This window comes from Peromyscus eremicus, chromosome 4 (assembly GCF_949786415.1).
Source record: "Peromyscus eremicus chromosome 4, PerEre_H2_v1, whole genome shotgun sequence".
In the NCBI taxonomy this organism is placed as follows: domain Eukaryota; kingdom Metazoa; phylum Chordata; class Mammalia; order Rodentia; family Cricetidae; genus Peromyscus; species Peromyscus eremicus.
In genome coordinates, this window is record NC_081419.1 from 43,027,417 (window position 1) to 43,171,595 (window position 144,179).

Here is a 144,179-nt window from a genome sequence, read left to right on the forward strand (position 1 = left end):
TACCTTTTCAAATATGCTTACTTAAACATTTAAAATTATATACCTATACATTTTAGTGTTTTAGATACTACTCAGACAATAAAAATATTACCTATAAAAGTAACTATAACAATGAAGAAAACATTTTAAATTTGTATTTTAAGGGATAATGTTATATAGTAACTAAGATCTTCTCAAAATTTAAGAAATGGTCACATATTTCTGAACAGCCCAGAAACCTAGGATAGAACCAAACACTGGGGGGGAAAAAGTAAAAAAGAAAAAAGTCAACATGGTGATGCCTAATGATATTCTGCTATACTTGTTGACTGGTGCATAGTCCAAGTGTAATCAGAGAGGCTTCATCCAACAACTCAGCAACTGATGGAAGCAGATGCAGAGACCCACAGCCAAGCATTAGGCAGACCTGGAGAATCCTGCAGAAGATGGGGAGGAAGGATTGGAGGAGCCAGAGTAGGCAAGGACACACCAAGAAAAACCACAGACTCAACTAACCTGCACTCATAAGGGCTCACAGAGACTGGACGAACAATCAGGGAGCCTGCAAGGAACTGACTTAGGCCCTCTGCACGTATGTTACAGTTGTATAGCTTGGTTTGCTTGTGTAACTCCTAACAGTGGGAGCAGGGTCTACACCTGATTCTTTTGCTGCCTTTTGGGACCCTATTACTCGTACTGGGTTGCCTTGTCCGGCCTTAATACTAGGGGAAGTGCTTAGTCTTACTGCAACTTGATATGTTATGTTGTGTTGATATCCATGGAGGAGGCCTGCCCTTTTCTGAATAGAAACCAAGGAAGAGTAGATGGGGGCGGGGAGGGGGGGCAAGAAATGGAGTTGGGAGGAAGGAGCCAGGAGGAGGGAAACTGCAATTGGTATGCAATAAATAAATAAATAAATAAATAAATAAATAAATAGGTCATATATTTGAGTAAAGAACCATATGGCTTACACAGCTTAAAAAACAAACATTTCTTTTTCTGTTCGGCCAATTTAATGTAGTAGAAATATGTCACACACAGAGTAGTTAAAACAGAAAGTCTCCAAAGCATACTGCTCTTATAAATTATATAAATTTACTTTCTAGGCTAAAGCAATTAGGAAGGACATGGTGCTGATGAGAAAGTTGCTTTTCTATAATTAATCAGTGAATCAACAAATCCTTCCCAAAGCTTCCATGGAATTCCTTGCATGTCCTGTAGCAAGAAGAAAAGTGACAGCTCCAACGGCCATCTCTCTGGTTTCCAGTCTACATTGGACCACGATGCCATCACTCAGTGAATGTATGGCAGAGGCACTAGAGTCATCTCTTTCTGCAGGACCAGGTAGACCAGATGGCTTCCGCAAGTGCCATCCCTGTCAATCACATTGAAACATTCTAATAATGAGCTGTTCACTGTCCAACCCTTCTTTCTTCAATCATTATTTTTAAAGGTGACAGAATTCCATGGACCTCTGAAGGTGCCCTTTATCTACTCCTTACTCTTCATCTGAATCCTTTGAAAATCCCCTGCCCCCATAAGTCTCTTTCATGTACAGTCCTATCTTGGTGACTACTTTTCAGAAGACAAGTGCTAACATATCTTTATTCTGTTTCTTTTCCAGCACCTAGTTACATTTGCCTGCCTGATCAAACCCAGATGATAAATATCCCATCCACAGTCCAGTCTGCAGGATGGGGGGTGGGAATAAAAATAATGCCCACACTCATTGTTTTAAACCTTGGTCCAGAAGTCCCAAAAATCTCTCCCATTCACTTCCCAGCTGAGTACACACTCTCCTGAATGCAAAGAAGCAATGGGGAGATGGATCTTCCTAAAAGTCAGGGGTAATGTATTCATTTTCTCTTACTAGTTACTAATTTTAATGTTAACCTCCACCCACACGGATACAGGGAATATATCGGAACATAATAAAGGCAATTTACAGCAAGCCAACAGCCAAAATCAAAGTAAATGGAGAGAAACTCAAAGCAATTCCACTAAAATCAGAAACAAGACAAGGCTGTCTGCTCTTCCCATACTTATACAATAGCTTTTCTAAGATTAGTTGAGAATATTGAATCTGTTAAAGAATGCATTTATGATATCCTTTCCTGCTCCTTCAGCCCGAAAGGAAGAAATAACTCCCTACACTTGTTAGTTCCTGAACAACTCTAAACACCATATTTTTTCTTGTTAATACACTATATCCACATTCCCATAAATTCTCCTCACATTAAAACACTATGATCACATGTTCTAGCTGATTCTACCACAAGACTCCTGCAGGAACTCTGACTGATAAAGCAACTAGAAACATAAATACTTAAAACTTTTAAATATAAGGTAAAGGAGTGATGTGGTTTGGATCTGAAATGTCCCCCAAAGGCTTTTATCTTGAAGTCTCAGTCCTTAGTGTAGCAGTATTCAGAGTGGGACTTCTGGCAGCTGACTGGGCAGTGAAGACTCTAACTTCATCAGTGCATTAATACACTAATGGATTCATAATTTGATCACATAGCAGGGTGATGAAGAGGAGGCTGTAGAAGGTAGGGCAGAGTTAGAGGGAGAAGGTCATTAATGTATATATTCTCTCTCTCTCTCTCTCTCTCTCTCTCTCTCTCTCTCTCTCTCTCTCTCTCACACACACACACACACACACACACACACACACACACACATACACACACATACACACACACACACACACACACACACACACACACACACACACCACACTCCTGGCTGCATGAGGCAAGCACCTTTGCTTCTCAAATGATGTTCTGACCCAACAGCCCACAAACAACCAAGCTTAACGACCATGGACTTAAACTATCAAAACTTTAAGCCAGGCATTTTGTCCCAGTGACAGAAATATGAAACACAGAAGGACATACTAAATGACATACATCCTGTGTGTGTGTGTGTGTGTGTGTGTGTGTGTGTGTGTGTGTGATTGTGTGTGGAAACCAGAGGATGACATTAAGTTTCTTTTTCAATGAATTTCCACCTTATTTTTTTTGAGACAGGGTCTCTCACTGAGTATGGAACTTACTTAATGGCTAGACTGGTTCATCAATAAGCTCCCAAGCAATTAGGTTGGGTGCTCCCAAACAATTAGGCTATACAGATGCACACTCTTGTGTCTGGCTTTTGCGTAGCTGCTGTCAATGCAAACTTAGGTTGTCTTGATCTCAAAGCAAGCATGCTTCTGACTGAGCCATCTTCCCTGTCCCACAGAGGTGTCTAAAGCTTATCTCGGTAGAAATGTTCCGGGTACTCCCTCATGGTTGTTTCATTTCTCTCTTGTCTGGTGGACAGCAGTGTCAAATGTTTATGGGCTGCCCCTCACTGGGTGTTTTGGTCTCTATGTTTAGCCAACTGTTAGCACTGACAGGCAAATGAAAAAGGTAGATGGTGAAAGACATTTTATGACTACTCCTTACCTCTATTCTTTCTGGCTTAGAGATAAAGACTGGTGGCAGCTGAATTCCTCAGTGAAGATCATGGCATCTGTCATATAGCTTTTTTCTGTCGGAGAGGCCGTTTCACAAAACTTGGTAACCATGTCCCTTTGTTATTTCTTTCAGACCCTGGTGATGGTTCCACACTGTTGCTATGACCCAGTCCTCCTATTGCTCTCCTTACAGAGAGTTTCTTCTTTGTGACCTCTACAGACACCTTGATTGACTGTCTCCTGCAAGGTTTCTAAGTGCCATCAATCCAAATACACAAGAAGATGACCACTTCTGAACAGGGAAATTGAACAGAACAAAATTCTGGTCACTCAAATAAATGTATACAGTTATTACTAACTGTATTATTAGGATGTACAGCTTTTAAACATTTTAACATTAAAGGATGAACTCATGATGTGCCTAAAATATATTTTAGAATATCTTAAATTTTCGAAAAATAATGTTGATAATAAAGGACTTACAAAGAAAAATAAAGCCAGAAAGCCATCAAAGAAACATGGTTCTACACCAAAAATTAACAGAAGAAAAGTGGAAGAGAAAAACGGCTATGCAATTAGATATTTCTGCAGAGAAAATTGTAAAATAAAATAATTGTGCCACTATACATTAGAAAATAAAAGGGATTAATCACCAAAAATAATTATCGAGCCATTTAAAAATGAAATTTAGGTTTTCCTCGGAGCACTTAAAGCTAAATAAATCTTACAAACCAAAATAGCTAAAGTGATTCAAAATGATGAAAGTGAGAGTAAACTCAAAGTGATGAAAGGTGTAACTTCTGACCTTGAAAAGTTCCCCAAGTGAGAAGAGAAGAAGCATTTCATTAACTGGAAAGTATTTGTAATGAGCACGTGCACACAGAGGGTTAGAAGACGTTGTATTGAAACCAGGAAGGAAACAGTGGGAGGGTCCCAAACAATAAGATACCAGCAAAACAATGCACTAAAAAGGAGTAATTTGTTAATTTCTTTTATGAATACATGAGACCTTTGACTGTTTGTATACATGTATGTTGTACAATGTGTATGCCAAAAAAATTCTTGGATACACACACACACACACACACACACACACACACACACACACAAGTCATTTTAAACATACTCAAAACAGTATCAAGTTTAGAAGAAGACAAAATATATTCTTATCAGCATGTGAGGCTCCAATCTTTAAGATTTCAAACACACACACACACACACACACACACACACACACACACACACACGGAGTCTTTTTATGCATCAACATACTATTCAGATGCCTAGTTGCCTCTCCCTCCTATTCACTTTCCTGCTGCTATGGTAAAACACTGACCAAAAGCAACTTTGGAGAGGAAAGGGGTTTTTTGGCTTATAGGTTACAGGCCACCATTGAAGGAAGCCAAGGCAGGAACTCAAGACAGGAACTGAAGTGAAGACCATGGCTGGCTCACTCCCTCTGGCTCACTCGGCTCTTTCTTACACAACCCAGGCCCACCTTCTTATTGCTGGCACTTCCCACAGAGGTCTGGACTCTCTTACACTGGTTAGAAATTAAGAAAATAATTTTTAACAACTTTCTGATTCTTCATTAATATCAAGTTATTTTAAAGCATTCCTATAGAGCACAGCATTTGAAACTTGCTTAATGCTTAAAGAACTAGTATCCCCCAGGGATGTGCTATGGGACATTCTGGCATAGACAATTCCTCAACTGAGACTTCTTGTTCTCAGGTAAGACTAGACTCTTCTCAAGTTGACAATACTCAAACTTAGTTCAAAAAGAGTTTATTTCTAACCAGTTTGGTTTTCATGATTACATAATTTCAACTTACTAAAAGCTTTCATGTCTGTGTTTAGCATCAAAACATAGTAACAAGAAAGGAAAGACCTGTTATTTTCTAATGAACATGTTCTGCAACAATGACTAAGAGGCAGAATCTGTTAATACCAAAGAAGGAAAAAAGTCATATTGACTAAAATATTAGTAGCCTTAAACATTTTACTCAAATTTAGATGCTCAATTTATATACCAATATGTTATTTCATTATTTTTTAAAAAAAGGAGAAAATACTAAAGGTGTTTAATTATCTGGTTGCTAGCTTAAAGCTTGTGAAGAATTGGTTTAGTTTTTCTGAATAGTAAAGAATAAATAAAAATCTATCACCTGGTGATACACACAAACCCCTTTATATGCAGTAATTTTATTATTACCTACTTCTTTAATATATTTAATGTGTTCCTAACTGAAGTAGATTTTAGTATAGTGACTGGTTTTGATTTAAAGCATTTGACTTTTCTCTTTTTGTTTCACCTATTTTACAAAACCTGAGTTTCAAAATACCTTTGAGGTGATTTCATACAGTAAAAGAAATAATAGTACTTAGTAACTGTAGTAATACTCCTCTAAAACTTGATTGACAACCATGTAATTACTGAAACCACTTACATTTACATTTACTGAAAACAAATGTATGCAAGTCTATATTACCTCTAATGTGAGTGGAAGCGAGTCTTATAAAACCTCCATAGTGCATAGATTTCTGCTATGCTAAGTGTGGTGTATTAGGAGTGCTGTTACACAAGAATTGATTGTATCATTTTTATATAATTCCATTTATGAGGTTTTCACTATTTGTCAACATAAAACTGAGTATCAGCTTCAACTCTCATTTTAATCTCTTATGGTTCAAAAATTTCTGTTCTTTGCAAGACTCTTGATTTTCCCACAGGTATTTTTAAAACAATGCATTTTTCACCCATTGAACTATATATCTTCACTTATGTTTAACTATAATATATTCCAATGCCATTTCATTCAGTGTAATGTAAACATGTTATTAGCATAAAAAGAAAAGTTAAATTTCTTTTATCAAGCTCACTCATGTTGAGGAGCGCAAGGAAATCCAATAAAAATCAAGCCCATTTTCCTGAACATATTCATTGTAGAAGTTTTAGTATTTTACACAATAAAATCCATAGAGTAATTTCTGCCTTCACTGGCAATCAGACTTCAGGTAACCACAATCAGCTTCAAAAAATCCCACAAACCTGAAATAAGGCTGTAAGAGGCTTCCAAGCATCAGAGAAAGCCATGTCACAAAGATCTGGTAGTATAGATTAGGTGTAGAATTATCCTCCAGACAGAACAAATTGATTTAGTGTGCGTGTTTGAGTAAAGTAAACAGGAAAGGGTAAATAGTACAATCCAAGAGGCTGCAGATAGATTAGGAAAAAAAAAAAAAAAACTTCTCTCAACAAGAAGCTAACAAAATGGAGGAATGCACAAAGGTCCTTATTTATCCATCCACTTACCCCTTACATATGTGTTGTGCTGTTAGGTGGTAAGCACTCTTCCTAGGTCTAGGGATGTAATAGTGACAAAGCAAAGAAGCTTGGACCCAAGGGTCAGACATTCCACTTGTAAGAAGCAGAAAGATGTGCAAACAATAAACAAAGCACTGTATTCAAAGGTTGATGTAATGCACAGAAAGCCCTGTCTGCCATTTTTAAGAGAATGGTGGGGTAAGGATACTCTTAACTTGGAATATTAGTCTCTCAATAGTGAAGAAAAGGTGCAGGCACATAAGAGAACAAGCTTCGGTAGAAGAGAATCAGCACAAAAGCTGAATGCAGCATATATGAAGAGGAGCAAGGAGACCTGGGCAGTTGAGTCGCAGTACAAATGGATAGCTAGTTGCCTGTTCAGTTGTAGACACACAGATTACACAGCTTGGCTGCCCATGCCAACTTTCTCAATTCAATATAAAAACACTAGAGAGGGCAAACAGGAGAACGAATACCATGATGTAGGGTTTCACTTTTAAAGGATCACTCTGTCTTCTGGAAGGGTGCATGAAGTGTTGAGAAGTAGACAAGAGCATGTGGCTGAGCTGAGGAGGCTGCAGCTGGGTTTAAAATAACAGGTACAGAAGTCTGAGCCAGAAGAAAAAAGAATGGGCACAAAGGAGATTTGGTTAGACTTTTAGTCTATGTTTCTATGATGGTGCTTATTCGAGTTAAAAGGTTTGTGGAATGTTGCGGCGCGCCCCGACCAGCGGGGAAGCAAGACACGACTCCAAGATTCTTCCTCTATCACGGTTTTATTGAACGCTGCTCGGTTATGGCTTCTCGGGAGAGCTGGTACGGGAGGAGGGCCCCGGGCGCCGGGGCAAGCTGGCTTATATGCAGGTTCTGGGGGCGGAGCTTGGGCGGTAAGCTGATTGGTCAGTACTATCGGGCGGGAGAGCGACACGTTAGCATTCGGGATAAACAGGAAACCAGCGCCATCTTGTAATGGCGTTTGAGCCAGCGGACTGCTGCAGTTCCCCCTTTTTGTTTTTGGCAACCCAGAGCTAGGAGTCTCCTCATGATGAGCTTCCTGCTCGATGGGCGAGTGCTGAGTAGGAGGAACAATGATACTCTCAAAACGGGTGCAATGAGCATAGCTCTCCGTGTGCAGGAGCAGTATCATAGGCTTCCTAATCGGGTGCAATGGGCAGAGCCCTCCGAGTGCAAGGACAGCCTACAGTTCCCTCAGCTGGGCCAACCAGATACTTGGGGAACCGCCAGCATCCAGGGCGGCCATAGCATAAGTGTACACTCTGTACGATTGCGCTTTATCAACCTACAGAGGATCCAACCCAGTATGACTAGACCAATCAAGCCCACTGTTCCCATCGCCCACACCCCAGCCCATTCCTTCACATAAGATGCAGCTGTGACCAAAAAATCAGTAAATTCTCCCAAGGTGGTCAAATGAGCACGCGTCTGATTTAGGGCAGCAATAGAGGCGGTGAAATTCAATTGTAACATTTCAAATTCTCTCTCATATCCCAGGGGTACCCTGCCAGACTTTTGTTGTTATATGCCTGAAACAGGGATCCTAACTTATTCTTGGCTGGTTTAAAAGGTTTACTGTTTAAGCACTGTTTTTGAACTGGAAAATAAAATCAGTGCTATTATAGCTTGAAGTTTGATAGGTGGTAGGATAACAAACTTCATCCTCCAGCCTGCAGATGGTGGAATGAAATTGTGGAAAGAGAGTATCCGTTAAAAACACAGGAGCGGGCACAGGCCAGGCTCGAAGGAAAGCCCAGAATATGTCATCCTGAGTCCAGGCCAGATTCAGGGAGAGGCTGATCGTCAGGAAGGTCAGCATCATCTTCTCCATCTTCCTCATGTTGTTGTACCCCTCGTGTTAGTCTTGTCGGCACCCAAATCGGGTCTCTTGCATTCTGTGGGAAAACACAAAGAGATCCCCTTGACCTACGTAATACGGGGTCAGGGCCCATCCATTTATTTGTTAGCACATCCTTCCATAACACCATCTCCCGAAGGACTGGTGTTGCGCCCACATGGCGATCAGCAGAGGTCTTAGATGCTTCATCCAAAGTTAAAAAATTAAGAGTGAAAAGAGCCAAGGAGAGGCGCTCGCCAGGGGTGCGCCCTATTCCCCCCTTTTGTTTTTGAAGCAGTTCTTTAATAGTACGATTTGCACGTTCCACTATGCCTTGTCCCTGTGGATTATAAGGGAGGCCAGTGGAGTGTTGAACATCCATTGTTGCACAAAAGGAATGGAATGAGGAAGAAGTGTAAGCCGGACCATTATCCGTTCTCAAGAACAAAGGCTTACCCCAGCTGGCCCATGCAGCTAGACAATGGGCAATGACATGGCGTGTCGTTTCACCAGTCATGGCAGTGGCAAAAATAATGCCAGAAAAGGTATCCACTGAAACGTGAACATATTTTTGTTTCCCAAACTCTGAGATGTGGGTAACATCCATTTGCCACGAGGCTAGGGGTTTCAGCCCTTTGGGGAGAACTCCTATATGCGGTGGATGGTGAAAGGCAACACATTGTTGGCATTTTTTGACAATATTACGAGCTTGTTCCCTGGAGATATTGAACTTCAGGCGCAAGGTGTTAGCAGATACATGAAAATTATCATGGAACTTTTGTGCCTGTTCACAAGGTGTACTCATAATCCAAGCAGCTATGGCTATGCGGGTGGCCTCATCTGCCAACGTATTCCCGGCTGACATTGGCCCTGGAAGCCCGCTATGTGCTCGAATATGAGTCACATAAAAAGGTTGAGAGCGAAGTAACATCAAGGCTTGAATCTGTCTTAATAGCGGCGCCACCATACTAGAAGGTTGTATATAGGCAGCAATTTCCAAATTTTTAAGTAAATTGACAACATATAGGGAATCAGAGACCAAATTAAAAGAAATATTAGGATATTTCTCAAAAACCTTTTGTATAATAAGACATTCTGCTACCTGAGGGGAGGTGGTAGGAAACTGGAAACTGTAGGTCTGACCATCGATGGACATGGCACCCTTGCCGGTCTTTGAGCCATCAGTATAAATTACAGGGGCATTCATGATGGGATTTTGAGATGTGATTCGAGGAAAATAAACAGTATCCTCCGAGACAAATGTTAACAGAGGATGTTTAGGGTAATGGTTATCAATATATCCTGCAAAACTAACCACAAGAATAGCCCACCATGAGGTCGCACCTGTTAAAATCTCAATTTGTTCTTTGGTGTAGGGCACTATCAATGTTGCTGGTGGCTCGCCGAAAAACTCAAGGCACCACTTTAGACCATTTAATGCCTGCCTTGCCACTAAATCAGGATAATAGTGGACATTTTTAGATCCCAATCCTTGTCCATGCAGCCACCAAAGAGGTCCATTCTGCCAAACCACTCCTAGAGGGACAACCTTTGTAGGGAGGATTACTAATTGGAATGACTGAGTATAGTCTAATCTTTTTAATTGAGCTATTTTTAACGCTTCTTGTATCTTTTGGATAGAATTTTGAGCTTCCAATGTCAATTGTCGGGGAGAGGTCAAATCAGGATTACCTTCCAATATCTTATATAGGGGCATAAGATCTCCTTTTGGTATTTTCAAATATCCCATTAGCCAATTAACATTTCCTAAAAATTTTTGAAAATCATTCAATGTATGAAGGCATGAAGTTTGTAAGGTAATATTCTGGGGCATAATCTCATCTGGGGAAATACGGGTACCAAGAAAATCAACAAGTATGCCCTTTTGTAACTTCTCAGGGCTAATATAAAGCTCTGCATTTGCTAAAGCTTTCAAAAGGCTTTGCAAGCATTCTTCGACTTGCTTAACCTTTTCTCCAGTTATAAGAAGATCATCCATATAGTGTATAATTTTCAAATTGGGAAACTGACTTCGAATAGGGTCAATGGCGCGGCCAACATAAAGTTGGCACATAGTCGGGCTATTAGCCATGCCTTGTGGTAAAACTCGCCATTGAAAGCGTTCATCAGGAGCTTCATGATTAACGGCTGGAACTGTAAAAGCAAATCTAGGTCTATCCTCTTCATGAATGGGAATAGAAAAAAAGCAATCCTTTATGTCTATTGTTATCACAGGCCATCCTTTTGGTAATGCTGTAAGCATAGGGAGACCTCGTTGTACGGGTCCCATAATAACCATCTGTGCATTTATGGAGCGTAGATCATGTAACAATCTCCATTTTCCTGATTTCTTTTTAATAATAAAGATGGGAGAATTCCACGGTGACGTGGAAGGCTCAATATGATGTAACTGAAGCTGCTCTGCAACTAATTGTTTTGCCGCTTGGAGCTTCTCTTTTGACAAGGGCCACTGAGGTGTCCAAACGGGTGTATCAACTTGCCAGGGTATCTTTAATGGTTGCTTATCCTCAGAGGCCCCTATGAAAAACCCAACCCTTCTCTATACCTATGGGATGACGGCTGAACTGGACTACTTCTTCCCTGAAGGTTCCTTCCCAACCCCTTTCCTGGAAAATATCCCTGTTTCCTCATGATAGCTTGTGATGCAGGGGAATACTCATTGGTAAGCTGCAAATGCATCTGTTGCTGCACATCCCTCCCCCATAGATTAATGGGGAGGGATACGACAAAAGGTTGAAATTTTCCGTCTTGTTCTTCTGAGCGCCAAGTAAGTTCTTTAGCACTCATGCTAGGTGTTTCTTGGTATCCTAAGCCTTGAAGGGATTGGGAGGCGATAGTAAGTGGCCACTTTGAGGGCCACTCTTCCTGTCTTATGACACTCCGGTCAGCTCCTGTATCCAATAATCCAAGGAATCGCCTTCCCTCTATTATCAATTCTAACATAGGTCTCTGATCCAAACCCATGGCAAGCATGAAGGCATTTTTCCCTGTAGATCCAAACCCATTAAGGCCTCGTTCCCTATCAGAAGCTGGAAATCTAGAATGATGAGAGGGGAGAACTAACATCTGAGCTATGCGGTCTCCTGGAGCAATTGAAAACAATCCCTTGGGAGACCAGCACATAATCTTGATTTTCCCCTGGTAATCAGGGTCAATAACACCTGGCAAAACCATCAATCCTCTAATGGAACTACCTGATCTCCCAATTATAAGGCCCACCTCATTTTTATTTAATGGATTCATAAGATCAGTATCAATGGCCTGCACCCCCATAGAAGGAGTCAGTACCATTGAGGAGGCGGCACACAAGTCCAACCCTGCGGCTGCTGACGTGGCTCTTTGCCCTGATTGGAGGGAGGCGGGGGGAATTCCCCCGATGCCTCATTCTGAATAGCCCCGAACACTTTCGGGCCCCGGGGTCGCGGGCCCCGTGATCCGTTTTTTGAGACCGCAGGGAACATCGGCTGGAGGGGCTGCCCATTAACATCTTTCACTGATCTACATTCATTTGCCCAATGTTTTCCCTTTTTGCATCGGGGACAGGTGCCTGGCATCCTCTGTTGGTCTCCTCCTGAAGGAGACCGACACTCTTTCTTTAGATGTCCTGGCTTTCCGCAATTATAACATTTTCCTTTAGAGCCACTTCCTCGGTTGACAGCTGTCATAACTGCTGCAGCGAGGCCAGCATTGGTGAGAGGGCCCCCTATCTCCCTACATGCTTTCAACCAAGCCTCAAGCCCCTTCTGTTTCCAGGGCGTGATAGCCCGTCTGCACTCCTTTGTACATTGTTCATAAATAAGTTGCTGCGTTAAGGGGAGAGCTGTTTCCATATCCCCAAAAATTTTTCCCGCAGCATCAAGCATCCGGGCTACGAAATCAGCAAAAGGCTCATTTGGTCCTTGAATGATCTTAGTAAGGTTTCCACTCACTTCTCCTTTTCTGACCAGTTTTTTCCAGGCGGATACGTGTATCTCTTTCACTTGATTGTAAATTTCAATGGGGAAGTTTATCTGGTTATTTACCCATTGTCCTTGACCCAACAACATATCCGCCGTCCAGGCTGGCTGGCCATTTTGTGCATTACGCCGGGCCTGAATTTGGGCATGGTCTGTGACCAGAGACCTCCATTCTAGATAAGTACCAGGGGGTAAAGCTGCCCTTCCAACTTCCTGATAGTCTGCCGGAGTCAAAACATCCTTAGCTATTCTGTCTAAAATAGACAGAGGATAATGGGCAGTTGGGCCATAGGTCTGAACTGCTTGTACTAGATCTTTTAACATCTTGTAAGATACAGGCTCATGAGACCTGACCTGTGTGTTTGGGTCCTCGAACACCGGGAAAGCATTTGCTAGTTTAGTCCAGGTTTTGGGAGGAATGCGATGACTTCCTGCGCAGCTTCCTGTACTCACTTGTGAGTTAGGAGCGAAGGGCGGTGGTCGTGATAGCTCGGCTCCGGGCCCTGGGCCATAGCTTTCACGCTCATACCCCGCAGCCTCCCTTTCTAGGTCTATCTCATCCTCAGTATCTAACTCTGAGTCAGAATCAGACAAATTAATAGCGGCCAGCTCCGACCATAGGTACGCTGGTGCTGAAGGTTCCCTTTCTGTATGTTGTAATTTTTGTTTTTTCTTTTCTCTTTTATTTTCTTTATGTTTAGAATTTTCTTTGCTAGCTTCTGTTTCCTTACCGGTTTCGGACTGACTATCCTGCCATTCTGCCATAGCCTTTCTCCCCTTTGCTACTGCTTCCTGTGCCTTTTCCTCATCCAGACAAGATTTCACCAATCTCCAAAAAGGCAAGGTGGCTTTTCCTAGATCTTGTTTGTGTTTTTCTAAATCTTTTCCTAGCTTTTCCCAGGAACTCATCGTGAGATCACCGGATACCGCGAACCATGGCGCATGTTGATCTATCTCTTTAAGCGCCCTTTTTATAGAACCGGAGGAAACATTAATATCCCTTGCACCCAGTAATTCCTTCACAGGTTTGACAAAAAACTCAATATGTGAGTCAAAGTTCCCCATCTTTGAAACTGATTTCTCTACACCAGGTTTACTCAAAGAAAACAACGAGCTAACGAAAGACTGTCCCCACTAAGGAGCTTTACTTTCGTTTCGCTCGCAGCAACACAAACAAGTTTCCTCCGCGCGGTGGCAGCGCAGCCAAAAGCAGCACCCAATCACCAAGATAACCCACACAAAAAATATCAACGGGAAAAAGTCCAGCAAAAAGGCAAGATTGGTGTCATAGGCGTCAGTCATACCTTATGAGTACTCACCGTTCCCGTGTGAGGTTCTGAATCTTCGGCCCTCCTCCGAGTCGTTCGCAAGGTCCGAAGTTTCCCGGGTTTCGGCACCAGTTGCGGCGCGCCCCGACCAGCGGGGAAGCAAGACACGACTCCAAGATTCTTCCTCTATCACGGTTTTATTGAACGCTGCTCGGTTATGGCTTCTCGGGAGAGCTGGTACGGGAGGAGGGCCCCGGGCGCCGGGGCAAGCTGGCTTATATGCAGGTTCTGGGGGCGGAGCTTGGGCGGTAAGCTGATTGGTCAGTACTATCGGGCGGGAGAGCGACACGTTAGCATTCGGGATAAACAGGAAACCAGCGCCATCTTGTAATGGCGTTTGAGCCAGCGGACTGCTGCAGAATGTACAAAAGAATAAACATTTTCTTGAACAGTTTAGGGTAGAGAATCTAGAACAATAGATGGTTGTTTTCTGAAATGAGAGAAATGAAGGCCACTGCATAAAGGAAAATAATAAATTTGTGTTAAAACCTATTCAATTTTAAAGGTGCCTTTAAGGCATCCAAACAGGAACAACAAATACTCAGTTGATGTTCAGAACTGGAAACAGTTTTTAAGATAAGGATTAAGTAATTCTTAACATAAAAATAAGATTTCAATATACAATGCACATAAGAACACTTGCACCCAGGAAGTCAATATCAACAGACGCCAATCAACATAGGGATGCTGAGAACTGGATGCAAAAGTGGAACCAGCAACTGAGACTTAATGAGAATAGTCCACTGGACAGAAAAAGTATAATAACACCATAAGAACTTAGAAGCCAGAATAAGCATCTTGTTTAAAAGAAGAAGGTTTCATCAACTCTGCCACATGCTGTCATCAGGACAAGTAAGATGAAGACTGAGACTGGACGTTTGGATTTAATTGTCTTCCTCAAAATCAGCAAAGGTTTCATGGAGACTACACTATATATGTCAGGTGGCTTGTGGGTTTCTGTTGACAAAAGGAACCACTAATGTAGCAAGGAAATGGTAGTTTAGTTGAACAGAACAGTGTCGGCTTCCTGTCACTATGACCAAGTGTCTAAGACAATAAACTTTACAAGAGGAAAAGGTTAATTTGGCTCAATTACAGAGGTTTCATTTCATGGTCACTTGGCCCCGTTGCTTTGGGGGTTGCGATGGCTCAGTATATTATAGTAGGAGCACATGGTAGAGGGGGCTATGCACCTGGGGTGGCTTGGATACAAGAAAGACAGAAGAAACCAAGATGCTGAAATGTCCCCAGTATTCCCTCAAAAAGTACACTCTCAAGCCGGGCGGTAGTGGAGCACACCTTTAATCCCAGCACTCAGGAGGCAGAGGCAGGTGGATCTCTGTGAGTTTGAGGCCAGCCTGGGGTACAGAGTGAGTTCCAGGAAAGGCTCCAAAGTTACACAGAGAAACTCTGTCTCAAAAAACAAAAAAAAAACAAACAAACAAAAAAAAAAAAAAAAACCCAACCAAACAAAAGCAGTACACTCTCAATGGCTTAATGTTCTTTCACTAGCACCAACATTCAAGGTTCTACTGTCTCCAAAATGGTGCCATAGGCTCGTGATCAAACCATTAATACAAGGCCTATTTGGAGATATTTAAAATCCAAAGCATAGCAGAAATTTAAATATTATTATGACTATAGTATATGATATATGTACAATCTCAGGAAAAATTTGAACTATTTCAAATAAAATACTCAATATGTAAATTAGAGGGGTCAAAAAGTGGTGTAGAGTCACACACAACAGCATTTGTACAAGAAGAGAGAAAGAAAGCAAGCTGTCCATAGCCCTTAGGAAACTAAAGTGTTGTTAATATTTATGAGGGGTCAGAGAATGCTATAGATCTTCTCTGCGTGTATTGATAACTACACCAATATTTTCCATGTCACTTAAGTCCTATTTCCTATTAATTAAACATGTGAGTGTAACTTTAAAAACAGAAATTTTTAAAATATAATTCCTAGAGTGCTTGGGAAGGGAATTATGACAACTGTGAGGATTTAACTACCTGGGAGAATCTACATAACAAATGCATTTATTCGGGTGTTACACATGTAAAATTAAGATTATTGTTTCAGTAAATGTGGTTGTCTATGATCGTAGCTGCTAAGAACAGGTGACAGAAGACAAGGAATAGAGAACACAGAAGATCAAGCCGGGAAGCACTGAGACTTGAGTCAATTTGCTCTCAGGGACAGCCTGTTCTGTCTAATTTAACAGTCCCAGAGGCCTGTATTGTCTTGCTGTAAGCGCTATGATTAATGTGCATTATAATGGGCCTGACTCATCAGGAAATAGTTAAATTAGTTCAAGCATATTCGCTTATCTGCACTACATAATATAATTCCGTAAAGATGTTTATCAAAACTAGGTAAAATAAAGTGTTTTGAGAGATTGCTTCAGGTATTTGAGACATTCGTTTAACTAAAAAGACTCATTTGAAATCAGATATAGAAGACCTTATCCAAAGTTGTCCAGGAACTATCAATGATTACAAAATGCTTTAGTAAATAACTATATTATGGGAAAACGTTATTTTGTAAATTAGTAAAATTGTTATAAAAAAACAGTTATTAACTGCAAATTTGGTTTTCTGGCCCTTGTAAAGGGAGGATAAGTGAGACTCATTCATCTTTTGGAGCTTATCATCTAGAAATAAGCAAAGGCCTGTGCTCTCCATAAGAAAGGAGTCTATTAGAATTGCTCAATAAGTTTTCAAGACAAATTGAAAGCTCTTGCTCACAGTCAAGATATTAATGGAAGATGCAAAGTCAATGTGTTCTTCCCAATAATATAAAGCTAGGAGTTACTAGCTAAGAAGTAAACACAAAGCTTGCATTGAAATCATAGATGCCTCATTTCTATCACTATTTTCTAAATCAAGTTTATTGAGCAAACCACATGGAGCTGAACATATTGAATCCAGCTGCCACATTGAACATAGAACTCTATACTCCATCTGAAGGAGAGCACACCACCAACAGATTGTTTATCTGGGCTCCATCAAAGTGCATGTAATTTCTATAGATTTGAACAAAGATCTCTGACCACCATACAAGCTTCCAAGATGCTTAACTCTAGCTGCCTAGGGTTATCCTATTACTTTTAACTTGCGTTCATTTTCTATATCTGATCAATTTTTTTTTACATACAAAGAAAATAGTGGTGAAGACACAATACATTCATAATTACCTTACATTCATCATATCAAATAAAATTAAAATTTCTTATCATCCTCCCCTCAAAGATAGAGTTGATTCATTTTCCTAGCCTATTATGGGTGCCATAAATCTCTCATGTAAGCATTCATAGCATACATAACCATACTGAATCCATAAGTCTTAACACTACCAATACATACAACTCCTCCAATTTTCCCCATTTACCAGTATCATAGCTTCCAGAACTTTTCATGTGCCTGCAGACCTTCTTCCTGTACATAATTGCTCCACTCTATAGTGAGGATGGTCTCATTTGTTGCACCCAGACTCTCCTTACTGTCTTCAAGCCTCCTTAATGTGGTATGAATTATCTCATTGAAGGCTTTGTCTAGAACCTTCAGCAAATGGTGCTGGTCAAACTGGATTGCACAATGTAGAAGAATGCAGATAGATCCATATTTATGACACTGTACAAAACTCAACTTCAAATGAATAAAGGACCTTGACATGAAGCAATATAAGCCACCTCTCCTGCCCCTCTTTTTGGCTTATAAAAACATCCAATGAGGCCTTTCCAATATCTTCACATCCCACATACAGTAACAGTTAACATATGTCCATGCAGTTAAGAGAATCAAACAAAGTTGCTTTATCACAAATGATAAGTAGAAGAAATGAACAGTATAGAAATAGGAGCAAATGAGAAAACAACAATTGATATAAAAATTCCTTAATATGTGATAACAGCTCATATTGGTCATATCAAGATCAACTTTGATTTAAGGCAAGAACAGCAAGGAGAGGAGACTAGCTATCCACTGAATATCTCTTGTGCTTGGGTCAAGTTTTCATTTGTTTCAAGTTACCTTAAATTGTGGCCAGAGTGTAATCCTTTGTGCCTTCATACTATTTGTGAAATAGTACCCACTAAATTGTCATTGCTGTGTTTCTCCAAGCATGTTGAAAATTATTTATCAAAAATCCAAACATTGTAAAATGCATATTCTTTATCACAAATTCAGGAGACTTGTGGCTGTAACAATAAAGCCCTGGTGTCTAAATTACCTGAACCTGTGATTGGCAAATTCCGTCTTTATTTGCAGTTACTCATGATTGTTTAACATGAGATATCTTTTCTTTTCCCAAAAGAAATGTTATTACTCTACACTGTGAGGGCCCAACACTGTGATACTCTCCCAAATGACTACTGATTTCAAGGGAACTGATATCTTTTATATGAATGTCCATCAAATTCCTAGCTCTAGGAATCCATAAGAAAGGAGTCCTTTGTGCTCTTGAGTAACTGGGAATTCTTCACACTAAGTTATTGTCTCAGTGTTCAAGTGAGGACTTTTATCCTTTGTCTGTTCCATATTTCTCAAAGGACAGAAATAAAACTGCCAAAATGGCACAAGGGAGACCTCTCTCACTGTCAGGTCAAACAGGAATCCTGTTAATAATGCTGGAGAAAGTAAGATACACCATACAATCATATGTAACTCTTCGTGTCTGCTTTCTTTATGCCAAATGACCATTTTCTCTTATTTCATATGAGTTTAATCTACAGTTGCTTTGCTGCTTAAATTTTCTTTCTTCCTGTCTAGCAATATCCTTAGGTAACTGATCTCAATTATGAGTAAATATGTTCTCTAATAATGTATGTTTCTTCAGCAATTTACAGCCTCAGTCTAATGTCTAGTTCATATTATACTATCTATTTTTTTCTTCAAGTTCTAACTTAATACAATCCCCGTGTTCTTCTGTTATGGGGAACATAAGAGAAGTATAATTTTTATCTCATCCCTCTTGTATCCCAGACAAAGAAAAATATTTTTATTTAAAGATGCAGGCACTAAATATTTTAGGCTTTGTGGATTACACAGTCTGTTTTGCAACTACACAACTTTCCTGTTGTATGAAATCAGATTCAGGCTGTACTCTTGTCCTAGAAGAATCACCTTGTTAATTGATCAGAGAACACAATCAAAAACTGGAAAACCTAGTAGTAATTATTTGCATGGGCAGTCAAGATTGCACATGGGCTCTGTTACCTGCATCTAAATTAGAATTCTCCCCAGTTTCTCGTTCCAAAGTGTATTTGCTTGAGTATGGTCTAAGTTTGCAAAATAAAGGCCTCAAAATAGACTGACTTAAATTACAGGGAAGTATGTGTCTTTTCAAAGTTACAATCTAAATTATGTCTTCCAATAATATATATTGAAAGTATGACTCTCTGCAATAGTATGATTTCATTTGAAAACAGAAATCATTACAAATATAAAGAATTAAGAGGAAGGCAACTATTTGAGGTGAGGCAAGTCCTTACTCCATTATGAGTTTATGAAGAAAGGAACGACAATGAGACAGAGAGAAAAGGCCACCAGACGAGGTGAGACTGGGAATAATATTTCAGGCAGCAGAAACATCTGGGATTTAGTGGGAGTGGATGGGTTTAAAAACCTCCCACACCCCTGCTCTCAAGATGTGTGGGTGGACAATCACTGTGACACCCTTGAGAACCTAAGACCCAAGAGCCAGGAAAGCCAAATTCCTGGTGTTTCACTTTGTGCTGCTTTCTTATCACGACACCAAGAACACACACACTCAGTAACAACTTGGTGAGAACAGTCAGAAAACCAATCAGGACTTCAGGCTCTTGCCTCTTAATCATTTCCAGTCACAGGATCCTTTGGTTATAATCAAAGGTCTATGAATTCCTTACTTGGTAATGTTTTTCTTGCATAAAATAAAAAATAAGGCTACAGAGGAAACTAATTTATACTAAAATGATGGTTTGAATCTGAGCTGCCCATCACAAGGTCCATGTTCTGAACTCTCACATCCAAGCTGCTGTTACTGTTTTGACGATTGTAAAACTTTAAGCTATGGGGCTTGATTGGGAGGTAGAGATCTCCTGCTTGAAATGGTTTTTCTGCTTCCTGGTCTATCTTCAGTGAGAAGCACCTACCACATGCTCCTACCATGGTGGACTCTCCCGTGCTTCTTCAGCCTGATGAACTGAAATCCCTCTGAGTTCCTAAGCCAAAACAATTTTTTTTCTATCTTAGGTTGTTTGTCTGACTTGTCTGTCAAGAATTTGGTCACAGCAATGCAAAATAAATAAATAAATAAATAAATAAATAAATAAATAAATAAATAGCTAATATAAGCTAGAAAATATTTTTTTAAAATTAATGATGTGGTGTGGTGATATATTGTGTCTCCCAATATATTGTGCACCCTAATAAAGCTTATCTGAGGATCAGAGGAAAAAGCAGCCACTGTATTAAACATAGATGTCAGGCAATGGTAGCACACAGTTTTAATCCTATCAGGAGGCAGGGAACTATCTGGATCTCTATGAGTTCAAGGCCACACTGGTAACAGAGTCTAGTGTGGTGGCACACACCTTTAATCCCAACACTAGTTAACCATAAAGGTCTGGAGGTCTGTTCAGACAGACAGGAAGTGATAGAGCTGAGCAGAAGGAGAAAGTGATGCAGCTAGGCAGAGAAAAGAAGTGAGCTGGCAGAACAGAAAAGCATATAGATGTGGGTATACAGGAAGTATGTCTTTTTGGAAGCTGAGGAGTTGGTGAGGTAAGGTTGGCTGTGGCTTGTCCTATTCCTCTGATCTCTGTTTTTCACCCCAATATCTGGCGCCGGGTTTTTTGTTAATAAGACCATTTAGCAATTTGTCTTACAATGTGGTAATATATTTCCTTATCAGTGCACTAAGTAAAAAGTAATTGGTAACTACTACAATGTCTCCATAAAAATTAGGAGAAAAATATTTTTTGAATTCTCAAGTATATCTAAGCTTGTGACCCTCTACGATTCTATCCATAGATGGCTTGGTTCTTGGATTTCAAGTTAAGAATTGTTGCAAGGTATTTGATTACACTGTGTAATGATATGTCACTGTGGTTTAATAAAAAGCTGAATGGCCCACAGCTAGGCAGGATTTGGGGGGCAGAGAGAATGCTAGGAAGAAGAGCAGAGTTGCTGGAAGATGCCAGGTGTCCAGAACAAGCAGCATGGGCTTTACAAAGTAAAGGTAACTGAGCCACATAAAGGAATGTAAATTAATAGAAATGGGTTAATTTAAGTTGTAAGTGCTGGTTAGAAACAAGCCTAAGCTATCAGCTGAGCTTTCATAATTAATATGAAGTCTCCATGTAGATATTTGGGAGCTGGCTGGCAGGACAGAAAAATCTGCCTACAAAGAATTCCTCTTAAGGTGTTCTTATATGTATAGTCAAAGAACACTCTGTATATATCCTTTATTGTATCCTGAGAGGAGGCAAACTAATGGATGTTCCAGGTGAAAATCTTTGTGTTTAATTTGTTATTCTAGAAGTTACACTTATCACTGCTACACCCTGATAGAATCAGATCCTCACAGACTACAACTTGCTGGAAGAGAGGCTGGAAATCTAGTGTGCTGTACTACCATGTGTTCACCTTAAAAACCAGCAAAGAAAAATATAGAGAGGACATTTGGGAACATCCAGTAGTCTTTGATCTAGGAATTGATTTTTCCTGTAGATAGGCTTATTTAAAGAACCCTGGAAAGGAAAATTGTGAAAATGAACTTTAAGCAAAATTTAAGATACTGGTTGAGAAAAATGTTGATGCTAAGCAGACAGTTGAGTTAGAGTGGCTTCCATAGGCAGAAGGAGGAATCAAATGAGGCTGTTTTACACCAAGAAGTTTAAAGGCATAAGCAAGAAGTTCACAGCTGTTATTTTTGTTTCCCCACAGACCACTCATCAGTCTAAGCATCTCATCTTATACCTGTTTCACAAGTGGATGGTAATAATCTCTACTACCTGGGTTACAGAGATGAACAATTAGAATTCAGGTTGATCTAGCTCTGTTAACTGGCTTATTAAGGGACTGCCACAGGACTTCAGTCTGTGACAAAACACTCTTGATGATCACTAAATGTAATGGGGTCCTTTCGTGTGAACTTGGTGATCCAGACATGCCTAAGACATGCCTATTACCTATTTGCATAAACCAATTAATTCTGCTTTAGGTTAGTACCATGTAAGTAGTGTCTGAATTCTATGTATAACTTTTGAAAATGGCTTCTAATACATTTAAAACTTGGAGACTGTGCAAATGTTTGGAAGTCATCACCCACACGAGCCTCCTACAACACTAATGTACTCATTCTCTGTGCTTTTCTTTATTTTGTGCCACTCTTTTGACTTGACTTTGAGATATAATAAAATACAAGAGTATTGAATGCTTATCAATGGCAGAATTACAAAGCAACTATTTTTACAATGTGAATTTGATATGATGCCATTAACCTATATTTGGAAACATAAGAAACACTCATAGCATACTGGTTACTCTTTTCCATATAAGATGCACTTACAGACTAAATACACTTTAAATTAGACAGTGCCTACTTAAGCAAGCATCACAAGCATTTGTTTACTATCAGTAACACTGTGTTGTCAAAGCAAAAAGATTATTTTTATACTGTGGATATTATTATATATGTAACTCATAATTATTTGTTTTCTGGATTACTTGAAAAATTAAAGCCAATGTAAAACTAACTCTATTGCTATACTTTGTGTGCTAGCCTTATCTAAATATTCATTTTTTCCATATTATTTTTTCTTACTACCAATATATTTGACTTTAAGCTATTTTTATACCATGTCATATAAATTTTTAATATAACTTTAAATTATTAATTTTAAACTGAGTTCAAGGTAAATAATTTTATTTTAATAATGCAGCAATAAATTATTACAATAAATAATATAATTGGGAATTATACATGACCAGATATCATATATGTCTCTATAACTATGCATGGTTTCTTATTAATTTATAAGTATGTATTTTGGGTTTATTGTTTCAAACAAAGCTAATATACCTTATTATTTATTAAATATATATTTAAAAAGAAGCAGTAATTGATATCAATAAAATTTTGAATATCAAACCTTTGTCATGGACTTGGTATTGGTTGAAGTTGCAGTTGTTCTCAGTGGGCAGTGTTTAAAACTGTGGAGCCTCCATGAGACTGGACTGGACCCTCTTCATAGGCAAGGCAGTTGTTTAGCTTGACCTGCTTAAGAGACCTCCTGGCAGTGGGATCAGGATCTGTCCCTGGTGCATGAGTGGGTATTTTGGAGCCCAGTGCCTATGGTGGGACTCCCTACACAGCCTTGGTGCAGGGGGAGGGGCTTGGGCCTGCCTCATCTGAATGAACCAGGCTCTGCTGACTCCCAATGGGAGGCCTTGCCTTGAAGGAGGTGAGAATGGGGGGGGTGGGTTGGGAGGAAAGACTGGGGGGTGGGAGGAGGGAGGAGAGGGAGAACTGTGGTTGGTATGTAAAATGAATAGAAAATTTCTTAATAATAAAAAAAGAAAAAATACCAGTATATGTATAAAAAATGTAAAGAGTTTCTACTTACTACAGAATGCAAAACTTGAAGAGGATCTTAAGCATATTATCCTGAAGTAGTATAGAAAAGTACAGGTCACTGCCAAATAGTTAGTTGTTATATTATATTAATGTCTTCTGAGAAATCAGAATCCAAATTATTTAACTTTCAAATGTTTCTCTAATATCTTTGTTTAATTGTTTTCTTCCTTCTCTAATTGAGACATATCTTGTGTAGTTGGGGAAAAAGACTTTTCATATAGAATTTATATATTTCATACTACATATTAAATAGTTCTTCACTAGATTTCTATAATTTCATCTTCTCAAAATTGTTCAGTTCAAGGCATTATAAAATCTACATTGGCAGCAATACTATGAAAATTCATATATATATATATATATATATATATATATATATATATATATATAACATTCAAGCTAGCCCCTAACTAGAGCTCTAATTAATAATTATTTGGATATCTTCACAGCCAATTTGTATTATTCTGTATATGTAACATTACAACCAACACCAGGTCACAACTATTTGAAATATAATGTACATATGAATTTAATATAATACTATTTATTAAATTTCTTACTTTTAATACAAAATGGGTATCTTCAAGCAATGGTTTCATGAGAAATATATAATAAACTTACTCCCAGACAGAGAACAATATATGAGACAAACATGCAAATTTTTGAAATATGTTCTACTTCAGTTCTTTTTAAAATTTTTTTTCTGTTTCTTTGTTTTCTCTAGTGTTGGGATAAACTGGGACCTTCTGCATGCTAAGTGAGTGCTGGATCAGGCAGCTACCACCTCATTCCCACAGTTAATAAATAGGGGAGTGGGGGCTCAATGACCAATTTTTGGTCAACTACTTCTAAACAGTTTACCATTTTGCTTGCACATACTACAGAATGGGCTTTATACATGTCTAGTATTAGAATACATAAGACCTTGTAGCCTTTTGAGACAAGAGAAACCAGAAGATGCTCCCCATATTTCTTTGGGGCTCTGAAGCTCCAGCCTACTCTAGGGACTCATGAGTACTGCATCATCACAGTGCTCAGTGCTCAGTCACTGCCCTGTACCATCAGCCCTCATTGTACTATTTTTTTTCCCTTGAGACAGAATTTCACTAAGTTGTGTAGACTGATCTTAAACTTATTTTGTCACTCTGTACTTCCTAGAGTGCGTGGTACTTCTGCCTTGTCCCCCTGAGTGGATGACATCACATGCGTGAGCAGCCATCCGACCCATCTTCCAATTCTTCTCAAATCACAATTATTATTTATTTAGTTTTTGTGTGTCAGATACAAGAGAAGTCATGGTGACTGGACAAGTGGGGATTTGGACCACCATGGCTTTGTGACAAAGCGACATTAAATATATTTCAAGGTATGGGTAATGAGAAAAAAAGGATTCTGCCTTGTTTTCTCAGGTCATTGTAGATACTGTGTGTGGCTGGGGGAATAAGACTAAAAAAAGGATTGAACTCACATGTGAAAATATAATTTACAAAGAAGCAGAAGTAGCATCACAGAGAAATTGAGAATACAGAACTCATGAGTCAATTTTGTCTTATCTCATTTGGATCTTTGATTAACATTGAAACATTTGTGCTATCCAAAAATATTAATTACAAAGTGTCCAGGGACAGATTATACACTATATACCTTATGAGCAATCAATAATGAGTGGTGGTCATAAATACACATGATAACCACAGAAAAAAGAGCTGAAGGCTATTGTAGTTCATACTTTCCCATTTAAGAGATAATTCCTTATATAATTTATAGTGAGGTAAGTTCCACAGATTTTTGAACCCTTCAGCAGATGGGTTTTTTTTTTTTCTACTTCTTACAAGACCATTTCCTAAAAGTCCATATGCATTTCCAAATATATTCAAATATCTTCAAAAGCATAATACCAACACATGAAAATACCAGTAACAAGTGAATTAACAAATATCAGGATAAAAATACAACCTTGTCACAGTTTAATTATGGATGGGGCTGTTTCAGGGTGACTGATGAGGGGTAGGACACCGTTCTGTGTCTTCATGAGGTAGTGATGCAATGCAGGGAAGGGGAAGTTACAAGGGACTCCACACATTTAAATATTCATTTGTTTGTTTGTTTTTAAATAAATGTAATGCATGACCAGGAGAAACTAAATAGCTTGATAGTATTATAAAAACTAAGAGCCTAAACTAATAAAAAAAAATTTTAAGTTCCTGTTGAATTTGTTCTTTCCCGTCATAAACAAGATCTAAAATCATAAAATAGAAAGAGGAGGAAAATGATTTTCAAATTCCCTGATGATGGAAAAAAAATACAATGAGTTGTATGAAGAAATGACCTTTATGGGACAAGGTAATCTGAATGTATGCCCTACACATTTGTGAGTATTCTACAAAAAGCAAATTCTGTGAGATAAAATTGTTCAGGATAAAAAGTTAAATGAGACAAAATGTCACTTGATTTAAAATGTAATGTTACAGCAATAAATTAATGCAGTGTAGCCCGCTATAAAAATGCGGAAAGGGTCTTTCTGTGTGTCTCTTTTCCTATGGCTATTAAGAAGCAGGTAGAACTGCTTGCTGTAGCACAAGATCCCCCAGCATCCTCATATCTAAGACCTTCAGATTTAACCTGACCTCCTCAGAATGGAGAGCCACACTCCAGTGTGTTAGGAGACCTTTGTGATTCCACTTTGATAATTCTTTGCACACCTCCATTAGAGACAGAGAAAAGCCACTTCAAGACAGTGCACTTACAGCTTGCTGTTTACCTATACACTTCTAAGATCAAAACCCCTGCTCTTACTGTTTTTGTTAACAAGGAGCAAAAAAAGTCTTCCCACATACTGAGTTTGGGTTTCCATTTTACAACCGGAGATGACAGACGGCACGAAAATGATGAGAAAACTGTGGGGAGGCTTCCAGAAGATTGATTCTCTCATCAGCTGATTCCTTTCGAGTTAGTCTTTTATTGACTACAAAGGTATAGCCAATGCAGAAAAGGGAAAACCAGCCTGCCCTGTTTAATCCTGAGGGCATTGGCAAAAGGTGATCACTTTTTGAGAAAACAGAGGCCTACAAGGAAATCAGCTCACTGTATGAGCCGTTAAGCTGATTTAAACACACAAGGGATGCCTGGGGTTGAGCACAAGATCTCTGAGGTGTGAGATGAGAATGAAACCATTCCACAGACTAATATTACTGGGCTTTAGTAGCAGGCGGTACAGTTGATCAGTCAGGAACCTGTCATTTGGAGAATAGACCAATATATCTGAAAGACATGAAAAATCCTTCATTTTTTCCCTCTTCTCACAGAGAGCAAAAATAATTGCAATTTCAAACTCTTTGACAATTATCAGTTCCAAGTTATTACAATGCAGGTGCCAATTAGAAGTGAGTGAAACCGAAGCCTAGATACATTTTCCGATGCTTGTCTGTGATTGCAAACTGTAACTCACTGTGGCCGAACCACACATTTATTTCTAATCTGAGTCCATCCGGGATAAAACCTTTGCACACTGTCAGCACAACCTGCAATCCCCACAACCCCAAAAAGATCCAGGTGGAATTCTCACAGCCAGAGAGACAAACAAAGATGCACACTTTCCATTTTGTTTTGCTGGTGGTGTGGCCTGCATATTATTGCTAAAACAACTATGAAGGACAGCTTTCAATTTGACAAGCCCGGCACGCTGTTTGGAGTCTTAAAAGGAGGGTGAATGAGAGTGATTTATTTACTACATTATGTTAGTAACAAATATAATAATATCATCTCTGTTTGCTAATTTCTAAAGGAAACCTAGCAGTATTTAATAGAGAAGTAACAAACGTAAGATGTTTTAAAAGTAAAAAACATATGCAACATCACACACATGACAAATTATTTTCACCACAGTCAGTTTGGCACCATGAAAACTGAAAAGCAAAATGCATGTTAATGTGGGTGTTAGTAAAATATTTTATTAAAACAAAGATAGAAAATATTTGCAAAATGCACTTAATATCAAGCAAAATATCCTAAACTTGGAAAATTCTTAGTTTGATTTGACATTTGTTTCCAATGGGCTAACCAGGGAAATCAGAAACATAACATCATTCCCTTGAACTATTTAATATACTGACATTCTCAAATGATCATCACTGACTATTGTGCTGGCATAGGCCACCAATAGTTTTCTTCTTCACCCTGTCAACCACATCAACATTTAAGGCTTCTTTAGAAGTGAATTATTTCAAAGACTTGTGAAATTATTTAATTTGCCTCAAGTTTATTGCCCAAATTAGAACCAATGCTACTCGTGAACTTATGAACCTTGGATAGCTCTCTACCAGCTGTTAGATTACACCTAGTGTTTATGCTCCTGCCTCAAGTTAGAGAACTTTGTTTGTTTGTTTGTTTGTTTGGTTTGGTTTTTCGAGACAGAGTTTCTCTGTGTAGTTTTGAGCCTTTCCTGGAACTCACTTTGTAGACCAGGCTGGCCTCGAACTCACAGAGATCCACCTGCCTCTGCCTCCCAAGTGCTGGGATTAAAGGCATGTGCCACCACCTCCCGGCTAAGTTAAAGAGCTTTAATGAACTTCTTTGAGTATGTTTTTCTAGATAGTTTGAAACATACACTCAACATTATAAGAACAATTCTATTTAAGAAGAAATCTGGAAGAAACTATGTGGTAGTCTGTATTATTGTTATTTTCTTGTTCTACTTTTAGGTTTTTGGAGGGGTATTTTGAGTAGTAAAAATTGAAAAGCAAAAGGAAATTTGTTTGCACAACTGTTCTAGCCTCCTGTTTACTAGAATATTATCAAGAGAGGATCTTAGACATGACACAGTAAAAATTATAGGAGGGAAATATATACCAGAAGTAACTTTTCAGAGGGGAAATGCCAAATGGGACTTCAACCTATTTGTTGTACAGATTTCTTAAAAGTTTACAATATTACAACACAATAAAAGTAGCTTATTATAACTTTGTCATATTGCACTGATACTTCCATGATATTATCTTTACAAATGCCACAAAACCCATAAAAATTATCTCCTCAAAAACTAAATTCATTTTATGTCTACTGAGTTTTCTAATTTTCTTCGTCCATTGATATCCCCATGATCAATAACCTATCTTCTTAGCTCTTGTTAGCCATCAACAAGGTCTGTTCAATGATGATGTCAACAGGCCTTTTGGACTGTCTAAATATGCCCAATATTTACACACACACATACCCCTTAGGGATAAAGTGACACTCACAAAGGCAAACTCAACGAGGTGAAACCAATGTAGGTTGTTAAGTCCAAATGCCCCATCACACACCTTGAGACAACACCAAGTCTGTGAGGACCACGTCTAGACTGGTGGTGAAATTATTAAACTTTCAGCTGTGGAAATCTGAAACCACCAAAGCAAGGAATCACTTCACACACTGGCATGGTAATGACCCTAGTCATGATCATTATACTTTGTTTTAGATATTGACTAATTTTTTCCTGACAGTTCTAATTGCTCTGACATGATCATGGGGCCAGAAAACAGCCATGCAGGTGACATGTTCATGGCAACTGTAATGTAACAAACTTAACAGGAGAGGAAGCACACATACCTCCATGGAAACTTCACCCACAGAGAGTATACTTTATCTGCTTTCATGACTTATTAAGCACCATCCGTTTCCTTGGCACGATACGTGCTAGGATCCCAGTCATCTTATTGTTCAGGTTAGTTTCCTGAAATACTCCATCATAGCTGGATTCCACAGACCACTGGCTTTTCTAGGTGGCTGAGCTGCAGGCATTAAACACTTAAATTCTTGGAGCTAAAGGCACAGCTCAGTGGTAAAGAGCTCTAGCAGCTCTTCCAGAGGACCTGGATTCAATTCACAATACCCATATGGTGGCTAACAGCTACCTGTAAGACCAGTTCCAAGAGCGGATGTTCACTTCTGGCCTCCATGGGCAGCATGCACACAGGTGGTGCATATGTGTATGTATACATATACACACACATATATACATATAAACCCTCATATACACAAGATAAAAATTTAATTTTTTAAATTTTTTGCATTGTTAAATTTATATAAGCTTGGCCTATGGCTGCTTCAAAGCACATGGGTGATGAACTTTGACCCAGAAGGACCACTGTACATAAAGAACTGTACCAGAGCTTGCTATGCAAACAAATTGTATACTAGCTTAGTAACCAACCATGGAGTCTAAATTGGACGTCACATTTTTATCTTCAGGCAATGACAAGTTGTCAACTGTTCCAACCACGTACATAAGATAAATTACTCCTTATAATATGTCCATGTAAGGCAAATCCTAACTACAGTTACTCAAGTTTTTCAGAATGTCATTTCCTTTTTCTCTGGCTGTGTATATAACATACATGTGTAATCAAGGCACTCTAAACCAACGTAAAAGCAAGAAATTGGTCCAGTTCTAGAAACTCTTTCTTGATTACATAAACTTTGATAGTATAATTCATCACAGAAATTATAACACATCTTAGGAATGAAATCAAAATATGGAAATTCTACTAATATATTTTTATAAACAAATGTTTATTTTCTTCGTGATTCACATATTTTTTTTAACCCTGGCTTAGTTGTACCACATAATAACTAAAAGCCTGTTCTCTCTCTGTCACACATAGCTAGAAAATTTGCTAAACTATGTTCAGGTACTATACTGTCAGGTGGGTATTTATCTAATTGTTGTTTTTATCTACCCTTCTTCATTTAATTTTTATGCTATTTCTTATATCAATCACAAATGCATCTTATCTTGGAAAGTTCTAAATTCTTTCAATATTCTCACAGAAGTCACTGTGCCATGATGATTACAGAATCCTACAAGATTTCCATCCTACATATTCCTATCACCACCTGAATATGGTTTCTATATTCATTTGTTATTCTTGTTTTATTCCTTCTCTGTTATAAGACACATTTTTTTTTAATTTTAGCTGTTTATTCTACTAGCCATTTCTGATAGATCTCATGCCTCTAATTTCTCATTCATGGATTTCTCCTTCATTCATGTTTTAATGAGTTCAAACAAAGGAGTAAACACCACTCCTCTCCTACTCTTCATTGACCCTTCCTTTATTGCAAACATTTCCAAAGAAAATACTCATTGCATTTTTAAACTATTTATCTTCTACTTCCTGTTAACCAAGTCCCCTCCCTTGAAACAGCTGTCTCTGAACTTTACATCAGTGAAACTCTTTCTGGAGAGATGTGACCACATGTCTATGCACTCCAGAGAAGGAACTGATGATAGATACCACCAAAATCCAAGCTTGAGGCCCATTGATTTATTTTGCTTACTTACAGAAATATGGATGACTCAGACACCAATAGTCCACTCCAGTATGGATGATAACCAGTGAAAAATAAAGTTCTGAAACTCTCTGCACAGCCTTAGGGCAGGAGGGGCTTCATGAATCTAGTAAGTTTCAAGGATTTCCCAGCACCTGTAAATTGTTAATTTCCTGGGTCTTAAGGAGCCTCCTTTTAGAAATCCCTGGGTTGTCCTTTTTCTCAAGCACTAAGTGATTTCTGTGAGATACATAGATACTCCAAAAGATAGTTTCATCCATATCTATATCCATACCTATTCACCTGTCTTCCTGTATAAAACTAAATACTTAATGCATAAACTCTACCAAGGACAGATTTGCATTGCTTTGCATTATGATTAAGTCTTTGTAATGTTTTGGTTGTTTTTCCAAATCATTTCTATACATTATTCCTCTGACACTGGAGCATCTTATGCCTCCAGCTGTGCACATATTCTATAGGACATAATGTAAAACCCTCACACACAGAGTAAAAAGCCTTTTACAATTTACCACTTACTTTCAGGGTTGGAGGATGAACATTTTATTTCTTAAAAAGCTGACACAGATTAAAGACAAATGTATCTCTTAAACTGAATACAATAACAAAGGAGAAAAATATTAGCAAAAGGTTACAAAGAAATTGATGGATAAAATTATAAATTGGTTTCTATGCTTATAGTATCAAAAGATAGATTTCAATATTTCCTTGGACAAACAGGGAAAAAAATGTAAGGAGCAGGAGAATATTTTTATTTATTTGTTTCTAAAGATAAAAGAGGAAAAATCTGTGTAAGACTACATAAATTGTAAATGACACTTAACAGACATCACACATGAAAGTGCCTTCAACACGCTGTTTCCAATTTGCTTAGACAACCTCAAAGTAAAGCATCAAGATAAGTGCTTGGAACTTGCCCCAGAATGGCCAAGCTTTAAAGAGAAACAGCGTTTTCTGATTTAACTTGTTACCATTGATTCGCAAGGGAGAAGTTGCATTCAAATACATATTTTCAACATCATACATCATAGTATGAAAAATATCAAAATACATCTAAACAGAGTTTAAACAAAGAAAGAAAACTGCGAGGAAGGATATCATAATTCACATGTAAATGCATCTATTTCAGTTCATTTTGACAGCCTAAAATAGTAATAATTTGCTCTTTTAATATATACTTGTTTAAATTCCAATTAAGTCAATCCTGAGAAGAAAAAGTCCTATCAAATACTGTTTTCATACTCATTTGAAGGATATCACACAAGCATAATTGCTGGTTTATCACATTCAATCTTTCTTTTCATGTCCTGCCTCAGTGCGGCTGGCACTGAACCATAGTGATATGCCAAGAAAACTACCAGCTGGTGGGACTCTGTGCACAGCCCACAGGGGAGTTTTTAACAGAGCCCTTATTTTCAATAGTTACAGTAGCATTGCCAAGCAGGTGCTTCGAGAATCTCCAAGATATTATTCACATTTACACATCTTATGTCTGCAGACGTATTATTGCTGTAAGAGGCATATACACTTTAAAATACTAGGAATAAAAGCTCTGGATAAAGTAAAAAAACAATAACAACAAAGATGTGCTATAAATCCAAACATAAGCAAGAAATTTAAATAAAAGAATGGCAAGGGAAGAGTACCAGGGACATTTGAATAAAACCTGTATAGCTACCTGAATACCTGATTCACTCACATGTAAGACAAAACACTATAAGAAAAGGGAAAAATATTCTGTGCACAGTAAAAGGAACAACAGTAACAATATACAGCATTATGTACACAGTACCAGGTTTAACTGTATAAATTTATAATATATCAAGCACTTAAAACTAACTACATTAAAAGCACACTAGTTGGATATTTTAGAAATTATAAAGCATGATCATGCAACCATGTAAAACTATGAAGAGACATAAAGATCTTGAAGAAACAATAAGCTTAAGATGAGAGGCTGTACATGGAAGTATGCATTCATAGACTAAAAATGGATATTATTTTGGATACTTGTATAACATTAATAAAAAGAGAACAGACTTGTCACTATCCAAGTAGCAACTATAAATTACAGGAAACAATGTAAGACTTTCTCTGCTCACAAGGCACTTTCACGAACAGAAATATAATTTTGATATCTTACATATCTATAATTTAAATTACAGAATGTCTTTTGTATCTAAAATAAAATGGTAGGAATAATCAGGAACTACATTATGACTTATGATGAAGAGAACTGCACATATTAAAATATGCGAGACAGTGAAAGCAACAGAGGAAAATATGTATTTTAAATGGTTATGTCAAGAAATAAGGACAAATTCTGGGGGATGTGGCTAAGTCAGTTAAGTGCCAGCTACACAGTTGGGAGGACCTGAGTTCCCATCCCCCATCCCCAAGAACAAAGGCCAGGCATGATCACACACATCTCAAATGTCCCAGTAACTGTATGTGTGTAGAGGAATAGATTGCCTCAAATGTGTGTAGATCTGCAGAGACTAGTCAATAAATCAGTTAGTTTTAGACCCAGTGAGAGCCCTAGTCTCAAAAGATAAGGTAGAGAGCAAAGGGCGCATTCTGCCACCAGCCTCTGGTCTCCACATGCTCACACATATGCTGCACACATACCGACATGAAAAAAACACAGCTGACAAGGGAAATGCCTTAGTAAAAGAAATAAGGTCAATTAAACAGAAGGACATTTTGGTTGAGGACAGCTAAATATAAAGTCAGTTTGAGGGACCAGCCAAACGGATCAACAGGTAAAGGTGCCTTGCTTCCAAGCCTGATGACTAATCTGATCCCCAGATTCACATAAGGAAAGGAGAGAGCATATTTCTACAAAAAGTCCTCTAAATTCCATACACATACACACACACACACACAGAGAGAGAGAGAGAGAGAGAGAGAGAGAGAGAGAGAGAGAGAGAGAGAAACAAACGCACACATACACACTATATATATATATATATATAATTCATAAATTTTAAAGAACAAACACAGTTTTATTGATGAGATTATAAAGTAGTAATGTCAAAACAACAACAGAAAGAAATAAAGACAAAGAAAAAATAACTGAAGCCGGGCGGTGGTGGCGCACGCCTTTAATCCCAGCACTCGGGAGGCAGAGCCAGGTGGATCTCTGTGAGTTCGAGGCCAGCCTGGGCTAACAAGTGAGTTCCAGGAAAGGCGCAAAGCTACACAGAGAAACCCTGTCTCCTGTCTCGAAAAACCAAAAAAAAAAGAAAAAAGAAAAAATAACTGAAACAACAAAACGCAGCTATTCTTAGAAAATATTAGAAAGGGAATTAGAAAGGATTGTTCAAGAAAAAGATGAAATATGTAAAGAGATCCATTGTAGAGCAGAATTGGCCAACCAGTTGTAAAAGAAGTTTCAAAACCTAAAGTGTTAAAACAATTAAATGAATGAATAGCTAATTTTCAATGAATAGATATTATTTCATGATTTTGTTTTCTAGAAAGTAAAAAGATAGAAAAGAAGTCAAAAGCTCATTTGTAGGAGTTATGTAATGTTAAGATAATAAAAATAAATAAAACCATGAAGAAAATGCACTTGTAAAATGATAAAATAGAAGCAAACTAATAAAATATTCCTTTAAAAAATCCAAGAAAACATGCTGTGATCAAGCATATTAGATTCTAAAAATACAAGAATGTTTTAGTATTTGTAGTATATGAGTTTAACATATGTCACTATTATTAAGAAAAGAAAACATGATTTTTTTCAAGGAATGAATTTAGAAAAGTTTATCAAAAACAGGGTGGACATACTGCTCATCACGTGAGTGTGTGTTAGTTACATGTTAGGTACGTTAAGGTGAGCTTAGCCATTAACCGGGGCAGCTTGAAACAACTAACATGTAGTTATTTCTGTGACTCAAAAACATGAATGTTCTGGTTGGCTCTGCTTCAGTGTCTCCTGGGCTGCCATAAAATGCCTCCTGGCTAGGACTGGGAATGTAGATCAGCAGTAGCATGCTCTGCTAAAGTTTTTGCTCTTTAGCTCTTTACTCTTTGGGGGGTCCACCACCCAGCTCCCAAGTAAACCACACACTGAGGTTTATTCCTAATTATAAATGCCCGACCTTAGCTTGGCTTATTTCTAGTCAGTTTTCCTTAACTTTTAAATTATCCCTTCTACCTTCTGCCTCTGGGCTTTTTCCTTTTCTTACTTCTGTATATCTTAACTTTCACTCTCACTCCATGGTTGGCTATGTGGTTGGGTGGCTGACCTCTAGCTTCTCTTGCTCTTACTTTTTCCCCTTCTGTTTATTCTCTCTGCCTGCCAGTCCCACTTACCCTTTCTCCTGCCTCATTGTTGGCCAGCTGTTCAGCTCTATATTAGACCATCAGGTGTCTCAGATAGGCAAAGAATCACAGCTTCACAGAGTTAAACAAATGCAACGTAAAAGAATGTATTGGTGAAATTATTAAGGCCACTCCATGTAGTTAAAAGGGAGTTTTTTGTTTTGTTTTGTTTTGTTTTGTTTTGTTTTGTTTTGTTTTGTTTTGTTGTGGGGTAACTTACAAGTAAAAGGGATAGGTTGCAGGGTCTGGGAAAGGTGTAGCACAGTCCGGCAGTGTTCTCTGGAGAACTCTGCTCGGTCTACCTTCAGCGTCCTGGGTCCAGGAACCAAGAGAGCCAGCCCATCCAGATCTCGGGTCTTCAGGGTCCTCTCTTGGCCCGCCTTGTAGGCGTGACAGTTACAGAAGCCTCAATGTGGGTTGGAACTTCCAGATCAAAGCTGGAATGACTACCCACTACAGGAATGCAACACATATTTGCATCATTAAAAAAATGTTCCAGAGCATAAACAAATGTAACACATCTTAAAATAATATTCTACATCAAACTAACAAAAACACAGAAACCTTCTTAAGCCAGGAATCATCAGTGGGTAGGTGCCTAGCACTGGGAAGCCAGGATGCTGAAATAGGAGGATCAGGGTCAGCCAGTGCCATACGGGAAGATCCTAAGTCAATAACAACAAAGAGGATAAAAACTAGAGCATCAGCCATCTCAAAGATCCACTAAGAGAAATTCAGCTTCCAGGTTACACTCCTAGATTTTGATGATACTGACAAGCCTCAGAGCCTGCTTCTAAGGATATTCTTTCCTGGAAGGCTGTCTTCCCTTGCTCAAATGAAGACTTTGAACCCAACACAAAATCAAGAGTTTTAACTTTTAAAGGAAAGGATCACTCCATTACTTCTGCTGTGTTGCCTTTATCAGAGCTAAGTAAACAGATAACACTCCCCACTGAAAAGAAAAAGCAAACCAGAGCATAATACTCAAAGACACTCATCATTGATGGCAATCTTAGAGACTATCTACTAAAATAGGATATACAAAAGCAACACTAATAAAGAAATTCAACAGAGAAGGTAGCAAATGAGTGGATTCAATGGACTAAAAATGATACAAAGATGTCCAATGTCTACAGCACATTTTTTAAAAAAAAAAACTAATAAATATGCTCTGAAAATATGAAAATGAAACAAAAAAATTAATGGTATATACAATTGAGAGAAAAGATATAAATAATGAAGGCATGAACATTTACCATTTGAAATAAGGGAAATATAAAAAGTTTATCAAATTTGCCAAGGGGAGAAACTATAAACATACAAAATTAAAACTGTTTCTTTAAATTAAGCAATCTCACAACTGGAGAGAAGACTTGGCACTTAAGAGTGCTTGCTGCTCTTTCAGAGGACCTGGGTTTGATTCCTGGCACTTATATATGGTGACTAACAACCATTTGTAACTCCAGTCCCAGGGAATTTGGCACCTTGTTCTGGCCTCTGAGGGCACCAGGCACACATATGGTACACAGACCTACATGTAGGCAAAACACCCACATATATAAAAGTTAATTAATTAACTTAAAATAGAAATAAATTAATCACTAATCCAAAAATATGGTTTAAAGTAAGATACTATTCTTTAGTTTTTAATAACATTTTTTCATACATTATACTTGTATCATACTCTTTGCCCTTCCCAAATTCTTTCTTAAAAAAAAGTGTACAAAAACAAAAAAAATGAAAATCAAAATGAGTAAAAGAAAAAAACTAAGATAAAAAAATCAAAATAAAACAGCAACAAAATAAAAACACACAAAAAACATGGAGTACTTTTTTATTTTGCTAACTACTTCTGAGCATGGGCCCAGTGACACTCCACTTCCCTTTCCCAGAGGTTATCAATTGCAAATAGATTCCCAGTAAGGATGGATGGGCCTTTGGATCTACGCCTTGGTGCTGAGGTTTTGGTTCAAACCTATGCAGGTCTTGTGCATGCTGTCAGTCTCTGTGAGTTCATATAGATAGATAGATAGATAGATAGATAGATAGATAGATAGATAGATAGATAGATAGATAGATGGATGATAGATAGATAGATAGATAGACAGATAGATCAGTTCTGTTGTGTCTAGAAGCTATTTCCTTGGAATCATTCATCACCTCCACTCTTAGATCTTTCTGCCTTGTCTTCTGCAGGTATCCATGAGTCTTGAAGGAAGGAGAATGTTCCAAAGTCTATCACTCTCAATACTATTTAAAGAGCAATGCAGCTATAACTTACCAACAGGACAATGAATAACTCTTAGTTATTGTGGGATGCTGAAACAAAATATTGTGAAGTTCCTTAAATAGAATTCATCTATTTCTCAAACACTGCAGTCTGGGAAGTCCAAGTTCGATCTTCCAGCGTAGCCTTTTGCTGAAGAGGGAAAAATATTTGTTCTTGTCATTTTATCTATGAGAGTATATTTAACTAAAACGTACATCATCTTTGGTAAACTTTAATAGTATAGAACTTTTTTTTAATTCATCTAATTTACTCTAAAATTTATTAACAGAAATTTCTTCATGAATCTCTTTACTACCAATAATAATTGCACTGATGTGGTCTCTCATTATTAATGCTGGTAACTTGTGTTTTATTTTACATTTCTCATTCAATCTGTTCACTCAGGGGTTTTAAATTTTATAGGCCCTCTATTAACTAGAGTGAGCTTTTTATTGCTTTTTACCTTTCTTATAATTATTGAGCTTCTCTGACTCTATGTAGTTATTTTAAGCTGAATCTGCTGCAATTAATTTGAGGATTTAGCTGTTTTCTGTTACCGGAATTGTGATAGTTGGTTTTAATTGTCAACGACAAAATGTAGAACCACCTGGAAAGAGCTTCAATGAAAGATGATCTAGATTAGTGTGGCTAGTGAACATGTCTGTAGGGGTTATTTCAATTGCCTTAATTGGTGTGGAAAGACTCAGCCCACTGTGAGTGACACCATTTCTTGAGACTGAGCCCTTCCTTAATTGTGTAAGAGAAGAGAACGTGATGAGCAGTATGTACACCTGTGTGCATTTTCCTCTGTTCTTCATGAATGTAGATGACCAAGTTCCTTGACTTTCATGCAATTATAACCTGTAATTGTCACTCAAACCCATTTCTCCTTAAAATTGTCTGTGTTGGGTATTTTAGCACAGTAACAGAAATGAAACTAAGTTAACAGTTTATTAATATAAATTTTCTCATTACTACTTTAATATCATTCCAATGTCTTTGAAGTTTTAATTTCATGCAACTCAAAAATCTCTCTAATTCTACTTTGAATTTACTTTTAAACCCATTGCTTTCAGTTTCCAAATATTTTCCAGGTAACTTTCTGTTATTAATTTCCAAATCAATGCCACTGTAGGCAGAAAATATGTAATATAATTTAAATTCCTATAAACTAAATGAAACTACTTTATGGCCCTAAATTTTGTCTATCTTTATAAATGTTACAAGTATTATTGAAATGATGATGGGCTTTCTTATTCTTGGGTTTACGGTTTATAATTATGGATTAATTCAAGTTAGTTGGTAATGGGGAAAGCATTTACTAATTTCATTCTACCTCTATCATTAGTTATGGCCAGAGAAATTAAAATCTCTAACCCTAACTAAATAATAAAAACATTGCTCTTAATTTGGTTTCATATATTTCTGGGTGTTGCTATTTGGTGGAAATGCATTTAGCCTTCTGGTGTCCTCTCAATAACTAGATGTCTTAAAGAGTGATCTTTGTTGTTCCTCTTAATATTTGGGGCTCCAAAATAGAGTTGTTTACTCAGCAGTAAAGTCCTTCTCATTTACTTTGAAAAAATGTGGGTTACATATATTATGTGCTACCTTTGTTTTGTCCCTATATTTATACTTTAAGGCCATTTCTTGGAGGCAACATAGAGTTCTTGCAAGTTGGCCTTATCCATCTCAAGATTTAATTGTTTAGGGGACAAAGTCTTGCTTATTGGCCAAGCAGTCTTAGAACTTTTTCTCCTACTACCTTACACTACAAATGAGTGTGATGACAAGTATGTGTCAATGCCTGGTGTAAGCATCATTTTAGATGATGAAATTATTATGTATTTTTTCATTTACAACATATTGTTTTAAATATGTATGTGATGACTTTATTTTGAGGAATGACTAAGGAAAAATAATACATTCAATACTTTACATATTCACCATTTTTATGGTGACAGGGCTTAAAATATACTCTTGGAAAGAATAAAATACATTGTTATCAACTCTATTTAGATACACAGCTATTTGAAAGTGGAGTATATTGAAAATGCGGTCTTATAAAGTGAAACTTATCTATTGAATGTCTAAGTGGGTAAGGACATTTAATATGAGTATGAAGTTTAATTAAGTGGTCTAGAACAGGTTAACTCATGAGAAGTAATCTGTACAGTTACTATGTTTACAGCACTGAGGTTGGGTGCAATCACCTGGAGAGAACAAGGATAAAGTCAACACAAGAGGCCCAGGGGGATCAGTTGAAATGAATCCTGCAGATGGTTAGAGGAGAGAGAAAGATGGGTACGACAAACAACCCGACAAACAAACACCGTATAATTATGTTTTCTTGACTTATGCTTCAGAGATGTGTGTTTCTATTAGAATATCCACAGAGTTTAGGTAACTAGTAAGGAACTAGTTAGAAGGAAGGGATCTTCCAAGATAGAGGAGCTAGAGTATAGTGTTAGGAATAGTAGAGAAAAGTTCTTTTGTGAAGTGTTGCTGGCAATGTTTCTCTTCTTGGTGCAATGATTGATCTCCGTTGTCAACTACTGCACTGACCATGCCCAAGGTATTGGTAAAAACCCTTGTGATCATGCCTGTGATGGTATTTCCATACATGACAGGATCATAAGTTCTGACCTAATGAAAGTCTTAATTTCTTGTTACTCCATGTTGCTGTGAATTCTTTCTACATTGCCTTCTTTGCTGCTTCCTGGTTCTCATGGAAGGGCTTTGTTCTTTCTCCCACCTCTTTACTATCATGGCCTGACGCTTTGGAGAAACTCCCCTTATTCAAGTTATTTCTGGGAGGATTTTGGTCACATCTACACAAAAGTGACTGATATGCTTGAGAATAGTAATGAATCTCATGGTTGCGTATAAATATCAAAACTGAACAAATTAAGCACTGAATATATTTTTACTTACTTTGCTAATTTAATGAAAAATATACATGCTGGTTCTAACTTCTATCAAATTGCCAAATACAATTAAAAATTTTTTATTTAAAAAATTGTTTTCATTTTGCATATCAACTACAGATCCCCTCCCTCCCCTTCTCCTATTCCTCCCACCTCCTCCCCAACCCCCACCCACTCCTCAGATGGGGTAAGGTCTTCCTTGGGGAATAACAAAGACTGGCATACTAATTTGAGGCAGGACCAAGTCATTTCGCCCTACATCAAGGCTGAGCAATGTATCCCACTGTAGAGAATGGGCTACAAAAAGCCATTTCATGCACCAGGATAGGTCCTGGTCCCACTTCCAGGAGTCCCACAAACATATCAAGCCACACAACTGTCACTCACATTCAGAGGGCACAGTTTGGTCCCATGCAGGTTCCCTGGCTGTCAGTCTAGTGTCTGTGAGCTCCCACTAGCTAGGGTCAGTTGTCTCTGTGGTTTTCCCCATCATGATCTTGACCCTCCTTGCTCATATAATCCCTCCTCCCTCTCTTCAGCTGAACTCCAGGAGCTCAGCCCAGTGCTTGGCTTTGGATCTCTACATCTGCTTCCATTAGTCACTAAATGTAGGTTCTACTATGACAATTTAGGTAGTCACTAATCTGGTTACTGGGAAGGCCTGTTCAGGCATCCTCCCCACGATTCCTGGGGGTCTTAGCTGGGGCCATCCTTGTGGATTCCTGGGAACTCCCCTAGCACCAGGTTTCTCCCTAACCCCATAAAGGTCCCTTCTATCAAGATATCTCCTTCCTTGCTCTCCCTCTCTGTCCCTTCCCCAACATGGCAATCTAGACCCCTCACATTCCTATCCCCCATCCCCTCCTTTCTACCCCCTCCCAGTTTACTCAGAAGATCTTAGCTATTTCCCCTATCCTGGGGTACTCAATGTATGTCCCTCTTAGGGTCCTCTTTTTTACCTAGCTTCTCTGGATTTGTGGATTGTAGCCTGGTTATCCCTTGCTTTTCATCTAATATCCGCTTATGAGTGAGTACATATCATGTTTGTCTTTCTGGGTCTGGGTTATCTCACTCAGGATGATTTTTTTTTAGTTCCATCCATTTGTCTACAAATTTCATGATATCATTGTTTTTTACTGCTGAGTAATACTCTACTGCATAAATGTACCACATTTTTTTTATCCATTATTTGGTTGAGGGGCATCTAGGTTGTTTCCAGTTTCTAGCTATTAAGAATAATGTTGCTATGAACATAGTTGAGCAAGTGTCCTTATAGAATAATTGAGCATCTTTTGGATATATGCCTAAGAGTAGTATCATTGGTTCTTGAGGTAGATTGATTCCCAATTTTCTGAAAAACCTCCATACTGATTTCCAGAGTGGCTGTACAAGTTTGCCCTCTCACCAGCAGTAGAGGAGTGTTCCCCTTACTCCACATCCTCCTCTCCAACATAAACTGTCGATGATGTTTTTTGTTTTGAGCCATTCCAACAGGTGTAAGATGGTATCTCAGAGTTATTTTGATTTGCATTTCCCTCATGACTAAGGATGTTGAGCAATTCCTTACATGTCTTTTGGCCATTTGAGATTCTTATATTGAGAATTCTCTGTTTAGATCTGTACCCCATTTTTAAATTGGATTATTTGATATTTTGATGTCTAGTTACTTGAGTTCTTTATATATTTTGGAGATCAGCCTTCTGTCAGATGTGGGACTGGTGAAGACATTTTCCCATTCTGTAGGCTGCCGTTTTGTCTTATTGACAGTGTCCTTTACCTTACAGAAGCTTTTCAGTTTCAGAAGGTCCCATTTATTAATTATTGCTCTCAGTGTCTGTGCTACTGGTGTTATATTTAGAAAGTAGACTCCTGTGCCAATGCATTCAAGACTACTTCCAACTCTTTCTTCTATCAGACTCAGTGTAACCGAATTTTTGTTGAGGTCTTTGAATCATTTGGACTTGAGTTTTGTTCATGGCAACAGATATGAATCTATTTGTAATCTTCTACATGTTGACATTTAGTTGTGCCAGCACCATTAGTTAGTTGCCTTTTTTTTTTTTTTGGATTGTACAATTTTGGATTCTTTGTCAAAATCAGGTGCTCATATGTGTAACGGATTTATGTCAGAGTCTTTGATTCAATCCCACTGACCCACATGCCTGTTTTTATGCCAATAACAAGCTGTTTTTATTACTATAGCTCTATAGTAGAGCTTGAAGTCAGGGATGATGATGCCTCCAGAAGTTCCTTTATTGTACAAGACTGATTAATGATTTTTTTTAAAACTCCAACAAAAATTCCGTAATTCCACATAGTAAAGTATTTGTAATTAAATGGCAAATGTCTTTTGTAAAATGTGTCAGCCCAGAACATCTTAGAATTTTACTAAGCAAGACAGAATATCAGACATCCTTAAAACAACAGGATTTTTAATACTAGAAACTACAATGGCCAGAAAGAAGAAACAGCCAGGGTTATGAGGGTTGGGAACAAAGGAAAAATCTTTCATCTTTAAATAAATGTTTATAATATGTTCTCTTATGTGATTGTCATTGTCCCACTATACTTAACACCTTTGAAACATGTATAATATCTATCAACATTCTCTTCCTCCCTCTGGCTAGTCTCCACCCCAAGATTTGACATGTCTCATTCAGGCACAACAGAATTCGTGTTCTTATGAGTAAAAAGAACTTGGTTGCTTTTTACTCTTTGGTTCTTTGGGGGGCCCGCCACCCAGCTCCCAAATAAATTCACATGGAGGCTTATTCTTTCTTATAAATGCCCAACTTTATGTTGGTTTATTTCTAGCCAGCTTTTCTTAAGTTATCCCATCTATCATTTGCCTCTGAGCTTTTATCTTTCTCTGTTCTGTATACCTTTCTTTACTTCTTACCCTGTGGCTTGCTGTGTAGCCAGAGGCTGGCCCCTGATGTCCTCCTTTTTTTCTCCTTGATAGATTTCTCCTCCATTTTATTTTCTCTGCCTGCCAGCCCTGTCTATCCTTTCTCCTGCCTAGCTACTCGCCATTTAGCTCTTTGTTAGACCAATCAGGTGTTTTAAACAGGTAAAGTAACACAGCTTCACAGAGTTAAAGAAATGCAACATAAAAGAATGCAACACATCTTTGCATCATTAAACAAATGTTCCACAGCATAAACAAATAAAACACATCTTAAAATAACATTCTACAACAGAAACCCTCTTTCTGGTCCTCACTCTTATTTTCTTTTTTCAGTTTTGAGTCCTGGCCAAGATCATTGCTCATTATCCCATATTCAATATTGACCTAGTGCAATAATGTATTGTTTGTGAGGACTGAATTGATAACAATATCAGTTATTCAATGGGTAGGTAGACACAGACATTCAAAACAACAATTATTCAGCTAAGAATTAGAATGTGTTTTCTTTATAAAGAATTTTTTTACTTATATTGTGTGGTTGGGATAGGGTAGGGTATGTGGGGGACTGTGTGCATGCACACACAGAAGTCAAAGGAAAATTTTCTGGAATCATTATCTCCTTCCACTATGGGTCAAAATGTTTGAATTCAGGTTATTAAGCTTGCAGGGCTAGCATTTTTACCCACTGAGCCCTCTTCAGAGTTTCAAACACTGTTTTCATGCAGATCATTGACATCTTCATACGCATAACATTAACCTGATTAATTCCAACGGAAATTGTTTTCTCTAATTGACAGTTCAAATTCTCTTCCCACTGTGATTCTGCTTTGAACTATTTCACCAAACTTGGACTAAATACTAGAAAACATATATATATATATATATATATATATATATATATATATATATATATGTAAAGAGAAAACTGCACAGAATCCATTCTCCCAAGTAAAAGCTAGCATCTCTAGTTAGCATCCTCCCTTAGGTCATTTTTGTAAGAATGTACGTGCTAGAAATCTGCAATAGAAGAGACTTCAGGCAATTAATATGGACAACAAAAAGGAATAAAGATTGCTTCAGGAGGAAAATTATTTCTGGCAAAACGTGGTTGATGTTAGTTGTGATCACTCATGTAGGGTTAATATTGTGCAGATAATAACCTCTGTTTAAATTTTAGTTCTGTTTCTCAAGTGCTTCATGGCTGGATACTCCTTGTTCTATGGTAAACTTCTATTTAAAGGCACATTAATACTTGTCCTCTTCAATCTCCTTCAATTTAGTTGTGAAGAATCTCTGATTTTTCCCAGCAGTCACTAACACACACATGCCATAACATCCACATGCCCTTTCTACTGTGTCTCACAGGTGATTTCCTGTTGGCATTTTATTAGATGTATGTACAAAAAATTATCTTTGTTGTCATGCATACAGATGAGCACATATTTTTAAAGCCCTATAAACAGAAAGTGCAAACTGAACTTATCAAACACAGCCTGAGCTTGTAGTTCATTTAAGAAGGAAAAAATTTAACAAGGAACTTAAAAAAATTTTCTAGGAAATTCATTACTGTTTCCTTAAATACGATCTTACCCACTGACCACAGTTATTACTAATTGCTGTGATTCCTCTTTATCTCATGGCTGGAATACTGTTGTAATCAGCTCTGTTTGTTTCATGATAGATCTGATGCTTCCAATTGTCACTTTTTGGGAACCATCTGTGCTCAGGGTTGGCAGGCTTACTTATTATAGGTTAATATGTTTGTCACGTTAATAACCATTTCAGCCAATAGATCGATGGAGAGAAACATCTGATTATGTGATGTGCCATTAACACAATGTCATTTCAAATAGTAACAAAAGCACCTGCTGTCCAATTCTTGGGATCTGTTCATTTCCAAGCACATTTCTGGACTCTTGTTTTGTGCTCGAGTTGATATTCTCACACTATCAGTTTGCCAAAGACCTTGTCTGCCTAAGAATACTTTGGCTATCTGGAAATGCCAATGTATGCTAATGAGATATCACCACAGCAAGTAATAATTAATTATTCAAAAACATATGCCTGCTTGGTAAGACACCCAGTATAATGGGGTCAATAAAATTAGCAGCTAGTGTAAGCACAGGAACTTGGTTGACCAAGCTGTTAATTTCAAAATAAATTTCACTGAGAAGTTTTTCTTATTATCTTCCTTTATTATTATTTTTCTGTATGTACTATGTGATCTTTGTGGAGAAAAATATTTTGCCACAATTTTGTCCTATATAAAACTTAGAAATTCAGTGACAAAATATATCTTCAAGTTCATCTATTTCATAAAATTATTTATTTTGGAGAAGAGGCTCTTTCACACAGATTAAAGATCATTGTAAAAGACATCACAAAATAATGGTTCTTCTAACATTTTCTCATCTTCTATTCCCCAAAGGATAATTTTTAGCCCATTCACCTTATTAGTCTCATTTTGCCTAATTCTTAATTTTGGAGAAAAATGTGTAGAATCATTCATTGTATTTTCCAGGCATAAGATTATAATTCAGTTCTGTAATTATTATGGTCAGGTAACTTCTTCTCTAAATAAGTCATGGACATTAGGATTACTTTTTGGAGGACACACAAATTTTGATATACAGTAATAGTTTTGGTATTCTCTTTCCTCTAATTAAGTCCCAAGTTCATCCAGAGGTGTCTACAACTTTCTCCATATGCTATCTCGACTTGATGGGTGAAGTCATTCTATATGCTGTGAATATGTGTTGCTCTGATTAGTTGATAAATAAAGCTGTTTGGCCAAGGGTGAGGCAGAATAGGGTTAGGCAGGACATTCTAACTAGAGAGAGAGGAAGGAGAAAGGCAGAACAGAGGAGATGCTGCTAGCTGCTGCCAGGAGAGAAAGATGTAAAGGTGTCAGTAAGCCACAAGCCACGTGAATAGGTTAATTTAAGATGTAAGAGCTAGCTAGCGAGAAGCCTGAGCCATTAGGTCATTCAGTTCATAATTGATATAAGGTGCTATGTGTTTACTTGGGTCCAAGTGGTTACAGGACCAAGTGGAACACAGGAATTTCATAAGTGGCTGTGGGAGTTTGGTGCTGGGTGAGACCAGGAAAAACTTCTAGCTACAATTGGCATACCAAATGCAGGGCTCTCAAATTTCCATAAGGCCTAAAAGAGTTTAAAAATGGTTTCTAAACACATAATAATGGAGCCAAAACCAGCTGTCTACTTCATATCTCATGTGGGCCGAGATATAGAGACACCAAGGTACAGAGACGCCATAGCATGCAGACTTGAGCATAGTTTGGCAGGTTTACGGGGTATAGGCTTGAGGGCAGCAAGGTGGATTCCTGTTGCAGTATACAGAGGTTTCTTCAAGCCATGCAGTGCAGTGAGTGGTGGATTTAACTTTTGCTGGTACAGACAAAAGAAAAGAAAAAGAAAGAAAAAAAGGAAAGAAAGAAAAGATTTTGGGCTAAATGCTGCTGGAGGGAAGTATAGACCTACTACCTCCCAGAGTCAGCCGAGAGCTGACTGTAAACATACCACCGCCATATTGGAAAGCTGAGGTGGGTGGAGTCAACAGCCAAGGCTGCTGCTTTTTGTACTAGCCACGCAGTTTAACAATTTAAAATCTCTCCTGGACAGAGAAAGATAATAGATTCACAATAAGATAGATTCAGATGAAATAAAACTCTAAACTGTTTATAATGTGTCTAAAAATGTACATAGGCTTGGAAGAGAAAAGACAACAAATATAGATAGTTATATAAAGAAATAGTTTTAAAAAGTAAAGTCTTTAAAGAGACAGTAAAGGTAATATAAAAAATAAGCCACATAAAGATGGAAATCACACAGAATCTGGATTATATTTTCGTTGGGGTTTTTAACTGCAGAAAGACATTTGTTTGTAAAAGCTGTTGAGTTGACCCAGCACATATATTTTAAAGTTATCTGGACTTCAAAGTTTATGTCTAAGGATATGTTACTTTGGAAAAGATGTTCTGCTTTTGTTTCCACAGAAGATAAGAACCTGTGAATTGCTTCCAGGCTAATATGGTTTGATCAAGGAAGACCCCCTGAGAGGCCCAGATGAACCAACATCCAAAAACAGCTTCAAGGCAACTGGCTCAGAAAATACACCGTCACAGACTGCTCCAGTCAGGACTTGTCCATAATTCTTAATTTTCTCAGGATCCCCATTAAATTGCCAGTGCCCTCATCCAGCAGAAAGTAGTATAAGAATCTATGTCCAAATTCCCAAAATATTGTTTATGAATGTCTATTTTTATGTAAAGTAGGTTGATTATAAATGTAATCTTTTTTCTAAGCAAATTGGGGGGATAGTATTGATATGATAGTATGAAAGGGCAGATTACTTTTAAAGAGCAACAACTTGTTTAACAATGTTTTACATTGCTATGGATTTTACTTTATTGATACAAATTTAGAGTTGATTTTGTTATAGTATAAACATACATATATATATATATTTATATATAATCTCGTTTAAGGTATTATGTTTATGTAACTCATTTAAATTGTAATGGATAATTGAGAAATACAGCTTAATAATTAGTCTTCTATGATAGTCAAACTTACAGTCATGTTAAGTTTTCTAAGTATACATAGATATAATTCAATTAGGTAGATGATCTTCAAACACTTCAAAGACCTACAGAATATGGCATTTAAAATGTTTTAAAAACTTAAACTTTCTGGACAATGAGACACATCTGCTCCTGGCAGCACCAATTACTTCAAAGAGGAAGATGAGCATCAAAGACACTCCATATGGAGTTTATCTTCTTCTTGGCAAAAATAGCCATTTGGGCAAGAAACTGTTCTTGCCTGCACTGCTTGACAAAATGTTGTACTGACTGGACATGCAGGACCCATAGGAAGGTGACCACTGAACTTTGCAAGACAAGATGGTCCTTTAGGTTCCTGCTTCACAGAGGAGACTGCCAGATATTCTACAGGACACTCAGAGAAGTGATTAAAAACTTGAGGCCTATAAGCTGAAGATGGATGCCCCAACACTGCAGATGAACTTTGGATGACTGTCCAGGCAGTCTGTCATTTCCAGAATTTTGGAAGTTGCTTACAATGCATTTCCTGTTTACTTAGGTAATATTATATCCTTCTGAGGTCTTTGATGTAGCTGAAAATTAGATAGTTATAATTTTCCTTGGTTATGATGATAAAAGATAAATTAGATATGTAACTTTAGACTCACAAATATAGGATAGATAGAATATTTCCTTTAATTTTGCCAAATACAAATAGACTAGATATTGTAACTGTAATTCTTGATTGATAATTTTTCTATTATATGTAATTTTACTATGTTAAAGTTAAAACCTTCCTTTTGAATAGAAAGAAAAGGGAAAATAATGGGTGATATCATTCTCTATCCTGTGAATATGTGTTGCTCTGATTGGTTGATAAATAAAGGTGTTTGTCCAATGGTGAGGCAGAATAAAGTTAGGCAGGACATTTGTAGCTAGAGTTATCTCCAGTCCCACCTGAACCCACAGCCGTGGACATTCCAACTAAAGAGAGAGGAAGAATAAAGGCAGAACAGAGGAGATGCTGATAACCGCCACCAGGAGAAGCAAGATGTAATGGTATCAGTAAGCCACAAGCCACGTGACAAAGTATAGATTTATAGAAATGGATTAATTTAAGATATAAGAGCTAGCTAGTGAGAAACCTGAGCCATTAGGCCATCCGGTTCATAACTGATATAAGCCTCTGTGTGTTTACTTGGGTCTGAGCAGTTACAGGACCAGGTGGGACACAGGAATTTTATAAGCAGCTGTGGGACCTTGGTTCTGGGCAAGACCAGAAAACACTTCCAGCTACATTGGCTCAGATCTTCTGGGGTTCTGACCTGGGACAGAGCTCCTTCACACTCTGACTGACCTTCTTTGTGTCTTCCTTGAGCTTGAACTACTGTTTCCTAGATTCCATTGTGGTTTTTTTTTCACTTGCTTGCTTATTGTTGGTTTTTATCCCCTTTTATGATGTACCTATTCTAATGGTTCCTCAGAAACTATGCATGAGTCATAAATTTTGTGAATATATATACCTGAAAACATTTTAACAGTTTTATTCATAATTAAGTATAAATACATGAAGTTCAAAACTTAGAAAACTTAAAGAAACAGTGTCATTCTATTTAATTATAGGGTACACTCCACTTTTCTTTAGCTTTCAGAACCACAAAAGAAAATCCTGTGAAATCTAGATGACTTACTATGTGTGTGTGATATTTTTATTGTTTACTGGGATTTGTCCAGGAAGATTTTGGGATTGCCCCCAATTTGCCCATGTTTTGATATTTCATATGTTATTCTTCATTGTGTGCCAACTTTTCTCCACGAACACAGAAACTTTTACCTATAAATTATCTGAAATATGCAATCATTTCTTAGATTTTATTCCTTCCAATTTCTCTGATCTCTTTTGTGTCTCTATCTTTTGGTTTGGAGGATATCTAGTCACATACCAGAACTACTTTCTTCTATTGGTGTGTTTTGGTTCCCATCTTTCATATCAGTGATCTCTAACTATTCCCATTTAAGGACAGAAAGATGATGAGAAAGGTCTACAGTCCTAAATGATCATTTCAACCAGCAACCTAAGAACATATCTTCTGAAGAGGCTATTTCCTTAGGAAACTTGCAAGGGACTGACTTTAGGTTTGTCTCTTTGGATACTCACATTACCCAGATTGATATTAGCCTATTTCTTACCTAGAAGATATAATCTTTGCTCTCATCATTATGGGATTAAATGAAGGGGAGAAAAAGGAGATTTCAACATTTTGAAAATAAATTGCTTCAATAATCAATACTGTATAAAAGGAAGCTTCAAAGTAATTGTCATAAATTGATAGATATATATGTGACAACAAACAATCTTTACTACTAGAAATCTGTACTTTTATATTATTTAGCCTACCTTTAAAAACTCAGCTGAGGGCTAGAGAAGGTGATTTACTCCTTAGAACCTGGCAGTCAAGAATTAGAGGCTAGTTTGGTTTATGTACAGAACACCAGGCCAGCCAAGGATACATACATAGTGAGATCCTGTCTCAAACCATAAAAAAATTGAAAAAATAAAAAGATGAAAATTTAAATGATAGGAAAGCCTGTAAAAAACTGTAAACTATTAAAAAGGAAAAGGAAAGAAGACAGAAAAAAAGAAAGAGGGATAGAAAGAGAAGGTGTGGAAGAGAGGAAGAGAAGGAATCAATTACCATGTCTAGTTCTCCTTAGAATCTTGGCCAGTAAAACAAAATGCCCAAACTTCAACTCTATCTCTCATTGATTCTCAAAGCATCAGCATTTTTATAGGCTTAGTGTCATTGTAAGTGTCTAACAATGGAAAAGACATCCAGGAACAGCCAATCAATTCATACAGGATCAAAAATAATCTAACGGTTATTCTTCCCATAGCTAATGCTATCCTTCATAGGAAATACTGAAAAAGGTATAGTTTTGAAATCTAGATGCTCAAAGCCATAAGAATAATGTAAATTTAGCTCCAGGGCCATCCCCCAGCCCTTTTAAAGGCCCTGGTCTTTGAATAAGCTGTCAGAGTGCGGGCTGGTCTGCTCCATAAAAAGACAGGAGTCACCTGGCACAAAACCCCAAACCTGAGCTGTGCAGTCAGAAAGCTTGAGAAGGTTCTTTTGTTACAGAGAAGAAAGAAATGAGCTGCACAGTTTAAAACCACCAGGGTTTCTGAAATAAGTGAAACTATTTTTGTTGCAGAACATTTTTTTTAAAAAAGAAATTCTAACATATCAAAGATATTTACAATCAAAATAGGCTATGCACATACTATCTCAAGCAAAAGTTACTTATATTGACAAAAACTACTTTAAAAAATTCAGAATTGACCTATTGTCCTTACTAAGTCAATACAGCAAAGCAAATATGTTCTACATGCAATTGTGATGAAGGTGTGCATACTGAGTCTTTATAACATTAAAGGGCAATATCCATGTATAGTCACATGGCACAAGGAAATAACCGTTTAACATTATGTGCAGCCTTCTCCAACACCACTAAGCAACTCCAGTGAGAGGGAGGAGCAAGGACAAGAAGTGCTGCCTGCCTTCCTACAGCATTTCGGTGATAATGATCATTTTAAACTATTGCTAGCTGTGAGTTTCATTCTCCATAGTTTAATTTTCATGAACAGCTTTTTATGAGTGATAAGGACTGAGAAACCTTGATTTTTACTCTTTATCACAATCACCATTAACTAGCCGTAAGCATCACCTTGAAAAAGTTTTATCATCTATTTATGCTTGCACCTGTTCTTTCATGTTAAATATGATTCCAGGCTTGTGAGAACTTAAACTAGCTTCTTGTGAGAATTAGTTGTCATGAAAGTCAATTGTTCTGGAAATGGTATAAAATTAGTTACAAAAATGTCCTTTAATTATTTAAAAAAAAAAAAAAAGCTGAGGTCTCAGTTGGAAAGCTCTACCTGGGGATTTTTGGGTGGTCCTGATGATGATTATTTTTTAGCCTGGGGGAGTAGAAACAGCCTACAAAGCTAGACTCCCTTACACTCTTCCTCCTTTTGTTGTGCCTAAAAGCATGTGTGCCAGATCTCTAGTCCACTGCTGACACAAATAACTTAGAGCCGTCATGTCTCTTCTCCTGAAGTGGGCTTAAAATAATGACTCAAGTGTGGGAGAGTCCTGCTACAAGAGATCTTGTGACTCTAAAAGCAGTTAACACAAAGGATACATAATTGTGCCAACAAAGTTACACAACTGAATGTAAAGTCGAAGATTGTGTAATAGGAATTAAAATTTCAAAATAAATGTTTCCATCTGAATATTTTTTCTACAATACATCTATAGTAACAAATATAGAATAGTGTGAATGGCAGAGTAACAAATAAATTGAATAACTTAAATGACATAAATACATATAAATTTTTTTGAAAGCTTAAATGTAAAAGTACCTTTGTGTTCCCAATTCCTTTACAAGTATTATTATTCCTCTCAGTCTCAAAAATAAAAAATAATATAAAATATATAATACAATAATGTAAAAATCATCATGAATACAAATTAGACAAAATTAATTTCTGAAAATTATGATAAACACACCTGTGGCTAGGGAGAGGGCTCAAAGGGTAAACGCACTTGCTGCCAAAGCTGATGTTGAATCTGATCCCTGGGACTTATGTGGTAGAATGAGAGAGTTCACATTGTCCTCTGAACTCCACACACACATATATACACACATTTAATATAATAAAAAAATAATTATTTATATTTATTATATTAAATAAATGTAACAACAATATTAATGATCAAAAATAAACACACACATATTCATAACTGAAGACACATCCTGTGAATAAGAAGTGAATTTTGAAAAAAGAAGCAGGAAAATTCTAAAACGAAAAGATAGAAAATAATCTAAAAGGAACTAGAGGAAGGAAGAGAAGGAGACAGGAATGACAAATAGCCAGGAGAAGATTTAAGTGGAAAAGAGAGAAACTAAAGGCAGAATGGAAGAAAAATGTAAACTATTAACAGCAAAAAATTGACTCAGAAATGCGAATTCAATTGGAATGAGAATTTTGTGAATGAAAACTTATTTCCAACATGAATATGAGGTTGATGCAAAAAATGAGATGTTGAAATGAGTAATGGGAAAATTCAAAATTGAAATGAGTGATGGGAAAATTTCTAGAAATATAGCTAGTATTAGTCTGATACAAATTATGAAATATTCAACAAAGGCTTTCCTATCTATGCATCAAATAGGGAAAAATGTATAAGATGTTTTAAAGTATCTCTATGTGTTTAATTTTTTTAATTTTTGCATATATTGAATTTATTAAATTTTCATATAATGTATTTTGATCATATTTTCCCCTACCCAAACTCCTCCCAGATCCTCCCCATCTCCTTATGCACCCAACTTCATGTTCTTTCTTTTTCTCTCTCTAAAATGAAAAAAAAAAATCAAAACAAGCAAAAAACTAAAAAGACAGAGACATAAAGGGAGAGAGACAGAGAGGGAGAGAGAGAGAGAGAAAGAGAGAGAGAGAGAGAGAGAGAGAGAGAGAGAGAGAGAGAGAGAGAACAAAAACACAAAAGACATGGAGTCTATTTTGTGTTGGCCAACTACTCCTAGAGCATAGCTGATATACTCAATGTCACTCTGTTGTAGAAAACTGATTTCCCTCTCCTAGTTTGTATGAATAGCTACGTAAACTCCGTGGTTATTCAAATTGAAACACAAATATCTAAAGCTTAAAAGCTAATATTCACATATAAAACAAAACATGCCACTACATGTTTGTCTTTCCATGTTTGTCTTTCCTCATTCAGGATGATTATTTCTAGTTCCATCCAATTACCTAAAATTTTATTATTTCATTTTTCTTAATAGCTGAATAATACTCCATTGTGTAAATGTACAATGTTTTCAATTATCCATTCATCAATTGATGGACATCTAGGCTGTATCCAATTTTTGTCTATTATGAATAGAGTAGCAGTTAACATGGGTAAACAAAGGTCTCTGTGGTAATCTACAGAGTTCTTTGCATAGATGGCCAAGAGTGGTACACAAGCTGTATCCTGTAGTAGATCTATTTTCAGCATTTGAGAAACTTCCACACTGATTTGCAAGTTTTTGTTCCAGTTTGTACTCCCCTAGCAATGAATAAGTCTTTGCCTTTTCCAGCATCCTCACCAGAATCTGATGTCAAATGTTGTCCTTATCTTAGGAAAATCTAACTTGGGTAAGATGAAAACTCAGAGGATTTAATTTGAATATTCCTGGTGGCTAAGGATGTTGAACATTTTTAAGTGTTTCTCAGCCATTGGATTTTCATCTTATGAGAATTATCTATTTAGTTCTATGTTGGGGAATATTAGTTGAAGATGAGTTACATTTGTTTATGCTGTGGAACATTTGTTTAATGATGCAAAGACGTGTTGCATTCCTTCATGTTGCATTTGTTTGGCTCTGTGAAGCTGTATTTGCCTGTCTAAAATCTAATAAAATCTAATAAAGAACTGATCAGCCAATAGCTAATCAGAAGAGGGAAAGGTGGGGCTGCCAGGCAGAGAGAATAAATAGAAAGAGAAAAAGTGAAGAGATTGAGGAGTGAGAAAAGGAAAAGGAGGGGGGACATTAGGGCCAGCCACCCTGCTACACAGCCAAACACAGAATAAAAAGGCAAGAAAAGATATACAGAAATAGAAAAAGGTAAAATCCCAAAGACAAAAGGTAGATGGGATAATTTAAATTAAGAAAAGTTGACTTGAAATAAGCCAAGATAAGACCGGGAATTTATAAGTAATAATAAGTCTCCATGTGATTATTTGGGAGCTAGATTGGGGACCCCCAAAGAGCAAAGAACAAAGGATAAAAAAACTACAATTCTGTACATTTTTTTTAAATTTGTTGATTTGTTTTCTCGGTGTTCAGTTTTTTTAGTCTTTTGTACAGGCTGTATATAACCCTCTGTCAGATGTATGATTGGAAAGAATCCTATTCTGTAAGCTGCTAATTTGAATGAATGATGGTGTCCTTTTCTCTACAGTGCTTTTCAACTTCATTAATTAATATTTATTAAATAATTTATTAATTAATCCATGAAGTCAAATTTATTAATTTATTAAATGCCTGTGCTATCAGTGACCTGTTCAGAAAGCCCTGTGCAAATGAGTTCAAGTGAATTCCTATTTTCCCTTCTTTCAGATTGAGGATATTTGGTCTTATGTTTAAGATCATTGATGCATCTGGGGTTTAATTTTGTGTAGGCTAATAATTATGAATCTGTTTTAATTCTTTTGTTTATAAGTCTTTCACTCCTTGGCTAAAATTATTCCAAAACATTTTTTGAGACTATTGTAAAAGAGAGTTTCCTTGTTTTCATTCCTAATCTGTTTATTAGTTGTATATAGAAAAGCTACTGGTTTTGTGTGTTAATTTTGTATTCAACTACTTTGCTAAAATTGTTTAGCAGCTGTATAAGTTTCTAGTTGAGTCTTTAAGGTCATTTGCATATAAAATAATGTCATCTTCAAATAAGGATATTTCAACTTCTTCCTTTCCTATTTGTACCTTTGATCTCCATCAGCTATCTTATTGCTCTAGCTAAGACTTTAAGTTATGAATAGGTATGGAAGAGAGAGAGTGTACAAACTTATCTTGTTCCCATTAAGTGAAATTGCTTTGAGTTTCTCTCCTTTTAATTTGGTCTTGGCTATAGACTTGCAGTACATTGCCTTTATTATGTTGAGGTATGTCCCTTGTATCCTTAGTCTCTCTGGGATGAACTCAACTTGATCATGGTGATAAAATCATTTGATGTGTTTTTGGACTCTGTTTACAAGTATTTTATTGACATTTTTTTAATCTTCACAAGGGATATTAATCTATGATTTCTTTTTTGTCAAGTAATTGTATGGTTTGTATCAGGGTAATAAGGCTTTATAAAAAGAAATTTAAATATTCATTCAGTCTATTTTGCAGAATAATTTGAGGAGTATTGGCATAAAGTTATTCTTTGCAAGTCTGTTAGAATTCTGAACTGAAACGATCTGTCCCTGGGCTTTTTATAATTTTTGGTTTGGGAGATTTTTAATTACTGCTTTTATTTCACTAAGAATTCTGGGTCTGTTTATGCTGTTTATTTCATTTTGATTTAACTTTGATATACCAAATACATCAAGAAGATCATTCATTTCTTTTAGATTTTCCTGTTTAGTGGATTACAGATTTTTAAAGTATGTTCTTAATGAGTCTCAGGGCTTCCTTAGTATCTGCTATAATGTGTCCCTTTTCATCTCTAATTCTATTCATTTGGAGGCTCCTTCTCCATCTTGTGGTTAATATCATTAAAAGGTTTGTCAATTTTGTTTATTTTCTCAACAACAACAACAAAAGAACACTTCATTTTATCAACTTTGTATTTTTTTCTATTTCATTAATTTCAGCCGTGAGTTCAATTAGTTCTTCTTGTCTACTCTTTGTGGATATTACTTCTTATTTTCATACAGCTTTAAAGTCTTTTATAAAATGTTAAGTTAATAAAACGATATTTCTCTGTTTCTTCTTCTTTGTTCACTTAGTGCTGTGAACTTGCCTCTTAGGACTGCTTCTTTGGTCCCCTGTAGATTTGGACATTTTGTGTTTTCATTTTTATTCAATTCTAAAAAGCCTTTTGTTTCCTTCTTGATTTCTTTACTGACCCAATTTTCATTCAGTAGTGGGCTTCCATTGGTTTGTATGCTTTCTGTTGTTTCCATTGTTGTTGATATCCAGCTTTAACCTGCCACAGTCACATAGAATGAGAAGTGTTATTTCGGTTTTCCTATATCTGTTAAGAATTGCTTTGTTGGATATATTTTCTGTGCTTTTGAGTTGGTATTCTTCTCCTTCCTATATCCCTATTATTCTTAGGTTTGGTCTTTTCATGGTGTCCCAGATTTCTTGGACATTTTGTGTTAAGACGTTTTTTGGCTTTGGTATTTTCTTTGACTGACGAATCTATTTCCTCTATTGTATCCTCTACACCAGAGATTCTCTCTTCCATCTCTTGTATTCTGTTGGTTTTGCTTGCATCTGTGTTTCTTGTTCATTTACTCAGATTTTCTATTTCCAGCATTCCCTCTGTTTGTGTCTTCTTCAATCACAGGGACAAATAGTCAAACTATCGGAAACACATGAACTGTGAACCAATAGCTGAGGAGCCCCCATGGAACTAGACCAGGCCCTCTGGTTAAGTGAGACAGTTGATGAGCTTGAACTGTTTAGGAGGCCCCCAGGCAGTAGGACTGGGATCTGTCCTTGGTGCATGAGCTGGCTTTTTGGAACCTAGGGCTCATGCTGAGACACTTTGCTCAGCCTTGATGCAGGGAGGAGGGGACTGGACCTGCCTCAACTGAATCTACCAGGCTGGGCTGAATCCCCAGGGGAGACCTTGTCTTGGAGGAGGTGGGAATGGGGGGGTGGTTTGGGTGGGGGGAGGCTGGGGGTGGGAGGAGGGAGGACAGGGGAATCCATGGCTGATATATAAAATTAAATTAATTATAAAATACAAACATTTTTTTAAAACAATAATTGCTTTGTACTCTAATACATTATAAATCTTGGAGAAGGTTCTGTGAATTGCTGAGAAGAAAGTGTATTTTTTAGTGTTTGGTTGGAATGTTTTATAGAATTCTATTTGGTCCATTTGATTTATGATGATATTTAATTCAGCATTTATCTGTTTACTTTTTGTCTGGATGATCTGTCTATTGGTGAAAGCCAGGTATTGAAATTACCCACTATCACTAGGATAGTATCAATATGTGATTTTAGCTGTAGTACTGTTTCTTTGATGAAATGGGTGCCTTTATGTTGGTTGCATAAATGTTTAGAATTATAATATCCTCTTGGTGGATTTTTCTTTCCCTATCTCTTATGATTAGTTTTGGTTTGAAGTCTATTTTGTTAGGTATTAAAATAGTTATGCCTGCTTGCTTCTTTATTCTGTTTGCTTAGAATATATTTTTCTATCATTTTACCCTAATATGATGTCTATCCTTGATGGTAAGCTGTGTTTCTTGGATATAGCAGAAAGATGAATCCTGTTTCCTATTCTAATCTGTCTATCTGAATGTATGTATGTGTCTTTTTATTATAGAATTGAGACACTAATATTGAGAGTTATTATTGAACAGTATTTATTAATTCCTGTTATTTTGTTGTACTGGTGTAATTGCCCTTTTAATTTTAAGTATTCAGGAATTATTTACTCCTTGTGTCCTTTGGATGTAGTTAACTTCTTTATATTCAAATTTTCTTCCTAGTATCTTCTATAGAGATAAACTTGGAGACAGAAATTATTTAATTTTTTTGTCTTGAAATTTTCTTCTTTCTGTATCAGTTGTGACTTAGAGTTGTGGTGGGTTTAGAAGCCTGGCTGTCATCTCTGGTCTTTCAAAGCTTGTGGAAAATCCATCTAGGCCCTTCTGGCTTTCAGAGTCCTCATTGAAAAGTCAGGGGGTGTTATTGTATAGGCCTCTCTTTATGTGACTTAGACTTTTTCTCTTGTAGATTTTATCCTTTCTTTGTTCTATACATTTAATGTTTGGGGTAGTATGTTTTATGAGGAGTTCCTGCATTTCAATACTGCTTATTTGTGTTCAATATGTCTCTTCTACCTTGATAAACAACACTTTCTGTGTGTTGGTGTGGAGACATGAAGGAATGGAGGTGGGCTAGGTGGAGGGGATCAGTAGTGTATGGATTGACATGTCCAACACAGCAGTACTCTGGACAGTCCAGAAGAGGAGGGCAAGGAGGCACAGGTGGCCTATCTGGGTCCCAGGCAGATGTATACATCTATGCATTTTTAATGAAGAGACAAAATTCAGGTCCAGATTAGTTCACAACAACCAATGTTTCTCAAACTACTTCCAAAAATAGAAATAAAAGAAATATTCCCAAACTCCATTTACAAAGACAGCAATAATCTAAATACTAAAACCAGCTAAAGATACAAAATAAGAGAGAGAGAGATGATGGTAGACCGATATCCCTGATGTACATAGATGCAAATTTCCTCAACAAAACCTTTCAAATTGAATGCAGACATACATCAGAAAAGTCATACACTATTATCATGTTGGCTTTATAATCAGAGGAGCAGGGATAGTTCACCATGCACAAGTCAATAAATGTAATGAATCATGTAAATGAACTTCAAGACAAAAATGACTTGATCATCTCAATGGATTCAGAAAAGACACTTGACAAAACCTAACATCCTTTTATGATAAAAGTTCTGCAGAGAATAGAGTTGGAAGGAACATTCCTCAACACAGAAAAGGCTGTACAAGGTAAACACTCAGTTAACATCATGCTAAATGGAGAACAACTTGAAGTAAGCCCATGAAAATCAGGGCTGCTGACTATCTCCTCTGCTATTTGACAGAGTGCTCAAAGACTGGGCTAAAGCAGTAAGTAGAGAAGCAAATAAAAGTAATTCAAATGGGAAAAGAAGCAAATCAAAAGACCCATGTTTTTAGATAATATGTTGCTCTATATGAGATCCTAAATATCCCACCAGAAAACAAGAACTGAGCAATGCAGCAACATGGCAGCATACAAAATTAACATATTAAAACCAGTAGCATTCCCCTATATTGATGATAAACACATTGAGAAAGAAATCAGGAAGCAATTCAATTTTAAAATACCACAGGGTAAACCAAACCAAAGAGATAAAGGACCTCTGCAATGAAAACTCTAAAGCTCTGAAGAGAGATATAGAGCCTAGCTCAGTGGGTAAAGTTACTTGTTGCCAAGGCTGAAAACCTGGCACTCACATGGTGAAGGGAGGAAACTGATTCTTGCAAATTGTCGATGCATGGGCCCTAGGACATACATGTATGTGCATGCAAGCACAAACACACACACACACACACACACACACACACACACACACACACACACACTTTCTCTCTCTCTCTCTCTCTCTCTCTCTGTATACATATATGTGTGTGTATACATATATGTATGTATATGTGTACATATATATGTATATACACACATATATATGCCAAACAAAATAATGTTTTAAAATATTGAAGACTACACTAGAAGAGTCTTTCTCAAGAATTGTAAGAAATAATACTGTAAAATGGTCATCCTATCAAAAGCAAGCTATAGATTAAACACAATCTCAAACAAAATCTCCATCCCATTCTTTACAGAAACAGAAAATCAATATTACAATTTATACAAAAACTTAAGATACCCTGAATAGTCAAAGCAATCATGACCAAAACCAGCTGTGTTGGAAGCATTACCATACCTAATCTCAAGTTATATGGTAGATCCATAGACATAAAAATGAAATGGTACTGGAACAAAACAGATACAAACATTAATGGACTAGAGTAGAAAACCCAAATATAAATATATGTAATCACAATCATGTGACTTTTGACAAAGATGCCAAGAATTTACACTAGAGGAAAAAAGCATCTGGTTTTGGAATGACTGGGTAGCTGTTTGCATAAGAATGAAACTTGATCCTTGCCTCTCTCCCTATGCATTAGCTTCAAATGGATCAAAGTTCATAATGGGAAATTAGTGGGTGTGCTACAACAAACAGATGTAGGTAAAAACTTTTTAACAAGACTCAAACAATAAGACCAACAATTGATGAATGAGACCACATGAAGCTAAGAATCTTCTGTACAGTGAAGGACACTCCATTTAGGGAAGATATATTTTACAGAATGGGAGAAAAGCTATATCTGACACAGGTTTAATAAATAGAATACACAAAAAGCTCAAAAAACAAATACCAAGAAAACAAATAACTCAATAAAAAATATGGACTACACATTTGAACAGAAAATTCTCAAAAGAAGAAATATAAAAGTGTGATAAATAATTTTTAAAAGTATGTTTGGCATCATTAGCCATCAGAGAAAAGCACAAGTATTTATTATTGTTAAGACATGGTAGAGTTGTTTTGCCCAGGCTGACTAGAAGCTTGATTTTTTTTTGACACAGCCTCTCAAGTAAGTGAACTTGAGTGTGCCATCACACATTGTTGAAATAAAGTATATTTTATATTTTCTCATATGCTCGTATAATTTTAATAATCTCTATATGGATAATTTTATATTTTCTATGTATAAAGCTCACATAATCTTAAATAATGATAACTTTTATTTCTATATTTATAATTTTAATAATCATAATTTGTTGTGGAATAAACTTTTTGTGTACTTTGAAGATGTGTTGCTCTCATTAGTTTAATAAAGAGCTAAATGGCTAAATAGCTAGGCAGGAAGAGATTAGGCAGGACTTGCAGACAAGGAGAGAGCTCTGGGATGAAGGGTGGAGTCACCAGAAATGCAGGGAGAAGTAAGATGAACATGCAGTACTGAGAAAAGGTACCAAGTCATGTAGTAGAACATAGATTAAAAATATGGGTTAACTTAAGATATAAGAGCTAGTTAGTAAAAAGCCTAAGCTACTGGCCAAATATTTATAATTAATAAGGAGTCTCTATGTGGTTATTTGGGAGCTGGCTGGTGGGACAGAAAATTCCACCTATAATAATTTCTCTCTCCTTAGTGTACTTTTTATTTCATTATACAGATGTATGGTTAATGAAAGTATTTTTTATGTTTTCTTTTATTTACTTTATATTTTAATTACCTTTATTTTTAAATTAAATTTTAATTACATCATTTTCTTTCTTCTTTTTCCTCCCTCCAACCCCTCCCATATACCCCTTCCCTTTCTCACTGTTAAATCCTTGATTCTCTTTTTTTAGTTACTGTTATTATATGTATATATATATATATATGTGTGTGTGTGTGTGTGTATATGTATATATATATTGAAATGCTAAATATAATAAATGGTTATCTATATGTATAAGAATGAAACTTGAACTTTGACCCTTGTCTCTAACCTTACACTTCAGTTCAAACAGATCAAAGACCACAAGAGAAAGTATTGGGTATGCTACACCATAAAGACATAGGTAAAAGCTTTTTTTTTTTTTTCTGAGACAGGGTTTTTCTGTGTAACAGCTCTGGCTGTCTTGGAACTCACTTTGTAGACCAGGCTGGCCTCAAACTCACAGAGATCCCCCTGTCTCTGCCTCTCGAGTGCCAGGATTAAAGGTGTGTGTCATCACTGCTCAGAAGTTAAAACTTTTGAACAAGACTCTAGTTGCTCAAACATTAAGAATAACAGTTGATGAATAGGACCACATGAAGCTAAGAAACTTCTATACAATGAAGGAAACACTCCATGTAGGGAAGAAACAGTTTACAGAATGGAAGAAAAATTTTGGAAGTCACATGTCTGTTATATGCTAAATATACAAATGCAACCTGCTCAACCTGTCTGATGTTACCTGTATGTATGTAAGTTTAGGTATGGCTACTTGGTTTTGATAACTAATAAGAGACTCGTCCCTTGTAAGGACTATTTCACGTCATATTTAGGATGGTAACTGAAAGTATTCCTCTTTGGGAAAAGTAAATATTTGTCTTTCTCATCTATGATTTTTTCATGAACAGTCTGAATTTCAATTTTGAGGTAGAAAAATGTGAATGGTCAGGTAAACCCTGTAAATATCTAAAAGCAGCTTTTGCAGCTAATGAAACAAATTATTTATCTGAGGTAGTTCCAAGGCTATTCCAAAATCATATTTATCTAGCCAGTTTTAAATAAATATAGACATGTGTGCATCACATAATGCCATTTAAAAGTTCATATACCTCATTTAACTAAATACATGTGTTTATTTTTTGAAGACCCAAAAACTTCACAAGACATTTTGCTTTCCATAAACATTTCTATTCCTTCTTAAGTAAGCTAATAATCTTTGATATAAAGCTCCTAAACACTTAAAAGAAAGCTATTAAAAAGTCAAATATTCTAGCGAGAAAGAGGAGAATTGTTGAGACCAAGGTTGGATAAAGCACAGGGACAAATAGCCAAACGAATGGAAACACATGAACTATGAACCAATGGCTGAGGGGCCCCCAACTGGATCAGGTCCTCTGAATGGGACATGGAACAAAGTCAGGCTGTAAAACCCAGGATTTCCAGGACTTTCTCATGTGTCCTTTGTTTCATGCTTTCTCAGAAGCTCAAGCACAGGCTGGATCAAGTATGACTTTTATAACTGAGGTATGTGTGTAGTGTCCTGCAGTTCTTGATCATACTGTTGCATGATAAAACAACAGGTACCACTGTTTGACAGCAATGGTAACTTTCTTCTCTGATAACTTTGTACATTTGACTACATGTCTCAACTGACATACTGTATGGACTACGTTTCTTTACTATTGTGTGATTTCAAGCCCCATTGTTTAGAAAGTTGGAGAAATCCTAATTTTGTTATTGTTTTTCCTCAATAAATATGTCATTAATATTTAAAAAAAGATTTTTCATATATGGTACTGGGTTTGTTTTTTTTAGAAAAGTCAAATATTCAGTGTGTTTTATTAAAGTCAGATATAAAGGAAAACTATTATAGGAACTTATGGTGCATCTCAGTTAACTGAACTGTAGGCATTCCTAGATGAAATGTATAAATATAATTTCTCATATGCCACCCAACATGGAGCTGCACCCTCATATCAGCAGGAACCAGGTGACAGAGTGTGACTGGCAACCTCATGTGTAAAGAATAGCTTTTCCAGCTAACTCAAGCATTCCATTAAGAATTATCAAGGCAGAGTGGAAGCAAGGCCAATAGCGAGGCAATAATGAAAGAAGGAAGAAAGGGAGGAAGTGAAACAGGGAGGCAAGGAAGTGGAAGAAAGGGAGGAAGGAAGGAAGGGAGAAACGGAGGGAGGGACGGAGGGAGGGATGGAGGGAGGGATGGAGGGAGGGACGGAGGGAGGGAAATGGAAACATGCTAAAGCAGATGTGGATCCATGTCCTCCGTCACCTGATTAGTGGCATGCTACCATATGTTAGACACTCTACTCAAGATGTCTGGGGCAAAGAATTCATTTGAGAGAATGTTGACAGGGTAATTGTGGGAAATGGAAGCCAACTGAATACTGAGTTTTCATTCCCATTAGTCCTTTAAAATGTCGAGCTGTTAAGAGGGTAAACTCAACAAGGTTATGGAAGAAATAGATTTGTATCTTTTTTCTTATGGGATATAGCTTAAGAAGGGAAAAACCTATTCATATAAATGATTTAATATAAAAATGTATTAGCTCTGAATAGACTAAATTTTAATAGATGGTGGCTGAAATTAAAATTAGAGATTATATACATGAGTATGTATACATTTATATATGCCAATTTCTCTTTATGCCATGGTGGCTTAGCTCCCTTTTAGCTTACCTATACCATAGTAAATATAATCTGGGAACGGAAGTTGAACTTTTCCCAACGCTTATATTTCTAGCTGCTGCAGGTGGAGTTACCATTGGGACCATTTCCATCTTTCTGTAAGAATGGGGCGACAATACTTATTTTCCACACAGCAACACTAAATCCTAATGCTGATGGTTTCTACAGGCTGAGTTTTAGTAGGTTTGTAGCCTAACGATCTGATATATGAAGAAAACTAAATTCTCTGTCTTGCAAATCTGGAAACTAAATGCTTTTGCATATTTGTGATTGTCAGTCTCCTCTCACAATAGTGTAGTTTTTAATCAAGCCTTAAAAAAAATCAATATACATCAAAAGGCAATAACACTTCTTACAATAAAAAGGGGGGGTTAACAGAGTGTTCTTTGGTAGAGCTAACCCTTCTGCAAACTTGTGCTGTGTTCTTCAATCTCCAAAGGAGGTCATTCATATAAATTCAGTAAAGACAGTAATGTGTGAATCTGATAGTACCCTGACCCTATCCACCTTAGAAAGCAACTCTAACATCTCAAATAGTAAAACCTAGACCAAAAGTAACCTCTCCTGCTGCCAAACAGATAGATAGCCTATATCTGAACTCAATTTACAAAACAGGGACATCACTGTATGTTAGCCACTTTAATAGATTCAAGTTTATTTTCAGCATAGACATCCACCTGCAGCAGAGACTAAAGCAATTCAAGACTAAGGGGGAAAAGTGCTGACAGGCCAATAAGACAAAAAGAAGGTGTCAATTAACCTACAGTGACAGACTCTTGAGGGGAAAAAAAAGAGAAGTATAGTGAATCTATTTATTCATCTTCAAATATCGTTTCTCTTCCTTCAAAAATTTCTAGATGTGGTAGACATATTCACACTGGATGTTGCAGAAAGCTGTCAGTAGCTCTGATATCATCACCCCAAGGTCTAATCCTATTATACTAGATAAAAAAAAATACAAGGATGCACACGAGACCAGACCTTCTTAAGAAACACATAAAGTATTTTAGGTGCTTGCCCCCTAAGTGTTGCTGGAACACTAACAGGCAGCAATCTATGAATCCAGAGATGGCAGTAAACAGGATTGCTTCCCGTTTATGAGCTGTTAAGCCTGTTTCGTAAAGCAGTTCATGGTGACTGACAGTTAAAACATTGGGTCACTCACTAGTTCCTGTGTTATGTGCAGAGTGGCACAAGGCTATGAAAAATGATGGTACAAGGAGGAAAATCTTACAACAAATGGTCTTCCTGTGCAGCCACCTACAGGAGGGATGCACAAAAGGAGGAGAAATAGTTCAAAGCTATAAACATCTCCAAAACGGAAGTCTAAGACTATAGCAGACGAAGGAAATAGCCATATATAAAGCAATTTCCAGTGACAACCCAATATTGTCAATATTATAGTGCTACCTAGGGCAGTGCAGGTAGAGGGAAGATTAAAGACATCTTTATTCTAAAGAGTTCACACTCAGAATTGTGACAATCTACACCAATCAACTGAATAGTTGTGACAATCCATTCCAAATGTTGATAGGTTTGCACAAAGTACATACTTTTTACGACCATAAATACCTACCTATAATGCACTTCACCATGTATTCAGAACTTCTCCATCCAAATTGTTGACTGATCATAGAACATAACCTCTGTTTTCTCACACTCAAGATTACTAAAAATATTTGACAAAATGAAAGTGGGTTAATATAAAGGAAATACATTTCCAGATGCCAGAATCGGAGAAGTAATTCACAGGAATAAGAGCTCAATTTGAATAGCTGTGAACATCAGCTCTAGGCAGAGGCATAGAGGCATAGAGTGTATATTTCTAAGAAAAATGTGGAAGCCACAACTCTGACAGGTAATGAAACAGGTGTGGGAGTACATCTGTCTACAAAGGAGAGCAAGCAGCATCATACTTGAGCATAGGGAGAAAAATCCCTCCTGCAAAAACCAATGTATGCATTTAGAAAGCACTGAGCCTGCACTCATGGCCTGCACACAACTCAAATCTACTTAAAAGAAAAAACCAACCTTAAGGTGGCAAAAGGCAGTAATGAGCAAGCCATAACCAAAGGGGCCTTCATGTCTTAAGATAATAACTCTTCATTTGTAATGAGTCTCCAGAATTTATGGACTCGAGGTCTTCTTAAAATCTGAGAATTAAAAATAATATAATATTGAAATGATAGAAACATCTGTGGTGGTTTGAAAGAAAATGGCCCCCCAAAAGAGTGGTACTATTAGGAGGTGTGGCCTTGTTCGAGAAAATGTGTCACAGTGGGAGGAGGCTTTGAGGTCTCTTTTTCTCAAGCTTCACTCAGTGTGACACTCAGACCACTTCCTGTTTCCTGCAAGGTGTAAGACTCTCAGCTCTTTCTCTAGCACCATGTGTGCCTGCATGCTGTTGTGTCTCATGATGATAACAGGCTAAAGCTCTGAATTATAAGCAAGCCACCGTAATTAAATGTTTATAAGAGTTGCCATGGTCGTGGTGTCTCTTCACAGCAACAGAAAACCTAAGACAACATCCATCCATGGAATTTAATAGAAAGAAGACATAGACTCACATACAGTGCTAATTGATATATACAGATCAAAAGCAATACAAATTTTTAACATCTCCAAATGGCACTGGAATAAGCAGAAGTTTCTAAATCTCAACTCAAATCTTGCCTCATTCAGACTTTAACCCAGTACAAAAGTACATTTTTTTTTTAAGAAAACACAAGAGTGCATAATCTTTGGTTGAGTAGTGAATTTTCTGATACAAAACAATGATCTGTGAAAATAATAAGAAAATTAAACAAAATGAAAATTAAACTTATGTAGACTTAGGAATTCAGCTCAATGACATAGCACTCAACTACCTTGTATGAGACTTCAGTTTTAAGGCACAGTGCTACACAAAGGAAAAAAAAATGAAATTAAAATCTGTTAGAAGAAAAACAAAGGTACAGACTTTCCCCAGACACATCTTATAGACTAATAGAAATGACTATAGCCAAGAAGCCAGGAGGTTCCCTTACCACCCAGCCTACACTGTTTCTCACATGAAGATTTGGAGTACTCGGGGCCGATGAGCACTTCCCCAGCTTACTCAGAGGGAGAAAAATTTCACAGAGGGAGCAGCGAGCCAAGACCACTAATTGCCTTAGATGCAGAATACTGATTATAAAGCTCTGGTTTATAAAACTGATGGAAGCATGTTACTACCTCTCCAAATATTCTTTTGCTTTATGTGACAAAGCACTAACCAAAAGCAGGTTGGGGGAGGAAAGGATTTACTTGACTTATAGTTCCACATCGACCATCCGTAATTATGAGGGAGGCATGGTAGCAGGGCTACTAGAGCAGGAAGCTGAAAGATCACATCTTTAATCACAATCACAAAGAGTGAACTAGAAATGGAGAAGGGCTACAACCTTTCAAAGCCTGTCCTCAGTGATGTACTTCCTTCAGTAAGACTGTACCATCACCCCAAATTCTGCTAACCAACTGAGGCCCGAGTATTCAAATAGTTGAGACCACAGGGACATTTCTCACTCAAACCACCGAACAACCCATGCTCCTGACTCAAGGCAGTGCCTCAGATATGTTTCCCCGAAAGAAAGGCAAACAGCGCAAACAGACAGCAACAAAAGAACAAACCATATGTATAATGCAGTGTGGAATAGTTCAAGCCTCTGAAAAGGAATAATTGCTTTATTAAAGCTCTTATGATAGCAGCAAGCTCAACCACAGTTCGGGTGAACTAAGGAGAGAAACTGTTAGGAAGCTCTTTCCTGCAGACAGAAGAAATATAAAAATTGACCTCATGAAGTAACCATGAAAAATAACCTAAACATATCCCAAAGAGTTCATTCTCAAAGTCGCTAAAAGTCAGTAGCAAAATCAGTTGGTGATTATTGGAGAGCAGCATATACTATCAGAAAGGCAACGTCTAACTTGGTGATTAAATATTCTCTAAGAGCAAATTGTGCGTATGGAATGACACCAATATTTCACAATGTAGAGGTATATACTGGTCAGGATTCTAAACACTCAACAACATTGGCTCAATGGCTGGTTCATAAGTAGTGTCAATATCAGCGACTGTATATGACTTTAAAACGCCCTGTTATCAGGGGAAAAAAGACAAACACCTGCTGTGGAATAATCCTCTTATACACTGTAAAAATTTGTCACTCAAATTTGTTTAATAAAACACTGATTGGCCAGTAGCCAGGCAGGAAGTGTAGGTGGGGTAACCAAACTAAGGATGATGGGAAAGAGAAGGGTGAAGTCGGGAGTTGCTAGCCATGTGCAGAGGGAGCAGGAGATGAATGTGCCATACTAAAGGTGGCAAAGCATAAATAGAAATATAGGTTAACTTAAAGTGTAAGAATTGGTTAGTAATGAGCCTGAGCTATTGGTCGATCATTTATAATTTATATTAAACCTCTGTGTGATAATTTAGGAAGCAGCTGCCAGGTATTTGGGAACAGGCAGTCGGGATAGGAAACGTGCGATTACATACACCCAAAACATGTGGGAAATGTAGTACATAATGAACAACAGATTAGGCAAAAGAAACTGCAAATAGCCTTGAAGTTCTGTTTATCAAATGGAGACCTGATTATTAAAAAACATGTTAAAATAACTAAGGGACATAATTCTGGGTAAGTAATTTAAGTATGAGGATATCTCAGCCAATAAAGAACACCTGTGAAGAACAGAAATTCTTTTGAGAAGGGAAAGAAGTGGAAATTTTAGATTTGAAAGCAGTCTTACTGAAATGGAAAATTACATAGGGATACAAAAAAGATAAATTAGCTTAATAATATATCAATAAATATTATGGGATCTGAAGAAAAGGGAGAAAGACCTAGAATTCAAGGCTGGGGAGAACTGGCTGAGTCGTTGGCACAAGCTGATAAATCATTTGCCCTGCTAGCCCAAGGAAATGTGGTGTGACTCACAAGGGAAGTTCAGCTGGAAACAAAATTCTACCCTAAAATTAGAAATTAAATGGATGGAACTAGGAAATACTTTACTGAATGAGATAACTCAGGATCATAAAGACAAATGTTTTTTCCCCAAGAGGTTTTTTTGTCTTCTCTCTTACTTTACATCCTGACCACAGTGTCCCCTCCTTCCAGTCCTTCCAACCTCCTACCTCCCCCAGATCCACTCCTCCTCAGTTTCCCTTAAAAAAAGAACAGGCCTCCCAGGGCTACTTTATTCTCACATAATATATCCTAATTAGTTTCTCCTCTCTCCATTCCTCCCAGTTCCTCCCTCCCCATGTGGACCCACCTCCTTTCTGTCTCTCATTAAAAAAAAAACAGGATTCTAAGGGATAATAATAAAATATAACAAAATAAAATACAGTAAGATAAATTTGCACAAGGCAAACAAACAAACGGAAAAGAGACAAACATTACATTTTCTCTCTTATTTGTGGGTTCTAGCTCCAAATATTTAGACATCAATATATAAAATGTGGACTACCTGAAGATACCAGGGAAGAAAAAAGTGACCATGGGTAGAAGCTCTGAAGAAAGGAATGGTAGGACACTGGTTCCAGGATGGGGAAAATTGAAACAAAGGGGCAGGAAGGGAAGATTTAATGGGGAAGGGAATAGAAGGCAATACAGAGGGAGAGGGAAGGAGGAAAATAAATAATAGTAGAATGTTTGAATATATATTGAATATGAATGAATATATATTCAACATATATATTCAAACATCCATATATATTCAACATATATATTCAAACGTTCATATATATATATATATATATATATATATATATAGAGAGAGAGAGAGAGAGAGAGAGAATATTAGCCCTTAGTTAGAATGAAGCTACACTACTTGGGGAAATAACACTTTCCCCCAAGAACCATAGACTATCTAACAAAAGTCCCAGTGCCAGACATAAAAACCTTCTCTAGAACTGTTGGTTAGGGGAGTCCGAGAGACTCCTAAACCAATACAGGGTATTGTCGTTGCCCTGAGCTGACTGCCAGAATATGAAGGTGTGTCCCTGGGTTTGTAGACACCACCCACTTCAGACACAGTCCTTCGAGGAATCAAGCTGGAAATTACCTGGAAGCCTTCTCCCTGAGGATTACCTTCATAGGTATCATGCAATTTGCCAGGGGAAAAAAAGCAATTAATACATGGTTATAAACCTTATGAACCACAACAATGACCAGCATGGCAATATACCCCAAAGGGTACTATAGTGGCTGTTTTATTTCTGGAGTAACTAACACCTGCCTAATTATATATAAGTCCTGCTCGATAGGAGGGAATTCATGTCTGGAACTGCAAATCTAGCCAACTACTGTGCTTGGTGAGGTCATGGACCCTAGTGGGGAACTTACTACTGTTATTTTCCTAAGCTAGTATAATCTCAAACAGTTTTCTACATACTTTTACCCACAGATCAGTGTAGCCCTCATTCTTCATCAAAGATTCTATTTGCAGCAGATGAAAATCATTACAGAAAGCCACAACTGGTCAAAACACAGAGATCAACTGTCCTTGTGGTGCCTATCCCCAAATAATAAGTCTACAGATGACTTCTATACCTAAAGCAAACTGCAGAATATGGAACCAGAAAGAGCCAGATGACCAGGATGTTAGCTGTGAAATAGTGTCTACTATCTATGACAGGTAAATTCAACTTATGAAATCTCAAAATTTTGGTCACCCAAACAAGACCTTCACAATGACAATCCAGTCAATATGCAATTGTAGAAGGGGGAATTCTAACAAGCCCCATGCTAGATAAAGAGCCACAGATAATTAATGGCCCCTGACAGCGGGAGAATTGTTCTTCTCCAGGGATAAGTCCCCTGATACATTGTCTAATCCCAAGCTGTCATCCTTTCACATATACACACAAAAGCAAAATGAATAGACTCAGCAGCTATGTTTATATACGTGTGTGTATGTGTGTGTGTGTGTGTGTGTGTGTGTGTGTGTGTGTGTATAAAACAATAACTAAAGAGCTAATGAATCTGAATTTGAGTGAGAGGAATTGGAGGGTAAGGAAGAGGTGGAAATTATCATGTGAAGACAGTATTCGTTTGTGAAATTCTCAAAAAAAATAAATTAAAAATAAAAAAGCTAGGTGCCAAATGGAATGCTTGTAGTAGCAGCTCCAGGGAGGTAGAGACAGGAGGGTCCCTGAAGCTTGTTACTCATCCAGTCTACACAAATCCATGAGATCTCAGTCCAGAGAGACACTGAGGAGCAGAGCAGCTGAGGAAGATACTGACCTGGACCTCTTGTTTCCATGCATGTGCACACACATGTGCCCACCACACACATAAAAAATAAATGAATAAGAAAAAGTAAATGAGTAAGTCTAGAGATAATCATATATCACAAATTCTACAAGTACATGGTGAGACAGGAAACTATATGTCAACATTTGTTATAAAGAAAAATATAAAATTCTAATATATACCATGATCATGTAAGAATAATTCCAGCAACAAGGTTAGTTTAATTTTGAAAATGAACTAATATAGTATACCATATCAATAAAAGACAAAGCATTGTGATTATTTTAATAGATATGAGAGAAACACTATAAAATCCATTCTTCCAAAATGAAGGCTGCTGTGGGATGGTCTGTATGTCAAATGTGTTGCTCTGATTGGTCAATAAATAAAACACTGATTGGCCAGTAGCCAGGCAGGAAGTATAGGTGGGACTAACAGAGAGAACAGGAAGGCGGGGGGGAGGGGAGGGGGGGGCGACGACTACACGGACTGAGGACACTGCCAGCTGCCGCCATGACAAGCATCATGTGTGAAGATGCCGGTAAGCCACGAGCCATGTGGCAAGGTATAGATTTATAGAAATGGATTAATTTAAGATATAAGAACAGTTAGCAAGAAGCCTGCCATGGCCATACAGTTTGTAAGCAATATAAGTCTCTGTGTTTACTTGGTTGGGTCTGAGCGGCAGTGGGACTGGCGGGTGACAGATATTTGTCCTGACTGTGGGCCAGGCAGGAAAACTCTAGATATAGAAGGCACTGAGAAAATTAGCCTTGGAATATAGGTCAGAGTTGGACAGTTGTATAGCAAGGGAAGGACTCTGAGTTCAATTCTGAGATAGAGGAGAGAGAGAGAGAGAGAGAGAGAGAGAGAGAGAGAGAGAGAGAGAGAGAGAGAGAGAGAGAGAGAGAGAGAGAGAGAGAAAGAGAGAGACTTTTGCTTATTACATGATAGAAATCAGAACAATAGCATGAGTAAGAATAAAATATATAGGAATAAATTTATTACAATAATTACAAAGCTTCTATACTGTGGCCTATAAAATAGTGCTTCAATTAATTAAAGATTTAAAAAAATGAAGAGACATAGTATGTTCTTCTCAAAAAATCCTTAGTATCGATATGGAAATATTACCCAAATTTATCTACAGTTGCAAGGTGACAGGCCAATTGCTGTGCTTGCCACAGAATTCATAAATATATTAAATGCTCAGAATAACTGAAATTACTTCCAGAAAGGTATCAAAATTGAATGAAATACATTTCTTGATTTTTAAACTCAGCACAAATATCCAGTTATGAAGACAGAATAATAAACAGTTATGAAAACGAAGTAAAAGAGTGTAGTGCAGTGTACAGGGAGAATAAGGGTACAGAATACAGAGGGTAAAAATCAACCCTAACATTTACAATGTATTGAATTCAAAAATAATGCCAAGATATGCCTCAGTGGGATGAGAACATAGGGAAAAGGGAGGGTCAACCTGGAACAAGGACAGAGTGGGAGGGCAGGGAGGAAGATACCATGAAAGATGAGGACATCATGGGAATAGGAAGAGGCAGGGTGCTGGGGAGGCTCTCAGGAATTCACAAGGTTGGCCCCTCCTTGGTCTGCTGGCAGTGGTCCAGAGGGTGCCCGGACTGGTCTACTCTGGTGACCAGCCTAGCAAATAACCTAGCTGTCATCATAGAGCCTTTGTCCAGTGACAGATGGAGGCAGATACAGAGTACCTCGGCCAGGCACCAGGCTGAGCTCAGGGAACCCAATTGATGAGAGAGAGGAGGGATTCTGCAGGCGAAGGACGTCGAGATCATGATGGGAGGATGTGCAGAGATGACGGACCACACTAGTAGAAACCCATGAACTGTGGACTGGTGCCTGTGGAGCCCCCAAGGGACTGGACTAGGCCCTCTGAACATGGAAGACGGTTGTTTGGCTCGAACTGTTTGGGGGGCACCCAGGCAGGGGAATCAGGATCTGTCCTTGGTGCATGGGCGGCTTCTGGGAATCTGGTGCCTGTGGTGTGACACCTTGCACAGCCTTGGTGCAGTGGGAAGGGGCTTGGACCTGCCTAGGCTCAGTGACCTGGGCTCTGCTGACTCCCCATGGGAGACCTCGATTTGGGGGATGTGGGGATGAGGGGTGGCTTGTGAAAGAGGGCTGGGGGGTGGGAGGAGGGAGGAGGGGGGTCTGTGGATAGCATGAGGAGTGAGCAGAAAATTTCTTAATAAAGAAAATTAAAATAAAAAAAAGATATACCCTAGTATCTCTCCACAACATGATAGTACAATAGGATATATAATGTAATCTGACCCTTGTCCCACATATTAATCAAAAGCAAAATATATCATATGTGTGGAAAGAATACTAAAACTATAATATAATGAATAAGAAATACAGGTCTAAAAATTTTTATGGCTGTGAAGTTTGTAATGTTTTCATGTTTCTTTTTCTGTTTGTGATGGCAACTTCATGAATTGAACAGAACAGTTTCAAACACCTGGGTTCAAGCCACTTTCCAGCCATACACTCTGCCTTGGAGGAAATGCATTCATGGGCCTCCAGGCCTGCTCTTTCAATATTTGTTCTAAATAACGCTAAAAATTACAAACAACCTCGGTATTAAATAATAACTTTGAATTGATCAAATATAAGTTTCGTTTGTTGTTTTCATAGACACTGTTAATAGAGTGAAAAGAGGGGCTACAGAGATGGCTCAGTGGGTAAAGGATTGTGCCAACAAGCCTGATGACATGAGTTCAAATCCCATAACCCACAGAGTAGAAGGAGAGAAGCGACTCTACAAAAGTTATCCCCTGACTGCTGTATGAATGACATGGAATGTGCACAGGCCATTCATCCAAGTGCATGCACATACACACACACACACACACACACACACACACACACACACCATGTATCTGACATAAAACTTGTGCATAAACTAAGTAAATAACTCCAAGAATTCAAAAGTAAAAATGCAAATAATTTCATCTCAAAACAGACAATGGTCTACATTTATCCAAGGAAGATTTACATAGAGCCGAGAAATGCCTGTCATAGTGTTTAAGATCCTTAGCCGTCTAGGAAATGCAAATCAATATGATAATGCTATTTGACAGTGAGAAGAATTAATTATTGATGTATGTTCCAGAATGGAGGAGCCTAGAAAACATCGTGTTAAGTAAAAGAAGTCATTCGCAGAAGATCACAGATTACGTATTATATGATCTGTTCTATAATGTTCAGGACAGATAACTCTAAAGAGAAAAAAGGGCGAGTCATTGTTGCCACAGGGCTAGGCAGTTAAAAAGAAGCACTGGGTGACTTCCAAAGTGTATGGAGTGTGTTTCTGGCATGATAATAAAGTTTTGAAATGGATGACACAGGCAGTCTCAAAGGTGTCATTGTATCCAAATCCACAAAATTATGTTTTCAATGGGTACAGTTTACAGCACAGGAATTTTGTCCCAATAAAATTTTATAACATCAAAATTATTTGAATGGAATCTCTCACTCTTGCCGTGACACATGTGCCTTTAAAATGACTAGTACTTTTAAAAATGTATAAGCAATGTTTTCTCTTACTGCTGAAGAAAACATGGAAGATGATCAAATGAACATAGTGATGTCCTTTCATGAGCTCTCTGATGGACCTCCAACCTGTGTGCCCTGTAAATAGACCCACAGGAGAACACACATAACTTGTAAATATTTGTATATATTTTTTAACAGTCTATGTTTTCTTATCTTCATGCTTTGTTTTCCTTTAACCTTAGATTTTAATTTTGTCTCTTTTAAGCAGTGTAGAATTGATTGTAGTTTTAATGTGTTTTTCCAATTGGAACGTTATAAATGTTTCTAAGACAAGTACAAACATTCGTGTCATGCTAAAAACCAAACCAAGGTTAAGAAAATATCATTTCAATACTTACATATCAGGTAACAGATTGGAGTCCTACACTTCCAAAGAAACAAATGTATTAGTGAGAAAATGAACAACGTACTTAAATAGTTATTGACCCTACTCAAATGGCCTTACACACAACTGATATGGCTTCAGCAATCAGTAAAATTCAAATTAAATTCACAATAAAATAGTATTACTCAGCCATGAAAGCAGAGATTCTCATTTCTGTCTTAATAATTTTTAGTCAGTGTGCTGTCCTAGAGATGCCGTGTAGAAGCAATAGCCACTGAGATCTGATGGTATGTCATCTGGCAGAGCTTCTTTGGAAACACCACGAAAATCCAAATGAAAGTGTGGTTATGCATACCCCAGGAAAATAGTTACAGCTCTCGTTACACAGCAGAGAGAAACTTGTAGGCATTCCTGAGGGACAGTAGCATTGCATTTTCACTGTTTCATTGATAATAGTAAGAAATCCGAGACAATTCAGCTGTCCACCATATGAATGGTGACTAAGGAGACAGAGTTCGAAATTTTTGAAAAAGCATCAAAGTGAATCAACGCATAAACACACACAAAGGTCATTCACAATAAAAAAAATAAATTGCAGAAGCATCACTAACATATTATGTAATACACATTTTAAAAATACCCTTAACATGATCATGTGTATTGTTTGAGGATGTACTTGTTACACAGCGTGGAATGATGTGCACACCAGCTTGAGAAGCCTCAAGCCAGGAATTAATAAGAGTGAGAATTAAGTTGGGCAGTAGTCACAGTCGCAGGGTTTTACAGATTTTTGAAGGAAAAGGCATCTAGAAAGAAATAACAAATCAAAAGCAGTTTAGATCTGAATTATTCAAAAGTATTTATTTTATTTCTTTGTGAACATTTGAAATATAGATTCAAAATAATGTTTAGTGTTAAAAATAAAGTGCACATATAACATATACCAAATCTCCACCTAAGGTAGGAGACATATTGCAAAGAAAAACATAAATGTCATGTGAGTACTGAATTTTATACAGTAAAAATGAATTGAACCATTTCTCAATTTTCTATTCAACATCACTGCCATGCCAGAGACAGATGGCAAATTTCATTAATATCTAAATATGCCATGTAAAATTAGGTAGCTAAACAAATGAAATGGAACCAAAGGGCTTAATTTAAAAGGAAAAGTGCATTTGGGCACTAAAAGTAAAGAATTATTTTGACTAGAAAGCACATTTTCAAAGAGTGGCTACTGATAAATTTTTAGATACAGCATACAAGGGATCTTTTAGGAAGGCAGGAAGTCTAAAATTTTGGAGGAATGAAATTCTCCCTATTGTTAAGTTCAGTCCTACTTTATATTGTGTTCCTGATAAGAATTATGGTATAATCTAATAACGTTTTAAGTAATTTTTTGAAAGTTACAGATCTTTCTACATACATTTGTTGTATAGATTTTTCTACCTCATTACTCAGGTCAATACAATTACAAACTGTTTTACCTTTCCCTTGTGATATTTCTCTCCTTTTTGTCTACAAGTCAGGTAAATAAATACTTATTTTTTTTTTAATTTTTAAGAGAGAGCCTAGCATTTCCCTTCAAGTACCCACAGTACGCTCTAGGTTCCTAACCTCTACATTCACCCCACTGTAGTTCCTGGTTTACTTGTGGGTGTTTGCAATGATCTTGGATCTTACTCAGATCTGTCAGTTCCCTTTCCCAGCCACCAGCACTCTGCCGTCCATGTAGCTAGTGTGCAAACTCCACTGGTGTGACTGTTACCTGTTCATCTATTCATCCATTGCCTTTACTCTGTATGCTTTAGGACCCTTTCCTTAGTTCTTTCTGCCACAGGAAAGGGTTGTATGGGTGAGTAAAGAGTACAGAGACACCTTTTTAAATATATCATAAAAAGTTAAATTCATGCATCAAGTTGGCTCCTTTTTTTTTTAAGTTTTCCCTTTTGGCAACTTTGTGTACATTCACATGGTGCAGAATAACGAAGGAAGCTTGGGTCCCAAACCCAAGCAGTATTAATGGAGTACACATCTGCAGGCTCCCCCCAAACACCTACTTCATTACATAATTAGACTTATATCAAAAGGCAAAGATGGTTATTTCTATACCCAGAAACCACACCAAACCATTTGTGCTTGGAATTTTCAGGCTGTTAATGGAGTAAGGTTTTTATTTGATTGAGTTACCTGGAATTAAGCCATGGCCATTTGGCATTTGAAATGCATGGCAGAGATTGTTCCTTAACTATCTTCGCACATTTCTGGAAGGGTACATCCAGGTCCCTGTGACGGAAGTTGCTGAGGTGGCAGAAACCACGGGAGTTTCTGCAAAGTCATCAGGCACAAGCCTGAGGAGTGTGCTCTCCACAAGACATCAGGAGACACGGCTTGAGCAGTCAGTGCACACTTTCATATAGGCAGGAGCATGAACTGTTGCAAAACTTTGTCAGGCAAGTACTCTTGGGTCTCACAGCATTGTGCCGATCACAGCAAGATTCTGAATCAGCAACAATGTGGAAAAAAAAGAGAACTTTCCTCCCCTTATTTGGGCTCTGGTGTCAAAACCTGAATGGTCCTTTAGGATTAGGACAGCAATTTCAGTGGCATATGTCTAAGCTAATTCTGATCTTTCAAATCCCACTTAAAGTTATGGGGCAATATCTGTAGAATTCTAACCTCTCAAGGACGCATGCATAGAAAAGCAGATGGCTGGCAACAGACTGTTTAATCCCAAATCAAATATCAGAATCAGCACTTCAGGATGACTGCTTATATAGACACTTTTGTCAAATAGTGTGGCCAAGAGCTGTACTTCCAACACAGTAAGCTCCATAAAGGGTTTACAGGGTGTGGATTGATCAATGGCAAATTCTTTAAGCTGACACAGCAAATAATTACTGCTGAGAGCATAATAGCATCCATCCCTGACTAGCGTGCGTCTATACTATGAGATCACAGGGCTTTAAGCTTTTGGAATCTACAGTCTTACTGTTTATTTCTGTCCCTTCATATAGATTGCAGCAAGTTTGATGGTGAAGCTTGAAGATGGGAAACATTTTAGTTTAGCATAATTAAGGGAGACTTCAACAGAGATAGCAGGGAAGATGTCTATATTTATTGCTATTCAAAGGATCATGTGATTTAGTTGTTCTATGTGTGAAAAATGAACCACCCATCCATGGCTTTTGTCATGCTGCTTGGGATTTGCAGGGAACTTTATCCTTTTTTTTTTTTTTTTTTTTTTTTTTTTTTTTTTTTTTTTACTTTAAGGCCACCTAAGCCTGCTTTCCTTTGCAAGGGAAATCTCTGAAATGGAAAAAAAAGAGCTATGAAAGCATAGAATAATTTTCTTCAAAAAAATGTTCTTCACCATATACAGAAAAAAAATAATATTGGATTTCATGGTCAAAGAAGTTTCAGAAACATTGTCTACAGAGTGCTAAAGAAGGTTTGTGTTCCCAAGGGGCTGCTGGAACTTGAAGAAACTGGTGTGTCTGACTCTCTAGGAGGGTGGTACATGCACTGGATGCTACATTATCCAAAGATTGAGCACAGACTTGTCTGCACATGCATAAAATACGTTATGAGACTAAAGTTGCATGAGTGTACTTTTTTGAAACCTTACAGAGGATCTGTACTCGTAACACAGTGGTTTCTGTTTTTCTGTATGTTCATTTTTAAGTTAAACCATTTCTCACCCCCCTCTCAGGCTGAGACATGCTCCAAGACTCTTGGGCTTTATGGAAGCTTAGTAGTTGAGAAGGAAGAAGAAAGATATAGAGGCAAGAATGTGGAAGATTGCAATAGCTGAAGCAGAAATAAAAGAAAGTAGATTGGGGTCTTGGTGGTGGGAACCAAAAAAGAAGAAACTAGCTTTTCAAACATTATAAAAGAAAGAAATGGCAGGACACAGAAAGGTCCTAGACACAAGGTAGAAAGAGAGATAATCAAAGATGGACTCAAGGTTGTAACCCAGGGTGATAGGAGTCTTGTCGTGCTGCTAGCAATAATGGAGACTAGAAGGAGAAAAATGAGAAGCCTGGCCTATTACTATGGTATTTTTAACTGTAGAGACATAGTGGAGTAGACTTTTATATGTGAAGCAAAAATTCAAAATCAAGTAGGACTCTATACAACATAAAATTATTAAGTGTTCTTCACTCAAGTGTCCACAAACTCTCTCAAAGACATTTTTATTTTTAGTGGATGCTTGAATAGCTAATTGTTTTGGTAAAGCTGAAAAATAATGTGTTGTTTTTTGTTTTTGTTTTTTCTCCTTCAATGTCATCCATTGAGACTTAATTTTCACATTAACATAAAAATAGATACACATATAATACTTACTAAATGCATAGATGCTTATAATTGTATATATGCAAACACAATATAAAAATGTATATGTGACCCACAAATGCCACTCATCCTAACCTGAAAAGCAAAAATAATCTTGGGGGAAAATCTGAAATTTTAACACTGTTGAGCAGTTCTGATTCAATTTTCCAGGAGAATACAGATGAGAACCACAAATAAAAAGTCTTTATTTGCTTGAAGAGCCTCTGAGGTTTATCAGTGCCATTGAAATGCTGTCCTCAACTCAAGTACTTCTTATGTGTCAGAGAAGTGGCAGCTTTAACAAAGCCTGCATTAGCGTTTTGTATTTCTATTCTCGGTAAAATTCTTCAGTGAGTAAACATGAGTATTCAATAACACAGCAACGGGAGACAATGGAAACTGTTCCCATCTCACAATGTAACGATAAATAAATCAATTTTAAAGAAACAAATTGTATTGTTGAACACTGAAAGGCTAGCCCAGACATCATAAAGAGACGGTTTAAGTACCTTTGTTTATTTTCTATGACAATTCAGAAAAAAAATGTTGGCACACATACATTTTGTAAGCTGTGGGTATTTTGTGTAAATAATGTAATATTCAAACATATGAATATCAAATTCAAACTGTTGCTACTGAAGCAATTTTTAACAGTGTCTAGAGCAATGAACCCTAAATAACAAAAGCAAATTAAAGTGGAATTATAGACTTAAAAAATAATTTTCAAGAATTTAGACAACTCCAATAAGGACATGCTGAAAATGGTACCTTTTTTTGAAAATGCATCAAAATTGGAGTCTGTGGGTTATTAAATTAAAATAAAGAAGTACATGAAGTTGAGGTGGGAGGGAGATGAGGAGCATACGAGAAGACTTCAGGGGAGGAGCTGGAGTGAATACGATCAAACACATTGTATAAGATTCTCAAAGAATTAATAAAATACATTATATGAATAAAAATAAAATATGTAAATAGAAACTGTGTCTCTGTCACAATTTTATAGCCAAATTTGCATGAGTGATTGGTAATTTAGCAAGATGCTGCAAAAGTTCCACTTTGCTTTAGAACAGTGATTCTCAAACCAGGGTCATGACCCCTCTGAGGGTTTAAATGACACTTTCACAGGGATCAAATATCAGACATCCTGAATGTCAGATATTTCCATTATAATTCATAACAAAACTACAGTTATGAAGTAGCAGCAAAATAATTTTATGGGTGGGGTCACCACAGCATGAGGAACTGTCTTAAAGGGTCACAGCATCAGGGAGGTTGAGAACCTCTGGTCTAGAACAATGACTAGAAACGTGATTTCACAAGCAGACAAGGTTCTCCATTCTCATTCTTGATGTGTGATGTTAGGAGATTGGATATGAGTACAATCTTCAGCTACTTTTATTTCTCTCTTAGTCCCCCACACCTGCAGAAAGCAGATTTTTTTTACAGGAGAGAGAAAATGAGGCTATCTTAAAAAATGCAAAAGTTGATTCCAGTGTATGTTACAGAAAATTATTTTTAAAAATGTGTTACTTTTGTTTATGCTGTGGAATATGTGTTTAATGATGCAAAGTTGTGTTGCATTCTTTTATGTTACATTTGTTTAACTCTGTGAAGCTGTGTTGCTATGTTGCTGTTCCTGTCTAAAACACCTAATTGGTCTAATAAGGAGCTGACCGGCCAATAGGGAGGCAAAAGAAAGGATAGGTGGAGCTGGCAGGCAGAAAGAAAATAAATAGGAGAAGAAATCTGAGAGGGAAAGGAATAGGAGCAAAAGAACAAGAAGAGGGAGGTGTTAGGGGCCAGCCACACCGCCACACAGCCACAAAGCCACAAAGCCACAAAGCCACACAGCCAGCAATGGAGTAAGAGTGAAAGTAAGATACACAGAAGTAAGAGAAAGATAAAAGCCCAGAGGCAAAGAGTAGATGGGATAATTTAAAATTAAGAAAAGCTGGCTAGCAACAAGCCAAGCTAAGGCTGGGCATTTATAAGTAATAATAAGCCTCCGCATGTTGTTTATTGGGAGCTGGGTGGTGGGCTACCTCAAAGAGCAAAAACAACCAACAAGTGCATGTCTTGTGGTCACACATAAAAATTAAATATTTTGTCATAATTATTACTATAATATTTTCAGAAATATCTTCCTATAGTCAGCACTGTGTCCTCTGCCCTTGTACCAAAACAGTTAGTTCATCACATCTGGTTCAATGACCCACATCCTGGAAATATGCTGTAACCACATATGTCTGGAACCTTCAATAAATCTTGATAAGTTTAGTGCATGAGATTTAATGAAGTATTGAGCTAGTTGGTGTTAGAGAATTTTTGTGTGTATTTACAAGGTGATTTCAGGAACTGCAAACATATGACTGTTGGTTCTAGTTCCAATGCATGCTCCTAATAGGTTAACAGGCAAGGGTATCACCTTTGACCTATCAGCTGGGGAGTGGTTAAAAAAATGCTGCTGTGTCTCTGTTCAGGAAGAGAGTAAGGCAAGAGTAGTATTTACTATCATCTTACCAAATACTTCATATTAATCAACTTATTTCATGCTCTCTAAAACTCTCAGCATTATATTGCATACATGCCCCCCATAAAATACTCATTTATAGCTAAAGACTATCAAAATAAGAAGATAAAATGCCGATCCCTACCACAAAAAAAAGAGCTCTTCCAGGTTTGATGATACTATGGAGAATGATAGGACCACAAGGCTTACATTGTGTTATTGAAAGATTATTTGCTGCTCGTGATGTTGCTAAGCTCTTCAATGACTGAGTCCATTAATGAATTCATAGCTGAGTAGGCTATCAATAGATGGGGCCTATTGGAGAAAGCAGGTTAGAAGGATGGTACCCTTGAAGGAACTATGTTGGCCAGGACCCTTTGTCTCCAGAAGACAAGCCACTTTGCTCTGCCCAGCTACTTCACCATTACACATCCATCCTGCCACAGGCTTAGTAATGGAGCCAGCTAGCTCAGGGCTCAAAGGGAAATCCACAATGTCAGTATGTACTAGGATTTTTCCATCTGAGGGGATTAGGGAAAAAGACACACACTCTCTTGGTAGTTTCCTTCAGATCTTTTCTTTATTCTTATTTTGCATTCTCTATTCTTTATTTTCCTGGTGATTCCCTTCTCTCATTCCTGATGTTTTCCTTCTAACTCATTTTAACTCTCTCATCTTTTGTTGTTTTCCTTCTCTCATTCTTGATGTTTTCCTTTTATCCTATTTTAACTCTCTCTAATTCTATCTCTATTCTGTCCCTTACAACTTATATACCCCAGCAAAATATTTCAGGCAATATAAAAATTACAATGTGATTACATTCTGTTTTTCAAATGAATGATTACAATGAATGCAAACAAAAAACAGCATGTTTTCCATATCCCTTACATGATTAAACAGTTTATGTATTATAAGTGGAAAAAAATCCCAAGAAGCCACATACATTCATACCTAAGCAACTTGTTATAAATTAACTATGAAGGCAAGCAAGCTATTCTTCTCAGTCAGGTCTTTTACTGGCAGACTGCTATTGCAGTTACAAAGAAAAGGCCAATTACTCTATTACTTATCTTGAAAGGCAATCTTATAAGGAATCTTAAAGGAATCACAAATCTAAACTTTTATATATGAAAAATAATGTCAGCTCTACTTTAAATCTTTAGGGCGCATATCCACTCATTAATAGTTTCTTATTTCAAGAGATTGAGAGCAGAAATGGGTGTGAGGAATTAATCATCACCTTTGGTCATCAACCAATCCTAGGAAGAAAGGTGCTTCAGGTAGTAATAATTGAGCTGCTTTGTTCTTGTTCCCTGACCTTAAAGAGTTCCACATCCAACTATGTGCCTTTCTAAAACTTTAGATTGTCTTCTTGGATTTTTCACCTCAGAACTATTGAGGTGAAAATGCGAAACTATAGACAAAAACATCTTGGTCTAACTTTAAGTTATTTTCAAAACTTTGTTTCAGCTGTGATGCACTCCAAAACCTATGAACACATCTCCCAAAATTAAGGTTAAAAGAATTTAGGTTGTAATAGCCAGAACCTGGAAACAACCTAGGTGCCCTCAGCTGAGGAATGGATTAAGAAAATGTGGTACATATACACAATGGAGTACTACTCAGCAGAGAAAAACAATGAAAGCATAAATTTCAGGCAAATGGATGGAACTAGAAAAAATCATCCTGAGTGAGGTAACCCAAACCCAGAAGGACAAACATGGTATGTACTCACTCATAAGTGGATTCTAGATATAAAATAAAGAACAATCAGACAACAACCCACAGAACCATGGAGGCTATATATATGGCAGACCTGAAAAGTAGGTACGTCCATGGCAGACCCTAGGATGACTGTGGCTTATAATAAGTTTTGGTTTTACTCAATTACTGAGCAAGCCTCAATGAAACATTTCACTATTAAGATAAGAATACATACTGTATTAAGAAAAATTAATTAATTTTAAAAAATAAAAAATAAAATAAAAATTTGAACTATTAAAAACAAACAAACATACTTTACTAAAGTAAAAAAAGGGAGGAACTAGGGACTCATCATTCCTCTCCACATTCTATTCTTTTCCTTGTTTTATATATTTTAAATTTTTTATCAGTGGATTCTGCTGGAGTATCTGCTGCAGATAAGCACTGGAGGACTCCTATTGCAAATCACCCTCTAGATTGATAGAAGGATCTTTCTACCAGCACTTGGAGGAGACCCGATCTGGTGTTGGTGTGGGCCCGGGGTTCTGTTTATGTCTTTCCTCAGGACAATGAGGTTCCTCTTTGGATTCCTGAGCACTGTGTGTGCCCTGTGGCTGCTGCTGAAGCCCAACATGACTGAGACCTATTGGGCCTTCATGAAAAACTCTCCCCTTCTGATGCCAATGGGGATTGAGAGCCCAATATGGCCAGCTTTGGCAAGCATTAACATAAGCCTAGGAACTGTAGCCATGTGGTTGGATTCTCCAGAAGGTTATGTATGGTAACTACTTTTTCAAGTATGTCTGAGAACATGTCACCCAGACACCTTGGAGATTAAGGATAACCCTGAAGGTCACTGACCTCCATTTTTTAACAGTAGCATGCCAGCTAAGCCTTTTTATTTTCACAATCCTCTTCAAGCTGGTGTAGTACCTACTTTTCAGGAATGGCTCTGTGCAACATTTATTGGCCTCCTGAAATTCATTTAGCCCCCCTTTGAAGATACCTTAAAATTTAGGAGCCTGAATGTAGCCATTATAAGACCATTAGTTATGCTCCTTATGAGCTGCCTGTTTTTTCTTTATGATTCTTAGTTGTTCTTTTGCAGAGCTGCCAGCTTAAATTGTGCTGGGATCAAGAAAAATGGGCCTTGGCGGTTCATGTTTCTGGAGTTATATCCATGCAAGTAGATGTCCACATGCTCCAGAAGAGAATTTGACATTGCTGCTGCCGTTTTTTGCTGTTATAGCAGTGGCGGCCACCAATGCTACTGTTTCTGGGATTAACATTTCATAATTGCTTACTACAGCTAGCACAGTGGAGACCCTGGCAGCAAAAGTAGCTTCCACAGTTAGTTAATCTTTCATTCTATTGAGCATGATAAATTTAATTCAATAGTTATATTCATTTCAATTGGCTTTGAAAATTATAAATTTATAAACTCAAGTTCCATTTGCTTTTGGGATACCATCTCACAAGGACTCCAATTTGCAGTAAGGCTCATTAAGGAAGGGAATGGCTCAGTTACCTTTAGCCTACTGGCTATGGGTGGGATAGGACCTCTTTTGGTCTTTTCTGTGTCAAACACACAGATTGCAAGCCCAGTGCCCCTTTGAGATCTTTGGCAGCAGTTAACTCTGCAGCTCACACATGATTGAGCCTGTATGATAATGAGTATTCAGAGATAGGTAATGCCTGGGGGGCGCTCACCAACCTGAGACAGAACGCCTGTGTGGCCTGAGGCATCTCCATAACGGGTAAGGTGACCAACTGACATCCCACGCAACCTAAGTCAAAAGCTCATTTTTTAGTAAAAGGGGGACCTGTAGGGTCCTGGTCCCTGTTTTGGGTAACTGTTGCCTTACTTGCTGACCTTGACTTTGATATCCTTCCTATGCTAACTTCCTGCCAGGTTCCACCCTCCTAAATGCTTAAGGGAAGTTCCTTGTCTGTGTATCCTGCATAATGGGTGTTAGCAGCTTAGATGCAAGATTGTAAAACATCAGTAGCGAACTTCTGCCCTCCGGGGTTCTCCCATTGTGCTGTAAGCCTGTATTTAAGACCTCTTCCCTCCTTCAATAAACAGCATTCAGCATTAAATAAACAAATAAATTAAAAAAAAAGAATTTAGGCTAGCTGGGCTAACTGGGACTCAACTGTTTTTCTTAATCATTAACCTAAGCCACAGTCTATATGGCTCCTCAATAGAAACTCATGTGTTGTAGCAGTGTAACACTTCCTTGTTTATATTTTTAATCAGCCAAACTCTATTTAAACTAACATTATTATTATCAATTAGACAGTAAAGCTTAGAAAGAAATCATCTTCATAATAATCCACAGGTAAAAATGCCCAGTAGAATTGGATGTTTCCATGAGATAAACACATTATATTACAGGCAATGGGGATCTCCCCACACCCATTCACTCCATGCCAGGTATGAGAGGAAGATGGCAGAGACAAACATGTAAAGGCACAGCAGAAGCAAAAGACATTCCAGGGTCTATGGTCTCGGGAGCCTTGACTGTCTGAGATTGACCCATCTGAGAGTTTCCTCCTGGTGAGCTGACACCTTGAACTTCAATTGCCACTTGCTGCTCCTCTGACATGGCCACTGGCATGCATTGATGCTGTGTGCTTGAGGGAAAAGCTCCATAAAATGATAAGTACATATCAACAATGTATATTATCAATTTGATTTACAGATGTTGATATTTACCTTGAATATCTAACTGATGTTCTCATGTTTCTCTACAAAATTAGACTTCTTTTAGCCTTTTCCAAACTCTAGAATTTGATGGTCACTGTGTTCAGCCCAAATTAAGAGACTGGGTAGCCTGTGCATCATGATACATGTTTTAATCCCTGTACTCAGGAGGCAAAGTCAGAGGGATTTCTGTGAGTTCCAGACCAGCCAGTGCTGCATAGTGAAGCTGACTTGGGAGTTATATTCTACTTCTTTGAAGGAAAAAATTTACTATATAAATTATTTGAAATTTCTCTGTGTAAGAAAATTGGCTATGGTACTTCATTGGCAAGTTTTCTCAAAAATTTATTGAATAAAAATGGGTTCACCTGGTAGATATTTATTTTACTCTTTGAGTTATAAGATATTGTGGTAGTCTCAATTGTCACCTTGATAGGATCTGGGATAAGCTGATGTAGCCTCTGGGCATATCTGTGAAGTGATTTCCTAGAAGAACCAACTGAGACGGAAAGACTGTTTCCTAGAGTGGGCATCACCTTCTAGCAGTATTTCCAGATCTAAGGAGTAGACTGGAAAGTCTTTGGTTTTTGTGTGTTCACCTTTGTCCCTTCATAATGAGTGCATCTACTCTGACGCAGCCATTGCTGTTGCCATGTCAGAATCCAGCTTGTTTGGACTTCTAACACAGACTGAAGATGAGTAGCTTTCCAGTAATCTTCTAGTCCTTCAGCACTAAACTCGGGCCACTGAGTCTTTGAGTCCTGCAGCCAACTGAGTAAATCCTCTTTAAAATATATCTGTTCTATCTGTTCTGTTCTTATGGACTGGTTGTTCTCATAGACTAACCCTGGACAATATATCCATGTATATTTAGTGCAGCAAGTTGGCCAACTTTGGCCATTGGGAGTGCTTTCAGGTGGTTCCTGTATTCCTTGTGTGGGTTGGGGCAGGGCTTGATTTCATTTAAGAGTTTGACATTTTGTTGTTTATGTTTTAATCACCTCCATGCTTTGTTTCAATACAAGATCTTCTAGATTCAGTTTGCATGGGTCACATTCCAGGCCCAGAACTGGTGACTGTATTAGATACCTCAACCTCCACACTAGGTGTACTCTTAGATATGCATGTGTTATCAGCTCCAGCCCCTCTCAGAGCAAGGAACTGATGTGTTACTGGAAGGTGGGACACAGCTGTTTGCCACAGAGTTGGGTGAAGGAGATTGGGAGCAACTACTGTGTTATGAATTAAAAGTGACTAACAGTAATTGTAATTTATCATCAGAGACTTTCCTTAGAAGTTGTAATTCTTTAACAGATTCTAGAATTCAGTTAAGTTAATAGAATCTGCCAATGTAACCATTATCTAGGTGGGAGAAGATTCATGGAACTTTCTACTCTCTAGTCCACCCATAACAAACCTCAGTGATTCTAGAGACTTTTGGAAGTCTTGGGTTCATTGTGTATTTGTTTGCTTGTAATTTCCAAAATGGACAATTAAATCATTTTCAAATAAAAACAGACTAATGTCATTCTAAACACTCTTCACTTATCTGTCTTTTGTCTTATTGCATATCAATAGTTAAGGAAGAAGAGGTCATAAATTTGAAAGGTAATTGGGAGCTCACAGTAGGAGTTGCAGGGGAGTGGAGTAGTAGAAATTATATAACTACAACACTGATGTATGAAACTCTCAAAATATAATTAATCTTGTTTAAAAAATGGAAAAAAAAAGCCTTAAACAAGGAATCTATTTTTTCACATGACTAAGTCATGTGCTAAATCTTGCTAATCCAACAATCCAATAAATTGAATGGTGTCTTAAAAATAAGGACTGTCAACCCAATGCTGAAATGGGAATGGTAATAGAGCCTCCCTTGTTTCACTCTCAGAGGAAATCATATTGTATTTCACTAATAAGTATGATATTAAAAGTGAGTTTTTAATAGAAGTGTTTATCAAGTTCAAGAAATTCTTTTCTTACTGCGATGGGAATTTTAATATGGATAGAATAGTGTATTTTTCAAGTCTGTTTCTTAATCAATTGACATGATTATATAGTTTCCTCCCTTGTGTTATTGATTTTATGGATTCCAAATATTGAACAAGTCTCAAAAGTGAAATGAATTCAACACAGACATGGTGCATGACTTTAGACATGCAATGTTGAATTGGCTTTGCTCAGATGTGATGAAAATTTTGTGTCTGTTTTTATAAGAGGTATTTTGTGCAGTTTTTCTTTCTTCTAATATCTTTCTCCAACTTTGGTATTAAAACAATGCTAGACTAATAAAATACGTTAGGAAATATTCCTTATACTTTCATTTTCTACAAGAGTATAAATAATTGAAATAATTTATTTTAAAAATACTTGCTAGAAATCCTATTGATATTTTCTGGACCTGGTGTTTTCCTTTCAGTAAAACTATTATGAAACACTGATTTAATTTCTTTATTGTGCATTTGCTGATTTATAATATATATTAAAACTTGTATGATTCTGGGAAGTTTGTTCCTTAGGGTCCATTTAATCTAGATATCAGTACAAGAAGAACGGAATTATTACACACATTTTGTTATTAGCTTTTATACACTTAGAATCCATAATAATGACACTATTTTCATTGTGATCTTGGTAAATTATGTGTACTTTGCTTTAGTCTCAATTAGCTATAAGCTTAGTTTTTAAAAGACATATTTTTAAAACCAAAATCTTTTGTTTCGTTGACTGCTATTTTCCTATTTTCAGTATCATTGATTGTTGTTATAGTTTTTACTATTTCTTTTGTCTGCTTGATTTAGGCTTCAATTATTCTACCTGCCCAGTTTCCTAAGGAAGAAATGTAACTTACTACTTTTAGAGGGTTTTTCTTTCCTAATGCAAAAATCTGATAACACCGATTTTTCTCTAAGCATAACCTCTAAATATGTAGTCTTAACATTTGGTTCAAAATATTTACCTTTTCTGGAGGACTCTGTATTTCTTAGAATTTTATATTATACTACTATTTGGTGAATATTTCCTTTTATGTTTCTACCATTGATTTCTAGTTTAACTCCTTCATGTTTTGAGAAAAAAATTGTATCCTTTCCATTCTTTTAATATTGTCTAAATGCATGTATTCTATGCCCTTGAATGTGGCCTAGCATACCAAATGTTTAACTGACCTTCACAAGGATATGTAACTTTATAATATCCAATAGGGTGTTCTTTAAAAACCAATTTGATGAAACTGACTGACAGTGCAGTTCATGCTAACATTATTTTTCTTAATTTATTGCCCACAATCAATTTAATACCAAAAGAGATCTCAACAGTGGATTCACACATTTTTCTTTAGTTTGTGTTTTACTTCATCTGTTATGATGCTTTGCTCTAAGATAGATATGCATGCAAAGATACTAGCCTTTCTTTGAAAACTAAGCCCTTGATTATCATGTACAACCACCATTTTTCTAATTCTGAGAGTGTTTTTGTTTAAAGTGAATATAGTCACTCCTGCTTAATTTTGCTTGGTGACATGATAGCATTTTTACTCTAATGTTTTAAAGTCTTTAGGTTGCTCCAAGACACTTAAATTAGTTTTGTTTTATCCTTCATCCTGCCACTCCCTTTCTGTCTCTCATGAGCCAAGAAGAGGCTTCTAAAAGATAACAACCAAACATGACAAAATAAAATATAAGATGAAGCAAAAACTTTTATCTCGAAGTTAGACATGGCAACCCAATAGGAAGAAACGAGTTCCAAGGGCAGGCAAAAGAGGCAGAGACCCACTAATTATCCTAAGACGTTAGCCTTCAGTTCAACTGAGAATAAGGAAAGTAGGAGGCGGTCAGACAAGTTAACAAGTAAGGGGTTGCTGCACAAGCCTGATGGCTAGAGTTTGATCCCAGGACACCATTGTAAAACATGCTGGATGTGGTAGTGCACGTCTGTAGTCCCTGGACTCACATAGTGACAGAACAATCACATGGAAGCTTAAAGGCCTGCTAGCTCCCATAGGTAGAAAGAAAGAGGCAGCTCTCAAGAGTTACCCTCTTCTCTGCCCTCCGCACACATGCCTGAACTCATACACACACACACACACACACACACACACACACACACACACATGATTAACAACAATAATAAATAATCAAACTTTTTGAAAAGAGAATAGGTAAAATAAAAATATTTTAAGACATTCACTTATTCATTTCTTTCACCTTTCTTTGCATGAATCTGAGTTTCTGACCTGTATCATTTTCTGTCTTCTTCATAAACTTTCATCTTTCTTGTATGACAGTACTGCTTGTGATGAATCTTACTGTTTTTCTTAGGAAAAAAAATGCTTTTTTACTTTAAATTTATTTACTTTAAAAGGCTCATTTTGCTGGTTATAAAATTCAGGGTGAGTGTATTTTCTGTTTCAGCACATCAATATTGCAATTTACTTTCTCCTTGTATTGTGGGTTTCTTATGAAGTCTCGCTCAAATTATTGCACTTTTTTCCTTATAAATAATACGTTTTTACTGTAGCTTATTGTAGCACTGTCTCTGCATATTTGACTTCCTCTAGTTTTAATACTACATGCTTATGTATGTTTGAGAACTATTTATTTCCTGGTGATATCAGCTTTCTGAATCTATACTTGAATACTTAACATTAATTTTGCAAAATTCTTGGTCATATCCCCTCAAATGTGTCTTCTGATTTATTCCTCTTTCTCTTCTTAGGGATGTTAAAATTTTAAGCATTTATACTTTTAAAGGTTATCTCATTACTCTTGAAGGTTCTGTTTATTCTTCCTTCATTCATTCTTATTTTATGTACTAAAGTCTGACATTTTTCTGTTAGCTTACCTTTGGGAAAACTAATGTTTTTCATTCACCATATCTATTATACTGATGAAACCATCAAATACATTTTCAATTGTGCTGAAGTTTTTGTTTATAAAATGTGCCATTTTAGGCCCTTTTAGATGTTTCTTAGCTTTCATCTTTAATTTTTCACTACTTATCAGTTCTGCCATGTTCTCCATATTTTCCATGATAATCATAATAATTTGAAATTGTTTCCTATACATATAGTTGATAGAGGTTGTAGTAACTCCAGTAGCTTGTCTTAGGTTTCCCCTACATATTCCTCCTCAAAGAACATCCACTATTTAGAGTTGTTTAAAATCTATTAATCTGGGCTTTTGTTCCTATGACTGTGAGGTATGCAGAGCTGAGCAATATTCTATAGTGTTCTAATGAAACTTTAGGCGTTTCGTTCATCTGTAACTAGTAGTTGTGACTCTAGAAATCCTTCTTCTAATGATGTATCTTATTTTTCCTAACTGGATCATCCTCAACCTATTCCCTTGAATCTAAGCGTTCATTATGTTGGTTGCTTTCTCCTTTGGTTGAGAAGTAAAACATGGTTGGAATACAGTATTAAAAATTCCCAGATTCCATTTGTGATAAACGTAAATGTCAAAAATGCCCATCTCCATTTGTGACCTGCTAAACTCCTTTTCCTTATAGTAGGCAACATGTGCATTTCATAAGGATCTCAACAGCCCTGTGTAGACAAGGATGTAAAAGAACACTTCTGACATACTTATCCTTAGACTTTAGAGAGGCTTAGAAATGAAAACTCGTGAAATCGCAGGAGATCCTGTAAATGGATCAGCCCTATTAGACTTCTCCCTCTTGTTCTTATGTGTCATTCAGAAATTGACCAAACTCACCATATAATTGTTCCCAAACAGTCATGACAATAATGTCTTCTGCTTTGGATAGGAGATCTCAGTTATTTTGAATAACCTATGTCTCTTGATTTGAGATGGGAAGCTACCCTAAAAAGTTAGCTCTGTATTAGTGTCAAGAAAATCTTTTTTTTTTTTTTTTCAGTTTCTCAGGTTGTTGTTTTCTTTAGAAGGACAGAGCTGATGACATCTAAGCTCCTTAAATATTGAAGCAAAAAGCAGAAATCCATAGTCTTTGTTTTAACATAAATAGTGCATGTGTTGATATTGTGTTCCCCAAAATGTTGTACACCCTAATAAACTTACCTGGGGTCAGAGAACTGAACAGCCACTAGATACAGAGGCCAGAAAATGTTGGCACACATGCCTTTATCCTAGCATTCTGAAGGCAGAGATCTGTATGGATCTCTGTAAGTTCAAAGCCACACTGGAAACAGCCAGGCATGGTGACTCACTCCTTTAATCCCAGGAAGTGATGGCAGAAAGCAGAAAGTTATATAACCCGTGAAAACCAGGAAGTAGAGCTGATTAAGCTTTTAGGCTTTGAGCAGCACAATTCAGCTGAGATCCATTTGGATGAGGACTCAGAGGCTTCCAGTCTGATGAAATAGGATCAGCTGAGGAACTGGCAAGGTGAGGTGGCTGCGGCTTGTTCTGCTTCTCTGATCTTCCAGTATTCACCCCAATACCTGGCTCCAAGTTTAATTTTATTAATAAGACTTTCTAAGATTTGTGCTACAAGTGTATGATTGCTGCCGGGAGTGTTAAGGTGTCTCTTCATGGTTGCCAGAAGATACTGGGGAAACTTGGGTCCTCTCTAAGGGCTCTTTGTCTTGTTACTAAAAGAATTTTAAAATGCAATAAAATAGGACAATTTTATTAATTTAAAAGAAAAATCAAGACAGGCAAGCTATAAATCTCAGCAGCTGCCTAGGAAAGGAGACTAGGAAAAGGGAGACAAAAAAAGCCATGACATTCGAATTATGCCAGCATAGCGGTCAGCCATATTGGGGTGGGGTAGGTGTTAGAGAAAGATTAAGGAAAGTCAAAGTATAAGAGAAAGTGTGCTTAGAGGAGAGATAAAAAAGAAAACATTTTACTTTTCTGACTAATTTAGACTTCCAAAGTTGCATGGCTGTGCCCCACCCCCATGCCACCCCACCCCACCCCCCAGCGCTAAGCTACCTCACTAAGAGATAGAAAGTCTAGAGAGAAAAACTACAATGTTTTGTTCCAGGGATAGTCGCTCTATCTCTTCAGCACAGCTAAGGTGAGTCTGCTTTCCTAGGGGTAGTTCCGCCTTCCCGAGGGGCGGTTCCTTAACCAGGTCGTTGACCCTGCCAAACTGGAATATTAGGTCACCTCCTGGCCAGAGATTTTATCCTCCTGACCAGAAGGAAGTAGTTTTCCCTTAATGGACCCTCACTCACTGCTGTTGCATCATTAGATGTTCATTCAAATGTACATATTGATACAATAATATTAAATAGTGAAAAAGTACTAAAACAGGAAAAAAAAAACTATGAGGGAGAAAATATTTTTCGGAGGAATTAAATTAAATACATGAGAGCTGAGGAATTTACATAACTTAGGATATAGAGATAATATCTTAAGAAGCCTCTGAGAGGAGTGAGAATCAAATTCAGGTCACAGCCTAAAGTGTGGCTGGAGTTCAGAGAGAAAGATGGAAGTAGTCCTGATGAAGCTGCACTGGCTGCCACACGTTACAATGTTGGTGTCTCTGAGGAGTAGCAGAGTGTTGCAGGACTTCAAGTAGTGAAGTGATACAGTCTCCTTATGACAGACTATTCTCACTATGATGTGAAAACCTTAGTACAGTGAAGCAAACCAGAACTGAAGGCAGCAATGAGGAAGCCATGGTATTAATCCTGACAGATGATGATGGGGGCTCAATCCAAATTCATGATAGTCTATGAGCCAAATAAATGCACCAAAGCAAGATCCATCTTTACACACACAAATAAGTTTCTAGTATGTTACCTGTGAGCAAGATGTTCAGTGTGGCTCTCAGACTTCTATATTAATCAGAATATGAATTGTAATAATTTTTCCCTGAAATAGTACATATGTAGGAAGCTGATATGGAGAGCGGTATTTTGGTGATATAAGAAAGAAAAATATAGTGAGTTACATTTGAATATATTAATACTATTGATTAATATAGTCAATATATTTATTGAATATACTAATATTTGTATGTAAAACAACAAGCTAATTGGAATAGCTAATTGTGAGAGCTGACATTTTAAACAATCTCTTTAACTGGAGAATATAGAGTAAGAAGAAAAATAAAATTTGATTCTAAGGAGAGCTCAGCTAGTTGACTGTAAAGTCCCTTTAGGGTAAAAAGTTGTTTGGTTTGGTTTTGTTTTGCTTGATCTAAAAGATTCCTAGCTTGTAATCCATAAATAGCACTGTACATAACAATAAACTCCTCATAGCAGTTTGGAGGAAATATTACATATTTTGACATTTCTTTAACTAAGAGAGTTAGGTAAGGGAAACAAACTAGCTAGAATTGGCCAAACTCTAGGCATTGATCTGGTGGTGTCTTTTTAATCCCAAGAAAATGATAAGACACACTTTTGTTGTTGTTTATAAAAACATAATCATATCAAAACAAGAATTTGTATCTGTGTGATATTGGTGATTACCTTTCTCTCTGGTAACACACAGGGTTCCTCCCAGCACCAAGAACCCCACTCAGTAGGAGTGAAGCTTCTAGTTGGGCACCAGCTTAACTTTTTGTTCAATAACATAAGTAAGAGGGACTTACGATTGGGTTGTAGACAGTAATCCATAGCCTTGTCAATAGATATTCTGTGATGTTTGGGTGATATTTCTCCAGTGAAATGTTATTGATTGTAACAACCATACTCTAGGACAGGTTCCAAGCCTAGGAGTGTTTGTCCAACACAAAACAAACTCCATATTTGGTGGTGGTGGTGGTGAGGGTGATGGTGGTGTGTATGTATAGGGGGGATTTTTGTTTCCTTTTATTTTGTTTTGGAATTGTTTAATCCTACTGTTCTTGTTTTGTTTTGTTTTCTTGTTTTGATGTTCCTGTTTTTGTTTTTGTTTTTACAGTTTTTGTTTCTTTTTAATGAGAGGAGAATGAAAATAAAGTTGGGTGACTAGGACAGTGTTGAGTGGAGGGCAGTGTTGAGGGAGGGGAAGAACATGACTCAAATATATTCTATAAAATCTTCAAATTGTGTGTGTGTGTGTGTGTGTGTGTGTGTGTGTGTGTCTGTGAACAGTAACAGATGTAAAAATAAAAATAAAGGTTACTTCAAAGAAGGGAGAAAACATAGATGAAGGACAGGAGAGATTAGAAATCTATGGAGCTGATTAAGGCTATTTCAGCCAATGTCAAATCAAATAATTCAGTGTAGAATAAAGCATTCACATCTGAGTTCAATTATTGTCATTTTCAATTATCAGCTATGTAACAAGATACACAAGACAAATTTCTGATGCTTTAAGGCTTATAAGGATAGTGCATACAAATGTGACCTTCTGCTGTAAGAGATTCCCTCTGAAAGAGATGCTGAGGTAGGTGTAAACTTGCCTTTACAGATGCAAAATGAAATGGGAAGTGATGATAGTTTCATTGCCAATTTACAGAGACACAAACAAGTGAAGAAAAAATATGTTCAAAAGAGCTTACCAACAAATCTATATAAAACCAGTAACAATGATTGTTGTTAGTGAATGCCCTGTACATACAGGTTTTATACAAAGCAATCCCTAAACATGCACTTGAGAAAAATGATATAATAATGTTCAGATTGTGTTTTTGAATCTGTTCACAGTGAAAGGGACAAGAATTGTGTTCAGATTCATTGGTGGCTTCATAAGAAGGGAGGTTCTCATTCTCTTGAATTGCTTAGATGTGACTCATCCTTCACTTTGCTGATATGGTGCTCACAAAAGCATTTGACAGTCCTGTGAAGTGTAGATACTTGATACAGTATCAGAAAAAAACAATGCTTCAATGGGCAGTGCTTAAAGGGAGAGGTGCCTTTACTGTTTTGTTGAGTAAATTAGTTTCTATTGTGTCCTTAAGTGTGCAATGGTTATTAACATATAAATCAGGTTGTACAGTGAACTATAAGATTTTAAGAACCTCTATGTTCATTCACACTACAAGTGCCATTTGCCCCATAAATCATTCCAGGCTGTCCATACAAATGCTCTCCAGTGTTTGTGTCTCTGCAAGTCCTGTGTTGATGACACAGCTCATTCTGGAGGCCTCTTCTCACACAGACAGAATTTGGGTCATTTGAAATTGACCACATGGAAATTTTTTTAACACATGGCTATAAAGCCTATGCTTATTTTCTTTAATGTGAGACATCTCATAAACTATTATGAGTTGATTACCTCCAAGTCTGTACATTGGGTTTTGACATCCCTAAATTAGCTGGGACTATAAGGATGTTCATGATTTCATAGCTCCTTTTACATACAACCCTCTAGAAATACAATTCTCTAAATGGCATGGAATCCACCCCTCTGCTTCTCTTCCCCTATGGTCTCTGTATAGCTAGAAATGAAAATGTTTCACCCATATATTAGTTGTCAGGATCAAAGATCTTCCTTTTGGTGAGCTGGTATTATGATGATTTTGGTCTCACTAATGTTGACGTGTCCATGCTCTTTCATGGTAGCTATCAGTAGGTCCTATTAAAGGAACACTGGAGAATAGTCACAAACCACATATACACATTTAAGGCACTACTGTGGATAATGCAAGTCTTTATTATAATTATTATTATTATTATCGTCATCATTATTTATTATTATTTTGCAGAAGGAGGTAATGCCAGCTACTTTTCACAATATAACTGAGAGTGATGAATCTTCAATGCATGACTTGAATTGCCTTAGATACTGAAGCAGGAAGATAACAAAAGATGAAATCATGGCTTCTTAGAGCATGATATGTAAACTACATGTTAAGGACAGAATTGCTCCTACCTCATCAATTTATATATGAAGGTCACAGCTCCTGGGACTTCAGAATGTGACAACAGTAAGAATGCTTAAGATGGGCCTTATAGTATATGTTCTTATAAAGAGAAATCTAGTCACACAGGACACCAGGGATATATGAATACACAGAAAATACCTATGAGGTCATGGTGAGAATGCAGTCAGCAGCAAACATCTTGAGATTGGACTTCCACAGTCAACAACCATGAGCAGACATTTTCCAGTGCCTCTCACTGTTTACAGCAGCCATGATAAACTGACACATCACTACTGTTTTCCTTAAAAGATATATTGTAGCTGGAGTTTTCTCTAGTCCTGCCTGGGCCCACAGCCGCTCAGACCTAAATAAACACACAGAGGCTTATATTAATTAAAACTGAATGGCCTAATGGCTCAGGCTTCTTGCTAGATAGATCTTACATCTTAAATTAACCCATTTCTTTTTTTTTTTTTTACTCTTTCACAACTGAGACTTTATTGGTTGATTATTGGTTGAGTACACAGACATTTCCATTCTTAAAACATGGACCCAAACTCTAAGAGTCATACATTGTGTTCACGTACCCAAAAGAGCCATGTATTGTTTCTCTTTGAACTTATTCCAGTGATGTTCCTTCCTAAACTTGGCAAGTTTTCCCTAAAACCTCACATAACAATCAAATGCTCACAATCCTTAATTCCACTGACTCACAATTTTATACCACATACAGTACATATTCAAAATTTCAATCTTTCACAGCACATTATCACAATTGTTAGGAAAATGGACTGCCATGACCAGAGACAGTTCTGACAGGGCAAGGACCAAGGAGTGGTTATTTAGGATACAGTTCTACTAGAAACACAAGACCAGAAATAACTGAAAATATTCTAGGCACAAATGCATGACCAAGACTCCAAATTACCATTTAGTATGCTTTGTGATGTAGGATATAAAACTAGCCCCCTCTACGGAATGTGTCTGTCAATGTCCCCACCTCCCTTCTTGTACAATCCAGAGGAATATTTTTATCAACTATTTTGTAAATGTGAGTTTTTTAGTAGCTCTAGAAACATTTTTAAAAGGTGAGAGGAAGTCCCGCCTCATCCCATTTTTTAAGTGTAAATGATTTTTTTAAGAGGTTAAATCACTTGCTGGTTGTTTATTTTTTGGTACAACCAGAAAATAGCAGGATACTGAATCAGGAGAGGCTGTGACTGTCTCGGGGGTCACCATAAAATTAACCCATTTCTATAAATCTATACCTTGCCATGTGGCTTGTGGCTTACTGGTACCTTTACATCTTGCTTCTCATGGTGGTGGCTCTCAGCATCTCCTGATTCAGCCTTCCTCTTCCCATAATTCTCCTCTCCCTTTGTCCTACCTATACTCCTGCCTGGCTACTGGCCAATGAGTACTTTAATTATTAACCAATCAGAACAATACATTCACAGCATACAGAGCAATATCCACAGCAATATATAGCAAAATACAAAATACCCAACTCGAATCAGCATCTTAATTAATATTGTCAAGACTATCCTGATATCAATAAAAGTCTGAAAACATTTGATAGCAAGGTTGCTTAATCAGATGTATAAATCAAAGTGAGGAAACATTAATTTTTTTTCTAAAAAACATTGTAATTAGATGTATGGTAATAGCAGAGCTTGAGAATTAAGGTCATAAAAAATTAACTCTTTCTCTTTACAGTTCTTTGTCACCTGTCACATGTGAGAGGATCATACTCTTTTCTAATGGCCCCAAGTCCTGCTTTGTACCTTACACAAGGAGACCTCACAAGTGGTGGAGAGAGAATTGGTCATCAGAAGTCATTAGATTACTTTCCTAACACTTGTCAACACCTAAAAATCCCACCATGGCTTGTTCCTTAAAATAATTCTATCTTTAGCCATAACATTCTAAAAAAACAAAACAAACTAAAACAAAAACAAACAAAACAACAACAAAAAAAAACACAAAGAGCAAACAAAAAAATTAAATTAAAATCAGGCAACACATGCAAAAGATTTGTAATGTTTAAATAATTGCAGTTCTTGAAAAATCTTGGAACCAAATTTTGACCCAAGATAAACAGGTGCATTCCAATCATATTATAATAGAGCCTTCTCAATGTCTTCAACTATTAAACCTGACTAAGCTTAACAAGATTTCAGTGTTCTGATTAAATGTGAAGGGTTTTCCTTCTATGTTTAAACAAAAGACTGTGCATGAAATGAATGAAAAAGAGGAGAAATGAGGTTAAACATTACACAAAGACATCACAGAACATCAAAGAGAGTCTTTCCTTCTTCTGCTACCTTTTCCCAAGAGGAAACATTTTTATGTCCTGAGCTTATGACAATTGTGATGTTGGAGTTGTCTTTCTGTTACTTCAGGCTGTACCCCAAATTTATTATCAAAAGTAATGACTTCCATATTCCTTACCTACTCAATTGTGCTCTGAAGATTTGCCTTTCATGTTCCCTGTGTGCTGAGCATTCCACAAAGCTCTTCAGCATTCATCTGTCTCACTGTGTAGATGGGACAGACCTTACACAGTTATGGTCCAACACAAGACTACAGATTACAATATTTACTTTGTGATTTCACTTTGTTAGGACATTCCAGATTAGCATATAATTTTATAGTTAGCAGTTTTCTTAACATTTTAAAATATTCTATAGTTTTTTACACCCACTGTCAATGAAACCTATTTTCTGTTTCCTTACTATGAAGTCAGAATTTCTTTTCATTGACTATCTTTAAGAATCTACCTGTATGGCACACTCCTTTAATCCCAGCACTCAGGAGACAGAGACAGGTGGATCTCTGTGAGTTTGAGGCCAGCCTGGGCTATAGAATGAATTCCAGGACATCCAGGGCTACACAGAGAAACCTTATCTCAGAAAACAAAATCAAAAACAAATAAACAAACAAAAATTCTACCTATAGTATTAAATTTTTTAATATCACTTCAGCTAGTATAAGAATAAGTTTAGTTTAATTTTTCTTTAGTTTTTGAAGATTGCTATATTTCTTCAGCATTAGAAAATTACCTGAGACATCCTTTCAAATATTACTCTCTTGTTATTCTTGCCTGTAGAACAAATTATTATGAATTCTCAAATTTTAATGAAATAAATAATTTTTGTTGAAACAGAAAATATAAGAAACTGGGCCAAATGTAGAGAAACAAATAAATGACACAAAAAAAAACCACTAGTGAATGTGCACAGCTCACAAAAGTTCAAATGACATAGTGAAAAAAACCCCACTAGTGAATGTGCACAGCTCACAAAAGTTCAAATGACATAGTGGAAAAAAACCCACTAGTGAATGTGCACAGCTCATGAAAGTTCAAATGACATAGTGGAAAAAAACCCACTAGTGAATGTGCACTCTCATGGAATTTCAAATGACATAGTGAAAAAAAAAAAAAACCACTAGTGAATGTGCACAGCTCACAAAAGTTCAGATGACATAGTGAAAAAAACCCACCAGTGAATGTGCACACTCATGAAAGTTCAAATGACATAGTGAAGATCTTGTAGACTCAAAACAAAGAAAAATGAATGAATGTGTCCATAGAAAATAAGAAAAAAAAACATGAGAAAAATGAAACATATATGCACAAAGAACATGTGTGATTGGTGATTAAGATGGCTTCCAGACCTGTGACATTTGAACTAGATATAGAAGTGCAAGTTCAGGTTTTTTTATCGTGTTTCATTCTCATCAGACCGTGTTAGTTAGTGTGTGGTGGGGGAGGGGAACACTAAGATGGAATTCATATCTAAGAATAATCTGCCATATTCATATCATACTGTCTTCAGACTAAGAAGCTGTTGGTTTTGGATGTGATGGTCCCCAAAAGACCCTGACTAGGATTTTATGCATATCACTCTGTATGTGGACTGGCTTTGAAGTGATGAACTAGTTCATTGTTTAGTCTCACTCTGACGAATTCAAAATCCCTGAGACTGTGGGAATATTGCCTGCTATCTTTATATTCAGATGAGTGAGCGCACTTCAGAGATGCACATCTCAGTTAGATCATTTTTTTTTCTAAATCATCTCTAATCAATCATTCACTTCATTTCCAAGTACCTCTGAAAGCATTAAATCCTACTTGATTTATCCGTATGGCCTATGATGGATCTTCCATAAATCTTATGTTAATTTGAAAGTCTTCCTAATATAAAGGATTCCGAATGAAAATGACAACTATGAAAGCAGACCGAGGCTATCCTGCATATACTTAATTGATATGACAAGGATGAGAGGTGTAGTTACTTAAATATAAATGAAAATTAAGAAGGCTTTGAAAGTATAAAAATGGGGAGGGGGTTATGCCCACAGGATGCTTTCACTCATGATTACTGGAGCAAAAATATAGAATAAACTCAATACCTTGTTAAATTCATTAGTATTGTTTTTAAAGTAAGCTACCAAGAAACCAAGGTAAAGTAAGATTGATATAATAAGAATGAAAAGCAAGATCTCATCAGACTTTTCCAAAGAAACTCCAGAGCTTGAAACCAGAGAAGATCTACAAAGAACCTGAAGTAAAAGAGGACACTCAGCTAATACCTCCTCTAGCTAAGATGAACACAATAAGGGCATGCTCTGAATGTGCTAGAATTCTATGCAAGGTTAAGACTTACAGATACGTTTTATAAATCCAGAACCTTCTGAAAATATGAAATACGGTCACTGTAGAAGATAATCAAGGAGGAGTAGTCCAATCTTGTCATCTCTAAAAGTTGTTGGTCAAGTGAGATAACTTTGAAAATAATAAATCAAATAATAGAAGTTTAAATATGAATTCCCATTTCCTTTGAAAGCCAGCCCCCTCTTTTTGGCTAACAGAATTCCAACTCCCACATGCAAGATGGAAAACCTTTTGCGTCAGGGAGTGTAGGGCTATAACTAAGCCCTGGATGAACTGAGCAGGAAGTGAAACAAACACGGCCCATGTCTCCCATTTGGCCACTGACTGGACAAAAGTGCCCCTGACACTCAAGCAGCAAGCAGTTGGTTGAGCAAGGGCTCCAAGACAACTTTAACTCTACTGCGTTCAAAAATAAAGCAATCTGGCTTTCAGTTTCCAGTATCCATCATTGTCCTCTCTGTGAGCTGCAATCGAGAGATGACAGCTAGCAATGTCCTCTGAGCATGCGACCATCCGTGTGAGATAAAGGATGGGAACTATTTCAGATTGTGTGGACCAGCACTAGTAAGTCACTCAACAATAGCTTCTTCCCTACAGATGCTTTGTTACACGAGACACACTTGTCCACTGCTGTGTTCACCCAAAGCATTCGTTCTCAATGAATAGACATTGCCATTTGCTAGTGATGACACTCCATTTATAGCCATATTACTACTACCTCACACCTTCCAGAAAAGTGGCAGGTTCATTAACTTTTTATACATTAAAGACAAAATTTAGTATTATTACAAGAAAAATAAAGATTACTTTGAACCTAGAATTTAAGACATTTCCATATACATAGACCTAAAGACAACATTAAGTCATTCCTGGTTTAAACTAACAGATACCAGTTAAAAGTTCATATTAGGAAGTCAGTAATCAACCAGGCATGCTGGCACACACCTCTAATCCCAACATTAAGGAGGTTGAAAAGGAGAAACTTCAGTTCAAGGTCAGTTTGTGCTACCAAACAAGATTCTGTCTCAGAGTACAAAATTAACTTAGAAACAATTATATAGTTACCCTCTCCACTTCCCTGTGTGTATGTATCTTTATGGATGTATATGTAGAGAGATATCTAAATGTATAGATAGTAAATGTTTTTCAGTCTCTACAAAAGAAAAGGTACAACACCCAGAACATACACTGAGCCGTTCCTCATTTCACAGCTTTCATTTGATAAAGGTTTCTATGTTTACAAACATATGAAACAACTCTCTTAAAACCAGGAGGAAATGACTTGTGTTCAGGCTTCCCTGCGATGGTACACAGGAGAAAAAGAATAATGGAATAGCCCTTATTCCGGTCCCCTCATCCTATGTGCTGGTGTAGTTCTTGAATGGTCTGCTGCAGTGATCGTAAGAGACGCAGCGTGAAAATCCTACCAATTCAAAGCAGCTCTTATTTGTCAACTTGAACAGCCTGACTCTTCTGCACTTGTTTTCCAGCCTTAAAGTGGGAAGAGGAGCATGTGACTCTCATGTATTTTATTTGTGTATTTTGCTGACTTTTAAAAAATTTCTTATCTATGGTTATCTGAATGGGTGTTTTGCTTGCCTGTATATCTGTGCGCCACATGCGTGCCTGGCACCTGTGGAAGTCAGAAAGGGAACTAGACACCCTGGAACTGGAGTTTCAGACAGTTATGAGCTACCATATGGGTGCTGGGAATGGAACCCCGGTTCCCTGGAAGAGCACCCGATGCTCTTATACTGAGACATCTTTCAGCCCTTCCAATGTAGACTTTAAGAATGATTCACTGTGTGTCCTTTCTTTGGTGCTCATTCTTTTTATAAACTGTCTTGTAAATTTTAGTTTATGATCTCTCGACATTACTGTTATTCTTCCAGTACTTTCTTCAAATTTTAAACCTATTATGACTGTCTTTTCTCATTAAAAGTTATATAAAAATATGTTAATATTCATACTTATAGATGGGAAAAATAACAAACTCTAAAACAATGCCAAATATTCACCTGAGAACAGTACAGCTGCCATGATTTCATGGCAGCCACATTACATAGTTGAGAGAAGCCAATTTCTTCATTCTACAATCCTATAATCAAGTTGTTCCAAGTCACTAAAATACTCAAGGGAAGATCTTTCATTGTGCAACCAACCTAAGAGAAAGTACTTGAAACATAGATTATTCCCCATAATACACAAAAATTCTTGGTAGCAATTTACCAGAATCTGACAATTAATATTTTAAACTTTTCTTGTTTACTTTCTTTATGGTCAGTTTTGAATGAACCCATCTCCCAAAACACATAATGATGATGAAAGAATTCTAGGAGCTGGTTCAGATCAAGCCTCTTTAATTCTAATCATGCTTTTATTCATCAGACAATGAAATCTTAGGTTTTCTTATTTTCCTCTGAATGAATGAAATGATGATGATAGTAACACCACCTTATTAAATCACTCTCACTAATTTCTCTGTTGATGGTCTTCCTTACAAACTACTAAATACAAAGATAAGTTATCAACAAGCTCTCCTGTTCACTCAGCAGGTTACAAGTTTCTAACAGTTTGAGTACTTTGCATGCTCCTTGCAGAATTTCTGTGGCTTTCCTGCACTTTCTGGCCCAGGCTTTCCACAAGACATGTTCTCTAAGTGCATCTGATAGTGTGGCTCTCTAGTCTTGAGTTCTGTTGGAAACCTTGTGGTTAGTATAGTACTTAACACTTAGGCAATTTTTATTAACTTTAGAACTTAAAAGCTCACCTTTAAATATCAATCATTCTTTTTTAAAAGTGGGTAACATGGAAGAAAAATAATACACCCATTAGCCATGCAGCGAAGGGCTTTTTTTTTCCCCTGGAAAAAGCAAGCAGAAGCATAGTGCTTTGTGGCTTGTAAGCTGAAATGTTGCCATAAGTGTCTTATGGTCAGGAGCATTCAGCAAGGAGGGCATAGTTTTAGGATTTGTGGCCACTTGAATTTTTTCTATGAAAGCAGTATTTCTGGAAATATCTCATGTATATTTTCAAGTGCAATCTCTAAGCTGTTGCAGAATGAGATAGTTTTTAAAAATAGTTCCATCTTAATGCACTAGTTTGGTGGCTTAAGTTATCAAAACAAGAAGTGAAATATAGAGTCCTTTGGCATTAAAGCAGTCACATGCCTGTTTCATTGATTTTTATCACTTCATCATGCACAGCAAATCTATGTCAACACGAGAGGCAAATCTCAGAGGAAAATCGTACATGTCAAGGCCAGGAAGCAGCGGATCTACTTTTGAAACTGTCTATTGTGACTAGAGAGAGAAGGATTATTGTTTTTCAGCACAGCATTCACAACAGACCACATCCAGAGATGCATTCAAGATCGTTCAGTTCATTCAAAAGATCTGACTTTAGTCTCTAAGAACACAATATTTAAAGAGAAGAAAATGCATTACTGTTGCAAAATTGCTAATTGTGTATTTTTAAATAAAGAATTAATTTTTTATCATTGCATCAAATACATGGGTACAGTGAATATAGCACTAGAAACTGAATGGCTTTATAACCAAAATACATGAGCTCCCACTTTAGGAGGCTGAGATTCTGAGGTCCAGCCAGATAACAGGATCTTCCAAGCCTCTCTTCTGGCATCTCTATGTGTGCTTCTTTGTCTAAGTTGTCTGTAAAAACTAACGATATCATTGCCTTGAATTAGAGGCCCACTCTACAGTACCATGATCACACCTTAACTCACCATACCTGCAATGCACTAGCTCCAAACAAGATCCCTCTGTGAGGTACTGAGGCCTAGGACTTCAGTCTATGAAACTTGGGAGAGCATAATTGAACACTTAGCTCTCATGGCTGCTGACCATTTCCATTGTCCCTAAACATCATGGATTATGTAGTAAACCATCCATCCATGGTTTTGTGCCAGAAAATAAGCATGGGAAAACACAGTTCTTACACTCAAGGAGCTTGCAGTTCTGAAAGGGAAATAGTCAGTAGATACATTAAAAAAAAACTGTCTGATAAAATAAAGGAAGGCATAATGTGATCAAATAAATGCTTCTACACAGCAAATTTAGGAAAATTCTCTAAAAGTATTATAGTCACTATAGAAATCAGTATGGATGCTCCTCAAAACACTGAAATGAGAGCTATCCCATGGTGCAACTGTAATACTCCTGGGAACGTAGCAAAAGGATCGAAGTCAGCATCCTACCAAAGTACCTATGGGTCTGTGTTTATTGAGCACTATTCACTATTGGAAAGAAGAGGATTCGGCAGAAGGAGGAGAGGGCACGGAAGAGGGAAATGAGGGGAATACTGGAAAAGCACATGGTATGCTTATGTGGAAAATGTCCTAGTAAAGCTCCTACTTTGTAAAGTGAATATTTACTAACATATTTTTAATTTAAGTGCAGTTCAAAACTTTAAATGTGCCTCACCAGGCACGTTAAGAAATTAAAACACATGAGGTATCTTTTAAAACTCTAGGAGTCTTTACCAGGAAGGTAAAATTGAACACAGAAGCAAATTTCTAATGTGCAAAAATGTGGAAGGGTTAGATGCACACATACACATGTGCACATTCAGATAATGATCAGGGTCCTAAACTGCAGAAAAGTGGTAGAATTCACTTCAGATTTTTAACTATTATCTGTCAGGTATGTTGTGTAAACAAGAGGAATACACAGAATTTTTCACTTAGGTGCATAACATTCTAGAATGCGATTTCAAGGAAATTAAAACACTGTTGTAAATGATGAGGGAAGAAAATCAGAGCAATAACTCATGTAATTGAAACCCAGTAGAGGCTAAACCAAAGAACGGGTCCTCTTCCCACATCAGTGAATTCCCCATGTCTCTTCAGCCAGCCTTCAGTTCGCCAGTGTGTCTCCTCCCTGACATTTCATCAATTATGAAGCAATCGAAGGCTGAGAATGCCACGGAAGTGGACGCACTGCTATACCTGATTAGGGTGTGTTGGATCACCATGAAACAGAATGACACTAATTTGAAAGTCCAGGCCTCCAAGAACCAGAGAGATTTCCCATGTCTACCCAACACCTGCAGTTACAAGGTGAAGGATGAGTTTATGTTTCCGAAACATTTTCTGTTTTCTGAAGGTGATTGTGAGCAGATGCATACCGAAGTTTGATTAAAAAAGGTCATTGTTATTCCTGGACTGCATATGCAAAAACATTTTTAAGACTGTTTCGGGAACAGAGGAAAAGAGTCCCCTCTCTGAGATTCAGGAGAGACTGAAACAAGAATATGCATCCAGTTTGGGGATCTCATTATGAGGAAAAGGAGAGACATGCAGCAGGAAGTTCAGAGGAAATCAACAGGAATAATTAAGGAACCACAGTATTTACTCTAGAGGAAATATTAAAAGAATAAATAATGCACATTCACTTGGCTAACTAAGGGAACATGAGAATTGTCTATGAGTGCCTAATGTGTGTAAACACTCAAAACCAAGTCAATATAAAGACTGGGGAGGAAGGTAAAATTAAAAAGTAGGCAATTAAATAAAAAAGAAAATTCTAGCAGATTACAAAACTAAATAAAGCTAATTCTGTACTAAAGTTGGCCTAACTTTGTGCAGAATAATAAAAAAAAAACTAGTCAATGTGTGTGTGTGTGTGTGTGTGTGTATTCTGTAGAAGAAAGAAATAATGAAGCTTTAACTCATAGGTTGCCTTCTTTTTTTTTTTGAAAAGAAAAATAATTAAAATTGAAATGCCATCACTAAGAGACATAATATGAGAAAATTACTTTAAGCTTATCTGGAAACTAAAAATATAATGTGCTCATCTATAATATTTAAAGATAAAATACTGTGTCTGAGTTGGAAGATTCTATCTAATGTCCTCTTCTAGAAAAGGAGATTTTGTCTGCAAATGAGGAAAAACAAGCAGAACGTCTGTATGCTGTTCTCACTGTCTTCAATTGGCTCTTAGAAGCAGGGAAGAACTCCTCTGAGAGGCTGCAAAGCTGACCAATGCCTTCCACTGCCACTGCTCACCCAGCCACATCATCAAGGAGTCACCCCCAGGCAGCACTTTCTCTGGTTTACAGAGTAGTTTCTTGTTGTGATTTGGTTGGTGTTTCCTCCAAGTGTCTCTCAAGCAGACGGAAAGCCACCCAGGGAAGACTGTCACCACCAGAAGCAGGACATCTTCGCTCGGTATCTCTAGCACCCTAACAAGGAGCAGGTGCAGATTTTAGAAAGCAAGCCAAGGGAAAGTCTTGTGAGCCTCACTTTTCCCACTAACAAAAGGAGAGACTTGGCTCCACATTCATCAATGACCTAAAAATGACAAATTGCTCAGATGATTTCATGGGTTTTATTATGATTGTATTTTTTTTCATTTTCTTTATCATGACTCCTATGTCTTCAACTAATAGAAATATAAAGTTTCAGAAATGCACCATTTCTGGCAACTAAAAATAAAACCAGAATACAAATCCAATGTTACCTTCAAATCAGACTTCAAATAAGCTAGAATATCTGGAAATTGGACATGCATCCTGAGACTGAAAATCCCTGTGAGAAACCTCTGTTTTCAGAGGACCCACTCCTTCTCTTGACTTGTGGTCATAGATGCCCCAAGTCACCTCAGAGGATCAGTTTATGAATATAAATAGAAATATCTTCAGAAGACCAATGCAGAAGTTCACAGCATTTATTAATCACTATTGGGTTGAAGAACATATTTAAATGGATTTTTCTGTCCCACCTTCCAGTTCACAAATAACCACACAGAGACTTCTCATTAGTTATGAAAGATAAGTCTTAGCTTAGACTTGTTTCTAACTAACTCTTATAACTTGAATTAACCCATTTCCATTTATCTATGTGCAGCCCATGTGACTCGTGGCTGTTACCTCTCCTCCTACATGCCTTGCTTGTTCTGTGTCTCTTAGCCTCTCCTCTTCTTTTTCCCAGCATCCTTTCTGCCCCCAAATCCTGCCTAGCTATTGATCATTCAGCTTTTTATTGAACCAATCTAAGTGGCACATCTTCAGAGTGTACAAAAAATTATTCCACAACAAACGTAATTGAGGGAAGATTGCCTCTCAATTCATTACCATTTGTAAAGAATCTTAGCTTCGTGGTCTACTTTTACTTTTGGTATAATGCAAAAGGCACTCTTGCTGTTACCACAGGATGGCATGCTATGATTTTAGAACAATTTCTTTATCTCTAAAAAAAAAATATTGTCTCACCTCTACCTGCATGTAACATTTTGTTCAGACACCTTAAATTTCAGTCCATTGCATAAATCCAATAGATGTACTTTCTAAAGTTTTATATTTCAACCAATAAAAATAATTGCTTATTCTCCAACTGACACTAATGAGAAACTAATTCTATTAAAAACTTACAAATCACATTATGTGTATCCTTATAACTCAGTCTTTTATTGCTCTGTATATCTCTTTCCATTTAAATTTTAAGAAAGTACTGGTGTGATCTGGTGGGTAGTAAATTGATTACAAGTCTATAGTCAATGAATTTGAAGACATATGGTGCCACTTGGAGCTGAGTAACGAATGCTCTCTTGGTCTAACGCAGTCCATGAAATGAAGTGTAAAATGGGACACAAGTGTCTTGGGTACAGTCATTTAGCACCTGTTCCAGTCGTGTTAATTCAGGTTGGACATCATACGAAGGCAGGAACATAATATGATGCAGAAATACTTTCAAATATAATTGCCAGTTTAATAGCTTGGCAAGAAATGAGTGTTTAACCTCTGAGGCACAAGACTGTTTTTGCTTGAACAGAAAGAATCGCTAAGCACCCTGAAACCATGACAACATATCGTGAAATAAAGATGACATTCACTGTCACAGAGACAAAGATTATCACAGTCCTATCATTCATTCATTCACTCATTCAAGTCTCAACTGAAATAGCCCCTCTCCTTGCAGGTGAGTTTTAAAGAGATGTACATTAAAAGTAGGGGTAATATCAAATTGGAATGTGTGCTCAGAATAAAAATGGAGAAACTTAAAAATTTAGCAAAAGACTAAAAATGCACATAAAACTGGAATAAGGACCAAGGACTCTGGAAACAGACTTGGGAAGATAAAGCATCAGTTCATAACGAGCCCTGTAGCTTTTTTAGGAGGCAATGTCCCACCCAAGTACAGGTTTTGAGTGCTTGGTTCACACCTGCTGGTACTTTTTTGGATATCTGGGAAACTTTAGGAGGCGCTCCAGCTGAAAAAAGTAGGTCACTGGACATTTTTCCCTGGACTTTCTTTCATTTTTTTTTCATTTGGAGTTTTTAAAAAAGGAGAAGAAGATTTTAACCTGTGTCTGTGTGAATTTTAACACTGTATGCCTCTGTGTGCACACACATGTGTTTGGTGCCAGTGGAGGCCAGAAGAGGGTATTGGGTCCCCTGGAGCTGGAAGTAAGGGGTGAACCACCAAACATGAGTGATGGGAAGAGCAGCAAGCACGCTCCACCTTAAGTGCTCTGCCATCTCTCTAGTACCTCTTTTTTGCGCTGGTCTCAGCTGCCAGTGTGCCTTGCAGAAGCTCTTACCACATACTCCTGCCATTATATTGCTTTTCCCAGTCCCTGAATCTAGATAACTAGAAACTGAATTCTCTAAACAGTGAGCCCAAGTAATTTTTCCTCCTTTGAACTGTTTCTATAGGGTATTTCATTACAGTGGTGAGAAGTCACTAAACAAACAAATAAACAACAACAACAAAAGTAGCCGGAATGAAAATTATACTTATGGTGCATCTTCATCATCAGGGATGCTAGGGTATCGTATATTTCAGCCAACATCTCATTTCTTGTTCTGAGAAGATAACTGACTATTGCACGGTTTCCCTTAGAAAAGCAGGAACTAGGTAATTTTTGTCAGCTTTAAGATGTTGGAGAGATAATCAAAATTGGAGTTGAGCTGCTTAAAATGGGTCAACATAGCTAATAGAATTCAAGTAAACAAGCTGGGTTCATCAGCATCAGGGCTCAATGGCAATTCAGTAGTGCCTAAAGTCATTTCAGGGGCCACTTGCTAAACATGTAAAATGGCAACTTTACATCATTTGTATGCAAAGCAGGGCAACAGGAAAGCACATGACATGTAACCAAGAGTCAAGAAATGTAGCTTCTATTGATAGGCATTCACTGATGTCCACTGAGTTCTTCACTGAGCTATAGCATTTTTACTTTTTGAATTAATAGGTGGTTTATGTATATGCATATGTTATTGGCTAGGTTCTGCAAAGGAAGGCAGACATGTGACACATGTAGATACAGTATAGCATGTGTGGGGGGAAGGTAGATGTTATGGGACAAGGAAGAATGAAGGCAGTGATGGACACAAGTTATGAAAGAGGATATGATAGTAATTGTTTTTCTCCTTCTCACTCTGCCATGGGCTTTTTATTTTGGGTTGTGGATAAAGATATAAAAATATATATTCAGCGACGACATGTAAAATCCAATGAATATCTCCACAGATCAGAGTGCCTATGCTAACTGTATAGAATGAGATGTATTGACTTTGGATCTGGTTAATTTTGGTCTGTGGTATTTTTATTTGCAAATTTTCTTGGTTTTTTTTTTTTTTTTACAGTGAAGTTTATTTTTAAGTTAGTAAATTGTGCTACATGGTCTCTAGGATGTCTTCCATCTGCGAGATCTGTTTTGGATTAACGATCAGAGATCATTAACAAAACTGCGGAACAGATTTACAACACCTCTATACAAATTTCACTGTTTAGTAAACTTCAGCATGTCCTGAGTTATACACAGTGTTCATGGATCTCCATTAGCATTAATACTGCTTATTTCCAAGACAGTAAAGTGACAGACATTGTGAGGAGAGAAAATAGTCTGTTCTTTGGAATGCATTTTGGGAAATTACATTCACAACTTTACTCATTTATTTAGTCCTTCAAAGGCCATTTTATTGCATGCCTGTTGTGTACTAAGAAATATGCTGGTTGTTGAAAAATAAGATAGTTACAAAAATGTTTTGTGAGCATGTTTGCTATTTTTAATACTGACATGCCTTATATGACCCTTCCATATTATGAGTCTTCCTTGGTATTTTCAAAGACTATTTTTCACCCCCAAATGTATAACTTTGTCAAAACTCCAAATGGCACCATGGTGAGATTTAGCCTATGTAACAAATCTGGCTTCCACATGGATGCCTTTAACCTTTGAAAATAATTTTGTCTGTGGTGTTTTTAGGGTAGGATTTGCAATCTTTAGTCACTTAAAAATCTCTATGAGGGAATATGGAAGAGTATAAAACAGAATCCGTGTGCCCACTGCTTTGGAACTAAGTACTCAGCAGTATTTTTTTAAGCACTTTTTTATTTTTAAGAAAAACTATAGTTTATTTTAACATTCATATCTATGAAAACAAGTGATATATCAAGTTTTATAATTCATTATTTTTACTATATTCAAATGAATGTCAATATAACCATAATCAAAATTAGTATAAAGAATTTTAGTGATATCCAGTTGTAAAATTTTTAGTATAAAATGAAAGTGAACAAAATAACATATTTTATGCAATATTTAATATAATAAATTATATAGAGAGATATAAATGATCCAAATAAATATCCAATCATTATTATTACTCATTATTTCTTCACCCATGTCCGTGGCCTCTGCTGTAGACAGACTACTCTCTCCATCACCCCTGTTTTCTCAAGCTGTTCCTATCTGGAGAATATGCAGTGTCTTTCTGAAACTAAATAAGATATTTCACACTATAGAGAACAATATGGTAGAATAAAAGTGCATATAAATTTCTTTCATAAAAATGAAAATTAAATACTTAAAGATATATAGAATACCTTACTCTTCTAAAATATCATTTTTAGTTTCTTTGGAAGTCCATGATTCTTCTACAAAATACCAACTAGTTTGTAATTTCCTAGAGAATAAATCATCTTTATTTACTTCCCATTCTCTGTAATACACAATGATCAAATACACATTTCCTCATTCTAATATGTAATAACTATTTTGTAGCAAAATATCTAGAGTATAATAAAGGTATGGAAATTAGAAGCAGTTCTTGGGACTCATACTCATGAATCTGATATAGCAACTGTGCAACATGTAGCAAAAGTGACAATACCCTTGTGCACCTGCCTTTAAGGTCCAGATAAACACTAATAACCATGAGTATTGATGAGGGCAATGATGAGTTCACACTGGGTTCTATATGCCAAACACTATTCTAAGTTATTTGCACAATTACACTAGTTTTAAATTAAAAAACACAGTGGACAAATAATTATTACCTCAAATCAAAAGACTGGAAAAGTTAAGAAATTGGTGTTATAAATCAAGAAATTTGTCCATTTCTTTTAGATTTCCCAATTTGGTAGAGAACAGATTTTTAAAGTATGTACTTATGATTCTCTGGATTGTCTCAGTGTCTGTTGCTATCTCTAATTTTATCCATTTGGGTAATCTATGTCTTTTAGCCAATTTGGCTAAGGATTTATCAATCCTATTGATTTTCTCAAAAAACCAACTCTTTGTTTCATTGATTCTTTGTATTGTTTGTTGCTGTTGTTGTTTCTATTTTACTGATTTAAGTTCTGAGTTTTATTGTTTCTGTTGCTGAAGACAACACCTACATATCTCACTGAACATGGGGAAGTAGAGCTGGTGCCTACCCAGAAGTTCACCCCTACTGGTTAGTGTTCATGGTACAGGAAGGTACTCTGAATGCTACCAGAGGAAAATGGTAAATGCCAACCTAACTACAAATCCTGCAATCTACAAGGATGGCCTACCTAAAAGATAAGATGGTACAGTAATGGCACAAAAGTTGTGGGAATAACCGATCATCAGATTGGAGTTAAGACATATTCCATGAGGTGAAACATCACCAACATTGTCCAGTGGCTAAGAACCTGAGACTAGATGGGCCATGGGCCTATGGGAAAACCAAATACTGCTGTTCTTCTAAAGGAACATAACAGTAAAATAACTCTAACAACATTCTCTGATATTCATATATCGATATCTTGCTCAGTCGTCATTAGAGAAGCTCCCTCCTGCAGGAGATGGGAACAAATACAAAGGCCCACAGCCAGACAATATGCACAGAGTAAGAGACATTGGGACACTCAGTCACCAATGAGATGTCTCCATCAAATCCCTCCCCTCAGCTCAGAGAACTCTGCAGAAGATGGGGAAGAAAGATTATAAGAGCCAGTGGGATGGAAGACACAAAGGAAACAAGGCCTTCAAGATGCAACGGGACTAACACACATATGAACTCCCAAAGACTGTGGCAGCATTGACAGGGTCTGCACAGGCCTGGGCCAGCTGGGGTTACAAAACAGAAAGAAGAAGGGAGCACAAGAGCCCATCCCTGACCTAGAAGCTATCTACAACTGATAACTGCTCACAAAGGAAAAAACGAGTTTTCTCCAATGGAGAAAGGGTATACAAACTGCACTTAGGGGCAGGTCCCATGTCCAGGAAATAGATGGCCAACACAAGATGAATTCAAGAGTATTTTTGGAGGTTTTTTGTCTCACTGTTCTTTGTCACAGCATTTTTTCTTTACCTTAATACCTTTTGCTTATACATTATAGTCTCTGATTGTGTTCTTATAGGTTTTCTCTCTGTGTGATGTGTGTGTCTCTGCATCTGTATGTGTTTCTTGCACTTTTTATTTGGTTTCTTTGTTGATTTTTCTCATCTTATTTATCTTATTTTATTATTGATACTATTTTTTAGATACCCATTTGTATTGAGAGGGATGTGTGTGTGTGTGTGTGTGTATGTGTGTGTGTGTGTGTGTGTGTGTTTGAATGTGTGGGGAAGTGGAGAGGATCTTGGAGGAGTTAAGGGAGGGGAAACCATAATCAGAATATTTTATATAAAAACAATTTATTTTCAATAAAAAAATTAAAAATTGGACCTGACCTGTTACCATGTGCATGAAACAAGACTAAGTGTCTTTACAAACATCACCACATCATCACCTCAGATTTCAGAGCTTCCCATTGACGTAGGACATATTTCCTGAGGAGAAAAACTAACATTCAAAAGAAGCTAACACTGTAAAGTGCCACTGAATTTCAAATTGATTTGAAGGGTTTCTCTCTTTATTCTGCACTGATCAAATAGCCCAAAGCCGCACACAATGTGAGGAAGAACCAGACAGTCTCTGACGTGTAGAAGTGAATTGTGACAGTTTTCCATAGTTTTGGAAAGGTACATCATGAAGGAGGAAGATACTTGTTGATTAGGACGGACCTAAATAGAAGAACAGTCTGTGGAAACTGCAAACTGATTTTCATTTCACACAGTATGGCAGAGGTGCATAATCGATGCTTCCTTAGAAGTCTACTGTCTGTGTTAACATGGAGTCTTACTTGAATAGAAAGAAAAGAAAACCCTAAAGGCTTGAACAATAGTCAGTCTGACAATTGGAACAGCACACAGTTTAACTTGATCCCTCAACTCTTTCCATCCCTGAGATAGCGGTACACCTTTTGGAAACTAAGACAGCAAGGCAATTGGCTGACACTCCTTTCCCCAAATAAATAAATCCTTTCTATTTTTCCAGTACAATATATGGAAAGAAACTTTTTCAATGATTAATATTTCAGTACACTCCACATGTGCTATTTTTCTCTAATATATGTCTGTGCCTTTTCTGACCGTAAGCATGAAATATCACATTATTTTATATGCAAAAGTTAAGATTGCTATTCAAGCACATTTCATGACAAGAATTCTGCTGTTGGAGAAACTCACATATCCTTTCCCTTTCTTCTAAGGAGCACAATATGTAAGACACAAAGGACACATGTATTGTTGCTTTAGCTACCAAACACTCCCTGTCAAAGGTCTCCCCCAGCCTTCCTGGCTGTTGTTTTCACCATTCTGTCTCTCCATTATCTTCTGCTTGCTAAAGTAGCTTAGTGCACAATAAAGGCAACAGCGTGCTGGCTTGAGACTGCCATGAAAACTCACATCCGTAGAAGGCATTTTTTTTCCTACTTTTGTTAAGCTTCTTATCACACACACACAAAAGAAAGAACTTGCTCTCCCTCCCTCTCCACGCCCCCTCTCTGCTCTTTTTAAATGATCGTTCTAATTTTACTGAGACTTTCTTGCTCAGGTACCACACTCCAGTTCACTCACCATAGGAAAGCGAACCCCAAAGAGCCCAGCTCGCGACGATGACAGGCCATTTCCACTTCTTAGGTTAACATTTCATCTCAGAGGCCTCTCTTCTCTCTCTGAGAGTTGCAAGGCTTCCTCTTTGCCTCAGCTGCACTTACTGTGTGAAGGTGCGCCATTGACTACAGCGAAGAGAGCTTGAAAATGCCAACTTGAAGCTGGCACACGGGTTTTACATTTTTGTTGAAGTTGACGCCCCTGTGAGACTTCACTAAGCTTGTTCTTTCACAGATTTCCTTCTGAGACACTTCAGGTGGAGCCAATACTCCTCTATTTTCTCCCTTTGGTGAGTTGAGGATGTAGGTAATTTGGTGACATTCATTTGATTACACACACGTTCCCTTCCCTTTTCCATCCTAGAGATCCTTTTCCAGGGTTCTCTCTCCTGAATACACTTGGTCTAGCAGAGCAGAACAAAGCCTCACACGCTAAGTGAGTCAGCCCTCTCTCAACAGGAGGAATTCCCAGCAATAGAAAATTCAAGTAAGGCTGTCCCCTTATAAAACTCCCACCTCAAAGTAACAATTTTTACTCATTAAGGTGGCAAAGAGGCTTTTTAAAATTTTATATGTGTGTGTGTGTGTGTGTGTGTGTATGGTGAGTGCTAGGTATGGTGGTACATTCCTTTAATCCAAGTGCAAAGAAGTCAGAGGCAAGTGGATCTCTGAGTTCAAGGGCAGCATGTTCTACATAGTGATTTCTACACCAGTTCAATGTATTTAACCGTGTCCAAAGAAGGCAAGCTAACATAACTGGGAGGTAACACGTCAAACATATTTAAAGTATTTACATTATTGAACCTAGTAATTTCATACTTTAAGAATACAGTTAGAGACAATAATCATAAACATGTTTTGGGCTTTATATACAAAATTAATAACTAAATCAAAAATTACTTTGAATGTTCAAAAATAGTAGACAGAATAAAAAACTATATCATATCACATAAAGAAATACTCTATTGTCATATTACATTGTAGACTAATATGCATTCATGTGAAACTTTTTAAGGTATATTTTTAGATGACACAAAAAGCAAGCCATGAAATGACATAGGTACTCCTGGTCTTTTTTACATGTGTAAGAAACAGGACTAAAGAGGAACGAGTCCTTATTTCATCCTCGGTTAGTGTTCACTATTGAGCTGGCAGATAGTGTTCTACTTCTGTAGTTTTTGCAACATCTAAGAAACTCAGAATCAAATCTGTCCCTTCCAGTGACACTGGTTTCGAACTTTTTCTGTGGCCTCTTTTCATACTTCTCTCCCTCTCCCTCTCTGTGCCTTACCTTGAGGTCCTCTGGCCTTCCTGCTTTTTTTCTTTTTCCTTAAATATATCACACACAGTTTGGTCTTGGAAACTGCTCCTCCACTTCCCCACTTGCAATGCTCTCCTCCAGCTCATTGCAGGGCAGAGTCCGCCATATTATCCTGCTCAACCTCTCACATCCACAAGGAACCCTTTTTTGGCCACCCAAACTGAACCCACCTCCTTGCCCTAGTCTGCCTTGCCTTGTCTTCACATTCCTCTCATTATCTAAAAGTAGCCTGTGTTGTGTGTTTCTTTTCATCTCCCTTCTCTCTATATAACGTGTGTTCCTTGGAAACTTGTCTGTCCTGTGTATCTTGAATATCCTGTAGGTAGGAATGGAGAACAATGTCAGACTGAGCAAACCCATTGCGCTATAACTTGAATAAAAAACTGAAAGCATAGGCAGTAGACTAGATCCAGAACTTCCTGTATCTTACCTAAAATATTCATTTTCAGTCATCTTTAATTTTCCACACTCAGAGGTTTTGAATCCTATTGTTTGAGAACTCAATATATACATATGTGCAGGAGGTAGGGACAAAAAAAAATGATGATCACATGTGATCAGCAACTCATACTATTGTAAAGTTCAGATGGTAAAAGCAACATGTTGACATGGGGTGAGTTAAACCAGAGGGCCTCTTACAAGGGGTAACTCTGGAGTTTCTTAAGAAAGTATGAGGATATAGTTTGGATGCAGTTTTCTAGGAGAGAAGACTGGAAAAAAAACACTCTCTACATGGAGTAACAGCATCCACTAGAATGAAGCAAGCACACTGGGTTTATTCCAGTAAGATGGCTCTTAATTTTCCTGTAAAAGGGACATAGGATTTGGATATAAAATGTCCCCAAAGTTTCTTGTTTTGAAGCTTTGGTCTCCCGTTAGTAGCACCACTGAGAAATGATTGGATAATGAATGTGCCTAACTGGTGGATTCAGCCATTGGTAAATTCATAGCAGAATGAACTACAAGGAGGCAGGTTCCAGTTGAAGGATGTATGTCATTAGGCATGTGCCTTTGAAAGATAGAGCTTGCCCCAGAGTCCCTCTTTCTGTCCCTCTCTGCCTCCTGACTGTTATGCAATAAGCAATTTCTTCCAACATGCCCTTCTGCTGTGAGGTTTCTGCCTTGTCACGGGCCTACATAGCAACAGAGTAAAACTAGCATGGATTGAAACCTCTAAACTCTGTACCAAAATAAGCCTTTTTTTCTTAAGTTGATTTTCTCAGAAATTTTATGACAGCATTGTTGTGAACTATTCGTTTAAGATGTGTTATATTCGTTTATGCTGTGGAATATTTGTTTAATGATGCAAAGATGTGTTGCATTCTTTTATGTTGTATTTGTTTAACTCTGTAAAGCTGTGTTACTTTACCTGATTGGTCTAATAAAGAACTGAGTGGCCAATAGCTAGGCAGGAGTGAGGCTGGCAGACAGAGAGAATAAATAGGAGGAGAAATCTAGAGAAGAGATCGAGGAGTGAGAAAAGGAGAAGTGAACTCCAGGGGTCAGTCACCGAGCCACACAGCCAGCCACAGAGTAAGAAGGAAAGAAAGATATATAGAATCAAGAAAGGCAAAAATCCCAGAGGCAAAACATAAAGAGAAATGGGTTAATTTAAGTTAGAAAAGCTAGTTAGAAACAAGCCAAGCTAAAGCCAGGCATTCATAAGTAAAAATAAGTCTGCATATTTATTTGGTAGCTGGGTAGCAGGCCCCAAAGATTAAGAAAATCAACTACACAGCATGATAAAGCTGTACTAACACAAAAGGGTGATGACTGACAATGTATTTTTGTTTAATACATTATATCTATTGTATATAAAATAAGCCACAATTCTCAATTTTTTAAATACTGTATAATAAAGAATTTATCTAGGCTTAGTCCTTTAAGTCCTGGCATGGGTTGTGTTTGTTATTCGTGATGGACCTGAGCTATCACTTATAGCTTTATGCATACAAAGTGGCTCAAAGTGAGCCTTTAAATGATAGCTGACCATATACAAAACAGTAACTGTTAATAAGTTGAGACTCTGAGTCTCTTTGTGATGGAGAGAAAACAGGCTAGGTTGAGTTCAACGAAATGGTCAATGACTTAGTCAACCTGTTATACATAGTGAAATCCAACAAAAACCCCGCACACTGAAGATTGGGTTGTTGTTCAGGTAAGTGACACACACGGGTGTACTAGATGGTGCCACTTCCTAAGCTTACAGGGACCTCACATTAGAGCATTCCTTAACATAGCTCTCCTTGTCTTCATCTGCATTCTTTATAATAAAAAATATAACCATAAATTGAATAATGTTTATGTCCTATGAACTATCCTGGTGAATTATTGAGCCTAAGGAAGCAGTAAAAACCCTTGAATGCACAGGCAGTTGGCCAGAAATACAGGTATCCTGGGAATTCAGAATATGTAGCTGGTGGTTGAAGTGAGGAAAGTCTGATGGCAGATTTGCCCTTGACCTGAGAAGTTTCTCTTACCTCCACATAGTTACTGTGATATCTGCATTGTGCTCTGTGCAAAAAGACTTGATTCTACATGACCTTAGAGCAGATCTCATAATGCACTAGCCTATCAGAATTTTAAAAATAGTTTTGTTTCAAAGATATTGATTAGTTGAAATTTATACCACAAAGAGTTCTATCACTAGTAAGATAGAATTACAGCCACAAAGTAAGATTTAACCACAGGCAAATTTCACGTGGTCTGGTATCATTCATAAGCAGAAAAAATAAATATAGTGCATCGCCAGGGTCTGTCAGAAGGATGGGAGCCATCATTCTGCAGAGGCTGAATGTCCTGGGGTATTATTTCACAAATTCAGAATTTCTTCTGAAAAAAATGATTTATTCTTAATATTGCATAAGTTGAAAATAATATAGCCTACATGGTGTTTACTTGGATCAAACTATGGGCAAGAATGGAGCTAATCTGAAGCTATGTGGATTAAAGCAGTATTTTTTGTATCTATAATGTATTTTTTCATTTATTTATGCACCCTCTGTACTCAAAAATGGTAATGTCAGGTAGTTTAAAGAGAAATAAATGAGAAAAGTTATTAGCACAGAACCAATTGACTACAGGACTCTTTCTTTCTCATGTTGCTTATTTCAGTGAAAGTACAAATATATTCTTAATGTGGTAAAATTCAAGGAGTTTGTCTGACTCTTCTGAGAAAGGTAGTTTTTATGTTCATATCAAAGAGCCCTGGCTTTTTGTGAAAATGCCACAATTGCACCTCTGAAAAAATAACTCAATTTATTTTTACTTTTTCTTTCTAAAATGCCAAAGTTAAGAAACTGCTCAAAATACAGGTATGAATTTAAAATATAGCATAACAGAGCAAGGGATGTACACACTAAGATCAGGGTAGAGGGTTTGATCCTTATGAGTCCCTATAGGACATGGATCAAGCAACATTATTGTCAATTTTTATCTAATGATGTGGAATATTTACTTTGAAAAACAATGAAAGTAGATAAAGAATAATCAAATCTTCAATAATCCCGAATCCTCTGTACAACAGCACAACATTTATGTTGTATTTGTTTAATTCTGTAAAGCTATGTTACTTTACCTGATTGGTCTAATAAAGAACTGAATGGCCAATAGCAAGGCAGGATGCCCAAGACACCAAGTAACCAAGAGGGGCATAGATAGTACAGTTCTCATTGGCAGCCAAGGTGCAAGGTGGATTCTGCCTGATGAAGAAGGCCCAGGACCAGGACTGTGGCCCTAGCTGCTTCATTGGCCAGAGAAGAATCACAACTTCTTTCACTTATTAACCTCTCTTGAATCTTTCTAAGTGGAAGTCAGGCCTCCTGATCTCGTGACCTGAGCACAACAAAGACCTTATCCTATCTCTGTATTTCATAAAAACAATATTTAAGACAATGGCTATGTATTGTCAAAATCTGTATTCATGTCTTATTTCACTTAATCATAACAATAATAGCTCTTTTAGGCAAGCAGCATCCATTTTATTTTTTACAAAAATCATTGAGAAAAGATGCTAAGTTGCTTGCTCAAGATCGATGAATATTAGCTTGCAAGTGTAGCCCAGTGATAGAGGATTTGTCTAGTGTGTGTGAGGGCCTGGACTTGACTCCTAGAAGAACAAAAGGACAATCACAAAGATCTCTTAACAGCTGCTAAGGAGCAGAACAGAAATATGGACCTAGGTAGTCCTTCTGAAGCCCAAGGTTATACCCATTACAATACCTATGGGTAGAAAACATGCTGGAAATCCATCTCTAGAAGATGTTCCCGTATGCTTTTAGGTCCCTAGCTAAAATCTGATTTAGAGGAATTAATATACATGCACAGATCTTTAAAATCAATCCATTTAGGTTTTTTTTAGAATCCAAGTAGCTACCACCATATCCAGTCCCTTCCTTTTGTACATAGAATATCTGAAAAAGTGAAAATCTGAACATCAGAACAATGAATTATATAAAATAAAAACATATATAAACTACAAATCTATTGTTGGGAGCCATCTTTGATGTTATGTTTCTAACATCACATGCATATTCTATAATTATATATGTTTTAAATCTAATTTGCTTCCAAATGAAGTTGAAAATTTCTCCTTTGCAACACTTAATTACTTAGTTATTCCTTTCTTAGCTTGTTTAATGAATATATAGTTTATAGAATGTGAATAAATTCACTTCCTATCATACTAATTTTCCTTGTCTTATGACCAAACACTTTCTTAAAGATCAAATGACATGTTATGTTAAGCAAAATTCTCTTCTACAGCAAGGCTTCAATAGACATAAACCATTCTCCTTGTTATTTTAATTGCTATAGTACAGTCCTTTAGCTTACCAAGACTCAAGAGGATCTACGGCACTGATTTACTCATCATACAACGGTCCCTTAGCACTCAGATAAACACACACCCAACAACTGATTTGAGCCCAAACCACATAGCAAGATGAGGATGCTAGCTACTTTAGCTTGCTAGCACTATTATTCTACTACTGGTCAGAGTACTAAAGATTGCCCATATTAAGAGAAATCTGGGGTCGGGAGAGATAGCTCAGTCAGGGAAGTGCTGGGCATGCAAAAATGTGGGCCTGAATTCACTCTCTAGGTCTAAACAATTTTTTTTTAATCCAACATACATATTAATCCCTACTCTGGGATAGAGATAGGTGGATCCCTGGAGTTCAATAGCCAGCCAGCCAAACCCAAGCAGTGAGCCCCAGGCCAATGGGAGACCCTGCTTCACAAAGAACAAGGTAGGATAGGGAGATAACTCAGTGAGTAAGAGTACACGCTGTGCAAACATGAGGACATCGGTTAGAAACCCCAAAATGCATGCAAACAGCTGGGCACATCTGCACATGTCCTCAATTTCAGCATGGAAGACTAGAAAGAACAGATCTAGCAATCTCTCTCTTCAGCCATCCTAGCTACAACAGAGTTTCTAGTTCTATGAGAGACCTTGCTTCCAGGCAGTAAGACAGAAATAAATAGAGCAAGACACATAATATCATTCTCTGGTCTCCACATGCACACTTATGAGTGTGGTAATATTGTGTTTCCCAATATATTGTGCACCCTAATAAATTTATCTGGGGTCAGAGAACAGAACAGCCATTAGACATAGAGGCCGGAAAATGATGGCACTCACACCTTTAATCCTAGCATTCCAGAGGCAGAGACCCGTCTGGATCTCTGTGAATTCAAAGCTACACTGGAAACAGCCAGGCATGGTTACACATGCCTTTAATCCCAGGAAGCAGAAAGGTATATAAGGTGTGAGGACCAGGATCTAGAACCTGGTTAAGCTTTTGGGATTTTGAGCAGCAGTTCAGCTGAGATCCACTCGGATGAGGACACAGGTTTCCAATTTGAGGAAACAGGATCGGCTGAGTAGTTGTCAAGGTGAGGTTAGCTGTGGCCTGTTCTGTCTCTCTGATCTTTCAGCATTTACCCTAATACCTGGCCCAGGGTTTGTTTTTATTAATAAGACCTTCTAAGATTCGTGCTACACATGAGTGTACACCCTTACACACATGTGTATACACCACACAATGCACACACACACACACACACACACACACACACACACACACACACACAAAGGGAAATAAGGGGGAGGTAGAGAGAGAAAGAGAATGAGAAATCTTTTGTAACTTTTATAAAATGTTGCTCAGGTTCCCTCTTCAATACAAAAACTTCCTAAATTCCATCCACCTGGAAGGAGTTGAATTATCTGCATTGGGTCAAAGATAAATCAATGCTTAGTTCAGATAAAACATCAGTCCCCTGGATTACTTAACATTTCATATTAATTTTAATTCTAAAACAGTAGTCAACTTTAGCATATTAATGATGTTTAGCAGAGCACTGCTTTACACAAAATTCTTAATAGCAGCCAGAGTGAGAGCCCTGAGAAGGAGACTACAAGCCAACTGGCTCAGTTTGCTTTGTCCAAGGAATAGAACAGTGAGCGGCATCAGGATAATCCTAATAAATAAGAGTAAAATCAAAGAGTAAAATCAAGTGCGTTATAAAGAGAGAAATCACAGCCCACCCTGTCAGCTGGCAACAGTACCCCTGCAAATATTGTGAAAATGTGATTTTACCCTCTGCAGAAGAGAAACCTCCTTATTATTATGCTAATCCTAAATTAGAATAAATTGATCAGAAGAGGAGTGGGGATGATATAGAGGATATCCTTTTCAGCCTCTCCTAAGAGAATGTGGATTGGTACCTTGAGATGAGAAGAAGCAGGGAATTCAATCTAAACTTTCCAGTTGTGGATGTAATTGCAAAGCTAAGTCTCCTTTAGATTCCTAGAGGACAAGAATAGGATTGATCTAGGTAGTAAGTGACTGACATGATAAAGAGAGTGTTTTCATATCCAAATTTTTTCCAAGAGAAAAGAAATGGGCTTTTAAATTTGCAAATAAGAACTTTGCTACAGATAACCCAAACAGAAACCCAAAATAAATTGCCCAACCTTTCCATAGAACTTTATCAAATTGAAAGAAATACAACTAGTTATTTCTTTGGTAGTCTTTGAGATGAATGAAAAAGCACAGCTTGAACATTTTGTCAGGCCTCAAGAGTCTTGGTAAATATTCTGTAAGCTGTGAACATTCAGTATTATCCCCAGTCACAATCATGCCAGATGTTACACAGCCAACTCTCATTCCCTGGCACATAGTAAAAATAAAAGGAAAAGCATCCTTCTCTTTATGAAAATAAGGGCAAAGAAGGTAACTGCTCTGACAGACTATCATTTCAAAGATGGCAGGCCGAATAGTTTTCCAGTGAAGAAAAGTGCATTAAAATGGCAAATAATGGCAGTGTGAATTGATCATATTCTGATTTCCCCACACTCAGCTAAACTGGAATTCCACTTCATTCACAATTTCAGGGGAAAACTGAGAGATGTAACCTCTGCAGTAGTTAGTGGCAACTTTCTATGAGATTGGAAATGTATTCACTGTTAAAATATTGAGTCACTAAGCCTTTCAACTGCATTCCAAAAGTCTGCCAGGGACATTTCAATCAAGGGTGTGTGAATGGGACAGCCAGACCATTTCGGCTAAAAAGCTTCTTACAGAATTATGTTGGTGAGTGAGCACAGTGCCCTCCAAATGACCTCACATGTGGCCATGGGATTAAGTCATGGGGAAACCTCCTCATAGTTGATTCTTTTCCCAAAAACAACAATAGAAAGAAAGAAAGAAAGAAAGAAAGAAAGAAAGAAAGAAAGAAAGAAAGAAAGAAAGAGAGAGAGAGAGAGAGAGAGAGAGAAAGAAAGAAAGAAAGAAAGAGAGAGAGAATGAGTCTCTAGGTCCCAGAAAGAATGCTAAATTATTCCATATCCCAACGGAATGATTCCTTTTCATTTCCGATTCGAGTAATGCCTATTGACCCCCGTGGTGTTATCCTTCTTGCTGTTCATGCAGTATTTTCTTTAATCTCTCAGATCAAAGATTGGTCAATAAAAATCATCTCTGCTTTTGAGGGAGCAAACAAACTGTACTCAGTTCTATGGTAATTGTAAGTTTTCACAAAATTCTAGGGAAAAGTTTCCCCATGTGTTCTTATTAAATTTCCAGTGGAAAAAGAAAAAACAAAAACAAGTGTTTTCTGTTCAGTAAGCCCATTTAAAACATACTGAGTTTTCCAAGTTGAAAACATATTCCTTTTCCTGAGCTGTTTTTGTTCTTTGTTTTCCCCCTTCTTCCTAAAAATTTTAAATGAATTTTGAATCAGTGAAAGATCTCTTACCAATGACCCTGAACACTGAAGTCCAATTTTTCTGCAGAAAAAAAATTACGTGGAGGTGTCATTTTGAAAAAAGAACATCAATATAAATGACAGCCTCAATATGAACTGCCCTTTGCAATAAAGGAAACATGCCTCAATCCCAAACGAAAAGGACAACTTCTTGGTGAAAGTGTAGACCAGTTGTTTTCTCTATTAAAGTTTGGTCCACTTTGCTAAGTAGTAGCAAGTTTCAGTATAAGATAGGATAACATCTACGTTTTGGTAGGTAACAATTAGTTGTAACTAGATCTAGTTCTCTGATTTAACTCATAATGCCTAAGAGCCACTCCTGGAAGTCACGGTTCTTCTGAATTGTAGCTAAGTTGGCATGTACTGATTTATTAAGACACAGTTTGCCATGAAGTTTTCACATTTTTATTTCAATCTCTTGGTTGTTTCTTACAATAAAAACATTAACTTTTCTGATGTATCTTTAAAACTGCTTTATATGTTTAAAAAGTAAAAAGAACTTACCCTTAGCAGATGGCATTCTATCCGTATGGAGACAGGGGATAATTCTTCAGGGAATACCATTGTGATGAAAACATCTTATAGAAACTGGTCAAGTGGGTTAGGAACACCAAAACAACAGCTTCAAGGATATCTTTGCTCAAGGCTAGGAAGAGTGCTACTTCCTGTTTCCCTGTTATCCCTTACCCTTGACAGGAAGCTACATCTGAGGACCTGAGAAGAGGCCCCTGGACACAGTGTTGGGAAACCAGCTCATTCCCTTCCCCACTTCTCATCCCAGTTTCTGCCATAGTCCGTTAAAAATCCTCCAGACTAGTACCCCTATGCTCTGTATCCTGGACACTGACCTGCTATACAGGAGTTCTGCCCCCGCTCTCTTGAACCTATAATAAAATCCTTTCTAAAACTCAGCCTCTGACCATTGAATTTTATTTTGAGACAAGAACTGAAGAACACATGGGTCTTCAGAGCAGCATTGGTGAGTGTTAAGTTTTACAGGACCCTCTGTTCCCTCTCTAAGCACACCAAGAGCCAACAAAGACTCCATTGAACTCAGACACCCCCCAAATGTCCTATATTAATTAGGAGAAAATAATTATCAATTTCAGTGTTATGGCAAGAAAATGCTAGTTATTCATGATAGCTATTCTAAATACTTCTAGATATTATACAGAATGTCTCAGAAGAAAAGACATAATTGAAGTAATAACATTCAAAGTCTATTAAATAGAAACTTATAAGGATCAATTCCTAAAGACAGAATACATTCTCCATCCAGCTTTACATTCTTATATGTTTAACTTTCCATGAAAATAGACATTACTTCTGATTTTTGTTTCATAAACTCATTTTCATTAACATTTTAGTCTTACAGGACAACTTGTACCTATTGTTTTATAGAGCTATTATAAAACCAAATGACGCCCTAGCAAGAAGCTCAGTGAACAGAGTGCTTGTCGTACAAGCATGGAGAACTGAGTCTCCTGCCTAGTTTGCATGTGAAAATCTAAATATGACAGGACACATGTGTGATCCCAGGGCTGCATCGACAGAATAGGCCAGCCCATGGGAGCTAACTCCCTGGACCAGCAAGCTCCACACTCAGGGAGAAACACTGTCTCAAGAAGAAAGAAAGGAAGAAAGAAAGGAAAGAAAGAAAGAAAGAAAGAAAGAAAGAAAGAAAGAAAGAAAGAAAGAAAGAAAGAAAGGAAGGAAGGAAGGTGACAAGAGATTGAGGAAAAGATCAGAGGTCTACCTCCAATCTCCACATGCACATAAAATTGTGTGTCCACATACTGAACTCATAAGTAAATACACTCACACACATTTTTTTTTGAAAATGAGAATATACATTTAAAGTAGCCAGAGGGATAAGACTCACTAACCCTCAAGAATTATCATTACTTCCCTCAATTTGAGAAAAAAATTCATTAAAATTTTTGCATTCTTATGAACCAGAAGCTATGATTTTTTTTAACAGAAATATAATTAAGAGGAATAGCTTTGAACTATGTGAGACTTGAGCTAAAAATCTCAGATTCATGACTTATCCTTACATATTTCTTATATTTGCTGAGTTTTGGTCTCTTTTTCTACAAAATTGAAACTTCAAAACATGTTTCCTTGTGGTATTTGTAGAAATTAGTAGTGCACATGAAATTCCTAGAGCATCCAGGGTAATGTAAGCTCATAAATCATTAGCATTTACTAATCACTTACTATTGCTAGGCCTGTGGTGACTGCTTTTTCCATGGCTACTCTTTTGAACTTCAAACTGATCTTATGAGGTAGACTTAAAACAGCCATACTTACCAAGAACCATCAGAGAACTGGAGTGGTCCAATCTAATAAGTGGCAGAAGCAGGTTTTGAACACAGAATGTCAAGGACTTGACCTCTTGATCATCATACAATATTGCCTCTTTAGTTAACAATGGCGTCCAACTTGTCAGCTATTTGTGCTAATGTGTATAGCCCGGTTGAATAGAAAGTACTTGAGGTTTGCACTCTCTTAGCTAAGGTCAAAGGCTGGTTTAGACCTTCACGGTTGATAGGAACGTGGGCAGGCCATTGAATGTCCTTTCTTTCCTTTGTTGTAATATGAGTAACTATCTCTAAATGCTACCGAGAAAACCAAAAAAGATGATACACATGAATATATTACGTTAAGGTGGTATTTTAATGGGACATGTTGTACTGTAAGAAGAAAATACCTTGCACTTTGGCTCAGTATTCCAGATTGTTTTATTGTTGTGAAGACACATGGTTTCTCAGCTGACTGCCAAAAACAGAAGAACCCTTTAGATACTTCTAAAGAGTCCAAAAGGCATCCGAACTATCCCATTCCAAGCAACCAGGGCTTATTATTGGTGCTTATTCTTTATTCTATCACCAAGAATGAAATTTATGAAGAATCAAAACTTTAAAATATTTTAAAACCTCTCAATTTTATGGTCTCTATCTTCTTGTTAAAACTAAGCTATTTAATGAATATAATTGGTCCCATCAAATGCTAAAGACATTTAGAGATGCCTATTAATACCTACATAACCTTATCTTTGAAACTATAGACAAACAATGCTTTTACATTTTTGAAAACTTTGTTAAACAATCCCTATAAAAATGTCAGTATGTTGGATGGAGGGCAATGTTGAAGATTGTCTGTTATAATTCACTAATTTGACTTAACTGCAGAAATACAAATTAACCCCTAGAAGCAATCACTGTGGATGATAGCATCTCAAAATGCATATTACAGGTACTTCCTGAGGAGAGAGAGACAGATAGAGAGAGACAGAGAGACAGAGAGACAGAGAGAGATGCAGTATCATTGTTAAAGATTCTATGAGGCCAAATTACTGGACCTCAAGACCAATGCTATAGACTAGAGCCAAATCATCTTGGTCTATTTTCAGTCCCTTTGAAAGCCACATATTGCTCCTACCTGTGTCTGACCTAACATCTGTGTCACTCTCCATACCTTACAATGTATTCTTAACAGGCCACTAGCTTTCATCAAACCAAAAGCTAAGAAGAACGCCATCAGAGAGACAGCCTTTGAAAGGTACAGGGGGTTTCCCTTGCTTTGCACTGACCTGTGTACCTGTGGCCTCCAACAGTGTGTTTGGGAATTACTTGGACTTACGACTTCCTTTATTCTGTCAGTAATAAAGACCATATGTAATCACTTCTACAGTGAAACATGATATTTGAGCAAACATGAGTCTATGTTCCAGGGCCATGAGTGTTCATATTTGGCTATAGGAAAAAAAAAAAAAAAAAAACCTCTCTTACTCCCTTTTGAGGTGAAAACTGTGCTTTTGGGTTTCCTCACCCAGTCAATGATACTTTCCAAACAATGTGAACATTTATTGAAGGCCTATGGCAACTCCTCTAGAAAAATCATATTCAGTATATAACAAAAACCAATAATACAGAAAAGTACAGAGAATATTTTAACATAGTTTGGGATTTTTTTAATAGTTTGTCTTTTATGGTTTCATTAAATGTATGAACAAGAGTCTATGAGTTATAAATTGAAAAATATGATTTTCTGAAAATGAAGCTGACATATACTTCCTACAGAAAAATTAATTTATACAGAAAAATGAGAAGGAAAAATATCTAATCCAGAATCTAGGTTGAACACCATAATTAGTAGTTAGTGTAATTTCTTAAAACAATGTCTCCTCTACATTTTAAAAACTGGCTGAAGTCATTTTTAGGTTCTAGTTATTAAATATAGCTAATTTGTCATTCAGAAATCTGAAAGGGAAAGAAAACTAAGGTGTGGGTACCACTGGATAGTCTTTTCCAACTGAAGCAAATAATCATGATTCAGTTTATTTAATGTAAATTTAAATATATAAGATTTGAATATTCAAGGAAGCAAGTGATTATAAGAATGAATAAAGGGTCATTTTATTTCATTGTACCATTCAACTCTGCACTTGATAAACAGACAAAGGGACTTTGGAGGGGGATTCTAACTTAAAATTCTTTATCATGAGCCAAATAGAACAAGTGCCATAAACATTTTCATTCTCCACAACTATTTCAACATCTTCATTCCTAATGCAGAATTTGGGGAGATGGTCTTGGGATATGCAGCAGTCCTTTTCAAACTTTAATGAGTACACAGATACTTCTGGAAATTTCTTCCAATGCAGCTTCTGATTCAGAAGTTAGAGATGGGATTGGAATTTCAATCCAAGGCAATTAGCTTGACACTGGTCCCAGGGTCTGGAATTTGTCTGCTTCCCACTCCAGTCCATGCCACAGCGAGGGCCAGCTGTTTGAATTAGCTCTCTATCAATGGATGTGATAGAAACACCACAACCATGGTAAGTTACAGAAGGAAGACTTTATTTTGCCTTACCCTTCTAGAAGTGTAGAGGCCATGATGGTGTACCGAAGGCTCACATCTTGAAAAACAAAGCAGAAACAAGAGAATAAACCGGGAATGGTGTGAGGCTTTGAAACCTCAAACATTCTCCAACAAGGCCACTTTCCTAATCCTCCCCAAACAGCATCACCAACTGCAGGCCAAGCACTGAAATGCCCAGGGCTATCAAGGGCACTGCAGTTAAACCACCACAATGGGCTTTTGCTGGGTGTAACCCCTAGGGCTCTGTGTCAGGAAACACATTTTTTTTGAAAGAGTTAGAAAGCATCTGCCACTTTCTCAAAAGTGTTAAATACTGATTTGCTACATGTGAAAAGAATATACCAACCACATATTGATTATATGTTTCCATTGGCATTATTTTTTTGTATCATCTGTGTGGATTGAATCTGGCACTTGCTCCTCAACCCCCACATACATCTGTTTGAATACCTGGTCCCCAGACACGGCGTTGTTTTGAGAAATTGTGAGGCCTTGCTGGTGGGAAGGAGGAGAAGGAACTGGAGGGCTGCAGTGTGTCCTGTTTCGGCATCGAGCCGTGATGCGTGGTGCTCTGCCACATGAGCTTGCCCAATAGAGCAGCTTTACCATGCCTACTTCACCACAATGAATGGAAATTCCCTGAAACTTGGGGCCAGGAATAATTCTTTTTCCCCTTAAGTTGCTTCTGTAAGATATTCTGCTACATTGACAAGAAAATTAACTGGCACAGATAATTGATACCAGAGGATAAGGAGTGTTGCTGCAATAATCCTGACCATGTGGTCCATGGCCCTTTGGTTTATAGAATGGATACAGAAGAGTGTGGAGCTGTAGGCTGATGAAGCCTTAGAGGGCTGTGACCACAGTTTAATTGGCTGTTCTGTCAGGAGTTTGGAAGGCCAGAATGCTGATGGGCATGTGCACAATGAAGATTAAACTCTTGGGGTTTCTCAGGGGAAAAAAGACTCTATAAAAAAAATTGTCTAGAAGCCATTCATGTCACATTTCAGAGCAGAATTTGGCTATTTTTTCCCCAGGTCCTGAAAGTTGTAGTGGGGATGAATTCAAGGGTGACGGACTAATTTCTCTGGTGGAGAAAATTTTCAAGACAGTGTTGCACACAGGCTGTGGCATGGTTATTAGTGGGTGCTATTTGAAATCCAGGTTGACAGTGAGACTTCAGAACAAGAAGCAGAACAAAATGATGAGAAGAACATAGTGTAGCAAGGACATAACGGGGCTGTGCCAGGTAGTCTTATGTCAAACTGACACAAGCTAAAGTCAGCTGAGAGGAGGGAACCTCGATTAAGAAAACGCCTCCATAAGATCTGGCTGTAGGCAAGCCTGCAGAACATTTTCTTAATCAGTGATGGATGAGGGAGGACCCAGCCCATTGTAGGTGGGGCCACCCCTGGGCTAGTGGTCCTGGATTCTATAAGAAAACAGTCTGGGCAAGCCACAAGGAGCAAGCTTATAAGCAGCACTCCTCCATGACCTCTGCATCAGGTTCCTGCCCTGATTGAGTTCCTGTCTTGACATCCTTTGATGAATTGTGATGTAGAAGTATAGGTTGAATAGACCCTTTCTTTCCCAATGTGGTGTTTCATCACAGCAATAGTGACCCTGACTAAGACAAGGACGGACAAGGAGGGCACAGGCAAAGAACCTCTGATTATTAAATACTAGCTCTATTAAAGAAAAACCATAGGTAATGGGCTCCAGAAAGTCACCTCATGCACCAGGGACAGATCCTGATCACACTGTCAGGGGCCCCTCAAACAGACCCAGCAACACAACTGTCTCCCGTATGCAGAGGGTCTAGTCTGGTCCCACGCAGGTTCCACAGCTGTCAGTCTAAAGTTCGTGAGTTCCTATGAGCTTGGTTCAGTTCTTTCTGTAGATTTCCCCATCATGATTTTGATCCCTCTTGCTCATATAATCCCTCCTCCCTCTCTTCAACCGAACTCCTGGAGCTCAGCTTGGTCCTTGGCTGTGGATCTCTGCATCGGCTTTCATCAGTTACTGGATGAGGGCTCTATGATGACCACTAGAGTATTCACCAATCTGATTACTGGGGTAAGCCAGTTCAGGCACCCTCTCTGCTATTGCTAGTAGTTTAATCTGCGGTCATCCTTGTAGATTCCTGACAGTGGGATTAAGGTCTATCCCTGGTGCATGAGCTGGCTTTCTGGAGTCCATTACCTATGGTGGGATGCCTTGACCAGCCTTGATGCAAGAGGGAGGGGCTTGGTCCCGCTCAACTGAACATACTAGGCTTTGCTGACTCCCCATGGGAACCCTTACCCTTCGGGGAAGGGATGGGGGTGTGTCGGGGGAAGCCTGGGAGGATGAGTAGGAGGAGGAATGAGAGGGGATCTGTAGTTGATGTGTAAAATGAATAAAAAAAAATTTCTAAAAATAAAAGAAAGAAAAAGAAAAACCATACATTTGTCATAGAAACAACAGAAAATGGGCCTTGATGACTAGACCCCACCCACCTTAGGTTCCAGGGTAAAAATCTGATCCTTTCATTTAAAAACAAAGTGTCAAAAAGAAGAAGAAGAAGAAGAAGAAGAAGAAGAAGAAGAAGAAGAAGAAGAGGAGGAGGAGGAGGAGGAGGAGGAGGAGGAGGAGGAGGAGGAGGAGGAGAAGAAGAAGAAGAAGAAGAAGAAGAAGAAGAAGAAGAAGAAGAAGAAGAAGAAGAAGAAGAAGAAGAAGAAGAAGGTGGCACATGCCTTTAATCCCAGCACTCTGGAGGCAGAGCCAGGCAGATCTCTGTGAGTTTGAGGTCAGCCTGGTCTACAGAGCGAGACCCAGGACAGGCACAAAAACTACACAACAGAGAAACCCTGTCTTGAAAAAACAAAAACAAAACAAACAAATAAATAAGTAAATAAATAAAATAAAAACAGTGTCTCAGGGCAAGTGTTTCTCCTAGTCCCGCTGCTCAAACATTCACAGGAAGCTGCAGCAATGGTCCAAGTAGGCGTAGCTACAGCTTGAGCTGTCAGCAGAACGTCCTATCAGGTAACGCGGCACTAATCTGCAAACATGTATAAGAATGAAAGCTTGTAACAAAGTTTATACCAAAGTAACAGGTAGAAACTAAGGAAGCCTGTCCATTTGCAGCAGAGTTAAGAATCTGCTATAGAGGCGGGCTGTGGTGGCGCATGCCTTTACTCCCAGCACTCGGGAGGCAGAGGCAGGCGGATCTCTGTGAGTTCGAGGCCAGCCTGGTCTACAGGGCAAGATCCCGGAAAGGTGCAAAGCTACACAGAGAAACCCTGTCTCTAAAAACCAAAAAAAGAAAAAAAAAAAAAAAGAATCTGCTATAGACTCTGCACAAAGGCATAGGAGCCCAGGGCATGCTGCAGTGGGGGTGGAGCCTAAAGTGCAGTGGAGACTCCCAGATGTTGGTAATGCCAGGAATAGGAATGTCTGTTGAGGAAAGCTACAGAAAGGGAGTGGAACTGTCCCAAGAGTCATGCGTGCTGCAACTGGTAGGGCTACATGGGTTGAGTTGCCCAAGCTCTTTGGAGCTCACACCATGCCTCTACGTGCTCCAGGTGCCGGATAGAGAATGCCTATTTTAATATCAGCCCTGCTCAGTTTCAGCCGCTCTTGGCTCTGATTTCTTCTTGACATGCATCTTTTCCTCCATTTTAGATCTGGAAAATTCACTCTGCTATTTAGGATAGGAACTTTGTAACATTTTTAAGATTGTTCAGAGGGTCACAGCTAGGAGTTTGCCTTTGGTCTCAGAGGACTTTGGACTTTTTGCCAATGTCAGGACTGTTAAGATTATGAGGACTCTCAAAGTTGACCTTGAGAAACATGAGGTCGCTGGAGCAAATGCTACAATCTGAAAACGAAATGTCTTTAACTGACTTATGTTTGAACACCTGTTCTGTGGCTCTTGGCATGAATTTTGGAAACCGTGGGGACCAACTGATGGAGGCAAGTGGGGCACTGAAGTTGAGTCTCTCAGGGATATAGCCTGTTTTATCTTTCATCTCATTCCGTATTTCCTGGTCCACAGCCATGATGTGTACAAGCTTCAATCGCATCACCTACTACCACAATGCTGCTCTCCACCTAGTATTGAAATCCCTGCAAACTGTGCACTTAAATACTTCCTTCCTCCCTTAAATTGATTCTGTCATGTATCTAGACACAATGGAGAAAGAAGTAACAATGATGTTTTCATAAGGATGTTAGCGGGGAATTAGGAGAAGCAGCAACAAGGACAACTAACTCTTCACTGCTTAAACCAGAAATTGAAAACAGAATGCAATGTAATGAGAGTTGTTTCCATACTGAATATTACATAAATTGTAGAAGAGGAGCTGCCCGATCAATTATAAGAATAAGGGCTCCCAAGCTGCATTCAAAGCTAACTTTTTACTGCTCTTTGATTTAATGCAAGGTTGTCAAATGATATTAGGAACTTAAAACTGTGCTTCAAACAGGTGTGTAGACGTTTCCTGGGAGAGTCCGTGCCTGGGGCCAGGCACAGATGGCTGCCAATGATTCTGGTCAGCACTAAAAACTCCTGCTGCATGAAAACCAAAGCAGAATATAATTTACACCATATAAGAAATAAAAGTAAGCAGCAAAAAAAAATCATTTCTAAATGTTCACTGGCCAAAATTAGAAATAAACAAAAACTACCTAGCAACCTAAGATAATGCTCCCCTGAGGCAAACGATTACGCCTAAGCATCATCAATTGGCTTCAGAGCTAGCTCTGCTCTCTAAGCCAAGATAATTACATATTGTTCTCCCTGGAATGAGGAGGAATGGGCAAAATGACCCCCTTGAAGTCCCCATCATGGTAATTTAGAAGCTGACTATTGAATCTTTCAGTACAACCACAGATGTGGTGATGCCTTGAGTATCACTTGGAACCAACAAGTATCATCATTCTTGAACTTTTAGGCCAGAATGACTGCTAAGAAATGCCCAAGTCCCAGGATCTCCATCGGGTGGCTTGCTATAAGTATTAAGACATTCTAGAGCAGTGTTTCTCAACCTTCCTAATGTTGTGACCCTTTAATACAATTCCTCATGTTGTAGTGACCCCCCAACCATAAAATTATTTTGTTGTTACTTCATAACTGTAAGCTTGCTACTGTTATGAATACTAATGGGAATATCAGATATGCAGTATATCTAATATGTGACAACCAAAGAGGTCATGACCCACAGATTGAGAATCACTGCTCTCGAGCATATTAGAACCATTGTGGGTTATTGTATTGGTTGGTAAGCTGACACAAATTCTTTTTATATTTATGATTTTTATGTGAGATGTACAGACTCAGAGATCTTAAACATTTCAGTGGGTTGCTTTGCCTTAATGGTTCTAGACAAATTAAACTCTAATTTTGAATTAATCTCTGATCTCTAAAATGGTATCCAGTAAGTTTTATTTTAATAATATATGTTCTAAGGTCGGATAAACTTCCACTGTGTAGCAGGTCGGATAAACTTCCACTATGTAGCCACTGACTTTTAAAGAGTCACATCCCTGAATCTGAACTCTGCTTATGATCATTGCTCAGCCTCTTTGAAATGTGTGGTGTGAAGAAGTCTGAAAGAGAGACTGGATGATTTTTACCAATCTATGAGTTTCTGAAATAATGCAAAGCGAGAAGAGCTAATGGGAATTCTAAAGGTCTTACAAAGAAGAGATTCTTGGACATTAGAGATACTGAGTAGTTCTGGGTGGCTTGGACCAAGAAGTCAACTTCAGGTCAAAATCTGAAACACTTAATGCTACTATGGATCCTTTTAAAGTCCCCTCAACTTTCCTCCCTATAATTTAACAGCTTCTGATTTTTCTTTGTGAATCAGTAGGTGAATTCTCTTGTTTCTTTCTCCAGTTGACTATGTGATTACACATTGAGAGAAACCATTTGTCCATCTCTCATAAATCCACCACACTTTTAAACTTAATTCATTATAAGTAACTAGATCTGGGTATAGTTATAGGCTATATTTTAAATGAATTTGTGTTTTATTTCTTCCATCACTGACCCTTTGAAAGGCATTAGCTACTACCTAAATAGTTTTAAGTAGAGTTCATATTAATTGTAAAAATGGTGTATTTAGCCATTAATACTTTTCAGCAAACTCTAGGCTTTGTCTGTGGTACTGATTTCTCATTGTCCTACTACCTTAAGCTAAATAAGCAAATTGGTCCCATGATATGAATGGGGAGAGAAGAACAAAGATTCTCGATTAGTAAAATTAATATCCTAGATAAACAGAATGAAAGCCATATATATATTCAGGTACTTAAAATATTCTGTTACCTGTTCAACCACAAAATGCAGCTCCCTCTATTACTAACAGAGTTCACCCATTAGCTCAACAATTATATTAATGGAAGCATGATTTAAGACACATGAATGCCTAATGACTTATTTGTAATGTTATATGTATTTATACAGCAAATATACCATATGTGAGTGCCTGTACATGCTATTGGTAAATGGCACCTAAAATTTTTATTTTATATTTTTCCTGAAAGAAATAGAAGCAACTCATGAGATGATATCAAGGTTTATTTTTTAAACAAAGCACTCAGATACTAAAAAACCGAATACTTCATAAAGAAAATAGGTTGCTCGCTCCTAAAATTGCCTCTAATGTTAGCTGAATATTAATAAAATCCATAAACCATTAGTACATTATAGCTGCTTTGTTCTGAATTACATAGACCTTTTATGTTTATTCCTCAGTGAAAATGCATAAAAAAATGAAATCTACTCTAATTGTACTCTCTGAAGATAGCCGGTAAAATCATTTCTAGCAGCTATAAATCAATTGTAGTATTAAAATGACCTGCCAGGTGCATCTTCTGGGTATCAGACTAATTAAGGGAATGTATTAATTGCAACTATTCATCAACACCACCAACGTTGTTAGGTAACCCTTACGATGAATCTTCTTACTGTATTATGTAGCAATAAAACTGCAGTTTTATAAAATGTAAAGAAAAAAGAAAGGAAAGGAAGGAAAGCTGGAAAAATGGCTTCTGCTTCTGATTCACAAAGGCCTTACATAGTAGCAAGGTGTCTTATGGAAAATTCTAGAATTCTTCAACTCACCCTCATGCTGCTTCTAGTATATTATTTTGTAAAATAATTATAACATTTCCTAATAAATTTGAGACTTTCTAAGACCTGGTTATTCTATAGATGTTTTTGTTAAATAACAATGCATCTCCATGTTTATGTGTGTATAGTATAGATATATGTGTATATGCCCACAATACTTTGAGTATAAATGTATATAAGCACATATACATCTTGTGTATAAAACACAGCACTGCACTGACTCTCTGTGGTGTGTGTGTGTGTGTGTGTGTGTGTGTGTGTGTGTGTGTGTCCTTCCACAGATGAAACTCAATTAAGCTGTAATGGTAATTAGTATCAAAAGAATGTCAGAAAAATGTAGGTTTTGATCTTAAGTAGTAAAGTGAGTAGGCTTTTGAAATTAATTTCAAATGACAGTCATATCATTATTACATTTTTCATTCCTTGATGGAAAAAGGAAATGTAAAATCCTGGACATTGTTACAAAACATCAACTGTTTTCTTCTTTCCTAGTAAACCACATTCTTAGGGAGCCGAAAGAGGCTCATTCATTCTAAGGTCAGTATTAATTCACTCCTTAATTCACTTTTTCCTTGTGCTAACAATGTTTTCAAATTTGGCTCTCTTCAATATCCTAAATAATATGAGTCACAAGATGATATATTCTAAGCAAAAGAAACTGTCTTTTTTTTTCCAGTCTTTGCATAAATCATTGGGAGATTCTGAATGGACCCTGAATTTCCCTGACTAATCAGTCCCAAAAACTGGGTCCAAGCTCCTAAAGACGTGGCTCCCTTCAACAGGACCCTGACAAAAACTGCCCTCCAGAAATGTGCTCAATGTTTGCATTATTCCAGGGGCATAAGGTTGAGATTAGATGGGATTGTTAAGGCAACTCTTGCAACCCCGAGGTGACCTGCTCTCCCTACACTGTGGATAGAGAGAAATCAAGTCACTGGAATAACGGGAGTTTGTGGTGGCAAAACGCAACGGTCTGAACAGTACTAAGAAAGAGGGACAGCTGTTCACACGCCACTGCCCCACAGGAATTTCATATTTTCATTTGGTCCTGACCGGTCAGCCTCCTGCTAAGTTTTGGTCTTCTCCTGCGTAGTTAAGGTTTTGAAGTAAGAAAAGAAACTTGTGTCGTCTTTACCAGTCACCTTAAGTCTCAACAGTTCTGTTTTATCCAGAAAATAAGCACACGAGAAATAAGAAATTAATAGACTGTGTGTGGAACTTCCGTTTGCGTGTAAACTCTTCACCGTAGGCATGGAAAGGCAGAGGTAGAATCCCACACTGGGAACTGGAGCATGAATTCATACCTGTTCTTCGTTTCACCAGGAACTAAGACGGAGATGCAGACAGGAGTGAAAGCTGGCTCGCACCTTCTCACAATCATTGGTCCACAAGCTCTGGCTAGAGTCCGCCATCCAGGTAATCCCTACAACTGGAAGCACATTCCTCTCAGTTTTCCTGACATCCCCAGGCAGCTCTAGGTACATGAGCAGACAGGATCCTCTTTTAAAAGGCAGTCAACCATCTGAAGTTTGAAGAGTGGGCGGAACACTGATTTGAGTTTGTTAAAGGAAATATTTAAGGTTGTTGATGTCTCATATAAACCACTGAGAAGAAACTAAATCTCCCACCCAGAATCCTGCAATCCTTCATTTGGATTGAACTCTCAAAGTTGGCTGAGGAAAATGAAATGCACAATATCAACCTTGGTAGCATGTATCACTGATCACTCACCATGCCATGTACCAGGCTCAGGATTTTGAAAATACACCCCATTTTGTTTCATCCTCACCACCGTCCTTGATGAGAGATACTCTGCAGAGATAACTTCCACAAAACTCCCTAGGGAACAAGAATTGGAATCCAAATCTGTTTAATGGCCAGCCAGTGTTCTTTACCAGTTAGCCCTGAGTTCCAGACATCCCCCATGGGGTCTGGAACTGGCTCAGTGCACCAGGAACAAATATGCTTAGCTCAGGATTTTCTGTCTCTACTGTGGTGACTTTGTTCTCCGTGCTCTACCCACCATGAGATGGTTTCCATGTTTTCTGAATTTCCTTTGTGCTTCTGAGAATGTTGTCTTGATCTCAACGATTTAAAATGTTTATGCCTCCTCAAGGTATGGCCAGGAAACTGACATTCCCATTAAACAAAAGTCAAAATCCTTTGTACATGCCATGTTCCATCAGTCCAAATAATGAACACAGATTTTCAGATCTTTGTTTACTAGCCTGGGTTTTTATTTCATGTTATCTGAGGGATAGTGTACTTCCTTTCAATGACACGGAAGATTAAAAAGAAGATATTAACAATCACCATGTGTTTGTTCTAAGAAAATCTTCACATGATTGAAAAGTAAGTAAGGCACCTTTCTCTCTTCCAAGGGTCCTGTTATCACTAATATTGATAAGTTAAAAATCAGACTAGAATATATGAAGCCATCCTTATGACACGCATGTACCGTGGCTACTTCAGTACACTAACCCTAACTGAGGTAACTGAAGAGAAAGCCCCTCTTGAAGACACAACAACTGACCAACGTTTTCATATTCATATTAAAGAAACAGTGGATCCGATGGTTTGGAGAACTTCACAAACATACCCTCTATTTACATATTGACACTAACCTTGGAGGATAGACCAGGGAATAAACATAAGCCCATTTCAAGCTGTGAAATGTATTTGGATGTTGCCTTTTTTTTTTTATACAGGGCAGTTTTTTAGATATCCCTTTTCTTGACAAACTAAAAATAAATAAATTTAAATTTAAAAAAATCTCATCTTCATCCTCCATTGCATCTTCGTAGACAATATTCCTCTGGACACTGTAAAAATGAAACAGGCTCAAATCAGAAAACGCTTATAAACTATTCAATTTTACCAGTCTGCTCTTTTTCTTGACATCTTAGAATTCTCTATGCTGGGAATAATTAAGTCACTCAAGCTGACATTTTGCATGGCTCTTCATCTCTCTGTGTACACATCAAAGACACAATTATCTCTGACAACATTCAGGCTTATAAATATATTTGCTGTGTCTCTTCTTTTACCTTTGACACAGTACCCATTATCCATTATTGTTTCCAAATCCATCCAGAGTCATGCCTATCCTTCTCTTAGATAATGTAAAAGGGTTTTGTTTTGATTTTTTAGATATTTCTGCCTCTCCATGTTTCACTCCAGCCTATAGGTAAAGGAATTTCTTTGCTAAGTCCATTGATCCTTCAATTCAGTGTGGAGACTCTTGGGCCATAATCCTCTGAAATTCAGACCAGTTCCAAGGAGGAGTGGAGTTTTAAACCACACCTTTTAGAGAAAGCTTTCCTGCACTTATCAGGAAAAGTGAGCTTCTTGCTCACTGCCACCACCATCCCTTGCACACAGCTCTATTTTACAATAGGTCGCTATCCAAAGAGCATTGGTACATTATGTAATGCCTCATTAACTGTGAGCTCCCTGAGTGCAGGAAACATGGTTTATAAATCTTATCAATCCAGCACCTACTACCTGGCTTGGCATAAAGTGGCACTAATTAAATGTTTGTTGAGTAAATGACCAACATTGTGTATGGCACTCCTCCCCCCCAGTCTTATCCAGGGAGTCCTGTTAAATGTCTCCACCAATTTAAAGTAAACACTTTGGCTCTGAGTTAGGACATCACACTCTCTGTTTTCTACGGAGTCAGACCCTTTTAAAGAGCTGGCCAGTCTTATTCTCACTTCTGTTTGAAGGGTCCTTAATCAGACTGATTTCATATGTCACATTGCAGTTCTAGTTGTGGGTAAGGATGATTGTGAGGATGAAGACGATCAACAGAGGCTACATTAGTAAATTTTTCAACATTTGTTTATTATTTATTTATTTGTATATGCATATACCACAACACGGCTATGGAAGCCATGAGGACAACTTGCAGAAGTCAGTTCTCTCTTTCCACCATATGGCTCCCAGGGATGGAACTCAGATCTCTGGACTTGGCAGCAAATGCCTCTCCCATCTAAGCCGTCCCACTGGTTCTTCTTCATAATATATATATATATATATATATATATATATATATATATATGCCTACTAGCATTTGTTCTTTACAACAGTTTGGAAACTTTACAGATGAAATAGGCGAGGTAGGCAACAATGATAGTCTTCACTGCTTCAGAACTTTCTAAGTTCAAGCTTTATAAGTGTCAACTATTTTTCATCACTGCCCAGAGAGCAGTGCTGTGTGGAACAAGGTGTAGAGTGTGGGGACTTCAGACCTTGACCATTCACAACCTACAGGACTCCTTATGGAGTCTGGATTTCAGTCTTCTAACATATAAATCAAAGATGGAGTCTAAAACTTCAAGTTTCCTTTCCACTCACCTCTAGTCATCAATATGTGCCTTTGTTAACAGTGTGGCTGTCCTCTAGGATTTCTGTGGCCAGTACAAGGGAGAAGAGGTCATTTTGTGTTTCTCCAACACCAGACTCCTACGTATCTTAAATCTTATATAAACACCATAACACAGTAGCTTCTACTTAGTGTCTTCTGAACAATCACTCTACCAAGATTTTTTTAAATTAGTGAATGAACTGTCAGAATTCCAAGTGTTGGAATTTACTATCTAATTGGAGTTACTAGTAATACTTCGAAATAAGCTAACAGGGCTGGAGAGATGACTCAGTAGTAAGAGACAGCTGGCCCTCTGCATGCGGGTGATAGTTGTGTAACTTGGTCTGTTTGTGACCCCTAGCAGTGGGACCAAGATCTGTCCATGGTGTATGAGCTGGCTTTTTGGAACCTTTTCTTTATAGTGGGATACCTCGCTCAGCCTAGATGCAGCAGGGAGGAGCTTGGTCCTTCTTCAAATTGATATACCATGCTTTATTGTCTCCAATGGAAGGCCTTTCCTATTCTGAGGAGTGGATGGTGGGGGGGGGGGGATAGAAAAAAAAAAGAAAAAAATACTAGTTGCTTTTGAAAATGACTTGACTTCAGTTCTCAGCATTAAATGGCAGGTCACAACCATCTGTAACCCCAGTTCAGGATATCCAATGCCAACTTCTGCCTCTGCAGGCACCAGGCACGTGTGTGGTGCACAGGCACGCATATACGCAAAAAAAACCTCCCATACACATAATATAAAATTTTTTAATTAAATAAGCTAAAAGTAACAGAATTGCACTACATTGAATAAGAGACTTACCTAGCTGAAAGCAAGCAAAAATCATTCAGAAATCAAAGTCCGGCTTCCGTTTCCTGAGGGAGGAGTGGGTGGCTTTGCCAGGCTTGAAGCATTTAAAATAGTTTTCTAATGGAACATTTTAGTATATATCTGGATGGTTGCTTTCCTCTCATGGGTAGATTTGACAACTTCAATTTCTTAATGTAGCTGTTAGAAACCCTCGTTCATCACACTCCTACCCCTATGTTTAGTTAAAGCCCTCCACAGCCTTCAAATGGGAACCAAATGTCTCCTGTCAAGAACAAGTCTTAGCACATAGTAATATAACCAAATGTTACAATTTATCTTTTGACTGCCCTGGAATTTTCTTGTCAGGGTGCTATTTCTAACTGGTTGGGTGACATTCCTTGGGTTTTGCCTCTGACAGTCCTGGAAATTATTGATCAGCTGTGGCCCTGCTGTGAGTGTCTCAGTGGCATTCAGTGACACCTCCGGGTAGGAAGGAACCAGCAGGACTCAAGTTGTCCCCAAATCCCCACCACGCTGGGTTCCTTCAAGTTCTCTAATGCCTCAAAAGGAAGTTTGGGCAACAGAAACTGGACGAAAGGGGCTGGCTAGAGAAGAGAATGCAGTTAGTATTTAAGAGTTATACCAAGAAGGCATTTGTGAGAAAACACAAACGCCTCTCTAGTCCTCACAGGCACCCTCAGCAGCGCCGCCGGCTTCCACAACACTCCCTCTCTGCAGCCTTTTATTCTGTGGTCTTCTCAAAGGGCTAGTGAGCCATGAGCAACAAGACAACAGGGTGTCCTTATGTCAACCCCCACACAGGTTTCTGCCCACTGAAAAATGAGGTGTGGCTAAGGAGGCCTCACTGTTGCCGGGGTCTACATATTTTATCTGCACACTACCTAGAGCTCTTCTCCTCTTACAGCCCTGATTATAGCTACAACAATAAATGAAAATAAGCTGAAAGATGAGAGTCTAAAGTCATAATGGAAATTACAGGCACATAAAGTAACAGCAAGGTGCCTAGATGGTCATTTGACTTGGAGTACAGATGTTCTCCCCAGCATCCAGGACTTCCTCCTGTTAGCCAGAGAGCTTATATGAAAAACCCAGAAAACCTTTCTTTTCCTTCCT